Below are 144179 nucleotides of genomic sequence, written 5' to 3' on the forward strand. Positions count from 1 at the left end.
GTACCCCTCTCCTCCTCCTCCTCAGAGTGTATCTAATGTACCCCTCTCCTCCTCCTGCTCCTCAGAGTGTATCTAATGTACCCCTCTCCTCCTCCTCCTCCTCAGAGTGTATCTAATGTACCCCTCTCCTCCTCCTCCTCAGAGTGGATCTAATGTACCCCTCTCCTCCTCCTCCTCAGAGTGGATCTAATGTACCCCTCTCCTCCTCCTCCTCAGAGTGGATCTAATGTACCCCTCTCCTCCTCCTCCTCAGAGTGGATCTAATGTACCCCTCTCCTCCTCCTCTTCAGAGTGGATCTAATGTACCCCTCTCCTCCTCCTCTTCAGAGTGGATCTAATGTACCCCTCTCCTCCTCCTCCTCAGAGTGTATCTAATGTACCCCTCTCCTCCTCCTCCTCCTCCTCAGAGTATCTAATGTACCCCTCTCCTCCTCAGAGTATCTAATGTACCCCTCTCCTCCTCCTCCTCAGAGTGTATCTAATGTACCCCTCTCCTCCTCCTCCTCAGAGTGTATCTAATGTACCCCTCTCCTCCTCCTCCTCCTCCTCAGAGTGTATCTAATGTACCCCTCTCCTCCTCCTCCTCAGAGAGTGTGTGTGTGTGTGTGTGTGTGTGTGTGTGTGGTTCTACTAACGTGTAATTAACATAACATAATTTCCCGTTATAATGAGGCTGATATAGTTATAGGAACAAATAATAAAGCTGTTGAGAACTCTTCTATTAAAGCTTCATTACTCTTTATAATTAGTCTTAAAAAGTTATAGCAAATACTCTTTATAATTAGTCTTATAAAGTTATAGCAAATACTCTTTATAATTAGTCTTATAAAGTTATAGTAAATACTCTTTATAATTAGTCTTATAAAGTTATAGTAAATACTCTTTATAACGGATGTGTTAACTTTTCGATGTTGTGTAGAATCGAGGTCCAGATCCGTACATATGCACGACTTTAAACAGGAACTGATGTTGTGTGACAGTGTTCATATAAAACATATATTATTCAGTCTGTTCCCATTTTACATTACACCTTTATTAGACAGTGTTCATATAAAACATATATTATTCAGTCTGTTCCCACTTTACATTACACATTTATTAGACAGTGTTCATATAAAACATATATTATTCAGTCTGTTCCCGTTTTACATTACACATTTATTAGACAGTGTTCATATAAAACACATATTATTCAGTCTGTTCCCATTTTACATTACACACACACACACACACACACACACACACACACACACACACACAGAGACAGGGGAGACAAATAAGGTAGTACTAATATAGTTAGTACTATAGTATAACACATACATTACATTACATTACATTACACATACATTTTACATTACACACACACACACACACACGCATTGAATTACAAATAATAAAGAACAAATTCTGAAGTTTAAAAGTATCACATGTAAACATAATGGATGAAATGTTTTAATTTAGAACTTTCTATACATTTACATTCAGGGACTTTAGGGATTCGTTCTAAACCTTTTAAGAAGACGGTGGTGTCATCGGCCAGTTGGCTCATAATGATCTGTTCATCGAAAACATTCAGCTGGACAACATCAGAGTTTAGAATAAGAACGGCCAACATTTCTTCTGCCTAAACAAAGAGGAACGGGGAGACGTTGCGTCCTTGTTGAAGCCCTCTATTGACGGTGAAGCGAGGGGGGGGGGGGGTGCTCCTGAACTAGTGCTGCCGTTGTAAAATGATTCTGTTATGTTACAGAATCGAGGTCCAGATCCGTACATATGCACGACTTTAAACAGGAGCTGATGTTGTGACGTATCAAACGCCTTGTAGGAGTCAGGGGATAAAACGACCCCTTTGTCCTCTAGCGGACGGCTGTGCTCCAGAAGGTCACTAGCCTCATATTGTTACGTACAGACCTGTTGCTCCTTTGAACCGTTTTAATGTGTCAGTGTAAACGTAGGTTAGTCATTTATAATCGTTGTTTAATAGTGAAACTGGACGATGGTTATCTAAAAATAGATCTAAAATAGACGGATTAAATCTAAAATATAATCACAGTCTTAACAACAAGCGTGATGCTGTTAGGTTTATTTTATTACATGAATTGCGTTTCTTTGAACACCGATCTGGGTAACCTGTGGCGTGATAAGGAGCTACGGTAACCATGGGGACGATATATCCCGCCCACCGGTGGAGCCGATACCGGATATCCGGATCTAGACTTCCTCCTCCGTGGGCGGGTCATTGTCTACAGTCCGACCAGCAACTTTAAACGCAAGTATTGAGTTGGAGCTTATGTTTTAATTTGCAGACGAGTCTAACGTTGCTCTACTCCCGTTTTCTACACACGACGTGTTTTAATACAGTTTCATGTTTTTAGAGCTTAACTGAAGTTCAACTCTGTGGCCTTCCTGGCCACAGAAAATATATACTGCGCGCAGTTCTCGTTTTGTCCACCAGAGGGCAGGCGTTGACCGACTGAATATTGGCGTGTGTGGGAATATTTTTTAATTTATAACTTATTGTATGAAAAAAATCAAAACTTTAAAAACAGCGGTGTTCGTCTTGTATTGGGGCCTGTAATGTGTAGTTATATATTTTTATTTTTAGAGATTAAGCGAAGTTCAACTCGTTCCTGACCACAAAATATATGCTGCGTGCTCGTTTTGTCCACCAGAGGGCAGGCGTTGACTGGCTGTGAATCAAAGCGTGTGTGGGAACGCTTTTAATTTGTAACTTTATTAATATAATTATAATAAAATAAATATTATTATATAATTATTATATATTATTATACTTAATAAAAGGAGAATGATGATGGGCTGAACACACGAGAACATTCAGTTGGATCCACTGAGTTGTTTATTAAAATTATGCTTCATTAACAAATGCAACAGAAAAATAGTCCCTTACATGTACACAATAAACACAAGGACTGAAACAATAGAAGCTGCAGACTTTACTAATCATAAACAGGTGTGCACGTATCTTTAATAACTGAACATGTTCTGCTGCCGTTTGGTTCCCAACAGAACACCAGGAATCAATACTCAGTTTAAAGTCATTTACAACACAGACCTCCTGGTTATTATGAATGAAATATAAAATCTGCTTTAAATCAGGTTCCTTTGGCACCGAGCTGCTCTATTCACACTAACACTGAAGTAATGCATACTAGCCTTTCATGGCTCACAGTAAAACAAACAATCTCTCTTAACCTCTTGTTGTTCCTAAGGTCAGTCTTAAACTGCAAAAGACCCGCCTTCTTTGCTGAAGGTCTAGTCAGTGTGTCTGACAGACACGGTCATAGCACTAGAGGAGCAAGTAAAGGACAGCTAGCTTTACCCAGACCGAGGTCCAATCTACTGAAAAATACCATCATTTACACAACTATTTCATTATGGAATGAACTACCAAAAAAACATACGTTCTAGCAAAAATAGCAAATACAACTTTAAAAAGTCTGCAAAAAAAATCATGTGGTCCATAATGTATATACATTTTTAATGTTGTCATTTCTTTTTGTAGCCTTCATATCTTTTTTAACTTTTTTGTTTGTCTATTTTTATGTTAGTTTGACATAAGGTCAAACAAGTGATTGTCTGTTGTCTATATTTGATGTTTGGGACCCAGGAAGACTAGCTCTCTCTCTGGTGTGTTGCTAATCGGGATCCTAATGAATCTAATCTCATCTAAATCATCCTTGTTAGGATTAGGACAAAAGTGATGATCAGAGCCCTGGAGAATAAAATATGTTAACGTCTGAAAATGGACAAATATTGTAGCATAAAAAAAACATGTGATTTACCATCAATAGGTATTTAATATACATCTCAAATTAAAAATGAAATCTTAATAAAACCTGCTCAGGTAACCCTATGGAAGATCTTAAAAGTCTCTTCCTTTCATGGTTTACCAGCATCAACTTTTAGGAAGCCCCATAAAAAGGAGGGGGAGAGGGAGACAGGGGGGAGGAGGGGGAGGGGGAGAGGGAGACGAGGGGAGGGGGGGGAGAGGGAGACGAGCGAGAAAGAGAGTGAGAGGGACAGAGAGAGAGAAAAAGAGAGAGAGAGAGACTATAACTGCCACAGAGACACTGAGCAATCAGGCCTCGCAGAAGCACTGTGTGTGTGTGTGTGCGTGTGTTTGTCTCTACGTGTGTGTGTGTGTGTGTGTGTGTGTGTGTGTGTGTGTGTGTGTGTGTGTGTGTGTGTGTGTGTGTGTGTGTGTGTGTGTGTGTGTATGTATGTATGTATGTATGTATGTATGTATGTATGTATGTATGTATGTATGTATGTATGTATGTATGTATGTATGTATGTATGTATGTATGTATGTATGTATGTGTGTGTGTGTGTGTGTGTGTGTACTTATGTATGTATGTGTGTGTGTGTGCGCCCGCCCGCCTGTCCGCCCTTTTTTTTTCTACAGCCGACACAGAGACACTGAGTGAACCCCCAGCGCCCACATCCTCCCTACCCTAAACCCAGGGAGGAGGTCCTCCTGGGTGAAGGTGGACCTGAAGGTGTGGATGTGTGTCAGTGTGTCTGAGGACCCTCCTACACCTCTGGACACTCTGTAGAAGGACAGAGTGCCAGCAGGCCGGTCCAGATACACTCCTACTCTGGTAGAGCCAGCGGGGGGGAGACGTATGGCTGTCTGTCTACCGTTGTACCTGACAGAGTAACCACCATCATGACAATCAAGACTCCAGGACTTGTTGTTCCCTCCAAGCCTGCTGTCATCACCCCGTCCTCTCCTTGTGATTCCTCTGTATGTCACTCCTATCTCAACCCATCCTTTCCTCTCTACCTCCCAGTAACAGCGGCCAGTCAGAGCCTCTCTACACAACACCTGGTACCAGGAGTCAAATCTCTCTGGGTGATCCGGATACGACTGGTTCCATCCAACCCACGTCACCTTTCTGTTGTCCTCAGACAGAGAGAGGAGTCTGCGGGCTGTGTTTGGGTCCAGTGTGAGTTCACAGGCATCTGACGGGAGAACAAGACATGATATTATTCATAATTCCCGAGATATTCCAGGTTATTCGCCCAAAATCTCCCCATTCGTTTCAGTTGGAAAATTCAAAAAACGCTGATTCATGCTTCATCCTCTTCAACCACTTAAGACATCATAACTTGGTCAAAATGACCATCATTACCGTTTACCATCGTTCAAACAATTAAACAAATCTACACATTTGTATCTTCAATAATATTTGAACAGAATTTCGATATCATTCATACTTTTTTCAGAATCACAGTTTTAGTTTCATTCCGGATTCGTTTTCAGTTGGTCTCGCTCTAGCCTTCTGACTCAGCTGTTGCTCGTTGAGCAATCAGTGGACATCACAGCACTCTGGAGGAGTCTGGTTAAAGTCAGGTGGTGGAGGGTAGTGTGGTCTTTGTTAGCCGTTTCTCAATTGGCGTTCTCCTGTGTACTTGCGTTCTTGTGAAATGTCATCAGTGGTAGCCAAGCACTGTTCCAATTCCAAGTACGCGAGTACTGTCGTAAAACCCGGAAGTGTTCTCGATGAGTTAGCATTAGCATTGGCGTTAGCATTAGTGCTGCAGTTAGCGTTGACGTTAGTATTGAAGTTAGCATTGACTTTAGCACTGCATTTAGCGTTGACGTTAGCGCTGAAGTTAGCATTGATATTAGCACTGCAGTTTGCGTTGACATTAGCATTAGTGTTTACGTTAGCATTAGCGCTGACTTTAGCATTAGTGCTGCAGTTAGCGTTGACGTTAGTGCTGAAGTTAGCATTGACATTAGCATTAGCGCTGACTTTATCATTAGCACTGACGTTAGCATTAGTGCTGCAGTTAGCGTTGACGTTAGTGCTGAAGTTAGCATTGACGTTAGCATTAGCGCTGACTTTATCATTAGCACTGATGTAAGTGTTAGCGCTGACGTTACCGTTGAAGTTAGCGTTAGCACTGACGTTAGCGTTAGCAATTAAGTTAGCATTGACATTAGCGTTAGCATTGACGTTAGCATTAGTGCTGCAGTTAGTGTTGACATTAGCACTGCAGTTAGCGTTGATGTTAGCATTAGCGCTGCAGTTAGCATTGACGTTAGCATTAGCGCTGACACTTGCATTGACGTAAGCGTTGGCACTGACGTTACCGTTTACGTTAGCACTGACATTAGCATTAGCACTGACATTAGCCTTAGTGCTGACGTTATCTTTAGTGTTGAATTTAGCGTTAGCAATGACTTTAGCATTAGCACTGACGTTAGTGCTGACGTTAGCATTAACGTTAGCATAGCAATAAATTTCGGGCTGCAAATCCTCATGAACGTGCTCGCCCGTGACAAGGCAAAATGTCGCGCCGTCAATCAAATCTTGCCGCAGGTTTTTGCCGCGACAAATTTCGACGACTCGCGTCTCTACGTTGACTTTGTATGGAATCGTGTCGCGCCGTTGTGTTTGGTGTGAACACACAGTTACGTCCTTGCGGACCCTCCTTGCGTCCACCACAAGGGCCTGACGTGCGCCTCCCAAAAAATGTCACCTTCCGTCGAGACGACGCAGCAGCAAGGGCTGTGATTGGTCCGCTCACTAAAACCCGACGCAGAACCATAAAGGTTCACGACTGCGTCGAAGCGTCTGCGTGGTCGTTGCGTTGCGTGAACGTGGGACCATAATCAGCCCTTAACTGTTGGACCAGAGAACTGGTAGGTGTGTACACACACACACACACACACACACACACACACACACACACACACACACGTATATCTTAGTGCTGTCAATTGATCGCACAATTTGCTGTGATTAATCACGATTAATTGCTTTTTTTCTCTTAAAGGGACACTGTAGCATTTTAAGAAATGTATTAGCTCTTCCCAGGTTTAAAGAGCTAATGAAGGATTACGATTTTTCAAAAGGACTCTGAAGTTGCCTGCTTCCTTATCAACAGGTAAGTCAATGTGTCTAAAGTCTAAATTACAAGCCTTTCTCATTGCTTGGTTGTGTAATTCATTACATAGGCAGCATAACAGTAGAACATGTATAGTTAACAGCCTCATTGGTGGATAGCAGCATGGTTAATGGTAAATGAACTGCATTTATACAGCGCATTTCTTGTAACCAGTGGCCACCCAAAGCGCTTTACAATATTGCCTGACATTCACCCATTCATACACACATTCACACACCGACGGCGGCGTCAGCCACGCAAGGCGACAGCCAGCTGGTCAGGAGCAGTTAGGGTGAGGCGTCTCGCTCAGGGACACCTCGACACTCAGCGAGGAGGAGGAGCCGGGGATCCAACCAGCAACCTTGTGGTTACCAGCCAACCCGCTCTACCCCCTGAGCTAATGCCGCCCTATAGGATCTAGAATAGGCTCTGTTTGATTGAATAAGGCATCTCTTGCCTACTACCTCCCACCGATCCACTGCCTCTCTGTCCTCTCCCTACCGTTGAATCACCTAATGATGATGATCTGACAATGCACGCACATCGTAAAAATACACAAAAGGAATGTATCACTACTTATTAATTACTACTAATTTATTAATAAATTATTACACATAGTTCATGCGTTATATAAGCACAAAAAAAAAAAGGAAAAAAATGTGTGTTTGTTGTGTGTCAAGTTGTTAACTGATGCTATAGGTTAGACAACCACATAGTAATGTTACCAATAAAAAAACAATATAAACATGGCAACATAATTCACTATCTTGCTCGAGGAGTAATTACTCATACATGCTTACACTAATGACTCAATGGAGTCTGAAGTTTGTTTGAAATAGCGTACCTCATCATTACTAGAAAAAAAACTTGATGAGGTAGTATTGATGACATGTTGTCATAGCTTCTTGGCATATACTGCCTACCATAGTTGCAACCAGGTTGCAACGTCCATTTCAAAAAGCGAGCACTATTCGTTTGAATGCACTATATCATTTTACCAGGAGATGGGAGTAATTCCTACAGTGTCCCTTTAAGCTATGTAGCTTTATCAAACATGTTTTCAACCTCACTTTACACTGCAGCACTCAACACATTGTCTTCAGGGAAAAACATTTTACATGTTTCATTTTGTTCTGTAAAATAAATCTTTATATTTTAAGCATATTGGAATATTGAATGTACATTTGACAGCCCTCAATCAAACTAATCAGATACTTACACTTCTTGAGAGTTGACCTCAGGACAGGCAGATTCTCCATCTCCATTTTCCGTGTCTCCTCCAGCTGATCCTGGGATCCTCTCATGAGGTTAGTGGGGGGAGAGACTGGTGAGGAAAACCAAGACGAGGAATCAAGTTCAATAGGAAGTCCTTGGTTGGGAAGACACTCATGTTTTATTTTGATCCTCCCCCCCCTCCCCCTCACTCACAGCTAACAAAATTAATATTTGATTTGAGTTTTGTGTTTCTGTGTTCTGTGTCACTAAAATAACGCCACCTGCGTTTGGAGCAGAGTGGGACATTCATATAGTGTTTTGGGGAGGCATAAAATATTGAAATATTTATTCCTGTTTTCTGTAGATGATTGGTTTTGTTTCATTGACAATGTTAAAATGGCATAGATTTGGGGTTTAATTGCTCACTAAAATGAATATGACAAAACACACACACACACACTATTAGACATAGAATGGGCGGTGTGGTGGTAATTAGCCAGTGTGTCTTGTTCACCATATCATACCTGTGCCACCGGATTGGACAAGCCTGAGATGAATCAAACTAAACAGACACTTACACTTCTTTACATCTGGTTTCAGGTCAGGCACCTTCTTCATCTCCATGTTCAGTGTCTCCTCCAGCTGATCCAGGGCTCTCCTCAAGGTCCCAACGTATGACGGACGGACCTCCACCGTCGTCCAGTCCCTGGTGGGTGGAGGATCCTTCAGGGATCTGAAGGTCTGGAGGAGGTGGAGGTGGTCTTCAGTGTGTGAGAGCTGCTTCACCTCTGATCTTCTATTGGTCAGATCTTTTATTTCCTGCTCCAGCTCTTTGATGAGGCCTTCAGCTTCTGTCTCTGTGGATTTCAGTTTCTCTTTAACCGTTTGGTTGTGATCATTCAGGCACTTCTCAACAGAGCGCTTCAGAGCATTGAGGACTCGCACACCATCGGCTATCTCTTGGTCTGCGTCTGCTTTGCTACGTCCCACTGTGTATCTGATGTCCTTAATCTTTCGTTGTCTCTCCTGGATCATCTGCTGAACTTCAGCCTCTATCTTCCCCAGCTGGGCCGTCTTCACTTTATATTCCTCCTTTAGAGGTACAACAGGATGGGACTTGTGGTCCATCTCTGTGCAGAACTGACACACAATCACCTGTTCAGTCCTGCAGAAGAGCTCCAGGAGTCGGTCGTGTTTCTTACACACCCTGTCCTCCAGACGGTCCATAGGCTCGACCAGCCGATGTCTCTTGCGGTGTGCGACTCTCTGATGAGGCTCCAGGTGGGTTTGGCAGTAAGACATGAAACACGTCAGGCAGGACTTCATGGCCTTCAGCTGGGTCCCAGTACAGACGTCACAGGGAACTTCTCCTGGTTCAACACAAGGCTGCTCTTTGACTCTTCTAAACTGATCAACCATCCCTGATATGAAGGTATTAACCCGTAAAGCTGGTCTTGTGTTGAACAGCTCGTTGCAAACAGGACATTTGTACCGGACTTGGTCATCCCAGAATGTTGTAATACAGGTTCTACAGAAGTTGTGTCCACATGATGTGGTAACTGGGCTGTTGAACACATCCAGACAGATGGAACATGAAAAGTCCTCCTCAGACCAGGAAGTAGCAGAGGCCATTCCTACAAGACATGGATAACAATAGTAAAAAGTTTGAACTCGTTCAAATGCAACGGTTTTATATGTTATATATTTTCTAACAGGAGGTTGGATTTAGGACAAATACTGATACTAATGACCTGTCTCTGTACTGTCTATCCCCTATGTGACATTTTTTAATTGTAATATTCCCTAGCGATTCATTTTTATTGTAATACTCTCACTTAGCCATCTAGTAGCACCAAGCATAGTTTAGAGGTAATTTCCCCTCCTAATCGCCTGAGGGCAGCACTGAACACATTTGACAAAGTTACAAAACATTTACACTAGGGGCAGCAACGGACACACCTGGGATACATAAACTCAGACTCCGCCTTTGCAGAGCCAGAATCTCTCAGCGGCGTATCTTCCTGCATGCTAAGCTCTGAGACGCTCCGCGCGTGTTATTTACGATCCCTCTCCTTTTGTTTCATAGACGATAGACAATAGACCAAAAACCTTAACCAAATAAAGTGAGTTAAAAGCGATCCTGTCTCGGCGGCCTTTCCTGGACCAAAATCCACAACAATTTGGTGACCCTGACGTGATTTATCCAAGGAAAGGCGGACCTGGGCTGACCGAGCCGATCGAACACGAGGATCTGATCTTCCCTGCCACGGGCCCAATAAAATAAGGTAAGCAGAACCTATTGTCGCAAAGACTAATTCTGCATAGATTAGTTATAGGAACTTTAGGTGGCAGAGGTAATCAGTATTCGTTTTCGTGAAAGCTCCGTTATTCCGGTCCATAGTCATTACAATTAAGCCGAAGTAAAGATGAACGATCGCTGATAACTCCGATTGGGAATTAATTATAAACAATGATTTAGTCGCCATTATAAGACTAAACCGAGGAAACAAAGGGCCAGAATTGTATATATGTTTGTCTAAATGTGATACCCGACGGGGTTTTAGAGGTGATCTGTATAAAGGATTTGTTAAGTTTTCGACGTGTCCGCGTTTTGACCGGGACGCAGTAGCCTACTGATGAGCTAAATTGTTATCCAAGTTGTATTGAACAGTTCGTTGAGACCCCGAAGCTGGAAAGAGTGTTCAGAGCATTGTCGAGTCGGCAATAACGTGGTGTTATTAGGCCCAGAAGACTAGAATGGGAGTCCACACGTGGTGGTGTCTCTAGGTCCCATGAAACAAAGACAATCTGTATGGAATACAGTTCTCGTCGTGTCGGTGGCCATGTTAACGCATTTTTTTAATGGCGATTATGGTCGACCACATGGTGAAAGCCTTGTTTAAGCATTGGGGGATGAGAGACATTGTCCTAAAGATGCCTATCACACCTAGACAAGCTTCAAAGGAGATCACCATTTGGTTAACAAAGAGAACACCCGCCCCCCCCCTTCTCTCCCTCTCTCTCCCCCCTCTCTCCCTCTCTCCCCCCCCCTTCTCTCCCTCTCTCCCCCCCTCTCTCTCCCTCTCTCTCTCTCCCTCTCTCCCCCCCTCTCTCTCTCCCTCTCTCCCCCCCCTCTCTCTCCCCTCTCTCCCTCTCTCTCCCTCTCTCTCCCCCCCCTTCTCTCCCTCTCTCCCCGTCTGTCTGTCTGTCTGTCTGTCTGTCTGTCTGTCTGTCTGTCTGTCTGTCTGTCTGTCCCGCTCTGTCTCTCGCATTTTGAGCATGGCAAATGCTCATGGCTCAATCAATGAATGTTCCCTTCATTATTGTGTTCTTGCTTGAGAACCGTTGACTGGGCCTTCAGCTGGCTGGATGTGTTATCGGGCTGATAGAGCTTCAGGCCAACTCGGGGAACCATCTACCTATCCCCCCAACTCTCTCTCTCTCTCTCCCTCTCTCCCCCCCCTCTCTCTCCCTCTCTCTCTCTCTCCCTCTCTCCCCCCCCCCTCTCTCTCTCTCTCCCCCTCTCCCCCCCCTCTCTCTCTCCCTCTCTCTCCCCCCTCTCTCCCTCTCTCTCCCCCCCCCTTCTCTCCCTCTCTCCCCCCTCTGTCTGTCTGTCTGTCTGTCTGTCTGTCTGTCTGTCTGTCTGTCTGTCTGTCGCATTCTGAGCATGGCAAATGCGCATGGCTCAATCAGTGAATGTTCCCTTCATTATTGTGTTCTTGCTTGAGAACCGTTGGCTGGGCCTTCAGCTGGCTGGATGTCTTACCGGGCTGAAAGGGCTGCATGACCAGGGTGTCACAAGAAGGCCAACTCGGGGAACCATCTACCTATCCCCCCAACTCTCTCTCTCTCTCTCTCTCCCTCTCCCCCCCCCCCTTCTCTCTCTCTCTCTCTCTCTCCCTCTCTCCCCCCCCCCTCTCTCTCTCTCCCTCTCCCCCCCCTCTCTCTCTCTCCCTCTCTCCCCCCCCCCCTCTCTCTCTCTCCCTCTCTCCCCCCCCCTCTCTCTCCCTCTCTCTCCCCCCCTCTCTCCCCCCCCCTCTCTCTCTCTCCTCTCTCCCCCCCCTCTCTCTCTCCCTCTCTCCCCCCCCTCTCTCTCTCCCTCTCTCTCCCCCCTCTCTCCCTCTCTCTCCCCCCCCGTCTGTCTGTCTGTCTGTCTGTCTGTCTGTCTGTCTGTCTGTCTGTCTGTCTCTCGCATTCTGAGCATGGCAAATGCGCATGGCTCAATCAGTGAATGTTCCCTTCATTATTGTGTTCTTGCTTGAGAACCGTTGGCTGGGCCTTCAGCTGGCTGGATGTCTTACCGGGCTGAAAGGGCTGCATGACCAGGGTGTCACAAGAAGGCCAACTCGGGGAACCATCTACCTATCCCCCCAACTCTCTCTCTCTCTCTCTCTCCCTCTCCCCCCCCCCTTCTCTCTCTCTCTCTCTCTCTCTCTCTCTCTCTCTCTCTCTCTCTCTCTCTCTCTCTCTCTCTCTTCTCCCCCCCCCCCCCTCTCTCTCTATCCCTCCCCCAACACCCTCACCCTCTCAGTAACTGTATCACATACTATCTCTCACACACACAGACTATCTCACACATATACGTACAGGCTTAAACACACTAACAGAAACACTCTGTCTCACACACACACCCACACAAACTGTCACACACACTCAGTGTGTTTTTACTACTAAATAATTATATTTCTTTTTACCACATTATGTACATAGGATGTAAGAGGTATTCATGCATTGGAGACCTTCGTTATATGTGAAGCCGTAAGTCTGGTTGTCACACTGAGTCCGACTGCTGAAGTGTACTGACTCACGTGTTGCTTGTTGTCGTGCGGTGAACGGGGGGCGTTCAAGGACCGTCGGAAAGTTGATTTGTTTTTGTTTTAGAAAACAGCCTAGTGACGCCACTGCCACACACTGCATCCACACAATACACAGCTGCACAGTGCTCCGACATCTTGTGTCGGATCTGCTTCTACATTGGTCAGCGCACATGTTACGACGGCACATGACGCGGCCGCAAGCCGGCGCGAGGTCCCGTTCATCACTGCGCGCAGTTTTAATTATATTTCTTTTTACCACATTATGTACATAGGATGTAAGAGGTACTCATGCATTGGAGACCTTCGTTATATGTGAAGCCGTAGAATTGATTTACGATGGATTGATTGATTTGTGTTTTTTGTGGATTTACCCCATTATGTACATACGACAGAATAGGTCTACTTGCATTTATCCACATGTAGTGGAGACCTCCGTTATTATTGAACCATGAAGAAATTTATGGAGGATGAAACTGTATGAAACTGGATCCCTACTGTCAAAGATACCTTCATTATATGTGGAAGCCGTAGAATTGAGTTATGGTGGATTTATTAATGTTCGATGTATTTGTTTTTGAACTGGACATTTTTTAAATGATCTATGTTATTAAAGTTGTGATAAGAAGTTGGCTGGAACCCAGAGGGCCTGAGAGGATTGCTCGGGGGTTGTTCAGTAAGATGATGTGATCAGTGTGATGTTTGTTCACAGATAGACAAACAGACAAACCGACTAGAGGTTGAGAATATTGTATCGATTAGATGTTGACCAACGGAAAACTAGATAAATATAATAATAATATTTTTGTAATGGTATAGATAGATAAGGGACTTGAATAACTAGGAAACTGTTTTGGAAATAATAATGAACAGGTTTGATACTCATGTAACTATAAGAACGTAAAGATGAAACCAGGTTTTACTTTATTAGAATAAGTCATATGCACGTTTGATGTGGTATGCAGGAGGTAGAAGTGTGACAAAGGATAGACAATATTAAATACAAACAATATGTAGCATAAATAAAGATCAGGTCATCCGATTTAGATAGTTGGGTTAAAAAAGAGACAATTGAATAGAATGATAGAGCATTAATTGTGATTATGAATAACGGTCAAAGCAAAATATTCGTCTACTATTGAAGATGCAAATCTTAATAATGCAAATCTTAATATTGTAATTTTTTTTCATGGGCAAACAATAAGGTGAAATAAAGCTGCAAACAGCATTTTACAGTGCCAAACCTGAGCCGACAAATAAACGATCAAACCATTTTTTGCATTTTTGGACTGTTGCAATAGCGCCAACTTTAGACTGATTTAGACACAATTTGGACAGTTTCATCTTGACCCATGTACCTTTGACTATCCCAGGTTTGATGGTGATTGGGTTAAGTTAACCCTGACTTTTGACGTTAAATTTTGACAATTTTTGAGGATTTTGAGCCTCTAGCAGCCATGTTGTTTGGCCAATCACTTTCATTTCACTTAGCTGGAACTTTGGGCCCAACAGCCACGAAGTTGGTCCCGCTCAAAGCAAACATTGTGTCTATGAGCTGTGGTGTTTTTTGTGACAGGCCACACCCATTTCGATGCCACGCCGTATTTGTAAATATGTTGACTTTATCTTGTTCAGAATTTGACTTTTGCATTGGAGTCAAGATCATAGGAGTCCAACTTGATGTTGATAAGAGCATTTAACTATTTTTTTGTTTTAAACCACGCCTCTTTTAGAAGTCAATGGCTCATGGGTGCTTTAAACTTTATTGTACAGACTCATGCGGCAAATCTAGGAACCGCAAGTCATAAGTTCTTGAGGCATATTTGTCCAGCCTGAGGATATGCACGTGTGAACAAAGTTTCATGAGTATAGGTCAAACCAGCTACGAAATATGCTTGTGCAAAGTTTGCATTTTTGGGCAGTTAGTATAACGCCACCTTTGGGCCAATCAGTGTAATATTTGCTCTCTGTTAATCTTGGGTCAACCTCTACAGGTCTAGTAAATTTCATAAAAAGCGTGCGAGCGGTTTAGACTGTGTAATGCAAACGGGGCGGAATAATAATAATAAAACTAACAATTACAATAGGTTCCTCGCACTTTGTGCTTGGCACCTAATAAACGTCCATGCTAATAATCGCCCACCCTACTGCCCAGAGGAACACTTTTCGTTCTCCCTGATTGTCTGTGTAAATATTTGCTCTGTACACCTAAGATCCATCATGCACACTAACAGTGATACTTAGTTATTAAACCAGCATTTTTACCCATGTCCCTGTCTCTTCTAAGAGATAGGAAGAGACAGAGACACCGTTAAATATTATCTACAGATTATCGTCAGAGTAAACATTTTCAAAATCAGCTACTAACCCATTGGTGTTTATTTTTGGATTGTGTTATTTTTTGTAATGTACATATTAGTTTGCAACTGTTTCTATTTTTTGTGGGAAATTTGAGTCCCCTCTCTTTTTTTCCTATTCGGCAAGTGGTTCCCCTAAGAGGGTTAAAATCCGCCATGACGGTGTTGAATTTAGACGTGTAGGAATCTGGAATAACCAGAAAAGATTATTGAAAACCTGAAATCGGTCAGTTCGACTTATATGGTTCGAACTTGTAAATATGTGTTTAGTTATGATGAATATTATTTTTTGTGGTGTACGATTGTCCATGTGTTGAAAACCTGAAATCGGTCAGTTCGACTTATATGGTTCGAACTTGTAAATATGTGTTTAGTTATGATGAACATTATTTTTTGTGGTGTACGATTGTCCATGTGTTTTTGTTTTTAAGATTGTTGTTTTTAAGATTTTTAAGATTGTTTTTAAGATTTTGTCTCCCACTAAGAAGTGGGACAAGGGTACTTCTGGGGGTTATCGATTTATGACCCCAGGTGCGGCCAAAAATGTTTAGTCAGAAAAAAGAGACACGCAGAGAAACAAAGGGCCCAACCCAGAGGTAGTAAATCAGAGGAGAAAAACTTTAGAAGATCACAGAAGGTGAGAAAAGCACCAAATGGTGTTTCAGGTGTAAACTCTTTTCTAGTAAAGGGACACCATGATCAATACGTCCCATGGTAATCGCAGAATTTAGGGGTTATTATCTAGACTCCATAACGTGAACAATTAGCATATAAAGTTGTCCATAGCACACACACCGCTCGTCCACAGAAGTCCAGGGGTCAACCAGCGCTGGGGACTCTTAGAGTTCAGGGAAAATCCTCTCTCACCAATCTGAGCAGAAGGACCCGCCCCAAAAGGACTCGGGGACGGCGGAGTTAATGCACAGTTCAACATATCACAAATATCATTGATATCACATAAAAAAAAAAAAAAAAAGGGTAATAGGAAAAGTCACACTGGAAAGGATAATTGAATAAAAATGGGTATGACAATTATGAGACTGAAATACATATAATAAAAAGTAAATCTAAAACTGTACAAGTAGAATTACTTGTCAATTAAAATCTAGAATCATGGTCGAGTAACTGCTATCTGTTAGGAAGTGATCCTACATGCTATGTTCTCAATTTCAATTATCATTTAATGCTCATGGAGTTAACTTGGAGTTAACCATGAGCAAGGAGGGAAGTAGTGAGACTAATCAAACTTTTGACTCAATTGAATTGTGTAGAACAATACCACTAACACTAATGAGTTCTCACATGCAAGCTAACAGAATGACTCATCTAACCTCGCATGAAATATTTACTGGTTGATCCATGCCTTCAACTTCATTTCAAGGATCCCATAAGGGACTTCCGTTAAAGCAATTATATAGAATTAAGAACAATATGTTTGACGACTAACTGCTGTACATGAGTTTGTATTCCAACAAGAGAAAAGCAGAACCTCAAAGCCAGACGAGAACCCACCAAGGGGAGTGGAGCCGGGTGACCAGATCTACCTAAGGGTTTTCAAGAACAAACCCAGGAGAGAAAGACCATACAAAGTCATCAGAGCAACGCCAACAGCCATCCAGGTGGAAGGAAGCACCACATGGACCCGATAGACCCGGAGAATACAACGGAAGAGAATCAGCCGTGGCGACCCGTTCCGCCTGTTGCTGAGGGGTTGACACTGTAACCGTGGAGCCTTCCCTTCTGGAAGGTTAGACGCAGAGGTGTAGAAGAACGACCCCAAGAGGCATAGAGGCACGGGCGCCACACACAGACGATGGCTGATACCACCTCCGCCCAATGCACAAGCTCTCTCTCTCTCTCTCTCTCTCTCTCTCTCTCTCTCTCTCTCTCTCTCTCTCTCTCTCTCTCTCTCTCTCTCTCTCTCTCTCTCTCTCTCTCACAGTCACCAGACTCACACACTCTCTCTCTCTCACAGTCACCAGACTCACACACTCTCTCTCTCTCAGTCACCAGACTCACACACTCTCTCTCTCTCACAGTCACCAGACTCACACACTCTCTCTCTCTCACAGTCACCAGACTCACACACTCCCTCTCTCTCACAGTCACCAGACTCACACACAGTCTCTCTCTCTCCCTCCCCCCTCACACACAGTCACCAGACTCACACACTCCCTCTCTCTCAGTCACCAGACTCACACACTCCCTCTCTCTCTCAGTCACCAGACTCACACACAGTCTCTCTCTCTCCCTCCCCCCTCACACACAGTCACCAGACTCACACACAGTCTCTCTCTCTCTCTCTCTCTCTCTCCCCTCACACACAGTCACCAGACTCACACACAGTCTCTCTCTCTCCCTCCCCCCTCACACACAGTCACCAGACACACACAGTGTCTCTCTCTCTCTCTCTCTGTCACCAAACTCACACACAGTCTCTCTCTCTCTCTCTCAGTCACCAGACTCACACACAGTCTCTCTCTCTCACACACACACACACACCAGACTCACACACAGTCTCTCTCTCTCACACACACACCAGACTCACACACAGTCTCTCTCTCTCACACACACAGGCTCCCTCTCTCACACACACAGTCTCACACACAGTCACCAGCCTCACACAGTCTCTCTCTCTCACATACAGGCTCCCTCTCACACAGTCACCAGCCTCACACAGTCATTGTCACACACACAAAAGACGATGACTGATACCACCTCCAGATGCATGGGATCCGTCCGGACCCCAATGCACAAAGATGCAACAATAACGGAAGTAACCACGTTGGCATACTTGTTACGGAATAACAACAATATTTTAACTTGATTTGCCATTTAAAGGACTGCAGACAAAGTGAAGACTCATTCTACAAGGCTGAGAAATATCTGTGTATATCAACTGAGCCTACAATATACTACCGCGGCCCCAGTGCCTTCAAGGTATGAAAGCAGACGTCATAGTTCACACATCCTGGGTACAAGGAGGGATACTATCCCTGTGCAAGCAGATAAATGGGAAGTAGAAACAGGGGGACATAATGTAAATATACGGTTAAAATGGTTGAATTACACGGCACAAGCTCAGGGAAAGACCGACTGTATGATCTGCGCTGAAGGACGACCCACTCTAACCACAGCTCCCGCTAGGATTACCCTGTTTAACTCAAAAGAAGGGTTTGCATGTTTACTAGAACTATTTGTAGACGGCCACATCACTGGGTGTATGACTAATGTAAAAGGCTTATTAGATATTATGTATCCTGAGACCCTAATTAGGGCTATACCCCCCAGCTTCGAAGTTAATCTTACTCCTGGCTACCATTGCATCCAAAGTAATGGCATAGGTAAGAAAGTGGGGTCCCTTCCTCCTGAAGTATGTAACACCACTAGAGTGATAGATCTGTTATCTAATATGACTCATGCTCATAGTGACATATGGTGGTTCTGCGGAGGACAAATCATCAGAGGGTTCTCCCCATAAATTTCTCTGGAACATGCGCTGTAATTCAACTTGTAATGCCTATCTATATTTTACCAGATAGCGAAGATGTTATGAATCTCAAAATATGGAAGAATAGAGACTTCCCAAATTTTATTCGCCAGAAACGAACACTGAAACCGGTCCCAGGAAGTTTTGATAAAATATTTACATAGACTCCATAGGTGTGCCCCGAGGCGTCCCCGACGAACATAAAGCTCGCAATCAAGTAATAGCAGGATTTGAATCTGTTTTTGTTTGGTGGGCCACCATTAATAAAAATGTTGATTGGATAAACTATATATATTATAACCAACAGCGGTTTGTCAACCATACCACCGAGGTGATTAGGGGAATATCAGAACAATTAGATGCTACCTCTCGTATGGCCTATCAAAACCAGTTAGCATTGGACATGTGGACGGCTGAGCAAGGAGGGGTGTGCCAGATGATAGGAACAGCATGTTGTACTTATATCCCCAATAACGCAGCTCCAGATGGGTCAGTGTCCAGAACGCTGGCAGGCCTACAGGCCCTCAGATTAGAGTGGGCGGAGAACTCGGGCATCACTAACCCTATCACCGGGTGGATGGAGAACATACTTGGTAAATGGATGGGTCCAATTCACTCAGTCTTCATGATGGGAATAGTAGCAATGACCGTGTTAGTTGTTATTTGTTGTTGTTGCATTCCTTGCATACAAGGACTACTGAATCGGTTGATCACCACAGCAGTGAGTACTCCAAGACTGCCAGATGTCTTACAGGCTTATGTAGGAATCGAACCTACTCCGGAGACAATGAGTGAACAGCAACCCGAAGGGCCCGATGTGATCAGATTAAATTACATAGAATAGTCCCCGGTCCCCAGAAGTTATGTGCATGTATCTAAGAGAAGCCATATACCTGGTTTACTTGAATGAGGAAACATTGAACAAACCCATGAGAGTCATGTTTACTATTACAAAATGTTGTTTAGATTTAAATGTAAAATGTCCAAAACTCTACATACATAAAGCTCACTGAGCCATTCAAACCTATGCATACTCGAAGGAAAATTAAAAATTGTGTTACTCTTTATGTTCAGTAGATTTTCATACATGCTGAAAAAATTGTGTTATTTTTTATGTTCAGTAGATTTTCATACATGCTGAAAAAATTGTGTTACTTTTTGTTATGTTCAGTAGATTTTCCATACATGCTGAAAAAATTGTGTTACTTTTTGTTATGTTCAGTAGATTTTCCATACATGCTGAAAAAATTGTGTTACTTTTTGTTATGTTCAGTAGATTTTCAATACTTACTGAAAAAATTTTTTGTTTGTTTTGTTTTGTTTTTGTTATATTCGGTAAATTTTCAATGCATACTGAAAGGGTATAAATTCTGTGTTATGACAAACAAGTGAATTAAAAAAAAAAAAAGGGTTTAACCATTTACCTATGCTGTTCAATTTTTTGTAATGTTGAAAGTATGTGAATTTAATTTTGTTTTATGCCTAGAAGTGTTTTGACAAAGTTTCCATTGATGAATACATATGTGCCTTTATGATTATGCCTTTATGACCATATGACGTACTGATTGTATTGTGTAGTGTTGATTATGTTGATGATTGTTCCATGGTAACCAACCCATGGGTATGTACATATTTTCTCTTTTGCTTTTTACTTTTTATTTTAATTTTATATATGCTGTTGGTAATATTAGTGGTTTGTAGAATGGTCATCTGAGATGACCAAGGAGGGAATTGTGACATTTTTTAATTGTAATATTCCCTAGCGATTCATTTTTATTGTAATACTCTCACTTAGCCATCTAGTAGCACCAAGCATAGTTTAGAGGTAATTTCCCCTCCTAATCGCCTGAGGGCAGCACTGAACACATTTGACAAAGTTACAAAACATTTACACTAGGGGCAGCAACGGACACACCTGGGATACATAAACTCAGACTCCGCCTTTGCAGAGCCAGAATCTCTCAGCGGCGTATCTTCCTGCATGCTAAGCTCAGAGACGCTCCGCGCGTGTTATTTACGATCCCTCTCCTTTTGTTTCATAGACGATAGACAATAGACCAAAAACCTTAACCAAATAAAGTGAGTTAAAAGCGATCCTGTCTCGGCGGCCTTTCCTGGACCAAAATCCACAACAGTACATCTAATTAATAGAAACAAACTCGGTGAGGTTATGAGCGCTTTATTCTACAAGTGATTAGGGCTAGGCCTGCACGTAAAAAAGGCTGGTGCAATATACAATTTTGTTCACACTTCAAAAAAATATTGAAATCGTAGCCCAGCCCTAGTACCCAGTAGGCCTAACTTTCTTTATTATAACCCAGGGTCATTATTTGGATCAAACCACTTTCGTGGTGATTACTCTGGTTCCAAAAAGATAACATCTGTGAATAAGTCAGAAAAAGTGTCCAGAAAAAAGAATAAGCCTTCTATTCCATAGGCCTACATCATTCATGACATGCCGATTTTACAAGAAATTAAAACTGCGCGCAGTGATGAACGGGACCTCGTACCGGCTTGCGGCCGCGTCACGTGCCGTCGTAACATGTGCTCACTTGTCAGCGCACATGTTACGACGGCACGTGACGCGGCCGCAAGCCGGTGCTCGGTCCCGTTCATCACTGCGCGCAGTTTTAATTTTAATTTTGCGCGAATTGATGTAATCTGTAGAAGCAGATGAGATAAATTCCCTAGGAGGAGTTAGTTGAAATACAAGGCGAAAAAGTGAACAAATTCCATTCAAAATGGCCAACTTTGACGGCATGCCACGGACATGCCCTTCAACGTACAGTCACAAATAACACGGCGTTGGTTCAGCTCCATTTTATGACTGTACTGACCAAATTTGAAGCAGATCCGATAAATTTCCTAGGAGGAGTTTGTTGAAATACAAGGCGAAAAAGTGAAATTTGCCGCCAAAAGTGAAAAATATAAATGCAAATAGCCGACTTCCGGTGGGTTTTGGGGCATGGGTCCAAGGGTCTTTTCGGTAGGTATTGTCACGTTATACATGCCTACCGATTTTCATACATATTGGTGACACGTGGCGCAGGGGCTGCTTTTTAAAGTTCCTGTAGGGGGCGCTACAAACATGACAAACACGAATTTTGGTATGTGAGCTACAGGCACCAGTTTACACGTGTCCTGTGAATTTCATAGTCATAACTATTACGGTCTCCGCAGAGTGGAAGTTTGTAAAAATGTGACGAATTTTAGCCTATGGCGGCCATGTTGTTTTGCCAATCGACTTCATTTTACTTGAGCAGTTGTAACTTTGGTCCCCAACGGCCACTGTGTCGGTCCCGCTCAAATCAAACATTGCGTCTATGAACTGTGGCGATTTTAGTGACAGGCCACGCCCATTTCGATGCCACGCCCCATTTGAAAATATGTTGACTTTATCTCGTTCAGAATTTGATTCTGAACAACTTTTGTTGTGGGGTCAACATCATAAAGGTGTGTTCACACCGCACTTCGCCCCGCGACACGTTTCAATGTTAAGTGAACGTGGAGACGCGAATCGGGCGAATTTTTTTTTCGCCGATACGCGCGACAAGATTTGATTGACAGCGCGAAATTTTTCCTCGTGAACGGCGAGCGCGTTCACGTGGATTCGCGCTGCGAATAATTCGCCCCGCGAATAAAGTTAAAATATTTCAACTTCTTCGCGGCATTCGCGTTGAAACAGCCAATCAGCGTTCACTCCCTGTGGGTAACGTGGGTGAAGTAACGTAAAACAGCCAGTCAGCGTTCACTCCCTGGGTGACGTCACGTAACAGCCAATCAGTTCACTCCCTGGGTGAAGTAACGTAAAACAGCCAATCACCGTTCAACCGTTCAGTGAACCGCAGCTTGGAGGAGAAAGTGATTGTTTGCGACTCCCGCTCTATATCTACATATAATATATAAATATCTATATCATATAATATATACGATATATATAATATCACGGCACAAAGCGGTGTGCGCCTCCGGATTATATTATTAACCCATAAACGACGGGCTCTCCCTCTTCCACAACAGGTACAGACACACATCTCGGCCATGGTTGATGAGAATGAATTGGCATGAATGACCGTTGCCAGGCAAAAAAAAAATTCGCCCCGCGAATGCACACAAAAATGCACAGCGACAGATTATGATTTGTCGCGCGGCAACATTCGCCTATTCGCGCGAATAGGCGAAATGGGACAAAGTGCGGTGTGAACACAACATAAGAGTCCAACTTGTGTTGATGTTGATATGAGCAATTAACTATTTTGGCGTTTTAAACCACACCACTTTTAGAACTTAATGGCTCATGGGTGCGTTAAACTTTATTGTACAGACTAATCCTTATGTCAGATTGAAGATAATGGGCCATAGATGATATGTGCCAAAGGATTTTTGTCAAAGTTGAAAAATGTGGGATCCTTAAGCAATTTACTGTTTTTAACTAAATTCAAAATGGCGGGAAATCTGACCACCCGGAAGTGGTAGGGCACTTGAAGGTCAAACCGGTGACGAGATATGCTTGTGTAAAGTTTGAGATTTTGGCCAGTTGGTATAGCGCCACCTTTGGGCCAACCTGAATTTGACGCATAGAATATCAAATTTTACAGTAGTCCCCTCAAATGTGCCAAATAAAAATGAGTTTTCGTATATGTTCGGGGGGGGGGGGGGGGGAAATGCAGTCGAAGAGGGAGAAAAAAAACGGGAAAATATTGGTCGAAGCAAAAACAATAGGGACCTTGCAGTGTCCTGCTCGATCCCTAATAAAGAATTGTAACTCTTTTAAAGCACTGTGTGATATAAACTCTCCTCGTTCAGGTTGAGGTTCAGGCTTTGGTAGTGACAAGTCAGACCAGAATCAGCCACATCGGCGTGTTCATTGAGGTCTATGGTAATGCAGGCGCTGACCGTCGGATGGCGCGGCTTGGGGGGTACAATGTTTAGCGCTGGTGGCGGTGGGCATCTTTTCGTACAACCGGAACGTACGCACTTGGACTCCAGCCGAGGAGGTCCAACAGGGCTCATCGTCTCATAATCGTTTTCTTTCTCTCGATTACTCTAGACAAAGAAAAAAGACAACAACACAGAGATGTCACGGTCTCACAGGGCCACGAGTATTATGCCCTTCTCAAGGTAACGGGCGATGATGATGTTTACAACGTGCGTTGCCCCACCTCCTGTGTGCGGTGCCGGTGCCTGGCGGTATTCCTCATGTTCCTAACGATCAGCCACAGCAAGAAGGTGAAAAGGCAGACAAATAGCAACGCCACCATACACATCGCAACCGTCAGGATCCAAGAACCCTGTGACCCTGAAAAAGAAGAGGTAACCTAGAAGTTGCTGGAGGTTAAAAATGCATAGGCCTACTGTGAATCAATACATAAAGACACACATTAGATTTGAACGGAAGAAGCAGGTCGTCAAATGGAATAGCAAAATCAAGCAGGCAACTACCATCTCATCAAACCTAGAGGCTTGATTTGGTCACGTGGTTTAAAGTCTGATAGCGGTTTCCGATAAATGTGATTGTGTTCCCAAAACAACAACACACGCACGCACGCACACACACACACACACACACACACACACACACACACACACACACACACACACACACACACACACACACACACACACACACACACACACACACACACACACACACACACACACACACACACACACACACACACACACACACACACACTTATGAGACTAGATTAGACACACAATAGACCTCTGAAGAATAAGTCCCGCCTCAGAGGCTCCGGTTCCCTCTGTCAAATGTCTATGGGAAATAACGTGGGGTTTTTGAATGATCGTCCATAACAAACTCTGTAGGTGGCGAAGAAGTAAAAGCTGCGTCACGTTTTCAACTACAACCTTTTTCCATCTGGTTTCCACTTGGGTTTTGGATTGTCGGGCCGTTAAAGTAGTAAAAAGTGGAAACCAGATGGAAAAAGGTTGTAGTTGAAAATGTGACGCAGCTTTTACTTCTTCGTCACCTACAGAGTTTGTTATGGACGATCATTCAAAAAACCCATGTTATTTCCCATAGACATTTGACCGAGGGAAACGGGAGCCTCGGAGGCGGGACTTATTCTTCAGAGGTCTATACATTTCTTTCTAGTTTCGATACGTTTTTGCGGGAGCCAATCACCAAGCTGGCTTTTTCCCCTGTCGGGCTATTGGCTGGTTTACCACAATGACGTAGGTAAGTGACGGCAAGCAGCCAATTGCGGAGTCAATTTAACTCCGCCCGTTGATCACGCCTCTTGTGCTGAAGAAAATGACAGCAGCTTCCCCAGACCAACGTCCAATCTATGATTGAGCTTGGTCTGGCAATAGCCAGGCTATGGCTGTTTCGCAATGTGAAGGAAGCATGCTCAACGGCCGCCCTTTTAAGGACGTCACGTCATAGAACGCAGACATGGGCCGTTTCTGAAATGGCATACTACATACTGCTCGTATACTGATCGTGACGTAAAAGTAGTAAGTAGTATGCAGTACGCGAAAAATGTTTTTTTGCAGTATGCGACAGTTACCCGGATGATGTACTAATCGGTCAAAAAATTCTAGTATACATCCAGAGCTCACTACGTCGGATACTGTATCCCATAATGCAACGCGGCACCGCTGAACATTTAAAATAATGGCGGACAATGCGAGCGGCGAATACAAATACAAATACATACATGTATAAATGTATAATTAGTTGTAATTAGTTGTTTATTTTGATGTGATAAGCTTTCGTATGTTTTTGTAATCGTGTGTTTTTCATTGTTAACAGAACAAATGGCTCAACCGTTTATATTTATAACCGAATTTTTTGGTCATGTGACTGTATAGTACACTGCATGATACTTGTCATACTTGCATACTATACTGCATACTAGGGCGGGGAGTAGTATGTAGTGCACAGTATATACTGTGTCAGTATGCAGTATGTAGTATGTAGTATAGCATTTCAGAAACAGCCATGGACTGTTCCAATGTTGAGAACATTCGGAAATTGCCCTTTTCACATCATTTAATTTTGAGAATTCCGAGATTTTTCAAGGATGCATCGATGCATCCTCAACGAGCCAAAATCCCCACAATCCTTTGCGTTCACACGCTGCGCGGGGCATTTAAAACATTGCTTTACACAAGCAGTGGCGACTGGTCATTAGGGGCAGGTGGGGCTCGGCCCCACCTACTCTAACAAGAAAAAAATAAAAAAAATAAAAAATAAAAATAAAAATATAATAAATATATTATATAAAAAAAATAATATATATATATATATAAAATAAAAAAATCTCCCCAGAAAGTACTGTAAAATAATAAGTTCGGCGCTTTTAGTTCATTTTTAGTCGACCCTAGCTTGCTTCTTCCGGCTGAGTTCATCCGGTGGGGCAAGAGGGGCTCTAGCCCCACCAGCCCAATGTAATGTGTATTGGGCTTGAAAATTTGAAATGCGCATGCTCAGAGTGTTTCTCTGTTGAAGTGGACGGAGATTCTTTTACTTCCTGGTGGGGCTAGCCCCACCGGCACCGCCATGGACATATATGGTTCGTTCCACTACAGCGTAATGTGTGTGGCGCGCGTGATGAGTCATGACTCGAGTGACCTAGTCCTCACCTCACGTATTCAGAATTTTATTAAAAGGTTTTATTATTGAGCTATTGACGTTTAATACGTAACAGTGCTTGTGTACATTTTTATTGGTTATTGAACTGTTAACCCGCGAACTTGGGTTCAATATGTGTACGAAAGACTCCCTTTGTTTACGTGACGTTGCCTAGCAACGCTGCGCATGTGCAGCCTTTATCCACTTCGTTCTGAGTTGGAGAGTAGCACGTTTAAGTTCAAATAGTAATTAAAGTAGTTTGTTACTATACAAGTTAAGCGCCTGTAACATCAGTGTTAAATGCGTATGTGCCGGTTGGTGTGCGTACCTTATGAAAGTGTTTATCGGTTCGCAGACGTAATAAGCGACGTTGCAGTGGTCTACATGTAATGCGCACGTTCTATTGTTTACAATTAGCATGCTAAGCGGAGTTAGCTTTATTCACGTCTTATGTTGCCTTACTATGTCATATGGATGCGATTCATGTTGCTTAGCGTAATGCCCCATCCACCGCTTGCTTTGCATGTCCCGCAAACCAACCAGTGGAAGTCAGGGGAGGGCGAAACAGTTTCGGAAAGCACCACGCTGCTGCGATGAGGTGGGTTTGTTTATCGGCGTTACTATGGCGATCATGACGGTACTGAGCATAAAGTAAAAAGTAGATGAGACGATAGAGGGGTTAGAAAGGGGGTTAAAAGGATTTTTATTTCAGTTATCCTATTTTTGCACCGAAAATATTTGAAAACCATGAAAGTTTAAAAAGTAAAAAATAATGACCGCTACACAAGCAAAGTTTCACAGCGCCCCCTAGGTTCTATGAACGCCCCCGTTGAGAAACCCTGAGGTAGATCATCTGTTGGAGCACAGATTTGAGACCCTTAGTCTGGAGGAAAAATTAGAGGTAAAACGCCTTGGTCCCCACCATCCAAGGGATTTTGGCATTAGCCAAACCGCTGGCAAAAACATCCGTGCATTTAATGTGGAGTTAAAAAAAAAATATATATATATATATATATTAATATTAATTATTAAAAAATAATAATAATAAAAAATATTAGCCTAGCCCCACCTGTTTTTTACATGTAGAAACGCCACTGTACACAAGTGAAGTTATTTGAATGTTTTCAGAAATATTTTGTGACTTATTGCTTTTTATATATTAATCATGTAAATGTAAACAATTAAGCTTAAAGACCTGTGTCGATTTTCTTTCAAACGTTTTTGCAACGTAATGATAGGCTGTATTTTGCATGGATTGATTTGTTTTACAGTAGTATATTTATACAGTAGTTTGTTTAAACAAACTAGGCTACTGTATCCAATAACAATTTCAACAATTAAAATATTACAATATTTACTACTGGAGCAGTATTAAAAAGCGGAAGCGGAAGCGCTACCACACTAGCAAGTCGTCCCAAACTCCGAACGCTACAAACGCTAGGCAGCACTCTAGCCAGCACCCTTTCCTCATCTCCATAGGACGCGACTCGCAAGGAAGCGTTCTAGCAAGGCTGCAGCCTTCACGTTGGGAAACAGCCTATCATTTCGCACCACCTCCATCCGCATGTCATTCGGCCCACGAGGGGGAATTTAGCCAACTCACTCTCCCACTCTCAGTTGTATTTTTTTGTCCCCATAAAGCTTAGGCTTTATGTAGGGTTGTCTATAGAAGAATGACAACGTAATAATTATTTTGGTATTCCTATTTCTGTTCAATTTGCCGATGTTTTGCTATGTTCAATACAGGGGTTTAAAGAACAGTGCAGATGTGTATAATACAGTGCATTACATTACATTACGAACACACATACACACGTCACATAACTCACTGGTAAGGTGAAGGTCCTCTATTGGAACATCTGAAAAGAAGCATAAACATTCATTTCAGGCACAACTTGTACAGTAAGGATACTAATAATAATATGAATAACACCATTATTCTATGATAATTATTAATATTAGGCCTTCTATTGTTTTTTGTTACTTTCCCCGCTAATCATATGAATCTAATTTAATTTAATATCATGACATGAAAGTTTATCACCTGAATTGATGTTCCTGCCTTTCAATCCATCCTCAGTGGGGGGAGAATCCATGACGATTGTCCTTATAGGTCACTTATAACAAGCAGGCTTATCATTAACAACCTGTGATGTTTATTCAAACTTGAGATATTTAAAATGCATCCCCATTACTGCCAGTTCATCTCAATACACCCTCTCGACTGCTGGCTTGGAATGAAACATCCTGGAAGACTTGGGACTTTTATTTCTCTTGCACACACCTACACACGCACACATATACACACACATACTCTCAGAAACCCTTCCTCTTTCATGTCGAAAGTCTCACACACCTAAACCTCAGCTTATGTGAAGCAAACAACATAAGTATTCCTCATGCATCTCCTCTTAGATCTCTCAGAGGATCTCATATATATATATATATATATGGAAGAGAGATAGATAGATAGATAGATGTACAGATAAATAAATGAAATAAGCTAAGAGACTGTCTGAACATGCAAGCCAGATTCTTGTATTTTTACTAAAAATTGCTTAAAAAACATATGAATGACCCAATTACACTCTTGGTGAGAAGATACAATTATGGAAAAATGTGTTGCCCTTGTATAAAGGTACACAACAAAGAATCCCTATAAATCCCCATACCTTTATCAAAAAGCTTTTTTTTTGGTAAACACAATACAGAGTGAAGGACGATTTTATTTCAATCTGAGCCGACATCATGTTCATAGAAGTTGTTTGTACCTATGTATGGGCCTTCCCACGACAGGAAAAGGAACTTGTCTTCAGTTCTCGGTCATATGCACAATGAGATCTGAGATCTGTGAAAATGGTAAGCTTCTCGTTTCCCGAAGTGAAGCACTTGATCGGCTGAACTAAATGTTTTCAATGTACTTGAATTTGCACTGTATAGTAGAAAATGCTATTGCAGAATAACAATAACAACCCCCAAAACTGCTCATGTTTTCCCCTCTAGAATTAAGGGTTCCAGTCACTGGCAGATGGAAGCACATTGGGACACATCTGCTGGTTCTGGGTCCATGTGTTCTGCTTCGGGCCACGTCCCCATCTCCTGCTCTTCATGGTTCTCCATGTAGCCATCCTACATGCAGCAGATTACACGGGTTCAAGACCATTGTGTTTTAGCACTGAAATACATAGATTATGGTTATAGTTTAAATCAGGTTTGGTTATGGTTAAGCAGAGTAAAATATTATCAACAGGCTTAAACAAGTTTGGTTCACAGGGAACCTCGAAACTATCAATCCAGTATTTTAATGACTGCAGCCTGTGGAAAGTATTGTTAGAGTCATTCCACTAGTTTAATGACTGCACCATGTGACAAATATCATTAGAGGAGAGGAGATGCATCTTGACATTGTTATTTAGTTGTAACACTTCCTTCTTTCACAAGGTCCCTTACCTCTGCTCTCCTGCCTTTCTCTGTATCTGGCTGTCTCGGACCTAAAGATAAAACGGACATGATAAAAGAAAAGGATAAAAGGACGTGTTCTTAATGTACTTGTCCAAGTGAGGGTTAGGGTTCTCGGGCACCTAGAGTATAATGCAACGGTGTGTGGCGCATTTCATATACAACATTCCTTATTATAACACTCATAACAGTTACACAACGTCGGTACTAAAAAAGTATCATAAGGGCGATAACACGACCCCGATAACACGTCTTTCCTAAAACTCTCAGCCCAAAACTAATTTTTCACAGTGTTGAATTACATCTGAAACAGTGGTTCTCACTGGTCAATCACTGGTTCTCTAAGAAAAACCTGTGAATTCCAAGATGCACATAAAAGTCTTAGTTTATTTTTCTATTTAATTATTTCGATTTGCATTTGGTTTAATAATTAAGTTATTTCTATTATTTTTATCTTGTTATTTACAATTAAGTACAATTTCAGTTGCACATAGGCTATGTTGTTCTGCATAGCAGGTTTAATTTGTCCACAGATGAGAAAATCAAATAAGGAATTTAAAGTTGTTAATCATGTTAATCATAGCCTATTGCATTGGGAGCTGAGTGTATCATTACATCCCTATTGTTTGGTGTGAGTGTGTGTATCTTTGTGTATGTGTTTTTGTGTGTGTGTGTGTGTGTTTTTGTGTGTGTGTGTGTGTGTGTGTGTGTGTGTGTGTGTGTGTGTGTGTGTGTGTGTGTGTTTTTTGTGTGTGTGTGTGTGTGTGTGTGTGTGTGTGTGTGTGTGTGTGTTTTTTGTGCGTGTGTGTGTGTGTGTGTGTGTGTGTGTGTGTTTTTGTGTGTGTGTGTGTGTGTGTGTGTGTGTGTGTGTGTGTGTGTGTGTGCGAGCCTCTGTCAGGCTACCTTTGGTGCTCTTCCAGCGGCCGTAGAAGATGACAGGGATCAGAGCGCATACGAGGAGAGCCAGGCTCACTGAGATGATGATGACCGCCATGGTACCTGTACAGAGACAGGCATCTGTACACCTGCTATAGGCTTGTGTAACCCTAAACTTTCCCACAGGTTCTGCTTTTATATCATCCAATGATAGGCAATAAGGCATGTTGTGAATCTGGATGTGCCAGAGTTTTGCATATTATTTATATTTCTTTATATTTACAGTTATTTGTCTCTATATGCATCTTTATCATCTATCTCTCTATGCGTTTGACTATATTGTTTATAACCATCGTTGCTCCGGATGAACTGGCCGTTCCATTGCATGGTTGACACTGCTGTCGGTGCATGAATGTGTGTGTGAATGGATGAATGGTAGGCGTTTGTAAAGCCCTTTAAGTGGCCACAGGATAGAAAACTGTAATATAAATGCAGTCTGTTTAGTTTATAATTAGTGTGAAGGTGCAGACAGTTGCCAATAGGTGTCAGTAAACAGACCTCATGGAGACCCCTATGTTGATAATACTTTTAGGTTTAAAATATTCTGACCCCGGAGGAATGTGTTAAACATCTGATATACAAATGCTTTTCACCTGTTTCATTTATTAACTTTTATAGGCATTCAATAAAAGTCCTTCACTCACATGATGATAGAGGTAATTCCTTCTGTCAATCATTCTTACATTTTGGAAACCATTGCTATGACGATTCCCTCTGGAGACAACGGACAATATTTCTGGGGTTCGGGTGTAGCCGGATAATGGAAAACGGATACCCGAGACCGATGCCTGGTCCTTCTCTTCCGTATAAAGGTCATATATTTTTTTTTTCTCCAAATTTTTCAGGTCCATACAACATTTTGTCTTCCAATACCAAAATCTTTCCCGTTGCCTGCAGATTCTCCATTCATATGCAGATAGATATCTGTTTATAGAGATTAATCATTCTTCATATTACATTAATGAAACAATTCATCAACAGGCCTACACCCAACCTGGGTTTTGTTTTTATTTCAACCTACAATAGCCTACATATAGGCTGGGATGGCATGGGGGGATTTGTTGGCGGTACTCTGCCATTTTGAGAGGAGTCAAGTGATTTTTCGGTCTGTAAAATACAAAATTACATAAATATACAGTAACCTAGGCTAATGAAAACCTTGTTTCTGCCAAGTCTCACGTGATAAACGCTAGGGCAGTTGCAAATACAACAATGTCAACAATTGTTGTCCAATATAAAAATAAACTAATTAGAGGGTAAAAATTGCTTTACCTGTGATGTGTGTTGCTGCCTCCTGGTTCAACTTGTGTCTTCCGTGCGGTGGCGGCGTTACCGATGTTGCCGGGGACTTGACAGTTGACGGATGGTTGTCTGGAGGCATTAGCTCAGTCACGGGTCCAGGGGCCATGGTGGAAGGCAAAGGCCCAAGAGGAACAGTTAAAGCTTTGAGGAGACAAAGAAGAACAGTGAAATGAGCCTCGAGAAGATCACTGCGGTGAACGCCTTGAGTTCTAAACAAACACAGTAGTCTTAACATCATCATTGGCCCATGGTCAAATGTGTGTGTGCGTGTGTGTGCTTTACAACAGCGATTTGAAACACAAGAGCTGTGTTCGAAATCGTTCCCTAGTCCCTCACTCACTATTCCCTATATAGTGTTTATGATATAGTGAACTACAAATGAGAATTCAGACACTACGCTGAACATTTCTGAACATCATTTGCGTCAGTAAATGGGCCCGCATTGCATTGTGGTATACGGGAGTAACATGTAGGGAACATCGTATGTTCACTCAAATTTTGGTTATTTTATAGTCCACTATATAGTGAATGAAATTAACCACTGAGAATTCGAACAGCACTACAAAATGGCGAGCACCCTATATAGTGCACTATATCCGTGATAGGGAACGATTTCGAACACAGCTTATGAGTCAGTCCAGCTAGTAGGCCTACAATCCACCAATTGTTAGTCCGACAGCGGTAAGGGCCTATTTTCTATAGGCCCTATTCGTTGAAATGGGCAGACACTCCACAGATTCCACTATTTACCAAAGAAACGTTCATTCAGATAAGGAATTTGTAAATTCAATCAATTCAACTTACCATCCAGGACTTTGAGGTGGTAGGTTTCTTGGTGCATCACCTTTGACCTTCTGGTTGATGCACAGTGATAGCTCCCTGTATCTGTGTTCTCTAGGTTCATCACAGTCACAGTAAACGCACCATCCACTCCACCGCGCTCAATAACGTATCTCCCCCTCTGGGTGACATTGGCCTGTGTTCCATCCGTCTGAATGAGCATGTCTTCACCTGAGCACAAGGACTTGCACAAGTACGACTGGCTCCCTGCAGTGCTCCATTCACCAGAACATTGGATGGAGATGTTTCCGCCAACATATCCACTCACCTCTCTCACCATGTGGTGAGAGAGGTGTACTGCTGTAGTAGGATCAGCTGTACACAAAGCTAGGAGAACAAATTAACAGGTTACAATATGTGGGCCATTAATTTTGAGGCATTTTTCTAAAATGGAATCAAAGGAATTGTCACCTATATTGTTAAATAGTAAAATAACACTAGAACATTGCTTCTGCCTTGGTTGTGAGAATTATTGCGTTGCATCCGTCAGTTTGTATAAGTGGAACAACAATGTCTCCAATCAAAATCATTGTTAGTGCGTTTAAGTAACTGTTGATTTGTTAACTATTCGAGTGTAGTCCAGACAACACAATGGTGCAGTGAATAACAGTCATCAAATCCTGTTCTACATTATGGTGTTGTTTGTTTGTTTTAAACGGTTTCTACCAGAAACACTCGGATCATCTCCAACCTCACAAGACATGCTCACACATTGGAGTCCCTGTACTGGCTGGAAGGTTGGGGGAGCGGTCTGTAAGGTGTGGACTATGTTGAACTGGGTTCTAGTTTATGCCTTTACTCAGAAATTAGAGGAGAGCTAAGTTGAGGTACAATTTGTATTTCTCTATTGCCACCATGGCTAATTAACATTTTTTGTTTCCTTAGTATAGAATGTTTTTTTATTTTAATGTCATATCAAAATGGCTTTACACTAGTAGATAATTAGGTATGTAGATAATTAAGCTACATGTAATTGTTAGTTATATATGTATAACAATATTATTCCATAACAAGTATTAGCTTTGTAACCATAGACAGTATACTATTTAACGGGTAATACAAATATGGCAGTTGCACTGCACAATAATATCACAAATCATATCAGATCAGATCATTTTTTAATCGATTTAATTAAACATCAGAGATTTCTTTATTTGTAATAAATAACACTTGAGAAAATAACACTTGCAGAATCAGGCACATCCGACGGTTTCATTCAATTAACTAATTAAACTTAATTAATTGTGAAATCAAGAGTGGACTCAATTATAACCAAATATCCTTGACTTACACCCTTTTTGAATGAAACAAGGGATTGCAATCTTTACATTAACCCTCCCATATTGTAATTTTTTGGTTAACCACAAGTTTAATAAACTTGAGACAAATACAATATTTTATCTCTATTTTTGCGAATACAGAACCAGGTGCAGTGAACCAGAATAGATATTCTCACCAAACTTTTCTCTAATGATCGCTACCTTTCATAGCACATTTAAGTGTACTCCATTGTCGGTCACTGTCAGAACAGTGCTAAGTAAAATCCCAATGCAGTTGATGTATTAACTGCTATGTTCATCTTTTCAGTCATGACAATGAAATGAAAAATACATGCAGCATACAGAAATTAAACCAGTGTTCACATTAGATTAAAAACATATTCAACTTACCGGACAGGGTAAAAATTCCAATGCATAGGATACTCATGTTCCATGTGATGCCATTAAACCAAATTAGGAGAAAAGGCATGATACGATAAAAATAAAGCTGATTAACAAGATTGCCAAAGGCCGATAAAAAGTGCAACTGTACAATGGGCTGCCTTTTTTCTCTGTGGGATTGGATAGTTAAATAAGATATAAGAGGATGTTGTTTATCTCCTGTTAATCTTCTCGCTTTTAAATCAGCCGGAAAGTCAGCTTAAGACCCTCACAAAAGTCCTTGGTTTGATGTCTCTATTGAGCTTAAAGCAAGTGTGTTTGGAGAGATAGCGAGATAGTGAGCCAACAAAGAGATGGATAGAAGAGAGTGTACAAAAGAGAGGGAGGAGAGAGAGAGAGGGACAGGGAGATGACAAAGAGGGACAGAAATAGAGCAAGAGCCTTTGAGAGTAAGAGATAGAGAAGGCAAGAGAGAGCGTGAGGGACATAGATGAACCTCAAAAACTGCCTGGCGAGATAGATAAACAAAAGTCTGCTGACAATATCACGGGGTGCAGGTCTCATCCCCATAGGTCTGGAGCCAATTTTTTCCATGTAGCAAGCTTTACGCTGTAGACAACAGACCCACATTCTTCTCTTCAAGGTTTCTCTAGAGATAACTCAATAAATTGTCCCACTGTTTGCTGCATGAAATGAATGTTCTCCTCTATCACCAACGAACATCAATTTGTCCAAATCAAGATACAAAGTCACTCGTCTCCAATAAGTAGGCCCTGCCGCCGAGGCCATGATTATAGCAGATAGATCTACATGGTGTACATTAAACTCTTCATACTTTAGATTAAATACAATCTATATGATACGTCAACTTTGTTTAGAAACAGCAAGTTTTTGTCTAGAATTTCATTGCATAAATGGGATCTAAATAACATAACCTGCCATAAATGAGTAGCAAGTGAAGATAATCTGAGGATAAAGGTCACAGAAACCAACAACACACACATTTACGTCACATAGTGCAATCTTTACCAATATTGTATACAATGCTTTTAAAAAACAAATAAACTATGCAATCTTACTCTTTGAAAGGAACGGCCACTAGTTTTGGTCTTTTACACTCATGCACTTGTTTTAATGCTCAAACACAATTACAAAAAATAAAGTGGAATCTCCAGTAATACATGTGGTTATGTTAAGCTGGTTTGGAATGACAAAATTACACAGACTATGCTTGTGAAATCGAACTGTTGGCAGTAATGCATCTCCTTTAATAACCATTGTACACATTCATGTCAACATACAAACGGGAGTGTCGTGTCATGACGTTTTCCTCCGCAAGCACCAATTGGCAGTGTAAACATCTATTCCCAAACATGTTAAGTGAAACCAAACATAGAAACTCAAAAAGCATGAATTAATAATTTGTGTTAATTCCCCTTGATAAAACAAAATAAACAATACTCATTCGATTTGGATACACCCAAATAAACACACTTATTCCTAAAACTAGGAATACCCCAATATATTATCAGACTATATTTTATAAAAAAATAAAAATACTTTCTTTCAAATGCTGTGTTGAAGACGGTAGAGCAAACTGCAATAACTTTAAAGACTTGATGAGATTACATCTGTCCTTCTATTGTCCATTGTCTAATGCCAGGGTGGTCCATATGCGCTATCCTTGTGATCTATAGTGAAAGGAATTTATCATGGGAGCCCGGCGCCAGACATTTATATGATCATTTCAAAGTCTTGAATGTCCTTCTGGGAAGGGGCGTGACTTTAAGATGGTGGAAGCACTTGGGAAATCGTCCCTCGTGCGCTGGCACTGAGACTTTCGGGAAACTTCACCTCAAACTCCACCACTAGGTCTCCCCGACGACCGGGAGATTTAGCAAGAGGTAGCCCCTCTCCGGTGACCCGTCGCTTCATCCCGGGGCGGACTATGTCGCTGGTTGTCAGGGTTACCGTCCTGCCATCCAATGTAGGCGCCCTCACGGTGCAGCCGCACAAGGCCTGGTGGGGAGAGGAGAGACAGAATAAAGAGAGAATAAATAAAGAGAGACCGTTTCTAAGCCCAGCCATCACATTAAGAGTGGAAAATGTGTCGACACATTTTTATACATTTACGTACGATCAATTTAAAGGTTTTTTACCACCAGGTGTGAGTGTGATTAGCCGTCACAAGCCGGTTTGAAAATCAGCCTCTTCTGACATCACAAGTGGGCGTGTCCAACTACGATGCCTGACGGATAGATGAGCAACGTTTGCTACAGTCCACTGGGTGGGCTGGTGGACTGATCTATCCAGCACACCTCTAGGTGGACACGCCCACTTGTGATGTCAGAAGAGGCCGATTTTCAAAACGGCCCCATTGAAGAGTGGAAAATGTGTCTACACATGCCGTTTTTATGCATTTACGTACAATCAATTTTAAGTTGTGTGGTATTAACTTACGTCTCTAAGGGAGACTTTGGCGGGGTAAATGATATCAGCGCCGTCTCGCCGGAACACCGGGTGGGGCTTGTCCTTCAAAACAAAAACAACATCCGCCGGGATGTTGGTGGGCGTCTCATCGCCCTCCTTGGGGAAGGTGATCTTCGTCCCCTCCTTCCATCCCTTCTTTATCTCCACCTCCAGGATCTTGTCCTGGGTTCTCCAGCTCCGCCTGTCAGGGTTCAGCCGCCGGTGGGAGATCTTCATCTTCTTGACGCACCCAGAGAACACCTCTTCCAGGGTCACTTGGAGGTCATGCACGACAGGGGGGTCCTGACGTTTGGTCAAACTAGTGCCCCCTCCCATGCCCCCCATCCCACTGCTAAAGGAGCGAGGGAGCCCTCCCAGCCCCCCACCGGCCATCCCAAAGCGGGCGAAAGGGTCCTCTGGGTTCATTTCCTCATGGAAGCCCCCATTGCGGCTGCCAAATAGTTGGTCAAATGGGTTACGTCCACCAAAGAATTCTGCAAAGACTGCATGTGGGTCCCCCTGGAAGGTGTAGTTGAAGGTACCGGGACCCGCCCCGGTCGGGCCTCCTCCCCCCTTCAGACCTGGAAAGGAAGAGAGCAGGGCAGTGAGATACAAGTACACCAGCTAGCTGGGTTTTATCGTGTCTAACAGACCTAAAGTGATAGTGCACAGCTGAGTAATGCAGCCTATCAAAGGGTGTGGGTTATTTAGTTGCTTGACTTGAGTGACATTTGATCGGGATCGAGGCGCACTTTATACGGAACTCTGAATCTGAAAAGTTTCGCTCAATCTCCAATCGTTAGTGTAATGGCTTTTGAGAAAATTTGCTTTCTTAAAATTGGTTATTGGAGTTATTCGGCGCGAGCTCCTTGGCGTGCGTCCACTCCAATGGTAATGTGATTGACAGCAAAAATAGTATTCGTTTCCATGTTGCCATTCCATAATAATGTACGCGGGCTGTCATAGCCTAAACGCAGCCTTGCGATAATTCGATAACTATGTCCCACGCCAGATCCCGCGTCTTTCATACAAACACGGTTTCTGTTTACTTTGTTGCATAGGTGCAATAGCACCCGATGCACCATGTTGTCACAGATCGGCCCGCCATACACGACACGGGATAGACAAGCTAATAAAAAAATGTTTTTGTTGACGTAAAAAAATAACTATTTGAGCTTTACATTTTCTAAAGAATAACCCTTCTTGACATTTCGACCTGCCTTGAATGACAACTGAACCTACCTTCTTCACCAAAACGATCATAGACCTCTTTTTTCTTGGGGTCACTCAAAATGTCATACGCCTCTGCTATTTCTTTAAATTTATCCTCGGCTCCCGGCGACTTGTTCTTGTCTGGATGATACCGAAGAGCCTGCTTACGATAAGCCTTCTTTATATCGTCTTCTGTGGCACTTTTCGTGATACCGAGCACGTCGTAGTAATCTTTCCCCATGTCGACAGCCGAGTGGGGTTGGTGGAGGCAGAAGCCTTGGAAACAAATAGAAAAGTCGAACCTGTAATAACACGAATGTAACCAGACCGGTTACAAGTCCCACTAATCCTAAACACACACGCACGGCTACCCGGGTGTCACTGTGAATGGCAACGTCCAGCACCCGGGGACATTATTTTGTACCCAGATACACAGAAAGCTCTAGAATGTTCTCCCATAATCCAGAACAGCCTCAATCCTCCCAGGGTGTGTTGCGATACCTCTGAAGTTCCTCACACACCCACGCCGGACGATCCCACGGGTGGGCGGAGCATTGTTGTGCCGTGCATAGACTTGTTATTATCATAGGGCTGTTTCGGAATAACTCTTTGGTGGCGTCATGCATGCGTCTCTGTGCCCGGACCGGGCCACCGTGTCCATGTCTGGGTCAAGCACTTCAACACTTCCACGCCCCCATACAGGCCTCCGCTCGTCCGGTAGACTTGTTTGAATGCACATTTGACGTCAAGCTTTGGGGGTAGTGAGCATGTTTACTTTTACCTTAGGCTACTTTACCTTACTTTAGACAACGTCCCGATTGTTTAAAGACTTCGACAGGTTTTCCTAACGAGAAGTAAGCCTATCCGTGTTAATGACGTAGTAAGCCATGGAGGATCACATTAAAGACATTATGGTGTCCAAAATGGGACACTCGCGTAGGCTAAACGGAAATTAATTAAATACCCGACAATATGGAACAACGATTAAGACAATATTCACTAGTTATCAACTTATATAAATAAATACAACACGTCAAAGTTTGGAAATCCTCAAGTATTTATTATTATTTCATTATTTTCCTTTCTGCAGGTATTGTTACCTCATTATAATATACCTATACGGTCACCACAATACTTTAAGCTGACCAGGAGGACCCCAGGAAGAATAGCTGGTTTTACCAGGCTAATGGGGATCCTAACAAAACCTAACCTAACCAGTGACCACCACCATGCAGCCGACCTCAGTCCCAGGCGTTCTCGTCTCGCCCATCCTATTGGATGCAACCTCCTGAATGGGCGTATATACTCGACGACGGACCGTGTCGATTGGCTGGAGACTGCAGTAGTAGACGCCCTTCGACCCGCATCACCTTCCCCCGATTGGAGAGTACATTTGTCATACAAGTGGGATAAAGGAAGAGGTTGCAAACTAGCAAGATGAAGCACTACGAGGTAAGTAGTGTATTTGAAACTCAAAACCGTCAATGGGCGTTATTATTCACAGTTTGATTGATAAATAAGGACACTGCAAAGCACAATACGAATATTGCGTGAGAATGTAGGAGAAATCAGCAACATCGGAAATATGATCCCATATGCTTGTTACCTCCTATTCAATGTAATGGGAGTGTGGCCTCATGGTGTAATGTAAATCTGATTAGAAGGCGGATATGAGCACCATATTGCGATCAGAAATCATTCGGGTTTCGCATTGCCTAATATAACGACATTATCGTTACAATATTAAGAGACGGAGCTCCATTGTGTCGGGAACAATGCGCCGCCCCTGGTGAGAATGCACCAGAGGCCCTAGCTGTCATGTCGTTGCTCAACGCACTTGCAGGTCAACAGTCAAGGCTTCGGACTCTGAGCAGGATTAATTTGCACAATTTATTTGACCAGGTTGAGGCTGTGTAGACTTAAAACATTGTATTTCGTGTCAGTTACTAAAAGTAGACCCCGAAAACGGTGCTGAACACCCCCAAGTGAAACCTACCTGGCAGGATTTTTCTAGTCATACAGGCAGGAACTGCTCCAACCAGACTTTCAAATACACATGTGGGAGGAATGTAAGCCATATGTGTCGAGGGACAGTTATACATTTTTTTTTTTTTTTAATTAAGCAGACATACGTTGAACTTTTCACCACAACATTGACCTGGTGGTTTGGGTCCCTTTTTCAATGACTTTGATCATAAATAATTTGATCAAGTGCCACGCCATGTACACCAGATGACGCCAGAGAATCATGTTTGCAGCGCCTCCTGTAATCTGGAGACGTATAAGCTTTTCTTACAGCAATGTATACATTCTGTTAAGTAACTTTTAAACAAATAAATTAAGTCAAAGGAATCGTACTTCCTGGTTATATAAATGTATCTATAAACGTAGCTTTGGCCCTAGATACTTTTGGCCCAAGATACCTTTGGCCAAATGCACATAGATAAAGACAAGAGTTAAGGAGGAAGCTGATTGACGTGTTTGGATAAGGTTATTTAATCCCTGATTGACAGTGCATATGACAATACCATACCTTGAAGTTAGGTAGGGGAGGGGGTTCTGTGGAGAAGCAGTCTGCCCTAGCCCTAGCGGTAGATGTTTATATTTAGCAGGCGAGAGGAGAAAATAAATGTGTTAAATAAACAGGTTCCTCGAGGAAAGGGTTGCTCCTTCATGGTAGCACGAGCACGTTTCTACTTCATAGGAGTCGGCTGCCACTTTAAAAAAAGCGCCATAAGGAATGAGAGAGAGTGTTAGAGGGTGGGTGGGTGGGTGAGAGAGGGAGAGGGAGAGAGAGAATGACAGTTATTTCCACAGCTGAATGCAATGGGTCAGTGGTTCTTTCTGGTGGGAGGCTAGACGGAGGGAAGTAACAGTGCGGGGAAAGCCCATCGGGGAAGCTCACACAAGGACTACTATAGCCGAGGAGGAGGGTAGACATGGACGCCCTAGCACTAGAGGCCGCCGGCCCCAAAAAAGCAGCCAACAGGGCGGCGGCGGCCCCGTTGGTGGCACCTGCCAAGCGTAAGCCTGTGAAGAAACCTAAGAAAGCTGTTGTTTTCTTTGAGGTGGAGATACTGGACGCCAAGACCAAGGGGAAGCTCTGCTTCTTGGACAAGGTAAGAATAAGACTTTCATAACCAATGCCGTTTTTCCAAGCGTTGCACGCTTTTGTTCTCTTCGGGTGGACTGTCCTCAGCTGTCGTGAGTGTAGGTTGTCCCCTACTGTTCTCTGCTCCTGCCTATGTGTGCACTGGACTTGGCCTGTGTACTCTAAATGCAACAGGTGCAGGTTGGCCGGCCCGTGCTGGGCTGTGGTCTCTATGGGAGTGACTTTTAGTGAGTGGAACATGTTGCACACAGACCCAGACAGACAGACACACTACTGCAGTAGGTCAGCAATAGGCTTCAGATTAAAAAAAGACAATCTAATATTGTCTGTCAAATTGGGTTTGAATTGAAACATATATTCCATTGCAGGTTTGAATTCATGTGTCGTTAGGCTTTTATTGTGATAGATGATAGATGAACTAAGTCAGGCAAGTGTACAAAGTACACTTTATGTGACATGCTGTGATGGTGTGGCCGGCCGTCCGGCTTGGTTGCCAGGCTGGGTTACAGCGGTGTTAGTCTTACCAGAAGCCCTCCTTGGGACGCCAAGGTATCAGGTCCCAACCTTGCTGGATTAGCATGGCTTTCTGGCCTGTTAACGACTAGGCTGAATGGTAATCATCCATCTTAACACCTGGTGAGAGCCAGTATTGCCGTGGTGACAGATCCAGAGATAGATATGGGAGACTCCTCGGGGGGGGGGGGGGGGGGGGGCTTTACTACACCCATACCTTCATGTGAGGTCAGAGTTCAAACTGTAAAGACGGAATAAGTCAATGATTCTGAAAATCTGAAAGGCAAATCATATCTTTTGGTTAGATCCTGTTTTTCTGGAACGCCACTCTAGTGTGTGTGTGTGTGTGTGATCCGTGTTAAGCAGCCCTTCCAGCCTCAAGATTCAGTTTCACTGATATTCAATCAAATGGAATCTGGTCAGACGTGGTGGTGGCTGGTGGGGACGGCTGTCACCACTGGACCCACCTTTTTCATGGGGTCAGGGGTCACTCATTTGTTGACCCCCCCCACTGGGGAAGTGGCAACTATTGTCATGTCAACAACACACGTCATGCTCTGGCGATGTTGATCTCTTTCTAATAAACGGTTTCCCCTTGAAGCATAAACATAAACAGAACATTGACTATGGCACACAATGTTACCGGGTTCAATCCCCAATGCCGGCGGCCTCCCTCGTTGAGAAAGGTGCCCAGCGCCTGAGCTGCGCCATAGAAAGTAACTGAGCAGTGGATGGCATTGGATAAAAGCGTCTGCCAACAAAGTAATACATGGCGAGAGGAGGCTGCTGTGGTGGTGCTGGAGGCTGCTGGCCCGTCACGCGTGTGTGACTGTTTATGAACGGATGCACGGTACTCTATAACTGTCAACAGTGTTTGGGTTTGTGCGCGTGTGTTTCTTTGCACTTGCCAGCTGTTTGTTGCACTTTATCCCCCCCCCCCCCCCCCTCTCCACCCTCCACCCCGGGCCTCTATATTTAACACATATGGGAAAGGAAAGCCGAGACATCATATATATTCCTCTTGTCATTGTTATGTTATGCACAGGTTGAGCCAAACGCCACCATCGGGGAGATTAAGTCCATGTTCCACAAGAGCCGTGAGTTTAATTTCTCCACATGTCTCTTCATATCTTATTTCTCCCAGTCACATGACCTCGGATAAATGAGGAGGGGGCGGGACTGGCTCAGTCAACATGGAAAATCAACTGATTCATGCTCTCTGTCTCTGCCCCCTCCCCGCCCCCCAACTCGCCGCTCTCCTTTCATCTGTTTTCCCTTTTATAGATCCAAAGTGGTACCCAACCAGGCAGTCCATCCGCCTTGACGCCAGTACGACCGCTCCACATTTAACATTTTAATGTTTAAATATAGCCAGGGGATCCATTGCTAACGTGTGTGTGTGTGTGTGTGTGTGTGTGTGTGTGTGTGTGTGTGTGTGTGTGTGTGTGTGTGTGTGTGTGTGTGTGTGTGTGTGTGTGTGTGTGTGTGTGTGTGTGTGTGTGTGTGTGTGTGTGTGTATCCAGAGGGGAAATCTCTGAAGGATGAGGATGTTCTTCAGCATCTCCCTGTGGGAACGACTGCAACCTTCTACTTCAGGGATCTCGGAGCTCAGATCAGCTGGGTCACAGTGAGTATGATCAGAACTGGCCCACTTTGAGGATTGCACCCACAGAGAGAGATGGATCAACCATGATCGATTTTTGTCATTGTTTCTTTTGCCACCAAATAATCAAAATCTCTAATCAAAAGATCTGTTCCGTGGGTATGTCTTACAACATTTGGACTTGGATTTCGGAAGTTCAGTGGTGTTGCATATGTCTGATCCAATGATCCTTTGAGGCCTTCAAGCATTTCTGTGGAACGTGGGTTTATTCATGCCGTTTCCATGATGAAGTCCTGTAGGAGAAATCCAGTAGGACAGGAGTAGGATGCTTATTGTAGTGCAGTGTAGGCTAATTGTTGTTTTTACTAGTAATTTATACTTATTGGGTGAATGCAAAAACACCTTTTAAGTTTTGCTATTCGTTGTGTTAAGATGAAGCACACATTTTTCATCATGACATCTTGCATGCGTACTTGTGGTTAGTCATAACAAGCTTTGGCTGGTGTTTAGAAAGCATTTTGATTTATTTCCATGCACCCCTCTAGAGGAGCGATGTGTTATTTTACAAAAGAGACACGGAAGGAGTGAGGAGAGACTATAAATGGTAGAGGGAAGAATTGGACACTGGTGTGTGTGTGTGTGTGTGTGATTCGGTTCTTCAGAGTGGAAATGACAAAGCAAATGATGTGATGGGGTTCTAAAAACGCTGCAGTTGCACTAAATCCTTCCATTCTGCCCCCCACCCCCGCTCCCTCCCCCAAGGTGTTCCTCACAGAGTACGCCGGCCCACTGCTCCTCTATCTCATGTTTTATTTCCGGGTTCCCTTCATCTATGCACCCAAATATGACTTCACCACCAGCAAACACTGGGTCGTACAGTGAGTGGCTTCAGCGCATGCACGTTTGGACCTAGAATTACTTTGATCTAAGAGACTATTTAGAATATACTCTCCCCAAGTCCGACATTGAATTGCTTTATTATGAGCAGTCCTTCAAAATAATTGCCTGTGTGTGTGTGTGTGTTGCAGCCTTGCCTGCATGTGTCACTCGTTCCACTACATGAAGAGGCTGCTGGAGACGCTGTTCGTCCATCGCTTCTCTCACGGCACCATGCCATTGCGCAACATCTTTAAGGTGAGAGCAACCAACGTACAATTCGTACTCATCGTTAGCATCACAAGTGCCTTCCCCCCCCCCCCCAACTCAACAGCCATGTGTTTCATGTTGATACAATGACGGAAACTGAAAAACGAAAAAGCCTTGAAATGCAATTGTATTATCTTCACTGTATTCTCACTTTGTTGTAGAACTGCACCTACTACTGGGGCTTCGCTGCCTGGATGGCGTATTATATAAACCACCCTCTGTACACACCACCCAGTGAGTATACGCATGTAGAAAGGCATTCAAATGGCGGTTGCACGTTCTGTGTTGTATTTTTTGTCACGTCTGACTGAAAACCACTCGTTTTCCATTGCAGTATACGGCGAGCAGCAAATCCGGCTAGCCCTCGTCATGTTCCTGGTAAAAGAACAAATACTTTTTGCATTTCGTTATTCCTTTTTTTCCTGATGTCTCTTGTTTTCTTGGTCCAGAAAATGGCATTAATGATTCTCCAATTAAAACATTTCCTAATTTCTGGAACAGTTGTGACCACCAAAACATTTGAAATACCTGCTATTGCAACTAGTTTTGTTTTCCATGTATAATGAGACTGTCAATCTGATTCCTTCTTAGTTCTGTCAGATCGGTAATTTCTCCATCCACATCGCTCTCCGGAACCTCCGCCCCCCAGGTACAGACCGATGTGCTGTGGATGTACGAGTGATCTTGTTCATTATCTCTGTCAAAGCTTTCTGAAGATGAATTCACTGTGTCTGGTTTCCTCCCCCTTCCGCCTAGGCTCCAAAACCAGGAAGATCCCTTACCCGACGAAGAACCCCTTCACATGGATCTTCCTCCTTGTATCCTGCCCCAACTACACCTATGAGGTACCGCTTGCAGAACGCATGCTTAGGCTGTTGATGGCTTTTGGCAGGGGTCTGTTGCCTGGCTAGCCAAGCATGCAAAACAAACATTTCATGCAGCGTTTTGTAAGCTACGTGACAGGGAAAAATGTACTCATCTTTGGGGTTTTGTGTATTATATTGAGTTTGGGGGGCTCGTGTCACTGCATTTGTTTCCGTAAGAGATACTATTAAAGGAATAGGGATATACGTAGGGCAAACAGATGCATGAAATTACTTCAGTATCGCAACTAGTGCAATTTATTTCAGTTGAATTTCTTTATTTAAGTGAAGACGTGAATCGATTTATGTCCATGTCTCTGGAAAAGCACTATTGGAGAAACGCTGCATGCCAATATGTTATTTGTTGGATGAGTCATGTCTTGTATGTATAACTTATTTTGAGGTCAAGGAATTCCTTTGACCTCAACAATATTTTGAGGTCAAGCTACCAAAGACATTAATTTAATTGATGCAAAATGTCACCGTGCACCTGCAACAATCTAGCTAAAGTAAGGATGGTTCCCGCTTGGTCCACACAATGGGACCTGTTTGGGTTCATCTGCTGCCCTCTGGTGGTAAACGCTTGCCAGTAAAATGTTGCCTCTGCTTCTCCCTCTGCAGCTTGGCTCATGGCTGGGCTTCACGTTGATGACACAGTGTCTGCCTGTGGCCTTCTTCACCGTGGTGGGCTTCTTCCAGATGACTGTGTGGGCCAAGGGCAAGCACCGCAGCTACCTGAAAGAGTTCCGCGACTACCCACCTCTCCGCTCTCCCATCCTGCCTTTCGTTCTGTAGAGCATTACATTACGTACATTACTCTAGCAGTACATAACATTACATTACCCCCCCCCCAACCCTCTCCTCCCCCTTTTTATAAAAGCAAAGTACATGTTTCCATCAAATTCCCTTTCCTTTTGGGAATTCTGTTACCTTTTCCTTTCAAGCTAAACAAAATAACATCCTTTCTAATTCTTTCCTTTTTGTCTCTGCGTTTGGACACCTCATTGAATCAGGTTGGTTAACTGGGGTCAACTGATAGAATACTTTATTTGGAATCTTATTAAACAATTGACAGAAATTTAGTAAAACCATTAGTTTGAATTAATTGTAACTCTGGATTGTCATTTAGCTTAATAATTTGGAATATTACAGAACCTTACATCGTCCTGTTTTAGTATTGATATATTTAAGGTATCAGCTTCGTGCTTGTAATTTGGTTTTGTTTGTCAAGGTTTAATTTATTAAAAAATCTTTAACAAAATGTTGCCCATCTTTGTTGCACTTCAAGACAATTAAACTACCAATTCATAAACAAAAAAAAACTATTCCATTACATTCTTAAAATCCAGTGCAGACATTGACCATACAAGCCAATTTTGGCATGCTGTGTTCTGATTCCACCTTGATTGTCCAACTATCTTTGATCAAGAAACTAACAGCTACTCAAGTTTCCTTCATGTGCACATCATTTTATTGAATTCAGTTATATGGCTAAAAGCCGTATTTGCTTGCAGATATTTGGATACATCATATACTGTAATTTTATGCTGTTGTGACCATTTGTCATATTAAATGAGTTATTCGTCAACCTTTTGTGATTCAAGTATGGCCTACTACAGTGGACCCCAATAAAGATGAACTGAGACTTGGTTCAGCTCAAATATGGCTGTTTATTGTGGTCAACAGGTATATACACAGAAATTCAAGGGTTAGTTGTGATCCTAATCACGCAGCCTCAGCTTGGCCCTCAATCCTCTTCTTCCTCAGCTGGAGTCGCCGCTCTCTCTCGTACTCCTTCATACGCATGACATAGCTATAGGGGGGAACAATGTGGGCAGACAAGTGTTAGATTACTCCAGGCTAGGCCACAGTTAAGACACTGTATGGAAGTATTGGTTAGATTTCTGCTTATATTTCACCTCATGCATGTCACCATGAGTAAAGTCATCTCTGGCTAGTGTGAAAACTTCCACCACACAACTCAAGAAGTTAGAAGTTCAAATATTGACCAACCAACTAATATGAACTCTGAGTGGGCCTCAGTTTTGGTATTTTTAGAAATGCTACACATCTTTCAACACGTTTCATTTAATTTGGCTACACTTTGAATGAAAGATCATAGGGTGAGGAGTCATGCCATTAATATGTTATTGTCTTCATAAAAATAAATAACACACAGTTGACGTTCAGAATTGCTTTTTCATGTCAACCGATATCTTCCTGTTTTTAGGTTTACAAATCGTCCATGAATCAGAAAATCAAAACTCTTGAATATTTCCCAGCCCTATATTTATATGCATTCCGTTTGACATTGTAGAATGTAAGTATAGTACAAATATTTACTGTATTTAAGATATCATGGCGTGACATTAGAACATGTGTCACTTCGACCCAAACTTTTCCAATCCCACTTACTCCTCGTGCTGGCAGTAGTCCCAATCATGTTTTTCGTGGCTGCAAGCGAGCAGGTTGGGCCAGTTATCCCTCTTGCACTTCATGACTTTGAGGAGATAGTGAGCGCAGTAGTCCCTCTGCTCCAACGGTAGACGGGCCAAGTTCATTTGTTCCTGGGTCGCTACCATCTCTGGTGAAGTGGGACCACATGACACGATTCAACACAAACAGGAGTATACGAACAGTGCTTTAAAACTGATTGTTAGATAGTTAACAGACGTTTTGGGACATTAGAGGATGGGTGACAACATTCAGAGAAGACGGTGTTAGCAAGAGGGTTGTAGCAATGGGTGCATTACATTAGTGAGACTAGGTCGTTGATGCTTTCACAAATACATATGGATATGTTTGATAGTGAAGCCATTTTCAAACAGTACACAGAGCAGACATGACAGATATTTGCATTAAAACAAAACACAGACCTCGTTCCTTTCTTTCGGGAAATCCATAAAGGGGATCGAAGTCGTATTTCTTCGCTGGGTCAGGCTCTGTATCCCTTTCGGTGATATACCGTCTCGAAAGGTGAGCCCCCATGTTTTAGTGTCTTGGCAGCGCAGACCACCAGAACTAATAACGCAGGAGTCAGCGGCTACCCTGTTGGATATATATATATATATTTATACTGTTATACAGTTGTCAGCCATTCGGTCACCTCCAGAAACTACCTGAAGGTACTTCCGCCCTGGAACGGAAATAAACAACCAATCGTTCCGAAGTGAAACAGCAGCGCACATCCGTTCCGTGGACGTAATGCCCATAGGGTCCTGTCAGCCGCTAGGCTACACCTTCACTGAATACGAGAGTACAAGAGGTACAAATTAATATAAACGCATATTTGCTTTCCCAATCAACACGTAACGATACATTTTATATGAGGGGTATAATCTGTGTCCATCTGTGCATGTACATATTTGTCATTCCATAGTGTTACTCCCCCCCCTTGTAAGCCATGGTAGTCAGTTACCACACCAGCACAATGTATCACAAATATCTGCATCTTTGAAACCTCTTCAAGTATTATTGATGTGCCTTGTCTTGTTTTGTGTTGCGTCATTGTATTGTAGTTGAAAAAAGACAATACAAATATTTGTAAAAAAAAACAAAAAAAAAACACGCAACAATATATAATATATAATACGTAAGTATAATACTTTATACTGTTACTATACTATATTTAGGCCTACTTTATATTATTTGGAGAAGGATGACTTGAATTGTAAATATAGTCGTTGCCTCTGATAGCCTACTATTTATTACCCTATTAAATCCTGGCAATATTTGTATTTTTGTTAGATGAAGTTGTGTATTTCTGAGCTTCACATACACCAATGAGGGAACGAGAGCCATGGTTTATATTTTTTTTTATTAGAAACATTGTTTATACCAGATAACAAGCAAAAAAAGACAATATGAGGTATCCCCATGGAAACTGAAAACATGCATGTTCTCGTCTCACATTGAACAAGGTGACAGAAGATACCTGGGGCCTCCCAGCTTTTTGAAAAAAACAAACAAAAAAAACGGGGGGCCCCTGGTGGCTAAGCCTGGGCAATGGGCATTGCAAATGTTTTCCTCTAGAGTGCAGCATTGAAACCGTGGCATGTCAGACGGGTTAAGATTTTCCACCTGGCCGCTGCACGTAAAGTTTAAACCATTTCAATTCTGACCCCGGTCGACGCCTCTCCACCAAAATACAGCTTTGTTTGACGTTCTAAAAACAATGGAATCTTAACAAACATTCCAATTCCAAAATAAGAACAATAATGGTCAGCGGTCAGCGTCTTCTGAGCTATCTGATATATGTCGTTGTCCGTACATCATTATGAACGTCCATCCTAGCATCCAGCGCTTTGCATCTCAACCCGTTCACGACACAAAGGTACGAAATTGGGACCAATGAAGTGAAGGTGAGATTCAAACTGTTGGTCATATGATGGGTACAAACAAGGCTTTTGGATTGAGTTTTAAAGCTACTATAACTAAGATTCCAGAGTTGTAAAGAGAGAGAGCATTCGAGAGCAAGTAGTGACAGAAGGCTACCACATGATTTTGGTTTGTACAGTTTCTCTCCAGATAAACAGGATATCCCATTCACAATTCAAAAGGCTGGTGATCTGGCTATATATCTTATGACCTTGACTTTTACCCCCCTTGTAGGAGGATATTATTGGAATATTACAAATGTAGGTTATCAAACTGTGGATGTCTATTTACATGATTTGTATTCTTTTAAATTACGTAATTTCATGTAATGTTCAGCTTGTCATTAGCCAGTAAGTTTTCTCGGTGGACTTCAGAGATGCTGTATTTAAGCAGTAGTAGGCCAAATATGTGAAATCATATCTGGAGACAGTTGGAAGAAACATACTTTACAATTTAATTGTGTAGGCCTACGTTTAACTCTACACTATCCATCTACTAAAATAACTAATATGACATTTGGCCTGTATAAAGCTAGTTACCTCATTACTACAGTTTAGGAATGAATTCTACAAAACTGCATACCTGCAGAGATTATTACCTACATTAAGGTCTCATGGAATATGTATTGCAATACTACATATTGTAGTAAAATCCAATGATGTTGCTACTAGTCTAATATATATACACACACACACGCACATACATATGGCACATGCACTCACGCACGCACGCACACACACACACACACACACACACACACACACACACACACACACACACACACACACACACATTTGATTTCCTCACAGTACACTGGTAATTACACATATATAACAGTACATTTTTAAATAAAAACGTGTATAAATTACGTCTATAAACAGTAAAGTGCTCAATCAGACATTGCCAGGGTTACCAGTATGATTTTGACAATAAATGTATGCAATGATTCTAAGTGTATATTTGAGATATTCTGGATATTTTCAATGTGTGATTTGTGTCACATGGTAAGAACTTTTAAACTTCAGGCTAAGACTCAAAGTTCTACACTTGTCAGTGCTTCTCAGTCCGTTGTGATCAGCAGTCATCATCCTCAAAATGAGTTTTCTGCAAAGCTTTCACGTGCCGCTCATAGATCTTGACTGCTGGGCCGAGCCTGATGGACAGTCCAGTCAGGACGTCGTTACGCTGCATCAGCAGAAGGGACTTACCATCAATTTCCTATCGGAGAGTGAGAGAGGTTGAGATGAATACAAATAAAATATTCTCCATCATAGTATTCTGTTGCGTTTATTGCCGTCCTGTGATTGTTTGAGGTATCACAGTCCTACCTGAGCCTTGAAGGCAACTGCCTGTTCAGGAAACCCCACTGCTGCAAAATAACTGGCCACATCGGACACGGTCCAGTCCACGGGACTCACGCCAAGCCCCTCGGATTTAAATTGACTAAATGCAATGGAGGTACTATTGGTTAGTCCATCATCTGAACACACGCCTGTGCGTCTTTCATTCCAACACTGTGTTCTCTCTTCTTCCCTCTCTTTTATAACTGAAAGCAGTACTCACACTCTGTCATCAAATCCTCCATTCATCCCTTGTTCCTCTGACACACCCAGGTGCATGCCCACTTCTCCCCCGCACGCGACATCTCCAAGGAAACAGACGTAACACATTTCAATCATTTTTGCCGCACAAATTGCAATGGCTGCCTAGTGAGCAAAGTAAATAAAGCCTATTGCAGATATGTTAATCTCTGGTTAGCTGAACACACATAGAGCAGGAGCACAGGGGGAAATTGCAGTCACACTCCCGCACGCACACACACACAGGCAAAAACACACACATGCACACACACAGACACGCGCGCGCACACACACACACACACACACAGTGGATTCAATTCATATAGAAACTCAATGGAAAGCATAACTTACTGTTTATGATGGGAGAAGCATGGCACTGCATCTCAACCTGATCTAGGCAGGGGATAGGAGGAGGAGGAGACAGATCCTGACAATTGATAAGATATGCATTTGAAGCATGTTAAATCAGGAGCACGCAATTCATCTGTCACAGTGATGCCAACTTTGACCTGTAGTAGTGTACACACAACACACAAATACACATCATAATGCAAACAGAATGACACGTACTGCATATTCCGCTGCTATGTGATGACTAAAATGTCAATTTCCCGAGCTACTCCCATTTTAATTTCTTTGCTGAATTATTCATACATTCTTCGCCGATTGGCAAGTTACAAAATACGATTTTCTTGAGAAAATGGGTAGTTTCAAAATGGATAAATCAGAAGGCCCCAAAATGTAATGTTTCGACCTCGCTCTCCGTGGGTGCTCACATAAATCGGTTCTCTCGCACCATCTAGTGGCCAGCTCAGGAGCCGCCACTGCTTGCGTCCAGTTACTGTATATAATTTACTGTAGTACCAGTTAATTAAACTAAATGCTAAACAGAGGAATACTGGAATACAAGGAATACCCTCTCTTGCATCAATAATAATAATAATAAGTATCATATATATAAACTGCATTTGCAAGAAGTTATTGAGCAATTGTATATCATGTAATTCAGTGGAAATATTATACACACACTTACATGTGCATCTCTTTGTAGTGTCTCGGTTGTGGCACTGCTGTCCCCTGGCTGGGTGCTTGTAGTGTGTGAGGACACGCTGTCCCAGGCAGGAAGTGATCTCGTCCTGGGCAGAGAATCTTGCACTGACACACCTAAGCATATGAGGAGGGTGAGGGTGGAATCAACATTAGCACTACTAGCATCAGAAGTCACACAGATACAATTAGGTAATAATGTAATCACCCATACCACAATACTGCTGCAGGTGTTGGGGGCTTTCTGACGGTGACTGGATACCAGCATCATCTTCTAGGCCTGGTTTGGTTATCACATCTTCCTCCTTCTCTGCACTTTGGAGATCGGCTTGATCCTCCTCCTCCTCCTCCTCCTCTCCACAACCTGCGTCCACTGTATCCTTCTCCTGGTTACGAACGGATGGGAGGTTGCTATATAAGATTATACATCCTATTAAACGGTGTGACCTTCTGTATTTTAGATGATCCAACCACACTGGTCCTGTTATACACTAATGTAATATGATATTCTCCTAAAGTATTCCGTAGCTCACGGTCTACCCCCAAAGAAAGACAGTCGGGGCACGACAGAGCGGAATGCTAATTTAATTACACCCGTTTAATACCCAACATAGATTAGTGAACGGCGAGAGAGAGAGAGAGAGAGAGAGAGAGAGAGAGAGAGAGAGAGAGAGAGAGAGAGAGAGAGAGAGAGAGAGAGAGAGAGAGAGAGAGAGAGAGAGAGAGAGAGAGAGAGAGAGAGAGAGAGGGAGTGAGTTAGGGGCGTAGGGAGCGACCGAGAGAGACGCGCGCTCAGGACATTGCAGGAATGATCGCGGAACTACCGGCCCGAGCACATCCCAAGTTAACATTGACACCCCCGATGAGAAGAATATCCGTAATAAACTCTGTTTTGTGGACATCTACCCCCCGCCTCTTGTCATTATGACCGGCCCGACTCTATGGTCGTGCGCGCTCTGCGGTGCGCGTGTTTCTTGGAGCGAACCGAGGAGCGACCGTCTCCCCCTTACCCCGAACCCTTTGTAGACTGCAGAAAAAAAGACCATCGTTAATAAATAATACATCGAAACCAAACCAATCTGCATCCAATTAGACCACATTGTTCATAGACTCGCTCATGATGCAAACCGAGCACACATCATGTTTTTCCGCATGAAGCGACAACACGATAACAGGGAAACCGAGCGCAGGGCGAGCGGAGCGCGTCGCGCAGGTTCGGTTGGGTGATCGTTCGTTTGCCGCCAGAGAGCCGACAGACAGACAACGCAGTTCGGCCCACTGTGCGGGCTGTGGACGTGCTGTACATGTTAAGCTGGCCTCACCTTCCCCACAATGTTCCTGCCCTGCGCTACGCCGTTGAGAAGTCGGTCCGTAGTCATGTTTTCCAGCACCATCACCCCCCTCAACGGAAGAGTGATGTTCCCGCAGCGGGTCCTGCGCAGCCGGCCTCTCGCGATCTCCCTCTCGAGGACCCCTTTGACTCTGCCTCTGGTCAACTTCTCCTCAGAGAGCCGCTCCTGGGCGCTCAGGTGGCCCAGGATCTCTCTCAGTCCGAGCGGCTTGATCTGGCCTCTCGTCGCTGCGGAGCACGCTCGCAAGTTTCTCTCAGAAAGGCTGCGGACAGATGAGACCAGTCTGTCTCCCAGGTCCGACTGGCCGACTTGAGGCGGCTTGAGTGCTACCGGGGGTTTCTGCGTTTCAATGGAAGCGGCGTCGTCGGCACGCACGTACACGGGGCAAGTTTCCTTCTTCGCGTCCGCCGCTTCGCCGCTGCCCCCCCCGGCACCGCACGAACCCGTCTCTTTCCGATGGGCATCGGGTGGTGTTATTGTGTCGTTATCACAGTCCGTGGCGTTCACTCTGTGGTCATTGCTAGGCGAAGGGCAGCCAGCCTCTAAGTGTTGTCCTAATCCCGGGTCTTTCGGTGCACTCGCGTTCTCCCGTTGACAGCCGCTCCCGACGGCACAGCCCGTCGTTGCGCCACAACTGAGGCACACGCTCCCGCTATGGGGAGCGGAAGACTGCCTGGTTGTATTTTCAGTGGTGCTGGTCGGGGTTTGGGGTCGCTGGTCTAGGCTGGGTTCCGAGTCTTCCTCCTGGTCCGTGAAGCTGTGAGCACTATCGCCGTTGTTTAAGATGTGGTGGTGGGTCCGCTCCCTGGATTCCTCAGAGCCAGCGCTACAGGCAGGCGCCAACTCGGTTTTTTTTCTGCTTTTTCTCTGCACCTTCGCTGCGTTTCGATAGGAAATGGATCCCTTGTAGCTAACTTTGAGCACGGTCTGTTGTTGAATCAGTTTTTCCAGTTCTGTCCTGGTTCGGTCTGGGTCTGACCCGTGTCGTCTTCGGACCATTCGACATATCCTTTCCAGGTCCGGGCGTGCTTTTCTGGAGCGCAGAGAATCGATTGTTTCAAGGATCCATTCTCGGTACTTGGGTTCAGACATTTTTTTTCAAATTAGATTCGTACAGGAGATATTGGGTGTTGTTTCAGGAGAAATGTTCCCTGGGAGCGCCGAGCCGCGGTGCGAGCCCCAGCTGAAGAATGACAACGGAAGCCTCACTTGTGTGCTCGCGTTCGTTGGCCACATTGTGCGCTTAAGGTGGACCGAAGATGGCGCCCGGTCCCCCACAGACAACAATTGACATTTAAGGTGGTATTATCCCATCTGAGCACCAGCAATGTTCTTTGTTCGAAGTGAAATGCCGCCGTTTTAGAACACATGCCCTTTATTTTAATTATATTCCAAATAATGTTGCTGTTCGTACGGAATATTGTCTATGGATATTCATCTTAATAAAAGCCACAACAAAAGGCATTTTCTTGTCTCTTTGTGGTTAAGTCATTTTAACTTTAATTTCTATCTTTGGTCGATGGTGCGTTTAATATAGCATGCTCTTTAAAAAAATAAAAATACAAGTGTGAAATTTGTGTTGCCATTGCGTAACTTGAGGTTGGATGTAGGCCTATACCTACTGCCTTATGCAAATTGTAGACCTATACATAACTTTCTTCGCTCTCATGATTGAAACAAATACGGAGATTAGGCCTACAACACGTTTATTTCTTCTAAATCTGTGTGACCACAAAGCACGTAGACAGGTGTGCACGCCGCCTCTGATAAAGTTGTGTCCATGATGTGTCCAGGCTTACTTATTGGGATTTTGCCAAACCATTTATGCAATTATTGCCGTGACGTTTTAAGTAGAATGGAACAGTATCTTAATATTTCTAGTGGATGGAGGACTTTACCCGAAAGTCCGCCATTAAGTTCCAAATTGGGATTGGAGGACACATTAAAAACGTTATGATAGGGCCCACATCCCTCAACAAGCGGGCTGTTGCTTTCCTGGATTCAGATGTGTAACTATCTTGAAAACAACGCTACATCAACATTCTGTAAAATGTCCCCTAGTTTTATGACATAAAAACAAAGACACTCTTTTTTTCCTTCTTTATTAAATTCAAAATACAAATGTAACGTCACTTAGCAGACTCTTATTCAACGGGACTTAGAATAATCACATTTGTCACCCACATTGCAGTCTCGTTCAGCAAATGCACCAGTAAGAAAGAGTTGCAACAATATCACATATCAATATTTTTAATGTTTGACACAAACATGTCAGGTGTTTTTTTTTTTAAACAGAATTCCAATTCCACAAGCCATAAAAAAAGGCCTCCGACAGTGTCTCCAATATCCATCTCAAGATCTGAGGGAACTTACACTGTAGGCCTAGCAACGCGGTCCCTTACATCACTGTACAAGCCACCTGTAAATAAATACAATACCAACTAATAAAAAAAACGAATACAACTAATTTACACAATAAAAAAAAAAAACCTGTTGGTGATTGAATGTGTGTTTTGGGAAGTAAAGTAATGAAAGACAATAATCTGACATCATGAAAAATCGGAAGCTCCTAGCCCACCATCCACAGCACTAAGGCATCCCAAAGAGCTGTGGAGGGTGGAGCTCCTAGCCCACCATCCACAGCACTAAGGCATCCCAAAGAGCTGTGGAGGGTGGAGCTCCTAGCCCACCGTCCACAGCACTAATCCCCCAATGGGATTTGTGACCGATGGGCAGACCGCTTCAGAGGGTTGTCATGAACTGGACTACAAAGTCGTCAAACTGCAGTATAGGCCTAAACCACAAAAAGCTGCAGCTGCAAAACCCCAAATCAATGTAGGCCTCAGTAGTAAAATGATGGAAGACGCTAACTAACAGCAAAAAATCCAATCGATCTTAAATCGGCCCTATACAATTAAAAAATAGCCTATCCTTAGCCATACCCATGACAGCATTCTGTTATTGTCATTCAAACTTCAGTGGAACCAGAAAACACACATTGGTCATAAAACCTTTAAAATAACGCTTAATACGCTTTATAATTAATTCATACTTTGTAGCTTTATAATTAATATTCGCCTCTATCAAAGGCAAGATAGGTTATGTTATTTTTTTGTTATGGAAAGAACAACCGACCATAGACCTCCTGTGTGTATAATTGATTTTGTTGAATGAAATAGAATTGGAAAATTAAATGTAACCCCAAGACTCACATGTAAAACACAGCATCATAAAAAAACAAAATCAATAAATAGGTACACAAAATGTCTAACGCCCCCCCCACCACCACCACCAACCACCAACCACCAACCACACACACTCATCTTATCGTTCTCCCTTTATTTCCACTCTTTGTGAGTAAAGGGCTAATTATGGTTCCACGTCGGCACAACACAATGACCATGCAGACGCTTCGACGAAGTTGTGAACCTGTTTTGGTTCTGCGTTGGGTTTAGTGAGGGGACCAATCACAGCCCCTTGCTGCTGCGTTGCCTCGAGGCAAGGTTACAATTTTTGGGAGGCGCACGTCAGGCCCTTGCAGTGGACGCAAGGAGGGTCTGCAAGGACGTAAAGGGTCCGTAAACTCCCTTGCGTTCGACCATTCGACATGGAACCATAATCAGCCCTTTAGTACTCTCTTTATCCCCCCCCTCTCTCTTTTTCTAAAACTCAGCAAACTCCTTGCCACATTTTTCGCTAAAAGACACACGGATCTCCTCCTCCTCATAGTCATCAAAGTTGCTTGTGTCCCCGGGTCCTTTGCACTTGGGTAGAAACGGCGCCTCCACCTGGACACATTAAGAAAACATCTAAAATAACACCGAAACCACACACACACACACACACACACACACACACACACACACACACACACACACACACACACACACACACACACACCTTCCTCTGGTAAACGGCGATCCAGTCGATGGTAGCAAACCATTTGTGGCCCTTGATGTCATTGACTCCATTCTTGAGGTTGCCGTAACGCTTTGTTAGGTCCACCTGGGCGGGCAGCAAAGTTCAAAGTTCAAAGTCAGCTTTATATGTGCAAGAGAAATAGAGTACAAAAGGATCTAATTAGGTAAAATATGTAAAATATTTACAATAAATAAATTCTAAGTAGAGGTGCGTTTTACATTTACATTGAAGGATGTAAAAGTAAAAAACAACAACATTGAGAAGTATGTGTATGTCTGTATCGTGTATGTCTGTTGAACCTGAAGCAGGTTCCTCAGGAGGTCCTTCAGGTCAGAGCTGAAGTGAGAGGGGAAGCGAACCTAGGGGGGAACAGTGAGGAGGCTGGTCAAGGCAAGAAGAGAAGTAAGGGAGTTCAAATCAAGTCAGAACATGAAACGAGTGGTTCGGCACGAGTGGTTCACCCACCCAAAAGCCTGGCTACAACATTTATTCTAGAAGCCTTTTTAAATCATATTTGTTGAAATTGTCTTTACATCCCGACAACTATATTGTTGTGTATATTTTGCTATTTTGTTTTGACAATCAACAAATAAAAAACTCTAGTAAGGCTAGTTGTTACTTTTAGGGGAGTGGCTTTGGACCTGAAGGGGGCGGGGGAAGGTTTATCCTGGCTGGTTTGGCCAAAGTTGATGATATGATCATCTATTTTAGGGATGGAGTTTTTTATTTACCAAATGCTTCCTGTAATAGGGAGTTTCATCATGTAGCCTACCAAGGAGAAGTTTGTCCAAACAATGCCCATGTAGCCAACTGTGTTAAAGGGGATCTTAGAGATGTTTCCACCTGGACCCTATTTACTGATTAATTTGGGTCTGAGGGACGAATGAGGACAAACAATTTCCAACTCTTTCGAGACTTCTCCTTAAACACAACTTGGTTGGACAGAATAACAAATAGACCGGGATCAAGCGAAAGGTCAAGAAAAAAGTTGTACTTCTCTGTAGGGATCCTCTCTGTAATGTTAGAATGCCATCTGAGCCTTTCAGTCGCAAACCCACTATTCGAGGACGTACATTGACTGGGCGCTATTGGCCCAAATAAGAACATTTCACCCCTTTTTTATGCAGATTACGGCAGCAGCATTATCCCTCAATACTGGACCAATTAAAAAATGTTGTCTGCAGTAGTCCCTTAGACCCAGAATAAACAAAAATATGTTCTCCTTTAACTTGACTGGTGGACATTCTTTCAAGTTAGTACTGAATGGCAGAATTGACCAGACAAAGGTAACGGAATATACAAAGGCTTAAAATAATCCCAACGATAAAGTGAAGCCACGTGGAGAATGTGTGCAAGGTGCTCACCTTGCCTGAGACTATCTTTTCATAGATCTGTATGGGCTGGTCAGCAAAGAAAGGAGGGTAACCTGCGCCCATCTCATAGATGAGCACGCCCAGTGCCCACCAGTCGACTGCCTTATTATAACCCTGAGAGAGAGAGAGAGAGAGAGAGAGAGAGAGAGAGAGAGAGAGAGAGAGAGGGGGGGGGGGTTACAATCTACCACTGTATTGTACTCTGCTGCTACAAGGCAGTAGGCTGTAAAAAATAAAATGGGTCGATAGCATAGATTAAATAATAAAAGGAACCATAACTCATCACATTTGGATCTGTGTGTTACTATGTGTCAAATTTGCAAATACCATGTAAATCTATCATTTAACTGTCCCATTTCACCTTGCTGAGGATTATTTCTGGGGCCAGGTATTCTGGAGTGCCACAGAGTGTCCATGTGCGACCCTTAACACGCTTTGCGAAGCCAAAATCGGTCACCTAAATCAGGAGAAAAGCACAGACACACAATTTTTTTTTATACAATCCACTGTTTGCGACTGGAGGTCAGAGGAGATTTCTACACCCCCCCCCCCCAATTTGATTGTTCTATATCAGATGTGTATGTGAGTGGGGACCCCCGTTTATATGGCTAGAGGCTAGTTATTGCTACATATCTGGTGTACTCCCGGTAGAAGCTACATGCTAACGTGCTTGAAAACGATATTTTTAACGTCACGCTATCTACACAAATGATTTGTCACATGAAAGCTAAGACTCCAAGGAGTCCAACGGTACAGGCCATATCATCTTGCTGCCAGTAAATGATTGTATTACAGCGGCATGCTGTATGTTTAGATTACAGCAAGCTAGCTGTGTGATACAGAAATACCTCTGTAAATGAGTACCTTACTGGCGAAACTGCTGCCAGTTCTTTACTGTAATTTTACAGTGAAAAGTTTTACAGTGCACATGCATGCACCCCTTTGAGATTTATTCACAGACCACCATGATTGTTTATTTTAATTACTGCCTTAGCAAAATTGGTATTTATAGGAAATGGGCTGTTTGTTGAAGCTTCCTCACCTGTATGTATCCCTGTTGGTCTATGAGCAGGTTCTCAGGTTTGAGGTCTCTGTAGATCAGGTCCAAAGCATGTAGGTACTCAAAGGTCAGAACTATCTGTGACGCGTAGAAACGAGCATGAGGCTCACTGCGCACGACGACACACACACACACACACACACACACACACACACACACACACACACACACACACACACACACAGATTTTTCGAAAAGGGAAAAGGGATTTGAAAGAGTGGTCGGTGACATGTGGTAGTAAACAACCACCAGGAGGTAGGGTCCATTGTAAAATCAAAACGAATTCAGTTGTGACCACATACTAACCTAAATCTGCCAATTTTCCGTAAATGGGAGAACATCTCACCCCCAGGTACATATTCCATTACCATGTAGAGGTAAGTATTGTCCTGGCGAAAACAAGAGGACTTGTGAGTGACATGCACAAGCTCCAACATATAATCCATGCACACTCATGCTCACTCTGAAGTCACTATGCAAGGGCATCGTGAAGTAGCAATTCCATTCTTCAGATCATATTGAAAGTTTATTTTAAAATGACAAAAAGGGGATGTACAGATATATATACCGCCAATTAACATTGTCCAATATCAACAAAAATGTGTGGGTATTGGTAGACTCTTAGACTCTTAGAAATAATAATCCAATGAAACTAAATGGCTAAAGAAACACCTTAAACCCTCCTTTAAAAATATATTTAAAGGGATACGCCGAGAAATCTGTAAATGAATGTTTGCCTGCCTTACCCAATTTCAGAGTCGTTTGATTAATAATTCTTCATTGTGGGTCGAGAAGGAGATTTCGCTGGGTGAGCATCTGCTTTCAATTAGCTGAGTTACAGTAGCCGAGCCCCTGTCTATGTGTGCGGAATACCCTTTCCAAAGATAGTAGCTTTTGCAAAATCAGTGCCTGTAACAGCACAACAAGACAACAAGACCTCCCCTTATTTACCCAGCCAGAATATTATTGAATAATAATAGAATAATTATTATTATTGTATTAAATCATAGCACCCAAAATAGTGCCAAATTATCAGTGTGTTTGTAGACAAACTACTATCATGTTGTGTTGCTATTGGCAAAAGTTATGAATAATATAATTAAGCAATAGCTTTTATAAAACGGTTACGTATGGTTACGGTTAAGTATGGCGAAATGAAAGTCATAGACACCCTCAATTTTGAAAAAGCGAGAAAGTCGGAAAAGTATTTTTTTAACAAACACAAAAAAGTAGTCCCTCCTGGCTGCCTGCAAAGTGTACGGCGGTTGCTATGCAACACACTGTAGCGTCCTTCAGAGAGAAGGCTAGGCTAGAGACGGTAGCTTGGTTCGCCGGCAATTTAGCCTACTATCGAGATCACTCACCATGTGCCTATCGCTTTACAACATTTCCACCCTCTCCAGCAATCAACATATTTTTAGGCTTCAGTGAACTATGCTATTGCTTTTATATATAAATAAACAACAGTTCAACTTAGGCACGGAGTGATACTGAACTCTGTAAACCGAACGGGCGTCATAGCTGTGTGTATATGCTCAATATACAACAGTTGGGAACCAATCAGATCGCTTGATGTAAGACACCCGTTTTATAATAATCATTTTATAATACAATTGTATTTCCCTCACATGAACGGAGCTATGCTACTGTTACTCTGCAAGTCAATGGAAGCAGCCAATGGAGAGCAAATGCTAACCCAGCGAACTCACCTTATGGACGCACAATGAGGAATTTGGAATTAAACGATTAATCTGAACCTGGGTAAAACAGGCAAACACTAAATTACAAATTTCTCTGTGTATCCCTTTAACCTTTAGAGGGAATCATCTAATGCAAACAAATATACAAGTGGTGATCTGGCTCTGGCTCGCCCCTTTAATGTGTATGCTCAATTCGCCAAAAACTTAAAAGCATCATTATAAACACTATTTAGATTTCATGTTTGAAACGGCTATATAAACCAAAAGGACATTCATTAGTCTGTACCTTAAATGAGTATTCCAGTTCAACCAGAAAAGGAAACTTTACAGCCTGTAGAATCCTCTTCTCATTTAAAGTATGTTCTATTTGCTTTAGTTTCACAACCTGCAAGACAAGAAGAGAGTATGCACAGAACGTTACTTAGCCATCAACTTTGCCTTCAAACTGGGATAGGACATACATACATAAGAGTAAACAATCACGCATGCAGTGGCGGTGGGTCAATAGAGGGCGCTAGGGCGCCGCCCCTCCGTGAAATTTTCACTCGAATATACCTGCCAACTTTGAATAATCTATTATAAATACGAAATAAGTCAACAAAAATACATAGGGTTTATCCTCATTTAATTGTGTGATAGACCGTACTTGCCACTGCCAGCAAACATTTACATGCGTCTGAACGTCAATGATTTGGGCTAGGCTAGTTATTGGTTGTTCGAAATAAAGCCCTCCTTCAGGTCAGGGGCAACGGCCCATAGATATATATAGAACACTAGATGTGTCGTCCGCGGTGCTGGCCAATGGAGTCGAACGTCCGCACTGGCAGCCATCTTGCCACAGTTAGCTCGGTCACCCATAACATTGTGTTGGTAAAGGTACATGTACTTTTTAAATAACCATAACTTGCTCAATTTTCAACCGATTTTCAAACGGTTTGATTTGTTATAAACGTCAGAGATGTAGTTATGACACGCATACTTATGAATAATTATGTTATGTTCTAAAAAAAAATAGAATAATCTAAAATAGGTACAAGATTTCCCTTTACAAATGGTAGTAAGTTAAGTTAAGTTATCCTTTATTGTCCCTTTTTGGGGGAAATTCTTTCTCTGCTTTTGACCCATCCGGGAGCCGGTGAACACCCAGAGCGGTGGGCAGCCGCAGTGCAGCGCCCGGGGAGCAGGTGGGGGTTTCAGGTGCCTTGCTCAAGGGCACCTCATCCGTGGATGAGGACATAGGAGATTGCTGCACAACCACTCCCCCGTCTATATTTTTGTCTACCGGTCGGGATTCGAACCGGCCACCCTCCGGTTACCGGTCCAACTCTTTAACCAGTAGGCCACGGATGCCCCCCTAGTAGTTTGCAAGAAACCAAACCGTTTGAAAATCGGTTGAAAATTTAGCAAGTTATGGTTATTTAAAAAGTACATGTACCACTACCAACACAATGTTATGGGTGAACGAGCTAACTGTGGCAAGATGGCCGCCAGTGCGGACGTTCTAGACTCTGCCATAAGACATCTAGTGTTCTATATATATCTATGCACCGGCCAAGTTGAAGTCAACGTAAGCTCTGTCTATCAAGTAGAGACGGCTTTTCATTGGCGCAAAAAAAAATCGCCCTTGAGTCGCACCAGTGTGCGCCCCAGGCCAATGGTATGGCTTTTCTGTTTTTTTTATCACCACATGATTGGACAATTCAGCGAATCAATCAAATAGGCGACCTCCCTCAGCAGCATTCCCGCAACACAACTACAGCAGAGAAGAGATAGAGCAGAGAGCTGTAAAAGTACTTTCCACCCATTTCAGTGGAGGAATTGGACTCCCCAAGCAATGTTATACTTAAAAGGAGCAACTAAGTTACATATTAATTTAGTATTTTGGCCTGTAGCATATTAACAAAATAAAGCAACTGTCAAATATTTCTAACTGCATTTGAAATAGACATTGAGACTCCCAAAAAATGGATGCTATAGGACAGTGATCATGACTTGCCTCAATATCAGAATAACAACAATGGGTAAGCAAGTCAGGATGTAGGCTATTAATCTGAATGAATAGTAGGTAATAGGTAATAGGTAGTGGCCATCCCCAAAATGCACCAGAATACAGGAAATCAAATCTACCAAATTCATTTTTTTCTGGGGGAGGATCCCCAGACCCCCCGTCTATTACTGCTCCCCCACCAACAATTTTTATCACCAGCCGCCACTGCATGCATGGATATCCCATTGAGAGCTATCGGTGTAGTCAGGAAACCCAGCCATGTTCAAATTATTAGCCATGTTCAAATTATTCCCGATTGGAATATGTCTTGTGGTTGGAATTACATATTGCATATACACTGACTGAAAGATTTCCTGGGCTAGTTCGGTAGGATGACTTGGTTGATCACCGAGATAGGATCTGAAACGAACATTGCGATAGCGATACATCATTTTCATTCATTAAAATGAAGACTATGGAGGAATCCTGATGAAGAAATCATACAGTCTTTAGAACCTTTAAGCCTATATAGTCCCTTAAATCCAGCCCAAGTAACCCCATGGCAACACTGACCTTCTGCTTGCTGAGGATCTTCATAGCATAATGCTGCTCTGTTTCTTTGTGTTTCACCAACATAACGCGACCAAACGAGCCTGTGCCAAGGGTTTTCAACCTCTCGAAATGTTCCAGGCAAGCTGTATTCTGAACACAATGAAAATAAGAGAAGTTAACACAGACAAACAAATGGACAATATGCACACACACACACACACACACACACACACACACACACACACACACACACACACACACACACACACACACACACACACACACACACACACACATGCTCACTATGTAAAGTGCTTTGGGTACCTTGAAAAGCGCTATATAAATGCAATGAATTAAGTTTAGTAAACATATATTTTGACTTGTGTTTTACACATCTGTTTACACAACTAATTTATATCTATCTGAGCATTCTGGGGTCTTTACTACACATTCAACCAGAATGTATTCATTGGATTGACATAGGAGTTTGATTGTGACACCCTGAAAGCTTAATGAATACGTATTTCTTGCAATCATTTTTGAAACTGAAGATTTGGGTTTTAGTGAATGGGATCTTGTCGCTACTGTTCCAAATTCTCAAATTGCTTAAGCTGCTCTAAACAAGAAGCGTATTCGGCAGCCCAAACTCTTTAGGACGTTGGAATTCTTCGATAGTCCTAGACAAACCCCGAGAGGTGGGGGACTCGAGTCTCATAACTTTGCTCTAGTAAGACTTGAGTCGCAAATCTGAGGACTTGCTTGACTGACATTGATAGAAGACTCAACCTGACCTTGACTTGATATTCATGACTTGAGATGTGACTTAAACTTGAGATGCATGACTTTTTTTTTTTATATTAGCATTTTCCTAGATATAGACGTATTTCTTATTACCATGAGTTGGTGATAAATTACTCTTTTAGACAGAGCATAGAACACCTCTGCCTAGTGCCCATCACCATTCATCCAACATTGAGTGGAAGATGATCAGACAGTTTATATGGGATCTGTTTATGGATTTGTAGTAGCCTGACATCGCCAGACCAATTTGCAAATGCGTATTATATATGCCCGCAGATTGAGCTCACAGATCGATCTGGTTCTGAGTCTAGATTTCTAGCGCAAACCTGGCAACCTACTGGCAGACTAGCAGAGGCATTTCTGGAGCCTAGCTTGTGACTGAAGCCTGAAATATACTTAATTGAAATGCTGCTGTAGGTACACCATGCATCTCTAGTCTACACCATGAGTCTCTCAATGGGTGCTTGTATTTAGGACTTTGTGTTGTGATTCAGAGTTTAGTCTACCAAAAGTCCCTAATTCCATAACATCTAGTGATGGTATGTTGCACAGATGAACACATATACATGTGAACCTCTAGACTTGGTGGATCGTAAATTAACTGGAAAACAAAAGGAAAGACAACGCTGTTCGTCCATTGCCCCAATTTTATGCGCCAGAGACGTATAATGTCTACACAGAGGTATATTTTCAACATTAATAACACAACTTTAAAAACCAGAAGACCTCTCAAGAAATATATTTCACACAGACCTGTTGAGGGTTCTCCCATTTCGTCATAAAATCCTCTTTGGCTTGTGCAAGGAACTCTTTGACTGTAAAAACACAGGCATATTCATTACATACCGGAATACAACTGGATTTGTGTTTGAAAACATAACCTACAGGAAATACAGAGGCAAGGAGGGTTGCGTGAATAAAATGAGCCAATTAAATTAAGCATTGTCTCCTTTTTCTATCCAACTGAGTTAGGAATGAGAAATAGGGAGAAATGGGGCACAAGCAAGCAGGACAAGAATCTTAGTTTAAAGTCAGCCTATATCCATAACAGCACCTTTTATAGTTTGTGTTACCCATTTCCTGGGAAAAGGAGATTTTGTGAAATCTTCATTGTCATTAATTTCTAATCCATCCCCTCCCCTGATTTTTGTGAGCAAATTCAATGGGCTCAATACTCAAATTTGATAAATAACCTTAAATAAAATGACCAAAATTAAAGTCAGTAAGCGAGTGGGCAAGTGGGCATGAGGGTGCTTCTTCCAGATCAGCCTGTTCCAGCATATGTATCTGACGCCACCTTATACCGTTTAATAAAACAAAGAAGAGATCAACTACTGACATCAATTAAGAAACAGTAAATTACTTTAAAACAAAGTTAACCTGATATTTCTCCTCGAGAGCACCATACATTTCGAGTGACCAAATACGTGAAGCTCAGCAGAATAATAGCTATAGGCTACAACTGCAACATAAGAAGGGCCTTTACCTTAATAAAATAAAATGTAATTAAACAACTAGATCACAAAAACAAAAGGTATTTGGAAGCTGTCAAACCTGACAGTTCTTACAGAGAAATTTCTTGAAAAGTTAAGAATATATAGTAACATTGTACATTTTAAGACAACATATTTTGTGCAAATAAGTGCAAAGTAGGCGTCTATATACTTGGACACACACGTGATTCCATTTCGGAAAGTGAAGCGATTAATTGGTCTTGTAGGCCTACACTCTTCTTTCAAACTATAGGCCTAGCTGTTATGGATGGGTATCGTAATGGGTAAGCCAACTGGCAACATTGCTTTGCTATTTCCAAATGGGCACTGATTTATTCTGTCCGTGATAGAGAACCTTTACGCGCACACACACATTTAGGGACAAGACAACGGCATTCACCGAAGACGACATAATAATGAGTAATATATTGTAAGACATGCATGGTCCTATATTAAATGCAGCGAGTTGTATAATACCCACCGCTTTCCATTTCGTTGCCTTTTCTGATCGTGGGCGCGTTGCCCATGACTTAACTGGCTTCCTCCACCCTGAGCGCCTCTGGAACCGGACCAGGCTCCACGAGATCTTCCTATGGAGCGTATCCTTGTACGCCTGGACCGTTTGTGTTATCGTTCCTCTCTGTATTTATCTGCTGGTGTTCCAACCCCAGGCTTGAATTTGTTTGCTGGGCCACGCGTTGCTTCACAATGAAAATGGAGAATGATCCGACATCGCCATCATCAACGTTCCTGGGTCTTGTGCACGGAGGGCTGACTGGACCTGCAGGCCGTCCTTGTTTCGCCCGGTCTCACGTCGGTCCAGTTTTCCTCTCTCCTGCTCTGCGGTCGCTGGTGCCGTGGAGGACCCCCGGCTCCCCAACAACGACAACGTTCCCAATGTTGAGATGGGCCCTCTTCATTCCCAACCTCAACTACAAAGTGAAATTTCAGCGGGTCGAGCGAATACAATTCGTTAAATCAAAATTGCCCCTAATCTCCACGATGAGGGGAAAAACGACGGAACTCCTGTGAAGGTGCCGCCTATTCGGTTGCATCTGGAGTTATTGACGAAGAGAATAAAAGCATCTCGCCTCGTTGATTCCTCTTAAGATCTTTTTAGTGTGTAGCGGAAAAACGCCAGGAATTGAGGCTATTTTACTCCAGACAACATACGCGCCCGCTCCCCCCCTCCATTTGTTCGGCGTGAGTGAAGGAATATTGCTGGATATGAGAATCGCTATTGGCTGTCAGCCGTTGAAAGACGTTACCTCGATTACTCCCACATTTCGTGACTGACACAAGCTATGGAGGGTGACGTCAAACAGTTATTTTTAGGAGTCTTGGTCAGAATGAATGCACCCTGTCGCGTTATTATAAGAATATCAAATAGAGCTCAACGCGGTGAGACACACAAAGTATGCATGTGTGGGAGAGTGAGTGGACAAATTGTCAGAATAACACGCCAAGAGACTGTTTTATTTTGCCCTGACTTAGGCTATACGTCCCTGGAATACAGCAATGCATTGCATGTGTGGAACACCCTCATCTCTGCTGCAGGGGAGGCGTGCCTGCCAGAGAATGTAGGCCTGGACACAAAACGTGTGCGTAGATATATGTCATGGACACCGTAGAGAGCGACTTTTCTTGCGTTCTTTCAGGTCTGGTTGCACCGCAGCAGGTTAGCCTAAAAGGTGGGAGTGGTATGCCGGCAAAACTGGCCATATAAACGAATAAATATGGGTTGAATAGGTGGAATGATTGAACTCTCCTTTAATGAATAAATAAATAAATAAAAAGCAGACATTCAGCCTCTTCCTCTAGCTGGCAGTAGTTGCCTAGCAACTTGAGGCTTGAGTGAATGTAGTGGAGTGATGTGATGCATCACTGCTGCATTTTATGAATGAAATTCGGGGCAAAGAAAGGGGGAGCAGAGGAGTGGGCGGTAAATGCTCATACAGCTTTGTTTTTTCTCTCATGACGATAACAAAAACGCACAGCAATAGGTCATAATGTTTTGTATTTACCATTGCTTATGCTTTTTTAAATACATTTTCACGAGGTTCCTCCAGTAACGTGTGTCGACATCAAAGGCAACATACATGATCCTAGAATAAAATGCCCATATTGCCTTTTCACTGCACTGAACTACCGAGTTTCATTCATCCATATTTTTATGACAAGGACATTGTGCACCTCGAGGGTGAATACGACTGTGCCTACACATTAACAAATTCAGAACATCGACAAGTATTGTGCAGCACAGCTTATCGCTGTGCACGATCCTGCGTAGGCTATGTTTATATTTAGGCTTATGCATATATAAGTGCTATTATATTTGTCCCTTAATTATCCCCCATGTCTCCTGCATCCCTTTATTGTGCAGCAGACATGTCTCTTACCTGTGTTAATGTATTTTTACGGGGTTTTCTGCATATCTCTACACCTTGTGTAGCCTACACCACATTGTACTGAAGACAGAACCTCAGTCCCTCCTCCCATAGTCACCACTCAACATATGCATGTTTTGGTTTGTAGGATGAGCATCTGCCATTCTTGCCCTATATTGATGGACTCGTCAGAAAGTTTATATGCCAACCTCGTGCCTCTGCAATATTCTAGTGAAGTTGTGTTCCAGTCTGCTCCAGTAGCAGGGCATCGTATACCATGGCATGTTGAGGTTTAACGCAAACCCGCAAAGCCCTAAGCCTACAACGCTGTAGCCTACTCTCAATGCGAGTGGGTTGGCCATCGTTAGGATTTAATGGGTTAGCTAAATGCTAGGTGCCAGTTGACCAGCTACAAGGGGTTTGCTTTGGACATTGCATAGATAGAAAATAAATAAATAGATAAAAAAACTATATATATATATATATATATATATATATATATATATATATATATATATATATATATATATATATATATATATATATATATATATTGTTGCCTAATATATTCATTAATTGTTCAGGTCCGCCATGTTCACTCAGGTTTATCCATATCTTAAGTAAGTTACCTAATTAGGCTGAAAATCAACTAAATTTGATTCATATTTGAATTGAGTATTGTTTTGTTCAGTCCATTGAGCGGTGTGTTTCTCAAATGTAAAATTCTGCCACCAGAGGGCCCTCTATCCTCACCAATGTATGGTTAATAGCTACCTGGGCCCTATTCGGAAAGTCAAATCTTCTAATCTTAATGCCACCTTTCCTTTACCTTTGTGGAAAACGTCATCGGGTCAAGTAGAGATGAAAATGTGCTTCCTTTCGAACATAGGAAAACAGCACTGTTTAAAATGAATTCGACTCCACACACTTTTCCTAATCGACGTCATTGCGCGACGGCGAGTATTGCTGACCTCTAGCGTTTCCAGCGTGGAACTACAATTTTCCGAAGATGGACTACAACAAGCGCTCTTTGATCCATGCGTTCTTGTCGTATTGATTTCTATCAGGTTGTCGCCGACAGTGAGAATAATTTAGGTCGGACTTGACCAACGGGAATATTTTAGGCCACTTGAATGAATCCCAATTCACATGTGAAAAAAACAAGCTAATCTTATGTTGATGTTGAAAGTTAAGTAGGGCCTATGCGTTTTATTTTCTTATGGTGTAAATTATGTGCTTACTAACCAGCAATGAATTAATTAATTTCGATTCAAATAATTATGATTCTGGAATTGGTATACATGATTATAAATTTTCTTCTCTTCTCTTCTCTTCTGCTTTACCGCGTCTCTCATGCGTCTTCGCGTAGTCAGTAAACGTCGTTAGTGGCCTGTTGCTTTAAATATTGCCACGGTAAAGGATTATGGGTAGTGGTGGATTTCATGATTCGTTTGAATGAATCAGTTCGCGTCGGTCAGTTCGCCAAGAAGAGTCGTTCATTCGTTCGTTCGTTTGTTCGCATTTCCGGTAGCGGTGAATCATGATTCTCAGTCACTGGCTGTTTCTGAAATGCTATACTACATACTACATACTGCATACTGACGCAGTATACTGTGCACTACATACTACTCCCCGCCCTAGTATGCAGTATAGTATGCAAGTATGACAAGTATCATGCAGTGTACTACACAGTCACATGACCAAAAAATTGTGACGAAATTTGACGTGTCAGGCTGGTGTGGTTTTCGAGCCGGCTCTCCCCTACATTTACGCAGATATTTTTTTTACAATTTAACATGTTGCACTTTTCCATTGTTAAGTCGAACAATGAGGCAAGGAGGCGCAGGAGAAGGGCACTGCTGAATAAAACGGCAGTTGTGGTAATAAATCGGTTGAGCCATTTGTTCTGTTAACAATGAAAAACACACGATTACAAAAACATCCGAAAGCTTATCACATCAAAATAAACTAATAACCGCTCGCATTGTCCGCCATTATTTTAAATGTTCAGCGGTGCCGCGTTGCATTATGGGATACAGTATCCGACGTAGTGAGCTCTGGATGTATACTAGACTTTTTTGCCCGATTAGTACATCATCCGGGAAACTGTCGCATACTGCAAAAAAAACATTTTCCGCGTACTGCATACTACTTACTACTTTTACGTCACGATCAGTATACGAGCAGTATGTAGTATGCCATTTCAGAAACGGCCACTGAGTCGGTCAGACTCAGCTCCTCCCTCGTTCTCGTTGAAACGAATCGCGAATGCACGTTCTCAGCCGAGTCGGTCAGACTCAGCTCCTCCCTCGTTCTCATTCTCAAACAAATCACGATCGTGCAATGGTGCAAACGGTCATCAATCAACACAACATTAACTAAGTTCCTTTTAGCTGAGGAGTGCTTCATGTTCGGAATCGGGATGTTGTTGCCCGGCTGACTCTCGTGACTTCTCAGTCTTCGAGTCTTCACCGCTAAACACAGTTAGTGAACGAATGGCGACTCGCGAGTCAGTGCGACTCAGCGACTAGTGGGTGGAGCTGGGAGTCGAGTCTCGGAGAATGAACGAGACGAACGACGACGAACGAGAGCGGCGAATCAGGTCGGTTTGTTCGTTTTAAAGAGTCGTTCGTTCGAACTGATTAGTTCGCGAAAGAGCCACCACTAATTATGGGTTCCAAACATCTAATTTTCTATCGTAAAGGTTGGTCAGGAGTAACCTATGCTATGGGTTAAAGGTTGCATCGAGGCACCTTTCCTGAGCATTTTTAGAATTCGAACAACCTTTCCTCTAAGTATTTCCGGGTCATCTCAGTAGGAAAGGAAATTTTCTAAGCAAAAAACAGAATCCGTAGAGGCCCATAGGGCCTAGCCTCGATTTCCGGTGTTAGTCAATCGTCCCTACCAAAAATGCCATCAAGGTGAAAATGTATTGTTAGATATAGTGTTTAAATTAACAAAGTAATCTCTGTCCTCTTACGAAGCAAATCTGCTGTGATTGTGGTTGTAGCACGGCCAAATGCAGATGCTATGACCGGTCCAGCAATCCCACTACACAATCACACTCACAGTCACAGGCAGTGAGTGGGCTTAAATTAAAACCTGCAAATATATGTATCTAGGAACTGTATGAGTGGTGGGCGCGGCTGTCCCGGGCAGTTTTTCAGTCCCAGTCTGACCCTGTTACTATAGTTATGTTATGTAAGACGGAAGTGTCTACTGACAAGTTGACATTTGCATTTCAATACACTAAAATGCTAAATGTTTAGATAATGTAAGCTATAAAGTAGCCTAAAAAACATGTTCATGAATCATGGACAAAATAGATGATGGTTTTTGAATAACGATGTGAGGTGAAGTGTGAACAATATTGTATAGGCCTATAATGCAATAAATAACTTAAAGGAGAATTTCACCGGTGTGAATCTGTATTGAAAGTGGGTCATATGTTTTGTCGAATAGAAACATAAATGTCTAATTTGGTGCCTTCTTGACCAAGAAAAGGCAGACTGACTTTTTGGCGCAGCGTTCACTCCCTGAGGGACGTAACATAACAGCCAATCAGCGTTCACTCGCTGCAGTCCAGAGTGAACTGCAGCAGGAGGAGAAGGTGATTGTTGCCGTTTGCGGACTCCCGGAGCTCTATATCTAAATAATATTGTGGCGACCGTGGGCGTGGCCGCCGTCGCCATGGGACCGGGGATTCTGGGGTTTTAGTTGTTTTTAGTGTTTCAATGTCGCACCCTGACCCAGAGTGCTGTTCGTGTGGGTCAGGTGTGTGTGGTTTTATGTGTTCTGTGTGCGTGTTAATAAAGACAACGTAGTCGTGCGGTGTATGGGGCGCGGGAGTTGTATGACTTTTACCCTGGGCTCCCGTCTCGTCCTTCCCGTGCTGCTCGCCACAATATATAATATTTAATATAATATAATATATAGGTATCTATATAATATAATATCACGGCTCTAACCAGAAGGACAGGCTCAAGCACAGAAAACATGGAAGAGGAAGAGGTCCGAACTGGAGCATGATAGTGCGATCCATTTGTAAAAGGGGGCGTGCCTCGGTGAAATGCCACAAGACAGCTGGGAGATTTCACATCTTATGACTCGTACGGGTGGGCGTACCATACAAATGGATCACACCATGACTCTTCTGGTAAGTTTAATAATGTAATGCTATAGTAACGTTAACTGGTTCTCGCTAGCTAGTTGTTCGCTAGTGAACTTTTTTGGCTTAGATTAGGCTACTTTCTTTCAGAGGCTTTGGCATGCTTAATTTTTGAGCTAACGTTTAGCTTACGCTATCATATGAAACTAGGTAACCAAACTTATCTAATTCTAACAGTTGTGTCATGAATCAATGTCTAAACGGCTTAATTGCTTATTGTAACCTGTCTGCTAACTGTCTATTGTGGTCAATGTTCTTTGTGTTGTCTTTATACAGTAACAAGAAAGACCAGCCAGAGAAATTCCCTTCCCCTGAGTCCATGGAGATGTCAGATTCGTCTGAGTGCGTTTTTTCTAAATGTTTTTCATTAAAGTTCTGAAGTTTTTAAAAGTATATATATATATTTTTTTTCAAAAGATCTGTTTTTGTGCTTCACTGCCATAACATTATATTTACGGTATATGTCTGTTTTTTTTATTTCCCATTATATCAACCTTGACCACATATAGAGCGGCTGCAGAGCGGCCGGTCAGATCTACTCCTCCGACTTCACCTTCAACTCTGGAACGTGCCACCTTCAGAAGTTCTCGGATGACTCCTCCATCGTGGGCTGTATCAGGAAGGACATAGAGGACGAGTACAGCGGTGTGGTGGAGGGCTTCGTCAGATGGTCCGAGGAGAACCACCTCCAGCTCAACATCGGCAAGACCAAGGTGCTGGTGGTGGACTTCAGACGGAGTAGGAAGCCCCAGTGTTTTATCATATCAAAAGTTTTATAGTTTTATCACTTCAGTCAGTGAAATGTTCTCATTATACCACAGTTAAGGGGGCCTGTCGTGATCTATTGCTTAATTATAAAACGGGTGGCTTAAATCAAGCGATCTGATTGGTTCCCAACTGTTGTATATTGAGCGTATACACACAGCTATGACGCCCGTTCAGTTTACGGAGTTCAGTATCACTCCGCGCCTAACTTGAACTGTTATTATTTATTATTATTATATTATTGTTATTATTTATATATAAAAGCAATAGCATAGTTCACTGAAGCCTAAAAAACATATTGATTGATGGAGAGGGTGGAAATCAGTGGCGAACCGTGAGCACTACAGCTGGGCCTTCAGTAGTCCGACCGGCTCCGGTTCTTACATTTTTCATGTTTTAAAACAAATAAACACAAAGTCTCTGCATCTGAAGGAGGCGATGCGTGAACGGGAAGCAGACCGTGGTGCTTTTTAATCACACACTTCGACCCCGTTTGTTGCAACTTATGAAAATATAATCATGTGGGGAAAAAGACTTACAAACATGGACCAAAACGGCTCCATAATACGCACAAAAATCCAACAGAAACGAAAATTAACTTAAAAAAAAATTAACTAAACAGCATGAGGGTCAAAATTGCTGTTTTACGCATGCCTCTGTGCGTCTGGCACGCGTGTGCCAGACGCACTATCTAAAACACACACCATGCTTGCAAACTGAACCACTGTAGGGGGGTCTGGGGGCACACTTATGATTATTATCATTATATTGTTGCTGTACGGAGTCAAATACGACGAAGAGCCAGCGCTGTCCGCTCTGTCAGCGCTGAAATATGAATGAATGACAGCGTGTCGCAGAGAGAGAGAGAGAGAGAGAGAGAGAGAGAGAGAGAGAGAGAGAGAGAGAGAGAGAGAGAGAGAGAGAGAGAGAGAGAGAGAGAGAGAGAGAGAGAGAGAGAGAGAGAGAGAGAGAGAGAGAGAGAGAGAGACCCAGGTGGATGACTTGTCACTGGTAAAAAGTAAACAACTCCAGCAGTACAGCCTGTTTGTTTTCTTACAGCCCGTCATCCATGGATACCGCTGGTAATTTTCTGTCTTGAAATGCCTTTCCACTTTTTTAACTTTTTCTTTTAATTCCAGTTCTGGAGTTGGTCTTCCGTTTTTTATTATTTCAAGTTTTTCTGTGAAGCACCGCCTTGAAAAAGGCGATGCTATCAAGCTAGCCACAACGTCGCTCTCGTCCGCCATTTAACTGTCTCTCAACGGCTCTCACCACTCTGCCCCTGTTCGGACTTCACGAAGGCCTACGATCTTTTGTTTTTGTCCCGCCCACTTAAAATCAAACCGTGATTGGTCAATTTTCCCATCACTCTCCAAACCAAAACACATGGCTTGGCCTTCCCCGAGATTCGTGAAGTCCTAACCAATCAATGAGCTAGCTAACCGGGCTACGATAGAGACGGACGATTCTGATTGGATAACACGTTTCAGGACAGTAACCCTTTCATTGCTGATGTGAACTTGACAGTAAACTTAACTTTAGAACATAGATGAGAGAAAATGTATTAAATGTATTGTATTAAATTAAATCGTTTAAAAATATATATATATATACACATATTATTTAATACTCATATTTTTTGGTTTACAATTTTTAAGGCCTTCTCTGAAGGCCTAGAAGGCCCTGAAGGTTCCCCTCTGGTGGAAATGTTGTAAAGCAATAGGCACACGGTGAGTGAACTCGATAGTAGGCTAAATTGCCTGCGAACCAAGCTACCGTCTCTAGCCTAGCCTTCTCTCTGAAGGACGCTACAGTGTGTTGCATAGCAACCGCCGTACACTTTGCCGGCAGCCAGGAGGAACTACTTTTTTGTATTTGTTAAAAAAAAATGCTTTTCCGACTTTCTAGCTTTTTCAAAATTGAGGGTGTCTATGACTTTCATTTCGCCATACTTACATAACCGTTTTAGAAAAGCAATAGATCACTTCAGTCAGTGGTATACGTTCATTATACCACAGTGAAGGGGGTCACAACGCCCCTTAACTGTGGTATAATGACCGTATACCACAGCCTGTCGTGATCTATTGCTTAAATATCCAATTGTTTTCCCTTGGCTACGTAAGTATTCCCTTATGCGTTGCTATAAAGTTTTTTGTTACCATTTCCCCCAGGAAAGTTTAAGGAACCCATTACCGCTCTTTGTACGTAAAAGGAGGAGATACCAAGACACATTTTGCCGGACGGGGAAAACCCACTGGACACTGAGTGATGCGCAACTTCTAAAAAAGTACAGATTTGAGCATCAGTCCGTCCAGTCCAAAAAAAATCAAATTGCTCCACATCCATTTTCTTTTACACAATATTGTAAATACTTTTTTAAGACCAATTTAAGAATAACAACATAACACATGCTTGCTCATTCATCAGTACACCTCTTTGAGGATTAAATGCTGTCGTGGTATAAAACACTGAGACAGGACGAAGGGTAGTGTAACTGATTTTTGAACACATCCAAAAACATCTTAAGCAACCCCCTTCGTCTCCTTAGAGATAACAACTAAAGCCAAAATGTCTAAAGTTAATACTCCTATTTTGACAATTTGATAAACAATCTCAAATTGACTTCTGTTGTGGAGCCTCTTCAGTGGACTTCAAAATCACATCATATCTGAAAGTGCTGTGAAACAAGTGGAAACTTCAGAAAATACTGTCCATCAAGTCCAAGCCTATTGAAACACCTGAAGTGGACATTTAATTTGCTTGCCTGTAGGACTTCATGAGACTTTGGTAGGTGGACCATACACTCTGTAGGGGGGTCTGGGGGCATGGTCCCCCGGAAGAGAATAATGTACTTTAGTTAAATGCATCAGTCTGGTGCACTTTGAGTGCAAAATTAAGAGGCTAGATCTATGAAGAACTTTATGCTCTTGTCAACCATTTGGTGCTCTCATAAACATTTTAATCATTAACACAATGTATAGATATGAATGGTGGTAACAAGGCAACACTTATCTACCCAATCTCAACTCCCCTTGTAGATTGGTTTACAATGCCTCCCTCTGGAACTTTACCAAGGAACTAGGAGCCTTTGGATGAACTTGATGCGTTTCCACTGCAGGAACCAGGGTCTAAATTAAGTTCCAGGGACATTATTTTACAGGTCAATTACAAATCATTAAGTTGAAACGGACTGTACACACACAACGCAATTTCTGTTTTTGCGAAGACGACAAATTGTATTCTCACCAAGGTTGATTGTTTACGGCTCTCACCAGCGAGAACTGTTTAACCAATCACAAACTGATGGACACTGTACAAGTTGTAGGCGGTTGTGGAGGTAACAGCCTATTGATGTTCTGACTGCATCCAAAGTGTTAAACTACAATCATGGACCTATAATTATCACTGTCTGTTATATGTTTTGATCATTCATGTCAATAGCAGTCGGTGCTACAAGGCAATGTTTACTACTTGCAATGCGCTAAGTGAATATAGGTTTCTTTTGATAACATGAAGGTGTGCAGTTGTAGCTCAACAGTTTCGTTTTTGTTAGAAATTTTCTAAGAAAAGGGTGATAGCCTATTTTAGTTATTGAACAGGGAAAATCTGTGATTTTTTTTTTCAACAACTTTAAAGCATGTTGCGTAGTGTAACATAGGCTGAATAATATAATCCAATTGGTTTCATCATGATTTGACTTTATTCAAATAGATGACATGAAAATCCACTGTCCATATTTTTTTGTTGTGTCGATAGTGTCGTTAGTCCATTTCATAATCGTGAAAATGAGTTATACCAAAAATTAACCCATAGCAGTAGTCAATAATACCTTATTGAGTCTGACTAGGAATTATGTTCCAACAAAAGCAGATCCAGGTAGATTTGGTATGTAACTTTTGTTATCATCAAGTCAACTAAGTTGAACCAAATTTAGCTGTTATGATTTAACCGGATGCTATTTTATACCACAAAAGAATTCAAAGTTTTGAAACACAAAATCTCCATCAATACACTTAATCAAGTACAGAAATAATTTGGACAAATTCATATTCGGATTGAAAAGCAAATCACAGATTCTGTTGCCTGGTCTTTGTTCACACTAATCCCTGCATCCTTCAAATCCAAATGTAAAAACTAGCTCATCCAGGCCTTGACAAGTATTTTGAAAATCTTCAGCACACTCTGATTCTGTTGGCCAGTACTCTATCCATGTCTTCTCCCCTAGCACATACCGATACCTAAAAGAAAGGAAAGTGGAAAGCATATTCTTTAATATTTTTGTCTACTCTGCATATGTTAGATAATGGACACTGCTGCTGCAATGCTGCTCCATGAGTGTGCAATCTTTTAATTGAGTACATTTAAAATTATGAGCCATTCTCCGCAGTTTTAACCTTCATATCTTTAGGAATTATTTGAAAGGAGTGCACTTGTCTTATGCTTCAGTTATATCAGCGGCACAAAATTGTGTTGAAATCATAATATAGTTATCGCAAATATTTCGGGGACAATATATGGTCCAACAAAAGCAGTTATTGTTTCGGGCCTAGCTACTGCAGGAAAAAAGCTCCACAAAAGATATATTCACCTAATAAAATATGTATGGGGACTAGAGATGCGCGGATGGGCTATTATTTAATCTGCAACCGCATCACAAAATGCATCATCCGTCCGCCATCCATCCGCACCAACGTTTTTGACCAATTTTCAAAACCGCACCCGCTCGCCATCCGCCGGTTGTTTTTAGGTCTATAGGCGATGCACGGTGCTGCTGACGCGAGGCTATAAAGCAAGCCTCGATATTAAAGAAACGCTGACTCGAGCCTATTAATTCCGATATTCGGCCGCACAACAGTGCAACATGCAAGTTCACATTTTTAATGGTACATAATTAACAACCCCAAAACTTTTTTCAGACTATTTTTCTTACCTTCTTTCTTGAGCTAGAAGTTTAACTTGTTGTGAACATCTTGCGCCAAGTGACAAATCACTCCATAATCTCTTTTAAATTCCTTATTCCACGAGTGGTAGGCTACAATGACTGGCTGGTTTCTAGTTCTCCCTTTTTGAGCTTTTCACGTACTACCTTCACCTGCGCAGCCATCTCCGACAATAAACAAAGCAGCATGCATACATCTTTTGGTTTACTCTCAACTAGGCCAAATTACTGCCTGATGAAAATTTGACTATTTCAAAGTGTGCTCGGATGTAGGTAACAATATATAACAATACTTAACAATGTATATGTATATATATTTTTTTTATTTGATCGGTAAAACCGCCACCAGCCCGAATTTAATTAAAATATAATTTTTTGTCACGTCATCCGCCCGATCCACGGTTTAGCCGTGGAGTCCGCGGCTGCAACCACCAACCGCGCATCTCTAATGGGGACCACCTTCCTCTTTTGGTTTACTCTTGTAGCTGCACATGTTATTGACTACCTGGTCTCACAGGAATCAGTGAAATTACCACGGGAGCTTAACTCAAAATCTGTGGTGGCCTCATGGAATCACTGAAATTTCCGTGACGTGGCCACGGATTTTGCTCCAATGCAAGTTAATGACACTCATATTCCATGGCACACACACAGATCCCCGTTTCAATGACTGAGTCAACCTGGTCTCACAGGGATCCGTGAAATTACCATATATATAGATAGACTTTTGATCAAAATCAATATAAAACATATTGAATATATATCGATAAGAGACTGGACCACCGAATCTAGCAGCTGGGTTTGTTAAACGAACACGGTTCCATACTTATTTACAATATTTGAGTGTTTTTTATTGTTGTATCGACATTGGAGTATTTATCAATGAAGAACAGTGGAAGGTCATATTAAGTGTTAAACAGAAGTGTTTAAATCCAGCATGTAATTCCTAGTCTTTTTAGGTCATTACAATTATCAATAGTTATCGATATCGATCAATTTGATCAAGTTATATCGTGATATGTCTTTCAGCCATATCGCCCAGGCCTACCTAATACATATTTACATAAATTTTGTATATATATATATATATATATATATATATATTCATTACATACGGAGAGGCCCTCTTAAGCCCATCAGTTATTTGGCTCCGCAGTGCATCAGTGTCTCTCTCTATGGCTCCCTCTCTTTTTATAATAATAATCAATATAATTAACTTATAAGCGTGTAACGAGACAATCTAGTTGTGGGCCAGCAGAGGCTGAATTGTAACTGAATTCGGCCTATAACCTTATACATACATCTAGTCTAACTATATGTCAAATGTATGATATGCTGTACATATAGCCTTGTTTTTATGTTATAAATATTTTAATATTGTCTGGTTATTGGTGGAAGTGGATTGTCAATGGTCAGATACAGAGCTTGTTATAACAATAATTGAATAAAAGCTACATGGTCTACTTATAATATTATAACTAAATATAATAAATAATTGTATATTTATATATATATAATATATATTTAATTAATATATATTAATTAATTAATTCAATATTAAACCAATGCCTTTCAATCGGGAGACTTCAGAAAGGGGGGGCGGGCTGCGCAGTGAACGCTCTAGTTAAGGATTCGTCAAAACAACAATCCGATTTTTGCAGCAGACCCCCTCAAAAAACTGAAACTAAAATAAACCCAGTCTCACACCAGTATGTAGTATAACTATGTTGGTCCACAACGGAAAACGCATTACAATAACGGCTCTAAACATGTGGCATGCCTACGTTTTTTGGCCTATTCTTTTCTGGGTCTGTGTCCACATCACGTGACTGTCATGGTTGCTATGGTGGTTGCCATCGACCGCCCCCATATCTTTCTATTTTCCACAGTTTAGACTTGTAATTAATAAGTTACTTTTGTAATCAACGTAACTCTTTTTTTCTTTAATCAGTCTGGTGGCTAGTTACGTCACTCTGAGAGATGCACACGGACATATTTGGTAGTGACACAGCCTACAACCTATTCCTGAGAGCAAAACATCATGCTCATTGATTTAACGTGGCAGGGTTATTTGAAATAATTCATTAAGTTATCATGTGTGAGAGGTCATTCCTATTTCCTATTTATGTCTAGTGTACCCCCCCCCCCCCCCCGGGGTCTCTTATCTCAAAGGGGGTCTTAAAGGACGCATACGATTATCAACTTGGGGGCAGCCCTACAAGAAATTATCTTGTTGCACCTCACCTAGCGGCACGATTGCAAGATTTTGGCCTGAAGTTCTTCCCAGACTTACACCCTAGCCATCCAACATGCATATCTGAGAATCAGGCCTCTCTTTAATAATGACAAAAGGTTATGAGAAATGTACTGTAATTTTTGTTATCTCTATAAGGATCATGGTGCCGACTCCTTTTGACCTTTTGACCCCAGACTTCAAAAACTTGTCCACAGGCCAGCTGTGTCTACACAACTTAAGGCAACAAATGTACACCTCCATCCCACAAAAAATGGGGACTAACCTCTGTCTTATGCACATTTACTATACTGTTGGAGGTCACGCCCCTTTTCCCGCCTTTTCAAGATAGCTAGAGATGCCAAAATGTATACACACGTTTCCTGGGTTAGGGTTAGGGCCAGCTTTTTTCCAGAGACCCACAATTTTCACAGCGTAATCCCAAGATGCACCCTGGTTGAAGGTCTAATGGACAAGTTTCTATCTCTTGTCAACTAATTGATATTCATTTCTAGCAACGGCTTGTTGCCAATGCGTTTCAATGGAGCATTTGATGATGCTGTGTGAGCCTTTCCTGTAGGCCTGGAGCCCCTAAGTTGATAATCGTATGCGTCCTTTGAGACCCTCTTCACAAATAGGTTATAGGCTGTGTCACTATAAAATCTGTCCATGCGCATCTCTCAGAGTGTCGTAATTAGCCACCAGACAGCGATTAAAACAAAACAAAAAAACGAGTCAAGTTCATTACAAAAGTAACTTATTAATTACAAGTCAAAACTGCAGAAAATAGAAAGATATCCCAAATGCCTTTTGAATGACACCTTGGAATATCTGTTTATTTCCTAGCCAGCGGACCCTAGCGGCGGAATGGCAACCACCATAGCAACCATGACAGTCACGTGAGGTGGACACAGGCCCATTGAAAAGAATAAGCCAAAAAAACGTAGGTGTCACATGTTTAGAGCCGTTATTGCAATGCGTTTTCCGTTGTGGACCAACATAGTTATACTACATTCTGGTGTGAGACTGGCTTTATTTTAGTTTCAGTTTTTTGAGGGGGTCTGCTGCAAAAATCGTATAAATCGGATTGTTGTTTTGACGAATCCTTAACTACAGCGTTCACTGCGCAGCCCGCCCCCCCTTTCTGAAGTCTCCCAATTGGAAGGCATTGGTTTAATATTGAATTAATTAAATATTAAAATATATATTATATATATAAGTATACAATTATTTAGTTATAATATTATAAGTAGACCATGTAGCTTTTATTCAATTATTTTTATAACAAGATCTGACCATTGACAATCCACTTCCACCAATCCAATCAACGAAGAGGGTTGTAACACCAACTAACAAGGTGTACTTTTTCCATGGGGAGTGTGCTTCAGGTATAACCAGACAATATTAAATTATTTATGACATAAAAACAGGGCTATACGTACAGCATATCATACATTTGACATGTATATAGAGTTAGACTAGATGTATGTATAAGGTTATAAGCCGAATTCGGTTACAATTCAGCCTCTGCTGGCCCACAACTAGATCGTCTCGTTGTCTCGTTACACGCTTATAAGTTAATTATATTGATTATTATTATAAAAAGGGAGGGAGCCATAGAGAGAGACACTGATGCACTGCGGAGCCAAGTAACTGATGGCCTTAAGAGGGCCTCTCCGTATATATTAAATATATATACAAAATTAATGTAAACATGTATATATATATATGGTCATTTCACGGATCCCTGTGAGATCAGGTTGACTCGGTCGTCCCCCGGAAATTGGAGCAACATCCATGGCCCCATCACGGAAATTTCACTGATTCCGTGAGGCCACCACGGATATTGAGTTAAGCGCCCGTGGTAATTTCACGTATTCCTGTGAGACCAGGTTGGTTATTGAACACATTGTTGAAAACACTTGGCACCTCGGCTGATGCTCAATACATTTCAAGCAGGTTAACCATTCAAATTCCATTAATGTCTAAAACATACAAAAACACGAAACATACTCATCGCCAGTTTTCTCTGTATTATCCAATGTGCCCATGATGAGATAGCTCTTGCCAGGGCTCAGACCGATAGACTCTCTGCAGTGGGAATAACCAATGAAGGTACGCTGTTTACCCCCTGGAGATTTATCAGAAGATCCTGTGAATGAATAAGCAAAACAAAACAGCAAGTGAGAAATAAACACATTGCTTTCAAGGTAATTCTTTATTTTAGGAACTGCCACATTGAGGCCATTTGTGGACCTCAAGGGCACGAGATATAGTACTACAATACTATTGTGTGTCTGAAAAGCGCAACTTTCTCCCGGACGCCGCAGTCAACCACTGCCCAGACAGAGCTCCACACGTCCACACACTCAAAATCACATCACAGAAAGTCATGTGCCACATTTGCAAATTACTTTGACTCACTTCCCCATCTCTGGGGACAATTGCCCATTGCTCATTGCCGATCACTGACCCTACGACATTTCTTTTTCCTTGTAATTTGGAAAGGCACAGGGAACGTGTTTGTGTTGAAAGTCTCGTCTTTTTTAAATGGCCATAGGGCAAGCGGCATCAAGCTCCACAATTCAAATGTTGCATGTAAAAATGTTGTCTAGGTCACCTTTACCAAACTTGTAGTAAGATAATGTAGATAATGACTTACCTTCCTTGATCACCTCCACAATCCGCATCTTGTAAAAATCGGTGGTTGTGTGATCGTCATAGCTTTCCATGTTAACTTTATACACTGAGGACAGAGGGGTTGCAAACTGTTAGTCTGATCTCCCCCCCCCACACACATATATATATATATTTATATTTTTCCAACATATATTAACATAAATTACCAAATTACCATAATCGATTTTTGCTTCAGCATCACATGCCTTCTCATTTCGTTCAATATTGTCGATTTCACCCTTCTTCTGCATACTGCATTCCTCTGGAAGAACAAATTCAGTACAAACAGCTTTAAGTGAAATGACATGTGTGTGTCCATTAGGTATCCTAATATAGCTAGTTCATTGAAAGGTTCTGCTGGATGGATAGCGAAGTTACTCATTAAATCAAGGCATGTACTTTTTTGTACTAACTTCTCCAGTGAAGCTGCAGATTATTGGGAGTAAATAAGACCTTTTCTTTTACCTTCAGCACATTTGCATACAGCCCCTCGACAGAGTTGAAGTAGTTCTCCATTTTGCCGAGCTGGATGATAGAATTTCAAACAAGGTTTCTCTGCAAGGAAAAAACAAAGGGGAGTTTTTGTTATTGGGAAAAAATGTTTTAAAGGTGAAGATAGGTTTTAGTGGCATTGATTGAACAGATTGTTACCAATTAAATATCCCCCTCCCACTGCTCCTGTTCCAATGGCGTAGGAGGAGCTACGGTGGCCTGTATTGGCCTGTGAGGTACCTCCCATATTGTGTCAGATTTATAAATTGTAGTCATTTAGTCTGTAAAACTATAAGCCATAGATTTATGAGAAAGAAATAAAAGGATCCTCTCTGGAGCCTTTTGTCATTTCTGTGCTACTGTAGAAAAACAGCAGTGCCATGTGGAGGGAGGACCCGGTCACTGGATACAAAGGGCCCATTCACAGGTAACAAAATCATAATGATTCTTATTTTCATGGGATTATACACTGATTAAAGATACTGCTGAATATTATATTCAATTTCTGCCAAGTCCATTCTGTTAGATGCCACTGAATTGTAACAAGGCTCCGTTAACATATATATATATAAAAAAAATAATCTGGCATACAAATGCATAAATGACAACATTTAAATAACTATTACCATTAAATAACTTGAAATAACATGAATTTAAATAGTTATGTTCAAAGATGAATGCTATAATACAGGCCCTGTTTACACAAGAGAAATATGTGGATTCTGTTTAGATTTTATCTTGATAAAAAAATCTCATCTGTTGCTAAAGGCACGGCACACTCTGAACCGTCTCAGCTAGTTTATACGTATACGTTTTTCGAGAGATCCCAACTTGATTTGCACACGTTCATCAAGGGGCAGGATTTTGGTTGCTCACCATTATAGTACTCATAGACAGATACAGTTGCTGGTTGTAAGACACCAACTTTCATTTTCTGTATGATCTTGAAAGCCACTTCCTCTGGCTGTGTGTGAGACACCTGAAGAGGGCAAACAGAAAGGTTGTAACTAGGTAGTTGTGAAGATGAGAGAAATCGGGGTGTTCTGTTGCAGAATGGGGAAAGTTAAAGTGGCCTACCTTGTCCAGGTAAAGGATAAGGGAACCTTTGTCTGACAGCACTTTGTCCATTTCATACATACTGATTGTTCTGTCCTTGTTTTTTGACAACTACAGGCACACAAACATGTTAATGAAATGTATTCACAGGTCTTGTCATTGTTTAACAAATACAAAAATGTCTCACTTTGTTGAGATCCTCTATATCAGGGGTGTAACCAGTAAGCAAACCAATATCCAAGATTGTCATGCCTGCATCTTTGTCCATATCCTTATACCTGCAAGAAGTGTTATAATATATATAAATCCATGAATCCATGTGAAGAGACCAAACTAATATGGGTATTGGCCCTCTGCTAAAGGGCATGCACTGCTCATTAAAAAGGAAAACACATTGTGACGAATAACAGCACATATGACAACAGGCTCTAACATCCTCACATAGTCACAAGGGAACAGGACCAAATATATAAAAGCTGTATTAACCGCACATAGCCACAAGACGTCAGCACACATAATAAACTAGGAGGCGGGCGCTCAACACTAGCCAATCGGAGCACATTATACATCATAGAGGCCACGCCTGCCAAAGTACTAGGGAGAGCTCACAAGCGGGAGGGGGCAGAAACTCTACAGGCAGCGTATCTATCAGATATCCAGCCAAGAGTCGCTCCACGCGTGAAATATACAAGTCCTCTCCTTTTGCTTCATAGATAATAGACCAAAACCTATACCAAATAAAGGGAGGTAAAAGCAATCCTGTTTCGGCGGCCTTCTTCTGAAAAAGAACACAACAACATTTAACTCGACATAAAATGCTAGCAGGGAGACCCATGGCTATGCTTTATGCAAGACCCAATATTGAGAGACCAGCCCTAGAGCAACGAGAAGATGAGATGGCTGCATATATGAAGTGCCTTACACAGGCCCCAAACTAGCCTGCTCTGCCAAGGGTCTAGGTGGGGCAAACAACTAGTAGGGGTCGAAAAAAGGGCTGAAAAATGTGAGCCTTTTAGAATACATTTCTTGCCTTTCTTGACAACCTCACATAGGGAATGGTCATAAATAAATAAATATCATAAATAAATAATATAAATAAATAATTTATTGATCAACATTGGAGACATTTTTTCAAAGCCCTATTGGCAAAGAGCAGAACTAATATGTGCATAAGCTTATAATCTTAACATTTCATTACATTTAAACCCACCTCCAACTTCCCACCCCCTAATAGGATACAACTTAATTTATGCCCAAACAAATCATTGTCGAATTGCAGCCTATATTTGATGATTTGATATCCTGATTTGAAGTTATTTTCATTATGGGAACTCAGATACTGTTATTGTCTCTTTATTTTTATTTTTATTTTAGCCCCCAAATGATCAATATATATATATTATATCTCCACAAGGAGGGCTATAATATGTTATATGTACCAAAATATTTATAATTATAATTATGAACAGTGGAAGAATCAATGTTGATACTACTTGGTCGGAGTGTATAAAGCTAAGCTAATACAGCATAAATGGAAAATTTAATTTCTGTCTTAAAGAAATGTTATATTTAAGATTGAATACCATCTAGTGCATGACCTCTTGGTAGCCTATGGTACTATAGGGCCATAGCACATCTGATGAGTACCTGGGTCAATAATTCATGCCATTCAAAATATTGGCAATATTAAAACTTTTTTCTTTTAGTAGAGGTAGGTTTAGGCAAAATCTCCAAATAAATCAATAAATCCAATGCAAAATTTAAAATATTAACTTGATTAGAAACAAACAGGTAGATATCATGAGAGAGCATTGTATAATTTTGAAACTTGTTCCCTCTATTGAAAAATCAGGGCAAATATAATTTAATGAAATCAAGCCAAAACAATTGAAAAATACGGCCATTCGCTGGTGACGGACAACGTGTTTATTGATTAAAAGCAATTTACCTATTTCCTTTAAATCCTCTCGTAGCTACTATACAATAATGCTAATCACCATGTTAAGTTGCAAAATTTTGCCCAAACACTGGATTATCCATTTAGGTAAGGTAAGACATCATTTTTGGTTGTAAAAATAAAGTTTGTTCATGTTGGTTTTTCGGAGAATCATTTTGGAATTATCTAACAATTGGGATTATTTTTTTAAATTATTTAACTACAATCTTCCAAATAGAAAAGACTGGAAGAGTAGTAGTGAGATAAGAAAGGAAAATGGAAGAGAAAATGTTAGAATAAAATGTTATATTGAGTAAAACTTGACTGATAATTTTCAAAGGTGGATAATTGTCAATGGATGTGAGAATTACTGACAATACATACAATTGTCGACCACATGAAAGTATTTCAGAATTTTCAGATGGTTTGTGTACATGTGAAATGTGAAAAGTAATACAAAAACACAGTTAACATGTGTGATATTTCATGTTGTCTACTTACAAGACCTCTATTTTAAGTTTATGTACGTTTAGGCCATCCACTTCTGCTCCTGGAAGACAAGAGCATGAACAGAACATTAAAATGCTAGAATGAAAAAAAGAAAAGAAGTACATGTATAATAACCCCCAACCCGGGATGCTGCAGTAGCAGCATCCAATGACCCCAATGGGCTGATTGCCACTACCGTCCCTTAAAGGAGCTATATGGAAAACAATTACAGCACCTTATCTTAAAAGGACCATGATATGTCATCAAGACGGATGCCACGTGAGCTGTTTTATAATCAGCACACAAGAAATTATTGCAAACTTATATGGCGTAGCCTATTTGAAATCAGTTGCCAGTTCGGGATATAAAGAGATGTTTTCTCAACCGTTGAAAATGGTTAAAATCACCTACGGAGGTGTATGCCACATTCAGTTAATTTTAATAACTATAAAAATATAAATATATTTCTTTGGCCCTGCCCTAATCTAAAAGCATTCCCTATGGCCCGAGACCGATGGTCTCGTCAGGTTCCGACGGATTGGGTCCATTGTGTTTAATAAGAAGCTGGGGTCGGCTCCCGAACGTTATTGATGCAGACTTCTCATTGCCAGTGTAATAAATCACCTCGGTGTTCCGCTCACAGCACAAGACGTACAACGAAATAATCAAACATGTTTGAAATAATTTGACGTCGTAGACTGGATCAGGGCAACGGCGATGCAATTATTGGGACTTTTTGATCCTCTCACACAATATTAACAAATCAGAGTTTGCAAACTTGAGAGTTTAGTGTATGCTCAGCCTTAGTACAGAACCAGTCTAGGCTAGGAGTGGGTGCTGAGTCTGAACGACAACATCAGGTCGGTTTTGGTCCTTCCTAATGTACGGAATAAACCAGGGCTAGCCGGAAAAAAAGAACCTGAGGTTGCTCAGCACCGCAAAATCTAGGTAACAATACTGAACGCCAGACATTGACAAGTTTACCTTGGGAAAGTGTCACATTCAGTTCAAATTTATCACAGTCATTCGTTTGATTGCTCGCAGCCGTTGCATAATACAGTGACACTACCTGTAGAACAGACGGACAGAAAAACAGGGTACAGAACACTCAGGTATATTTATTTGTATATCCAACAACTAAGTGTCAATGCTGAAACAGTAATTGATGATAACTAATTATTAACTGTATAACACTATCCCTTTAATCCATGTAGGATTTATTAAACAAATATTTGCACATAATACGTACCTCGTAATGGAAATATAATTATACAAATAGTGAAAATGTCAACATAAATATAAAAATACGCACTGACACAGTAGCTTCTCCGTTACCCGTGACAGTGACGTTCACTTGCTTGTTAAGGCCTTTGTACTGTTAAAATTCAGACATACACACACAAACACACAATTGTCAAATGTCCTCACCGAGAAAAAGATTGCTTAATGCTGCACATACAACACTGTATAAATATACTAACATTTTATTGAATGCTATTGTACGTTTACTCATCATTTTATATTGATATTTAGTTGCATTGTTCTGCTGCTGTAACGACCAAATTTGCCATCTGGGATGACTTAAGTACCCATCTCTGGTCTATGTCCGATCACAATGATAGGCAGATGATAGAATGATAGAAAGGATGGACATAGCATCCCTGACGTTACCGATCAACTTTAGATCTTCTCCAGAGCTTCACCATTCTTTGCCACCAGCAGTGAATACAATTCATAATTTGCCAATGTATGCCTACCTTAGTGGTTCTAGACTGATAGGCGTTTTCATTGTTGATTCTGAAGGGAGGCAAGTTCGACCCTGAGCGGCCTTCCACTTGAACCTCTATATCTATGGCATATTGTTGCTCTTTAGCATTAATCCAATACTCTGCAAGTGCCTGATACACCATGATGGTTGCCTGGACAACACATAGTGAAATACACCCATAAAATGAAACACAAACAGATCATATGTACAGAGGACCATGAAAGCAGAGCACAGCAAGAGTGAGAGACTTAAACGTAAGATTGAAATGAATGCATTTTACCTGAGTAGAATAGATTGTCTGAATGCTAAGCCATCTGACAATTGGTGCAGCAGCCTCAAAGTCCTTTAATCGGGCAACAATTTTTTTATTAATATTTTTAATTTGTGTGTGTGTGTGTGTGTGTGTGTGTGTGTGTGTGTGTGTGTGTGTGTGTGTGTGTGTGTGTGTGTGTGTGTGTGTGTGTGTGTGTGTGTGTGTGTGTGTGTGTGTGTGCATATATACATATATGTAACGGCAACATTGGAATGACATTATGAATTCAAAGCATTGACTTTGTGAGCATTGACAACAGATTTTGTTTCGTATTGTATTTTCTCCTTGAAAGGAGATGCTCACCTTGACTTTGACCAGAGCTAGAAGAGCATATGCTGTGGCCTCTAGTGTGTAGACATGACTCGACGTCACTGGCCAATGGTCACGGTCTGAGGAACACAAGAGTAGACAGGACAAAAATAAATCTTGCTGTTTGATTTAGTTTGTTTCATTTGTCCATCGTTAAATTTCTATGATGTTTCAGAAGGACTTGTAAAAACCTCGGGATGCAGCATCGTAGAGGATCGCCTTGTTAAACTTATTTTCGTTGGCCAGTGCATAGGATACCATGGCAACAGCATATGGGTTGGTAAGGTGTGGTAGACGCTTCTCCAGGTAATCCACAGCTTTGTTTACACTTCCTGGGATGCTCTGGACAAACAGGTATGACAATTATTTAAGATCAAGTGGTGTGATGCATGATAACAAGCAAATAACTAAATAATCAACATGAATACAAATCTAGCTTTTGTCTCACATAGAGAATCATTGTAAACATTTATGCACATGATGAAATTATTCGGTTGTGAAGACCCATGAAAGAAAGGGGGGTTTGTATGTTGAGCTCCCCATGTAAACTAACATTTGATACAACATGTATCAAATGAATGTGATCAATCATGAACCCTCCACCAATCACTTTATGAATAATATAATACAACTTTATTCATGATATATTAATAAAATACTTTTATTATTCTTCACCTTGAATTTTAAATACTATATTTAATGAGGTAGCCAATAGCAAGGTTGTCAACTGTGTTGTTTTACCAATGTAATATATTAAGCCCCAGTCACACATCGGCCGAGGCAGAGGAGCCTGGATCTACGGATGTGGCAGCTAAAACCAGCTATCAACCACAGTCCACATGCCCCTTTCAGGTTTTGGTTTCCAGTCCAGAGTATTCAGACTTCATTTTGCGGTGGCAACTCAAAACAATTATTTCTTAGATTCTGTTGGGGTTACTTGGGGCAACATTTTATAAAAAAGCACCTCCCCCAAGTCCCAGCTAATGACCTTTTACTTTGACACAGACAAATGTCACAGACAAAGAGACAAAGGTTGATAAATGTATCACTACCCTTTCGACATATAGAAGCTGCTTTCACATATGGACGTACAACCATCTATTCCCGCTATTCTACTGACGGGCTGTACATGTGAATGATACACGTTGGACCTCCTGAAAAAAGACTACCCCTGAGGTAGTATTTTAGCAAGCGGAAATGCTAATTACCTTATATGTGAATGAGCAGTAGGATGTCGGCATTTCATCAGTTGATGACGCTTCGGTCTACGTTTGCATGTCATTGAGTGGTACCCGCACCCTAATCGATAATCAACCTGTTGCCTGTTGTTCGCTGAATGGTTTAAAAAATATTTTAATGTGCCACTGCTTTTCAGAGTCATTCGTGGTGAACGCTAAATGATAGGTCTTATCGTAACCCTCAAGTACAACATCATGCAATAAATTACAATGCATGAGTTCACAGCTGCACGTGTATATAGAAAATGTTTTTTTTAATCATTATATTACACCTTTCCTGCTGTCGGCTCCCAGACTGTAGTCGAGGAGCACAGGAGAGACGTTCCTCCAGGTCTGATGTTCTCTCGGGGATAACGGCAGTGGGTCTGCTTATAGGTTTGAATATGGTCGGAATGAAGCGGCCACCGATTCTTGACAGGCTGGGTACTTTATTCTTAGTTTCACAAACTTTACAGTACTCGTTTGCACAGACACAACCGGACTTGTTCATTACTTCTCTAAACTCACACGCGCTACCACTCGCTCTCCTTGCTCGTCCAATCACACACACACACACTCACACACACACCAATCTTTCATCGATCGATGCAGATGTTGTGGATGCAACGGAATATATGCATCACTGCAGCAACTTTTAAGATGATCGCGATGAGTTCTGCCCGTTTTGCCTGCGTGCTGTCTGCGGTCAAACCAAAACAAACCCGATCCCGCCTCTTGCGAACCTCGACGTCATATCCTGCCCCTTGCAAGCCCGCCCCCCTTAATCAGCCGGAGATTCTACTGATGACTGAGCGACACCAATGTCCGCATATCGGGCATCAAGTGTGAATAAGTGTGAATGACCCTCACGGTCGAACCTCCTGCTCTACAAATGTGGAGAAAAGATAGAGGACATACGTGAAAACGGTTATGGACTTGACACAGCGCTAATAAAAAAAACATCAAGAAATAATCACTTCCCCTATAACTCAATTAATAAATAAGTGTATAGATGATCATGAGAGCACTTTCCCCAGTGTCTTAAAACTGGCTATAATAACCCCTGTAAACAAATCTGGAGATAAAGAGGAGGTAAGCAATTACAGACCCATAAGCATACTCCCTGCCATCTCAAAAGTAATTGAAAAGGTTGTAGCAGAACAATTAATTGCACACCTTGGGCCCTATTTAGACGGTCTAAAACGCAAGTATTTTAGCGCAAAACGGAAGTAGCTTTGTGGGCGGTTCTATGGCGATGTTGCTATTATGACGGCGGATTAATGACTCTTGCGCCCGACGCAAATCTAAAATGAGTTGATCTGAAACCTGTAGGTGTGTTTTGGGCGTAACGTGCAATAAACCAATGAGAGTTCCATCTCCCATCCCCTTTAAGAGCCAGCGCATTTGACTTGACGAGTTGATATTTTGACAGCGTGTTTGCAGTCTCAGCTGAGACAGATGCATGACCACATGAATTTCAAACTTCAAATGGCTCAGTTTATGGCCAAATAATAGGCCTAATTCACACATGGAATAGTGTTTTCTTCTACAACTTCAGAAACACTGAGTCGTCATGTAAATTGCGGCAAAGACAACTTAACACATATATGATATGCGGACGCGGTCCTGTGGCCGCAACTGTGGATCTATTTAATGATATGCGGCAATACATTAACAAACATCGTTTGTTACCAGTATTGTATACATTATCATTATCGACTTGTGTTGATAATATGCATGTGTCCGCCCGTTAATATACATCGCCATGGACTGTATTATGTGTTACGTGTTTAGTTTGCGTGTGTTTAAACAGATGGGTGCGCACACACACGTGTGTCAAGCATCATCCGCATTCATTCATTCTTTGAAACACTCGCGGTAAAACTATGTTTTCTCACAATCAAATCTTCATCAATCCCGAAAGATATGGGCTTGTACACGATTTCTGTGTCAAGAAAATATGTGTTTGCTGTACGGTGTTTGCAGATGCATTGATTTAAAAGTATAATTTACCGCTGTATCAGCTGTTACACAAGATTTTAAAACAAGATTTTGTTTTGGGAGGCTGGAATATACTTTGCTTGAGTTTATTATTGTTATTATTATTATTATTTAAACGCATGGCATAGCCTACTCTACTGTGTTCATTCATGCCCCTATGGAAAAAAATGTTTCCACAATCTGCTATTTCTATGCAGTTTCACTCATATGAACAATCTTTGACATCATTAAATCAGGCTAATCGTTTGCATGTTTGTGCTGTGTATAGCCTAGGTGTGTGTGTGTAAGCGTATGTTGCAGTTCCAACCTGCCATAGCACGTCAAAATAGCAACACCAACTGCGCTATCCGCTAGTGCATTTAGACCAGGATTTTTTCGGTCAGTTGCGCAATTGGATTGGCGCAATGTTTAGATTGGTAAAATAGCACCAAGTATCATTTGCACCGGAACACGCCTCCGCTTTTCGCCGACACGCCTCTCCAGGCGCAAGTGTAGTGGCGCCTGGTTGCTGCGGGGGAAAATCAGCTTTGCGCCGGGTGCAAACTAGCAACGATACATACGTCGGTGTAGAAAGTCGCTTTGTGCTGGGTGCAAGATAGGGTCCTTAGACTCTTTCATTCTTGACCCAGTGGTATCGTTAGAGGGTTACTCTTTATTCAGAAAGGACAGGGACAGATATGGAGGGGGAGTGGCTATTTACATACAAAGTCATCTTCCTTCAAAATTGTTTCTGGAATTGATGTGTAATAATGTAGAAGCACTGTGGGTTCAAATACATCTACCTCACTTGAAACCAATATTGGTTGGCTGCTGCTACAGACCTACAAACCAAAAACAGGTCCTAAAATTATATTCAAAATGACATAGGCCTACAAGGGATTCATTGAAAACAATTGTATAGTTGATGCTGGAATTGCAGTTTATCTAATAGTGTAACAGTGTAAATAACAGTTTTATTTGTTAAATTCCTGTCAAACTTGGGATTCAACTTTTTATATTTTATTTTGGAAGTCCACAGCGGAAGTTTGTGTTTAAGTTAATGCTGGGCAATATGTAAATTGCTCAGACGCATCGAACTTACGCTGTGGTAAGTCGCCGTTCTGTCCACTTGTACATAAATTAAGTTATAAATGTAAACCACGCATAAGATGTTTGAACTCGATCAGCATTTGATTTGTTGCATGTTTGTTGAACTTAATGCTTGTAAATCCCTTTGTTTTATTGGTTTGTAAAGAGATAATTGCGTGATGTGTGGAGTCCTTAAGCACGAGGTGTATGTGACCTGTGCGCACTAATGTGGGGCTCCTCTTTTATAGTTTGAACGGGAACAGACCGGTCATTTATTTGTGCACACTGGTTGTGTGTTTTCCCATTTTGCAGGTATGTTCTATTTTGTACTCTTGTAATATTGTTTTGTGTTATGTGCTTTTTGTTTGAGAAAATGTAAAAAATACCACTATACGATCACGATATGTAAATTGCTCAGACGCATCGAACTTACACTGTGTTCGAGCGGGAACAGACCGGTCATTTATTTGTGCACACTGGTTGTGTGTTTTCCCATTTTGCAGTAAACCAGTCCAGTGCTTCAACCTGTCTCTGTGAAGTGATTCAGCGAGCAGCAGAGAATCATACACATGGTCACAATAGCAGTAACTTAACTTGTGGTGTGCCTCAATGAAGTTGTCTTGGACCTCTCCTCTTATCTATTTTCACTAATGATTTGCCTTCTGCTGTAAAAAATGCTAGTATTGTGATGTATGCCGATGATTCTATAATGTATTATGAACTCGTAGGATGAATGAAGTTGTATCACAAGAACTAGAAATTGTGCATGAATGGATTAAATCTAACAAGCTTGTCTTGAACACATCTAAAACTAAGAGCATTATTTTATGGTCTAGACACAAACTGGCTGCTAGGCCAAAATTGCATTTATATGTGGCCAAAGAGCAACAAGTGGAGAAGGTGAAATTACTGGCCATGGTCATTGATAACCATCTGGCATGATCAGAACATATCGATAGAATCATTAAAAAAATGGGGGTAAGCATTAATTTCACTAGACAATGCGCACCATATGTACCATCTCATATCCTGGATGAAGTCTGTAGATCATTCATTTTATCCCACCTGGATTAAGGCCGCAGTATACTCGCCGTTCCCAAGTTGACGGGCGAGCCGTGACTATTTATACTCGCGCTGGTGGCCGCGACATTATTTGCAGTCTTCTCCTGAACAGAGGTGTCGCCACTGAGGAAAGGCTACCGACTTTTTACTATTTCCACGCACTAGAAGAAGAATAAAACTTAAACAATGGCAGAGCTGGCAGCAGCAATGATGTCACAGTCAATGTCGGCGACGATATTGGATTCTATGGATGTTTATATATATATATATATATACACACACACAACACAATAAAATTGAAAATATAAAGAAAGAAACAATAAAACAAACAAAAAACCTTAATAATAACGCGCATTTAAATGTGAATCAACGTTCACACATTCTTCGTGGGTGCTGCTGGGTGTGCTCTAACATAAGCCGTTTCTGAAATGGCATACTACATACTGCTCGTATACTGATCGTGACGTAAAAGAAGTAAGTAATATGCAGTACGCGAAAAATGTTTTTTTTGCAGTATGCGACAGTTACCCGGATGATGTACTAATCGGGCAAAAATTTCTAGCATACATTCAGAGCTCACTACGTCAGATACTGTATCCCATAATGCAACGCGGCACTGCTGAACATTTAAAATAATGGCGGACAATGCGAGCGGCGAATACAAATGTAAGTATAAGTTGTTTATTTTGATGTGATAAGCTTTCGTATGTTTTTGTAATCGTGTGTTTTTCATTGTTAACAGAACAAATGGCTCAACTGAATAAATAAAACTGCTGTTTTATTCAGCAGTGCCCTTCTCCTGCGCCTCATTGTTCGACTTAACGATGGAAAAGTGCGACATGTTAAATGGTAAAAAAATATCTGCGTAAATGTAGGGGAGAGCCGGCTCGAAAACCACGGCAGTCTGACACGTCAAATTTCGTCACAATTTTTTGGTCATGTGACTGTGTCACATGACCTGCATGATACTTGTCATACTTGCATACTATACTGCATACTAGGGCGGGGAGTAGTATGTAGTGCACAGTATATACTGCGGCAGTATGTAGTATAGCATTTCAGAAACAGCTCTGGTCTGTAACAGCGTTTGTTTCAGCTGGTCATGCACCTGTGGATCCACACTCTCCATCAAGTCCGCCTTCGAAATGTTCCGTCTTGTGCTTCCGCTTTGTCACACGCCACTGAAAAAAAAAAGTGGTGCGCGACACGGCGCGACAGGGCTTAAATCCTGTCGCGCCGGCGAGATCTACGTCATTTTGAAGTCACATTAGCCGTTTCTCAATTCGCGTTCTCGTGTACTTGCGTTCTCGATAAACGTCATCAGTGGTAGCCCAAGCACTGTTCCAATTCCAAGTACGCAAGTACGCGAGTACTGTCGTAAAACCCGGAAGTGTTCTCGATGCGTTCTCGATGAGGCCGTTCTACCGAGGATGCATCGGAGGTGACTCGTGTGGACTTTGGGACCGTTAAATATCCCAGAATGCATCATCGAGTCCGCTGCTGTTCCAATTGCAGGTGCGTACTCGCGTTCTCGGAAGTCTGTACTTGAAAGTCCGGACTTGCCAAGTACGTACTTCCAAGTCCGCGAGAACGTAGTCCGTGTACTTGGTATTGAGAAACGGCTATTGTCACGCGACAACTTGGGAACGGCGAGTATACTGGGGCCTTTACGGTTCAGTGGTCTGGGCCTCAAACACGAAAAGAGATCTGACAAAATGACAAGTTGTTCAGAACAGGGTTGATAGGCTTGTTCTAGGTTGCTCGTCTAGAACTAGCATTCTTAAGATGCAGTCTAGCCTATCATGGCTCAATGTTGAAAAGAGGCTGGCCTCAAGCACAGGGCCATTTCTTAGCAACACATTGAGAACACACAGACCTCAGTTCCTGAAAGAGCAAATCGTTTTTTGTAATACTGTGCATAAACATAATACCAGGAAGGCAGGCAAGGGTGATATTGTGCAAGCTCACCCAAGAACTAATTCGCTGAAAAGAACAGTGCTTTATAGAGCGAGTAAAATTTGGAATGAATTACCAATTGATATCCGTCAAGAAAAGAGCAAAATATCCTTCAAAAAGAGATTAAAGATACACTTTTTCAGTGGTTGATGTCAGGTGTTGGTTTATTTTATTTATTTTGGTTAAATGGACGCTACTTTTTATAGGAGTGATGTTTGCCTGGATTCATGATGTCTAGGATTACAATCAATGATACTGGTTTAAACTGTATTGTTTTTATTTATTTGTTTTACTATGTCAATAACTGCTGCACTGTTGTAATGTATTACTGTTAACATTTTTGTATATGTACTGTATTGAGTATTACTTGTTGGAATGTGTATTTGATGTGGACCCCAGGAAGACTAGCGAACTGCTATGGCATAAGCTAATGGGGATCCTGTAATAAAACATAAAACACACATGCAATCTATCCCAGAAATGTTGTGGGACATTTCCTGCATGGGGGTCGTGTGTGAATGGGAATTTGCCTTCTCAAGACCTGGTAACATTTAAGGATCACTACTGGTAATACGTGTATTGTGAATGAAAGCAGTAACATCGCCTGGAGAGGCATGTAAAAGGTTTCTTTACGTCTGACATAAGACTTTTCACTTGAAGTGAGCAAACCAACCGCAAGATTTTAATCTGAGACTGTTTTCTAAATATGTCACTGCTCAGGTGATTCGATAACAAGCTTGATAAACCGAGAATAACTCACTATTTACAATAGATTTCATATTTTTCTTCTTCTTGACATGCATATAAGTAGGATGTAAAAACAAGGACAAACAGATATGGGGGTACAGGAATAAATGTAAGGAATGTGCTACTCACATTAACAATGTCAGCACAAATCGGCCTTGCCTCCTGGATGGCAATGAGTGAGAAAGCCGTCATGGAGGCATCAGAGTCCGAGCCACGCACATTCCCCTACATGTACACAAGAGTGAGCAGGCAGCCAAAATCATGTTCATCAATTGCTTGATAGCCTACGACAAATGTGATAGTTATAAGTGCTTTATCCACCATTACAATTGTTTTATAACTCCATGTACACACCATCATCTCTCCTTGCAATACTTTTCCAATCTCCATGAACCTGCCATCAGGCTTCTGTGAGTTTAGAATCACCCATTTGATGGCACCGCAGATAACATTTATGTCGATGTCTACCAGACTATAGGCCATGCTAAACACCTTTGCAACATAAGATGTCAGCCTTTGGTAGGAGAAGGGATGTAAACAGAGGGAAGTTGAATCAGCATTCACTGAGCGTAAAATAAATGGACTGGACATACAGGTACATAAAATAAAATATCATGTTTTCCAGTGTGTCAATGCCTTACCATGAGAGAGCAGTTGTCTCCGGATAGGTACTAAAAGCTCCATCAGGCTTGCGATAGGCAAGCTCAGTTCGGAACCCTGATCAGTGACACACAAACCTTAATTACCAATGAGCAAGAATGTAAGAAAATGCATTTCAATAAACCCTCAGTGCACATTCAACAACAGAAAGTGTGTGTGTGTGTGTGTGTGTGTGTGTGTGTGTGTGTGTGTGTGTGTGTGTGTGTGTGTGTGTGTGTGTGTGTGTGTGTGTGTGTGTGTGTGTGTGTGTGTGTGTGTATAGAGGTACCTGTCTTAATATATTCAAGGGCATTAGCACGTTTTGAAAATCCCACTGTATCCCACTGTTTGGTTTTGTCCAAATACGATGTAGCAATAACAGGTAGAGTCATGGCGGCCATGTTCTGCTCTCCGCAGCCCCAGGGCTGTTGGATTAGATGGCCCATAGATGAGCCACTCAGGACCTTCTCCACAAGCACGTTCATCTGCGATCCTCCTACACATGAATATAAAGCCCCACACACAACAATTACAGACATTAAGGATGAGAAAAGATTCCCACCAACAATGATTGTGGCTGCAGAGAAGTAGGTCGATCACAACATCGTGCTTATCCAATTGGATAGTGCACACAATCATAGTAAAATCGAATTAAAATGATATATTTATTTGACCGATTACAAATCAATTGATTAAAAATGCATCTTACCTGTAATATATATTTGTGAAGTCTCAGGTGTGTTTGGAACAATATATTTCACATCAATTGGATTTGTAATAATCTCCATCTGTTTACTCCCTGGAAGTTGAATACAGTTTTGGAAACGGTTCATCACCATGATTACTCATGATTACTAATATCTGGGAGTTCATTTGTGTTTTGTACCATATGAATGTGGTAAGTAGACTAAAACTTACGGATGTTGCCAACTCTCAGGTTTCTATTCACTTGGACTTTTTTCTTTATTCCATTAGGCTATCAAAAAGGTACAATTGATTTTATTGACACATTGAATACAAGTGAAGTCATCAGCACAGGAATGTAATAGGAGTATATTGTTATTCAAATATATATATTACCCGTTTACTCACCACTACTAGCAGCTCCTTTCTGATGCCATCGTTGATTTGTTCATTCCCCACAGAAGCCTTCACCTCAATAGGAAACTTGCCATGCTTCATAGGGATTATGATGAAAGGCACAGAGCGTGTGCTCTTGGAAGCCACTCTGACTGTCTGGGTGTACTCCTTTCGCTTTGACGCTAAACTGCACACATCCGTTAACTCTTTCAGATATACCTGGACCTTTGGTTGAGAGTAAAAACAGGACAGTCGAAAGAGCATCATGAGTACAAAGGGATGTGGAAAAAAATTAAGATGCATGATTATATTAGTACATATCACTGAATTCCCTTTTACCCCCACAGTGGTTTTGGAAACTTGGTTAACAAATAATATTCAGACTCACTGTGATTTCGTTCGACAGATAGTTATGAAGGATTGCCTTTATTTCAATTTGTTCTCCACGGACAGCTGAATAGGGTAGTCTAAGATCAATGAAGAAATTCTTCTGGACAATTATCTTCATTGTGTCATCTACACAGATACCTTTAAGACGAACGGAGGAGACAGGAATGAGTAATGTGACCACAACGAAACGAGAGGAAAAATGGGAGCATGTTCCAGATAAGAAGTTAAGGATAAAAAGCAAATGAGACTAAATGGAAATGAGATGTGTTGGATACGAGGCACATGCACAGGCTAAAGAGAGGAATGGGCACCATGAGTCGGAGACAGACTGATTCCAGTAAGATGCCAGGTGGTGATCGAGTCTTTCAACGCAGTCGTTTTCTCCAAAGATGTTGTCTTACTGAATTATAGGAAAAACATCTGTTTATGTGTTGTCAAATTTGGATTACATATTTACATACAAGACTTACAAGACGTTTTGAAAATGTAGCAGGTTCATGGCAGCTTCTGACATCACAGGTGGGCGTGTCCACCTAGATGTGTGCTGGATAGATGAGCATCGTTTGCTACAGTCCACTGGGTAGGCTGGTAGACCGATCTATCCAGCACACATCTAGGCGGACACACCCACCTGTGATGTCAGAAGCGGAACATTTTCAAAACTGCTTGTAATAGCTAATCACACTCACACCTGGTGGTATAATATGTCCCATTTAAATGTTTCAATAATAAATTATGAATCACAAAGCACAAAAAACGAACAACTGAAATCAACGGCATGGTTGAAGAGATCTTTATGTAATTTATTCAGTTTGCTCACCAGTTAGGATCATTGCGAGGGCAAAGAGGGAGTTTGTAATCTACCCATAGCCAACTTTCAGGAAATTCGGTACGAGTACCAATTTGCCCACTGTCTTGGAAGACAATATTCCTCTCCTCACCTAAAGTGTGGGATGAAAAGGGTAAGATATAGTCATATCAACATTTCTGCTGATAATTTCTGCATTCCAAATCTTTTTTCATTGCACATTCTTTAGATATCTTCTTCCAAAGAGTTTTTCCTCAGTCTTCATATTTTCTTTCCTCCATGATGTGGTTTGTCAAGGCAGTCTAGAACAAGACCTCAGGGTCTTTTATTCTATTACCCTAATTATCAAAGATTACCCAATGCCATCCAAGTCCATACTCCTCATCCCCAATACTTACTGCGAGCCGCGTAGAGGGCTTCAGCTCTACTTTCAGTTCGTAGTTTGGTTAGCTCTTGGCAGCACTTGAAGAAGGCATCAGCACAGGCTTTCCCATCTGAGATGTACTCCTTGCGCCGCTCACAGCTGTACGATAGCGGCGTTTCCGCCATCCCATCCAAACAACATTGGCGCAGCAAGCTGTCTTTGTATTCACTCACTGAGAGGGATACAGAGCAGAGGTGAAGGCAAAGGTGTGGAAAGGGAAAGTGATGTGAACTACTAAAAAGTATACATTTGTAGAATAGTGACTTTTCACATCTGAATACATATATTTATACCAACATTGCTGATCGTGTTACTAGAGGGAACTATGCTGTGTACCCTACATACAAAACAACTTGTCTGGTGGCTTCATTTTACTCACAGAGGGTAGTTCTAACATCGAGTGTAGCTGGGGCACGCTTCGTCCTTGTTGAAACTTCACATTTTAATACTGGAACAGAACAATGTATTATATAACATAACATAATAATGACATTATAGGGAACAACAAAAACAATATATATAATAGTGAGCAGTGCCATCATTAGATTTTGTTTGCATAAAAAAAAACCTCAATAATTAACTAATTCTACAAACGCAACTATTGAAAAGAATATAACACCAAGAGTCTGTGTTTGGATAACCTTGCCTAACCTACTGCCTAATAACCTGTTTCTGTATTCACTGTAAATGACTCTAGATGAAAGCGTATCTTAAAGCTGCTGTGTTGGTCTATTGGTCTCTTTGAATCCCTCGGCCCCACCCATTAAGCCTCTTTCACCTGCCTTTACCAGCATGCACTACTTCGTTTTCCACTGTGGCATGTTTTAAATGGCCAAATAACTTCAGGAAGAAACCTATGACGGGGGAGAAAGTGACAATTAGTGGAGTGTTTGAGTACCTCCTCTGTCCGCAGTCCCGATAAGGTTGCTCTGAAACAACAGTCCTGCATCATAGAACACGTTCATGCTGTCCTTCCCTCCACCAGGTGTGCATCCTGTATCAGCCTTCTCCACTACATCCCACACCTGAAGGGGGTGGAGAAAAACAATAACTTCAGCCTGATATTTTATTCCCTCATGTGACCATATACCTTCACGTCATTCAGTTTGACACACCTGTTGGTGTTTTGAATTATAAATATATAAGAAATATATCATGAGCCTTTAGTGATTCATGTTTAATGTGATGTTGTGGAAAGGTCCTCATGCTTTTTACAATTTACAATTTTCCAGTTAGTGTAAGCTAGTGTAAACAATTTGATTTGTAACAAAGCTAATTTTGGGGAAATGTCATACTTGGCTATTTTCTATTTAAAGCAAACTGCTTTATACAAGTGAAAACACAAATCTGTGTTTTATTAGGTTGAAATTAACAAACATGATCAAACAAACATATCAACAACTATCATATTTTAAAGGTTGCATCAGCGATGCTAGGCCGAAACATAAATTATCACATTCATCTGACCTTTCCTCACAATCCACTAGCGGCCCGCCCCATAAGAAGTGATGTCACCCAACATCGCTGATACAACCTTTAAGTAAAAATAAATGAAAGAAAACATGGAAAAACTGCCTTTTTCTGAGTGAGGCGGTGTTTGTTGTTGAGGGCGTAGACTCCTTTGTCAACTGCTACCAGGCCGACTGTGGCTCCTGGGTCGCCTGTGATGGTGTAGCTGAATGTTTGCCGAGGCATTGAGGGAAGGGCTGAGTCTGGAACCACCTTCAACTACAACAATTTTGAGGCAAAAGAAAAGGGCTTTTATTTTGTCATTGAAAATGCTCTGAAGCCAATACTTGAGAGGAGATTATGTTTTTACGAATTCAAACACAGCTAAATTGGTGTCAGCTTCTCCTCACCGAGCCCATACAGGTGTCTATGACGTCCACCCAGACAGAGTCGGAGACCACCTCACCTCGATCGTGGTGGTAAGCAGTAATGCGGAATGATGGCAGCATTTCTTTGGTGACTGTTAATGTCATTGCTATTGACATCAACTCTGTCCTGAAACGGCCATATTTCACCAGCTGGCCCCTGCTCTGGATCTGAATACATAAACAGGCTCATACATCAGAGGGCCTTCATCAAACCAACTTCATTACATAAACCAACAAAAGCATAAGCATGGAAAGAGGCAACTACGTCTTCTGCTAGATACACGTTCAACTTTACTCACCAGATAAGTGATATCACGAGTGGACTGTGGAGCACCGTGGAGAGTGAAGGTGATTTGGAGGTTATCTCCTAATCTAACTTCAGATGAGATCACACCTGCATTGGAAATAACAGAGAGAAGCTCTAACCGTTGTAACTACAACTATTGCAAAATAGTAGATGACACATGAAGAAAGGCACAAATATCAAACGACTGGCCGTTGAATGGCTTACGTTACGCTTGTGTAACAATGTCATTATGTAAATGTGTTCTTTACCGATTTGTAGGTAGCTGCGGATCCCGCTTTCGTAAGGAAGTGCTCTCATAGTTGCTGATGTCTGTCTATCGCTTGAAACTTGTGAATCAGTTCTTGCCTATCATAAATATAAACATAGAAATAAGCACAATAGCACAGAGATGCAATTTCGGCAAACCACAAATCCCAAAAATGTGATCCCTCTTTAACATCTCTATAGAATTCAACAGTCACTTTCCAGTAAAACACTGGTCTTTTGCACCTATAATATAGTTGGTGAATAATTATCTGGTACTTCATCTTAACCAAACACAGGGCATGTTTAAGAAAAATAAATAAAAATTAAAAGCGCTCATGGGACTTACAGTAATATCCAGATATGGAGGAGAACCTGATGGGTTGACATTGGCCCTGGCAAAACCATTTTTGGTTGTTGTGACTTGTACGCCACCTGGGTCCAACCGTAATGGTACGTCAGCGGCTGGAGAGCCGTCAGGGTACTCAACATAAACCTAGCAAGAGACAAACAAGACACTCAGCCCCCGGAAAAACATGCATACACAATCTAAGCTTACTTGACTTAAGCCTGGTTCTCTGATCGTGTTTTAAGTCATCTTTTAATAGAAGAAAAACCTCTAGCATGAAGTACCATAATTACACAAATATGGAACACACCTGTATAATTTTTTTTTCAGATAAATGACGGTTGTGGTGCCTATGTTCGAGTGCGGCCTATATACAAAGGTGTATGAACCAAATCGCTCGGTGCAGTTTTTGCTGCTCTGCGATTTCCCTCAAGGTGATTTTACCTTCCGAAAAAGTTTGTGACGATCACTCTTCGCTAATTGTTTATCCCCCACTAGCACAAACAGGTTGACAAAATTACCTTAGGCAAATACTCACTTATTATTTTTCTGGTGATTCGTAATCCAGAATTGTGCATTTATTTGGGTGGTATTTAATAACACTAGTCCTGCGGTGCAATTGAATTTAAACTTTGCATAATGAACCAACCTCTTTTTAGTTTTATTTTCAAAGCAGTGTGTCTTTGTTGGAACTTAAGTGGGTCGTGATTCCAAATCGAGCCCTCACAACAGCGCTGCCATACAGCCTCCCTATGACTTCCAACACTGCCCAAAACCTTACCGTGTATCACAGCATCAATACCACTCATTAACACAGAATAAGACCATCGAATCTTACAACATGTGTTGTCTTTTCTATAACGGGACGCTACTCGGCGTGTAGAAAAGAGTGTCTTTGCAATGAAAACAGCAAGTGTGGCTTATGTACGATGCAGTCTATGTTTGCGTAAGGTAACCAAAGCCTGTGCACTATATGTCAAGTCTGTACATGTACAAAAATCCTTAAAAAAATTTTTTTTGTCAGTCCTACTGACCCATTGTATAGAGTACCACAGAGGGTTCTCTCCAACCCTCTGTGGTACACCTGCAGCATTTAAATTCAACCTCTCATGAACCAAGCCCAGAAAGGGATTCTGAATGCACATGGTATATTTCTCTGGATCTGCATTTTGGGGAGGGAGTTTTTTGTGGGGATGTTTGTCTTGGGATGGATTTATATTGGGTGTATTCATATCAATGTATATAAATGAAAATTAACATCATAATTAACATCATAAGATAATGAGGTTTACTTGAGAAAGACAGCTTAAATCATAAAACACAACCCACAGTCAATATGGTTGGAATATCATTACAAAAAAAAGTGCTTTACCAAAACTTCAAAGAACGTTGTTGGTTTGAAATACTGTGGTGTATTCTTCAAATGGATTGTATAAGGAGATTCAACAATATTGATGCCTTGTTTCTCTGCTTCCACTAATTCACTACCTGGTGGGACAATAAGTACACACACACACACACACACACACACACACACACACACACACACACACACACACACACACACACACACACACACACACACACACTTAAGAACAAATGCTGACTCAATATTTTGATTTCAATTTAGATGCAAACATAATCTACTCACCAGATGACAGCACAGTGACAGCAACATATATGGAACTCTTCACCTCCTTCTTAATGTCTGGAAAGGTTCCTTGGATTTGTGTCCTCGTTAATATGGCTTGTGCTTTACCTTTTACTACCTGACAACATATGACAATTTCTGAATCAATGTTATTATTGAATATGTAGTTGCCTATAAATCCTGATCGAGTTGTGACTACTTCAATAGGGAAATATGCTGACCATCACTCGCTGAATGGAGCCTGGGAAACTATGTTTTTCCTTGTTTTCATCAAACATTCCAAAGACCACATAAGCACTCCCTTCCACTTCTTTCCCAAACAGATACCTGAAAGCACATATATTTCACTTGAGTGAACTTCATTATCAACAGATAATATAAATATGTACCTATATCCTACAACATCCCCTAAAATGTTAACTTGAACTCACGTGGCTCTGATGTCTACGGTCAACTGCTCATCATCGACATGGAAGTATTTTTTATCAGGGGTAATTGTAACCTCAAAGCTCGGTAAAACTGAGAAAAAATAATCAGTGTTAAAAATATTTAATCAGATTAACCTGAAATATTTCACAATGGTGAATGTCTTACCATATTCTTTGACCTCAAACTCAGCAGAGTATTCGTGCTGTTTTTTGTTCTGGAATGTGACTACCACTTTCCACACCCCGTTACTACAAATATATCAAAACACACCCACATGTCCCATTAAATCAGTATGATTGTTTAGTTTCAAAAATAAAAATTAGATAATCATGAGCAAAAAAAACATTTGCCCACCTCACTATCTCAGGAAGAACGTAAAGTCCAGAGTATATTCCTGATTTTAGTGAGACAGGGTCCTCTGGTAAAATAATGTTATCAGGAGTCTGTTAAAACAACCACACACAGACTTTTAGTAAGGTTAAGTATCAAAATATCTGAAACAAAACATATACATTTGTGAGAAAATGTAATTCTCTGAAATGAATATGCATTTATGTGAAAACCTAAATCAATCTAGCGTGAGCATGTTTTTTTGGCCTGCAGGTAATACCTTTATGAAATTAAAATATTTAGCCCTCTCAACCTAAGGATCACCAGTACAAGTCATTATCCCATTGAGCCAGTGACTAACCTGAACTGTAGCCTCATTCACATGGTGACAATATCTATTGATAAGCACACAACTTCAAGAAAACTCCAAGCACACATACCTGAAAAATCTTTGAAATTCTGGGGAAATTAAACATTTGTAGTCAAGAACACTAATGGGAGAAATATAAATATGAAGGAATATTGGTTAACGAAGAAGCTCCCCTTAATGCCATACTGTGTCTTGGCAGTCAGATTCTTGGAAACTAATGAGCCGGAATGTTGATTGCGTGATGAATTTCAGGTGCTGCTCAATGTTGTGTTTCTTAAATGAGTGAATGACAGAATGTCATGTTCAGCATACTCTAATCAGGATTCGAACTCTCAACCTAAGGATTCCCAGTACAAGGGATTACCCAGATGAGCCTCTGCCATTGCTGAACTGCATGAAGCCTCATTCACATAGTGAAAATGTGAGAATTAAGAATTAAGAGAATTAAGGGCTTTCTTAAAACAGATCTGAAAATTTGCACTGTTAATGGTATCCACCAAATGATAGTCGTATGGTAGTTATACAGTAACATAATGGTCATATAGGAAAAATGGGCTGAGACTGTGCACGTTTGCCTTTTCTATGAAATTGGGAAAAAAGAAAAGACATTTTTAGAGCAGAAGACCAGAGTGAAAAAGATGCATCTGATTTTAGAGATGAATATGATGAAAGAATTTTGAGTCCAGGTCAATCTGGTAAGGAGAAATAAGGCTAGTTCATTTATTTTTTTTAAATAGCGCCACCTTTGGGTGCAGTACCACAATTTGGGTTTATGGGTAGCGGTTGGTGATTGGTATCCACCTAATGATAGTCATATGTTTTTTTATACAATAACAAAATGGTCATATAAGAAAAATGGGCTAACTGCTCCAACTTTATTGGCCAATATTTCTCAAATGGAAATAAATAAAAATAATTCTGTCTGATGATTTTTGTGAGGCTTGATCTAAAGATTTTATGTGGCGATTTTGGTGAATTCTTGATTCTTTTTGTAGCCTGTGAATCTTTTTATCATGTTTGGCTTTTCTATGAAATTGTGGGAAAAGTAAACAATTTTAGGGCATAAGAGCAGGGCCATCTGGTGAGGAGAAATAAGCCTAATTGATGTTTTTTTACAATAGCCTTTAGAATAGCCAAAAACCTTTTGTGTGCAGTACCACAAATTTGGGTTTATGGGTAGTGGGGGCAACCTGAAAATTTCAAGAGTTTTCGACTTACGGTATAGGCTGCAGTATGACTTTTACAGAATTTGGGGGAAAAAATGAATGGTACAGAAACAATAGGGGACCAAGCAGCTTCGCTGCTCGGACCCCTAAAAATACAGAATGAAACTGTACCACAATATTAATGTTGATGATGGAGTCCTGGTCATCGGCTACTGGTTTCATACCAGGTGTTACACCAAACACCCTATAATGAACTGAAAGAGACACAAACAGGAAGACAATGTTGGTATGTCATTTTAATCCTAACCCTAGAATGACCAGGGGCCGTATTCACAAAGAATCTTAGGGCTAAAAGTAGGTCATAAGTGGCGAATTTAGGAGTAACTCCTAAAAATAATGGGCGTGTCAGTCTTAAATTTAGGACTCCTAACTTTTTTCACTAAGAGCAATTCACAAAGTATTTTAGGCCTAAAAGTAGCACCTAAGTCTAGGAGAGCTTAAAAGTCCTCGAGAGGACTCCTAACTCAGTAAGACCTATTCACAAAGAATCGGAAAATGGCTGCGAGACGAAATGTTTTGGAGACAATGGAAGACTGTGAATTGATAAGGCGATATGGGCAAAATCGTGAGGGTATCAAACTTGTTGTGGAATTAGTGAATAACACTCTGATATTTAGCAACAGGGAAAATGCAACTTTGCAATGACGACGATTGAGGAATATCGCAACCATCAGTGATGGTTAAAACACACGAGGGCAATGTTACAAATGTACCTTTAATCATCCTTAATTATTTAATATATAAATATAAATAAATCACTTAACCCATCATTATTTGTCTCATGTATTAACAGTAATACAACACTTTAATCATCATTATTTATTTCAAATAAAAATAAATGGTTTGAAGTAAAAATAATAGGCCTATAACTACTCTTACTTATGATTACTATCTAATCATTTATTGTAAGATAATTTATTGTAGAGTTTATAATCTGCTCAGTAAGGAGTCGGGAGTCGGACCAGTTGGGCTTTCGCTTGCGTTTCACGTTGTCTTCTCCTTCATTCATCATGATAGGAGGACTTGAACGGTGGTATGGGCTGATATTTAAAGTGTTTAGTGACGTAGCCACGGGTGTGCCTGGGACACCCAAGCGTGGTCCTGGCACACCTAAATATTTTCAGAATTAATTCATTACAACGATTTCTTTCGATTTAAAGCAAAATGTGACAGAGAGCACGGTGAGCGGTGCGCGGTGCGCGTTGCACTAGGACTGCGTAGTGACCGGTCTAGGTCCACGCATTCGCTACCACAGAAGCGGGGCTGTGAAGGAAACCCCCCTATTGGATTTTACGATTATATCCATACATTTCATTCCCCCATGTACAGCGTGGAGTGATTTAGTGGAGAGCCAGGGCTGCTTTCAGGATGGTCGTATCGATCGCTCCGGACCCTGGCTTCCACTGGACACTTGCAGCAGTTATTCTAATAGCATTCCGGTAAATCACTGAACTTGAGGCCACCCAAACTCTCACAGGCGCACCTTAATTACAATCTCTGGCTACGCCCAAACTTTAAGTGCTGGAAATATGCTCATTGGATAATAGTTTGCAGGGTGCTTTTAATTACTTCCTTGATATAATGCAATTTACGTATTTTTATTGTTTGCTTTGGCTCTCTTTTTAACGTGCATACAACGTCATTATCGTGGTCTGCACAAACTTGTCATCGTGCGTGTATTCTGCTAACTGCACTGTCCATAACTATTTGATAGGACTTAATTTGTAGCCTAGGCTATTTCCTTATTTTTCGTTGATTTAGTGGGCTCGTTTGTGGGAAGTTGCGAATGAGTTTCACGGAGACCGCCGGCACTCAACAGCCAATCACCGTACTGACCGCTTCAAAACTCGTGCACGAGAATCGACGTAAGGGGGCGTTAGGGGGCGTTACTCTTAGTTCACTCTTAGTGATTTATCCTTAGTATGAGTAGGTCTCAGCGGCTTTGTGAATAACTTTTAAGAAAAAACTCCTACGTAAAATGTTTTAGCGCGAGTTAGGAGCACTCCTAGCGGTAAGATAAAAAGCTTTGTGAATACGGCCCCTGAGCCTCAACCAAATGCGGGACAAAGAGAATGTTTGTGTGGGACACGATATCAATAATGAGAGGTATTTAAAAATGTTATGTTAAAAAATAAAAATTCTCAATTGTGCTCATGTCATATTCCCCCAGTGTGACTATGGAAAATAAAAGAATCGGGTTGTACCAGATTCAGCCATTCATAAGTAGTTTCCCAGCCTTTGTTACATATGCATTTCCTATTGTTTGTGGTAAACACCTTTGAATTCACAAAATGTAAACATTATATTTTAAAAACAGGGGCTTCTGAATATATTTGTTTTAAATTAACCTCTTTAAAAAAAATTCTAAATCTTTTTTTTTTCAATTGTGCCATTTCAAAAACACGAATTATAATAGTTTTTGTCAATGTTTACTTCAGATTCAATGTTCAAGCTGCAGATATTCAAAATACAATATTCATTACTCATATTCAAGTGGTCAAAATTCAGGTCATGAACTGAAGTAGGAGGGTATTCTGAGGACTGGCCCAAGTAATCTAGACTGAATGCATTTAAACAACTGCTTTGAGGTCAATCATAGACAAAAGACACGAGAAATACTGCTCATGAGTTAAAGAAGTTAACATAATTGGGCATCAATTGCTATTATTATGCTACAATATATGCTGATATTATTATGGTGATATATTTGGAAATCAGTGGTGGCTGCTAGTCTTTCAAAAAGGGGAAGCTCATTTCCGGCCTACATCATATCAATTGTCAATTTATGTATATGTAAATTATCCTCTCTGTTACTTTTCAAGGAAATGCTCTATCATACCAACTAGCTGTCTTTTTAAGTGACTTGACCAGTGTCCTCTCAATGGCCAGCAGAGCTAGGCTGCTTAAACAGCCTTGGCCCATTGTGTTACAGGTGTAGGACTTGAGCCACTTTAAACAGGAAAAGCTCCTTTATATACCTGCAGATGTAGCTCAAATTGTTGCCACTAATGAGCACAGTTTGTAAAGCTGAGGCATTGCACTGTCCAACTCCATGTCTTTAAGGAACACCAAGAAATCACACAGCTTTCCCTTGTCACCCTGCAAGTACTGATCTGAATACAGGACTTGAAGTTCAGACCTCAGGCTCCCTGAATCAAAGTGATGGCCAACTATCATACTTGAACAAGGAAATGTGGGAATTATGTTAAACTGAAGCAAGGAATTGTGTGAATAAGTGTATGAAATGTATGATGAAAATTGTCAAGCAATTTCGCCAAGCAAATATCAAGAAATACGTTGCAGTTTGTCTTTCGACTCGCTTGCAAAATCCACGATGGGACTGAGGAATGAAGAGAGCTCCGGTGATTTTTTATAGTTCAAAATCGCTGTCAATCAAACGGCAACTCAGTCTTTTGCAGACCCTCCAATCATCACATAGAAGCCCAGGCCAGCCCACTCCTCCATTCACCCCCAGAGACACTGAGCGTCCGTGGGAGGGACATAATCGCAGCATTATCCAATGACCGTCGACTTTCGACAAACTAAAAAAAGCTGTTCTATGCAGCCCCATTGAAGTGGATGGACGCTTCATCAACAGGAAAATTGCACTGTGACGCTAAGGGAATGTATGAGAAGGAAATCGAGTCAGTCGACCTGCGATAAGCAGCTGATTCTGAACAAACTCGTCTTCGAGATAGACGTGTCCTAACGCATTTTTTGTCAATGAAATGTTAACACAACAGTATATATTTCACCATTTCATTTTGAAATTTTAGGGGAAGCTGAGCTTCCCTTGCAGTCTTCGCCACTGTTGGAAATAGGTAATTGGGGCTGAGGATGGCTCAGATAGTTTTTTATTGTGGGGGCGGGGGCTCAAAACCTTAGCTGCTGGGTAGCAGCTATTATACAAATGTACCTTATGCCCCTTTTCCACCGACAGTACCAGCTCAACTCGCCTCGACTAGGCCCGCCTTTTTTTGCGTTTCCATCGCCAAAATGTGGTACCTGGTACTTTTTTAGTCTCGCCTCCGTCGAGGTTCCAAGAGAGCTGATCCGGTACTTTTGTATGACGTAAACAGGCTGCTGGCCACTGATTGGCCAGAGAGTGATGCCACTGGACGAGCGCGACGTCCAAGACACTCGACACCAGGTGTTGTGCCGAAAACGGAAACCCCGTCAGAAATTGCAGCCCCTTTCCGTGTTATAGCAGTGTTTATATCATATCGTCACAAGATGAGCAACTTATCACAGAAAGAGATATGTAAGATTTCTTCTGACGAAAAAAGGGGTTTATAGTTTATAGCAGTGTTTATATCATATCAGCACAAGATGAGCAACTTGTCACTGAAAGCGATGTTACATTTTATAGGCGACCCACAACATAAGATGTCACATTCACGATAATGAACTATGAGGGCACTAAAATACGTAATAGTTTACAAGTCATACATGTATGCATGATGCGACCCTAGAAAGCACAGATGAAATAAGCTAAAGCGCGTTCACACGGAGAGGGGGTGCGATTCCAGACGGGGATTTCATTTTCGGCAAGACACCGGCATCTTTAAATACTAGCATCAGCGTTCAGTCAACGATAGTGATTGATTATTGAACACCGCAGGATCAGCGTGCAAGAACACGCCGTGGACCATGACAGAGGTGGAGACACTCCTGTGTGTAGTCCTGTCTGTTTATGTGTAGCGTGGAAAAGCATGCGCAGTGTGCGCATGTGTTCTATGTGAGCCGTCCACGTTGAAGAGGTACTATTCTAGATGGAAACACGACGTGCCTGGAACCAAACCAAGTCATGCCACGCCAAGTCGTGGCGAGTTGTGCTGGTACTGTCGGTGGAAAAGAGCAAATATGTTTCTCGTCTGTAGAATATCTCCATAACAAAATGAAGTCTGCCTTTTAACTGTTACTATTTACTGTTACTGACATATTCCGGCCCTTCCAAAGAGCCAGGAAGGGTGATCTGGCCCTCCTAAGAAAAAGTTTGGGGAATCCTGATCTAGACCATAATGACGGTACATTGCACGATGCATCAAAGGGATTCCACGATGTTCGGGATGAAGCAGAAAGAGAAAGTAAAACTATGTCCACTGTACAATTATAAGAAAACATACAGAAATCACTGTACAATCCCCTGAAAGTAGAAAGTGGTTGGAATGGACCCCCCACTGAAACCCCACTGGTTACGTTCAGGGCTCAATATCACACAAGAGATGACAGATTGACCTACATTGTTTTACTATATATTTCAGAACTCAAACCACTTTTAGTTGTTTCTAGTGTCACATGTCACAAGTCCAAGTTCCAACAGTAATCATTTTAAAACTTCAACATTAGACATTTTAATGCTGCCTATTTTCAGCAATGAAATTTACCTCTACTGTTTGGGGTGTATAGAGGTTTGTCGGTCTGAATGAAGATGTAGCCTGACTGGAAGGAGACCAAGACCACTTTCTTCAGATTGGTTCCATCAGGAAACCTTGCTTCCAGGACCACTTGCTGCTTCAGGTCAGGGTCATCTTTAAATTCATCTGCCAGGATCTAACTCAACATGCAACAGGCACATCGTACAGGAACATATATTAAAAGGTATGGTTATTAGGTAGTTTAAAATCACAGAATAATTCATTATTTAGCACAATGATCACTGAATTCCAGAGGACCAAATGGTCATGCAAACAATTTATCAAACCAACCAAATAACTACAGAATACAACTAATACAACCAACAGAGTAACCACCATACCTTAATTTCACCAAAAGCCTGGAAGTTATTTCTTTGGGTTAGGGTCACAGTTTTGGAGTCCAGTTCAAGACTTTCAGTTGGGAAGTTCTTCACTAATATTTCAACATTCAAGTCTGCACCTGAGCATTCTTGACACTCCACAAAGATGTTCTCTGTTGCTCCAATACGCAACAAGTTAGGAGCAGACAAAACCTTCCTGGAATGGAAAAAAGGAGGAACGTAGAAAAGAAAGCACAAAGATTTTCACAATTTGTTAAAGGGGTGATATCATGCTTTTTCGACTTTTCCCTTCGCTTTAGACTGTTATATGACGTATGTATACATGTTTTACGTCTGCTAAACTAGAAAAATCTAAATCTGAGCCAGGGGGAGTATTCGCTTAGTGGCCAGCGTGCTTATAAGGTTGGTTTGGACAGGGGCTTCTGGCACAAGGGATTATAACATCTGATCCTGTGTATGAATGAAAAAGGAATTGGTGGAAAGAAACTTTGGCGTTCACAAGAGGAAGCCCCTCCTTCTCCTCACTACTAAGAACATTCGCGTGATCAAACTTTCGCGAATCACTCCCGTGAGTAAAGTTTGACTGCTCGCAAACTCAGGCGAACACGCAACAAAATGTGCTTTTGGTGTGAACGCATGGTAAAAGTGTCTAAATAAAAGGTTTCATCATCGCCCCAGTATCTTGTTTGCTCGCACTTGCCCTTTGCCACTTAAAATACAGTTTCAACATTTTGAATGCAAAACTATATGACGGTCAGCAATCGTGCAGCCAGTTTTTAATTTCACTAGAAAGCACAATAAAAAAGATATATAACTATAACAGTACATCATTATATATGATGTATACTATTAACTGGTTATACCTTTATGCACATCAACATCTACCTTTTTTCCTGTAGCCATGCCAATGATGTAGCGATCACATTTTCAAGGGATAAGATAATGCAAGGTCAAAAACCAAATCTCCTGATAAATATCTCTAATATATGGTAAGCAAATAATTTCAGAATTTCCGATTTTGGTTAATTTATTTTTTCATCAGATTTGACTGTTATGCTATGTAAGGTCAGGAGCAAAGCTATGCTAATCCTATGTTAATCAAAGGATACTCACAATGGCGCTCCTTTAGCAACAGAAGACAAGAAGAGGGCCAAACAGGCCACACTTATAGAAAGTATTGCAAGACGCATCTTCACGCCTGAATGCAGGTCTGCTGAAAATGTAGTCTGTGGATCTCTCCATGAACCTGCTTTTTATTCAGTCAATATGCCTCTCAATACACCCCTTTGGCACCCTCTCTTGTTCTCTGAACCATGTCCTCTACACACACATAGTTTCCCGGCAAGCAGTTAAGCAACTATTGGTTCTGACAACACAAATATTCCCTTCTGGCTCAAAAAGAGTTTAGAGCTATATGGAAAGTTATATGACTTAAGTGGAGAGACCTTGGCTGTGTCTAGGGTGATCAGACGTCCTTAAATTTGGGACAGTCCCAAAATCTAAGCTGTTGTCCCGAATCCCAAATCCGGCCCTAATTGTCCCGAAAATTATATTAAAGCAGAATATTGAGTTAGAGCCTGCACGAGAGTTCAATGTTGTCATAGCTGTCTTTCTGACCAATCGCAGTTCAAGGCCCATCTGAGCTGTACCGCTTGGGGAGGGGCCGTTCATTTACTCCCCTCTGCACATATGGACTTGGTTGCGATGTTGACAGTTTGTGATTGTTGCCTGTGTTGAGTGAGTGAGAGGCTGTGGGCGCACAGCTCTGGCTGCTGGACGGCGCAGCAAGGAACTTTTATAAACGCAATATTGTTATCCTGCATTATAAAACGGCTGTCTTAGATCAAGCAATCTGATTGGTTCCAAACTGTTGTTGAGCGTAAACATAACTGCTATGACGTCAAATCAGTTTGCAGGGTTCCATATCACACCTCGCCTAACTTTAACTGTTGTTTGTTTATTTATAAAAGCAATAGCATTGTTCACTGAAGCCTAAAAATATTTTGATTGAAGGAGAGGGTGGAAATGTTGTCCTCCCTCTCCTCCTCCTTGGACTCCCTCTGTCCCTTCCACTCCAGACCTGTGCGATCCTCACCCCCCTCCTCCTTGGCTGTCCGAATCTCTGCTAACTTATAGAGCAGAGTTGCGGGCAGCTGAGAGGAAATGGAAGAGATCAGACTGTCCTAATGATTTATCTCACTATCTTCACCTTCTCTCAGATTTCACCTCTTTCACCTCTGCTTTCTTCTGGGCCAAAATCAACTCCTAACTATTTTTCATGTTCTCTTCCCTCCTCACCCCTCCCTCCCCTCTGCCTCCTTCCTCCCTCACTGCTGATGACTTTGTCTACTTTACCCAGAAGGTGAAGGACATTAGCTTCTCTTTTACCCCTGCCACCATCCTCCCTCTGCCCATCCCCACCTCTGTTTTTACCCACTTTATCCCTCTCGCCTCCGAAGAGGTCAACAGAATAGTTAAGTCTAAACATGCCACCACCTGCCCCCTTGACCCTATCCCTTCCTCTCTCCTCCAGGCCATCTCAGGCGACCTCCTGCCATTTCTCACCACCCTATCAATTCCTCCCTCATTTCAGGCATTGTTCCAGCATCTTTCAAGACTGCCAGAATAAAGCCTCTCCTCAACAAACCAACCCTTGACACCACCGATATCCAGAACTACAGACCGTTATCTCTTCTTTCATTCCTCTCTAAAACACTGAAATGTGCCATCTCTAACTGTCCTCCTATCTCTCACATAACAACTTGCTTGACCCTCACCAGTCAGGCTTCAAGAAGGCACACTCCAATGAGACGGTTCTCCTCGCGGTGACTGAGTCCCTCTGTGCTGCCAGAGCCTCATCCCTCTCATCGGTTCTCATTCTCCTCAACCTGTCCGCAACCTTTGACACGGTGAACCACCAGATCCTCCTTGCCACTCTCGCCAAACTTGGCATTTCTGAATCTGCCCCTCCTTGTCCAAACCTTGTACGCTTGACACTGTTGTCCCTCAAGGCTCTGTACTGGGGCCCCTTCTGTTCTCCCTCTATACCAGAACATCACTGTATTTCCTTCTCCAACTGCCAGAAACCTTGGTGTGGTACTGGACAACCAGTTATGCTGCACCGCAAACATCACCGCGGTGGCCCGATCCTGCAGATTTGTACTTTACAACATTCGCAGGATACGGCCTTTCCTCACATGGGAAGCAGCTCAGCTTCTAGTCCAAGCGCCAAGCGTCTATGGAACTGCCCCTGCCTACCTCCAAGTGTTGGTCAAACCACACACCCCAGCTCGATCCCTCTGCTCAATTACCTCAGCTGGACATCTGGTACCGCCATTGCTAAGGAGCAGCCGGGAGCAGCTTGTGTGTTTGACTGTTTGTCTGCGTGTACCTTTTAACCATAATTTTAATTTTTTAACTTTCGCCTTGGAGCTTACGTGGAAGAGTTTTTAATCATGAGGGGATTCGACTTGGGGGTATTTGCCGCACTTTGGACTCTTTTTAGCCGATTTGCCTGTGGACAGCATGTTGGCGGCGGCGAGGCTATCACCTACAGCCGGGAGCTACTTCTTGCCCTTCGTCCACTGGCAGTAAGTGACAATATTCTGCACATTCCCCGATCGCTGCGAATAAGTAGCTTACAGGCTGCAGCAAGTGGAATATTGTCCAAAAAGCACCGGAGGAAGAGAGGAAGGAGGGGAGGCGTTCAACGCAGACTGAGGAAATATGGTCTAAGGGACAGACGCCGGCTCCCAGCGCTACCAACTATTCTTCTCTCAAACGTTCAATCCATTCGCAACAAGATGGATGAACTGGAGGCTCATGCTAGATGTAAGCGTGACTTTAGAGAAACATGCCTGCTGGCTTTTACCGAGACGTGGCTGGGAGACGCGGATCCTAACGAGGATCTACATATAACCGGCTTTGGGTACCCTGTCCGTATGGACCGGTCGCCTCTCATAACAAACAAATCCCGCGGAGGCAGAGTGTGTTTTTACATTAATGAGAGGTACTGTAATACTGTCGTGGTCCGGGAAAAAATATGTACCCCAGACCTTGAGCTGCTATCCATCTCAATTCGCCCCTTCTACTTGCCGAGGGAGTTTCCCCAGCTTTTCTTCACCCTTGTTTACATTCATCCGCGGGCGAACGTCGCATCAGCCAATCAGCTGATCGCGGAGGTGACCAACAGACTGGACGCTCTTTCCCCCGACGCTCCAAAATTCATTTTAGGAGATTTTAATCATTGCCAGGTACAGAAGACATTGAAAACATATGAACAGTATGTTACCTGTGCAACTACTAAGAAGAACTCTACTATTGACTATGGCTCAGTACCTGGCGCTTTCAGATCCCTGCCTATGCCTCCATTTGGATCATCCTATCACAATAGTATACTCCTTGTGCTGATTTACAAGCCCATCTGTAAGCGACAAGAGCAAACAGTTATATCAGTTAAATGCTGGACGGAAAACACCATTGCCAGTCTACAAGCTTGCTTTGATTGTACAGATTGGGATGTATTCTATAGCTCATGCTCTGACTTAAATGAACTGGCTCAAACTGTTTCTTCTTACATATCCTTCTGTGTGGACACCAATATTCCCTGTAAAAATATTACAGTCTTCCCTAATAACAAACCATGGGTTACTAAAGAACTAAAAAATGTCATAAACAAGAAGAAAAGCATTTTTTATACAGGGAATAGCCAGGAAAAGAAAGAAATTACCAGGGAAGTAAGGAATGAGATAAGAAAAGCTAAAAGAATGTATAAGGATAAGGTGGAACATAAGTACAGTACTGGTGATCTTCGGGCAGCTTGGAAGGGAATTAAATCCATGTCCTCAATCAATCAGAGAAACAGTGACACTGATAGGAAACCTCTTAACATCGAGGGAATAAGTGATGCAGATCTCCCAAATACTTTTAACGATTTTTATTCCCATTTTGAAAAACATGATTTTTCTCTCTCCTTAGACAGTCCCTCTCTTCTGATTGTGATATTGTCATCAGTCAGGAATGTGTTAGAGATCTTCTAAAACGTGTAAACATCAGGAAGGCCCCTGGTCCAGATCACATCTGTGGGCGCACGCTGCATTACTGTGCTGACCAGCTTAGTAGTGTCCTTCACCATATCTTCCAGAGATCACTTGATTCTAATCAAATCCCCGCTATCTGGAAATCCTCCACTGTGATATCTGCCCCAAAGATCACTAATCCTAGACAACTTAATGATTTTGGACCAGTTGCGCTAACATCATTAATAATGAAAATCTTAGAGAAAATTTTGAAAAACCTTGTTTTATCTATTGTGGATGAAAAACTTGACCCACTTCAATTTGCTTACCAGTCAGGGAGAGGTGTTGAGGACGCAAAGCTTTTAATACTCAATAACTTGTACAAACATTTAGAAAAGCCGCAAGCCCATGTCAGGCTCTTGTTCGCAGACTTTTCATCGGCATTCAACACGATGCAGCCGCATCTTTTAATAGAAAGGTTGTTATGTGATTTTAAATTACCTCACCAGATTGTATTATGGATTTTGGACTTCTTGACTGACAGAGTGCAGAGAGTGTCTGTAAATGGCCGTTTCTCAGATTCTCTAATTATGTCCACAGGCTCGCCACAAGGGTGTGTCCTTTCGCCCTTACTCTTTATTATGTATACTGACGGATGCAGGAGCAGTCAAGAGGGCAGCAGCTATTTGGTCAAATTTTCTGACGATACCGCGTTACTGTCCCTTCTCCAAGGCTCAGAATCAGACCACGGGAATGCTCTCACTGATTTTATTTCTTGGTGTGATGATAACTTCTTGGACTTAAATGTATTTAAGACCAAGGAACTGATCATTGATTTTAGACAGAACAGAAATACAGCCAAAGAGTGTATCATACATAAGGAAAGTGTGGAAATAGTTACATCTTATAAATATCTGGGTACTATTTTCGATGATCACCTTAAGTTTGATGTAAACACTGAGGCTATTGTGAAGCGAGGGCAACAGAGAATTCACCTTCTCCGCAAACTAAATTCCTTTTCTGTAAGTCCTGTCATCCTCTGTCGTTTTTATCAATCTTTTATTGAGAGTCTCCTGAGCTTTTCTTTTATCTGCTGGTTTCACAGCCTCACAGTAAAAGACAGAAACAGCCTGAACAGTATTGTCAACATCTGTTCTAAGATCACCGGAGTTAAACAAAGGGACTTGAGTTCTTTTTGCAATCGGCAAATCATTAAGAAAGCAGCAGGTATTTTGGCTTCTTCTGGCCATGTTCTTAAAAGTGAATTCTCTGTGTTGCCATCAGGGCGTCGCTACGCTTTACCTGCTTGCAGAACAAACCACCATTCCAAGTCGTTCATCCCCTCTGCAATTCGACTACTAAATGCTCCGTAGTTGTGTATGTGTATTTGTTGTTTGTATATTACTGTGTCTGTATACAAGCTGCTCAAGCTAATTGCCCCTAGTGGGATTAATAAAGTTGTATTGTATTGTATTGGTTCTATGAACATCTTTACTGTACCGACAGCGATATATTTTTTCTCTTCTTATGGCAAATGTACTTATTGTAAGTCGCTTTGGATTAAAGCGTCTGCTAAATGCCCTAAATGTAAATGTCTGATTTATCCTCTACGCACTGTTACAACAGTCTTAAGTAAATATTTAAAATATAAATAAATAAAAACATAATAGAAATAGATTCAAGAGAATGCTGAGCGAAATAGGTATGTCTTTAGATTACTTTTGAACATGGTCACAGATTGTGATGTCCTCAGTTCCTGTGGGAGGCTGTTCCAGAGTCAAGGACCATAGACACTAAAAGCCGCCTCCCCGTATGGATTTGTCTCGCTTGTTTTCATCGTAATGAAAACTAAAAAAACCTCTAACTCTATAGTCCATTGACAATACTTCTCATTCTACTTTCAAGACAACTCTGAACCTCGGAAAACAAGCTCAGACTTGCTAAAAATGAATTGAATGGTTGTCAAACTCGGAATTACAGGTTGGATATTCGGATATCAATTCAGATTTCCGACTTGTCAGACTTGACGTCATTAACAAATGGCGGCCTACGGGAATCAATATTTGTTATGTAATATTATGTTCTTGATAAGTTTCCAAATGAAGCATAAATTCCTGCTGCATATTTTTTTCTAATCAGCGTCAAACCACAAACTGCTGAACTTCCTTCGGGCATCAATCATTTCAGAATTGTAATGATGTGCTCTCTCTGCTCATAAGTCTGCCATTCTTCCGTCAATGCAATGCATGATGATATGCTTGGTTATCTTCCGTCAGTTGTACTCTCCTTTCAAGATGCATTGTAGAATACGATGGGATAAGAGTCCAATATATAGGGTATGATAATTCTCACTACATTCTCACTAATTTATATTTATACCCATATGGTAACGCTTTATATTAAGGTCCTTGTAATAAGCCTTAGTTAAAGGTACACTGTGTAATTTTTTCTCCCATCTAGTCATTAAATTTTATTTCTCATTCAAACGAATATGCTCTCTAGCGCCTCGTGTTTTCAAATGTGCGTTGCAACCTGTTGGAACTACGGTAGGCGGCATGTGTCAAGATTCAAGAAGCTATGACAACAACATGTCTTCAAACACCACTTCATCAAGTTTTGTTTCGGGTGATGAGGTACGTTATTTCAAACAAACTTCAAACTGCATTGAATCATTAGTGTGAGCATGTATGAGTAATTACTCCTCGAGCAAGATAGTGAATTATGTTCTCATGTTTATATCGTTTTTTATTGGTAACATACTGTCGCAGTATAGCGACACTTGACACACGACGAATACCATTTTTTTTTAGTAGGCTAGAGTTTATTGCTCTACTACAACGCATGAACTATGTGCTAATTAGTAATGAATGACGATGAGGAAGAGGAGGAGAACGAGAGTCACAACGACGACGACAAAGACGCCCGGCAGCTACAAGAGAAGATCTTGATAGGATAGTGCTTTTTGTCCCTCTCGGCAGTTCATCGTTTTTTATAGACCGGAAGGACATTGAAGCCTCCGTAGAGCTCGCCCGTCCTACAGATAAGTGATTCTTCGCTCAGGAGGATAAGTGAGATTGTTGGCAGAGATAATTTTACACCAATGAGGACTTATTTATGAATGAAGACGTTGATTTGAGGTAATAAATTACTTAAAACACTACACAGTGTACCTTTAATAGGTAATAAGACCCTTATTATATGCTTATTAACATTAATTGGTGTTATAAGACTATAAGTGTTAATAATAACATAATAAACAGGTTTATTGTGATATTATAAGACTTTTATAAGCACTTGTAAGAAACTTAACTACTAACTATTTATAACTATTTACTAGTTAACTATTTATTGATTGTTTAATAACATTAATAATAGTCTTATAAGTTTCTTATAGTTGTTATTAAAAGAATTACAAACCCATTTATTGAGTCTTACTAATGCACATGTTAATCTCACACTTATACACTTGTAGATAGCCTTATTAACACCAATTAAGTTTAATAAGCATATAATAAGGGTCTTATTACCTATTAACTAAGGCTTATTACAAGGACCTTAATATGTTTTTAATAGTAAAAACAGCTTTATTATTCATTTATTATTAGTACGGAACAATGCTTATTAAGGTTAATAAATCCTTTAATAACCTGTTAATTATGAATTTTGTAGGTACGGGATCTAAAGCGGGAACAATGCTTATTAAGGTTAAAGGACAATTCCGGTATTTCGAACATTGAGCCCCCTTTCTGGGTTGTCTAGGATGAAATAGACTGGTTGACACTGAAATTTTGACTATTGGTCCTGTCTCGGGTATTTGGCTCATTTAGAATCGCCCCTGCCTGTTTCAGAATGGCTGGCTATGGGCATTCACAAACCTGTCCTTAAAACAACCCTAAACGTTAGTTTTCAGAAATGTGCAAATCACAGAGTGGTTAGTGGTTTTCGTTGATGTTCCAAATCAAATATCGTAGCGAAATAACGTTTCTGTCGTGTTTTATTTGGGATTTTGTAAATCCAATTGATTTCTGTTGGAAGACTCATTGCTCGTTGACCGGAAACGGAATGGGGGGCTGTTTACGTTTGGTTGTAGTCTTTTCGCTCAGTTCTAGGCCTACTGTTGAGACGGAGAACCGAGCGAAAAGACTACAACCAAACGGGAACAGCGGGAACAATGCTTATTAAGGTTAATAAGTCCTTTATTAAACAGTTAATTATGCATTTTACAGGTATGGGATCTAAAGCGGGAACAATGCTTATTAAGGTTAATAAGTCCTTTAATATACACTTATTAACAGTTAATGAGTACTATATGTTGTCAAGGTTGATAAATTGTGAAATTAAAAAAAGATACATATACTGTAAATACAATGTTCTGGCAGTGAAGTACAAAAACATACTTTAAGACAGCTCATATGAAAAATATAATTTTTTTTACTTTTAAAAACTTGATGTTCAAGATATTCTTGAACATCAACATTTATAAAAAACAGACTCAGACGATTCCGACATCTCCATTGGTTACCTAGTTTCATATGATAGCATAAGCTAAACATACGCTCAAAAATTGAGAGCATGCCAAAGCCTCTGAAAGAAAGTAGCCTAATGTAAGCCAAAAAAGTTCACTAGCAAACAACTAGTTAGCTAGAACCAGCTAATGTAACTATAGCATTACATTCTTAAACTTACCAGAAGAGTCATGGTGCGATCCATTTGTATGGTACGCCCACCCGTAAGAGTCATAAGATGTGAAATCTCCCAGCTGTCTTGTGGCATTTCACTGAGGCACGCCCCCTCAGTGAAATGGTCGTAATATCAACCTTCCCACTCATTGTTCTGAGAGTAGACCGAGAAGGGGAGCGTGCCTATGTTCCCACAAGCCCTATGTTCGCGCAGCCTCTATGTTCCCGCAGCCCTATGTTCCCACAGCCCTATGTTCCCACAGCCTTATGTTCCCACGTTGGATCCTGCCTCACTTGAGCCACAACATCTTGTCGGAATTGAGCTAGGGTTAGCCCTAACCCTAACTCTAACCTAACCTGTTATTTTTAATCCAGGAAAGGCCGCCGAGACAGGATCACTTTTAACTCACTTTATTTGGTAAAGGTTTTGGTCTATTGTCTATCGTCTATGAAACAAAAGGAGAGGAATGGTATATAACACGCGCGGAGCATCTCTAAGCTTTACATCTATGATACGCTAAGAAAAATCTTAGAAATCTGGGAACATAGGGCTGACCCCCTGAATAAAGCAAACCAAAAGGGGGAGTGCCTCCTTGAAATGCAGCAAGACAGCCGGGATATTTACACCTTACGATCCGTATGGGTGGGCGTCCCATACAAATGGATCGCACCATCATCCTCCAATTCGGACCGCTTCCTCTTATCCATGTTTTCTGTGCTTGAGCCTGTCTTTCAGTCGTTTGGGGTGCTGACGATTCCAACATGTTATCCAAACGTTTGTCAAACACTTCATCAAGCACCGGCGTCAAGCCATCAGCCACTTGCATAAACAGAACTTCCAGTTTTCCATTTTCCTTCAAAATAAAAGCCTTTAAAGGATCTGATATGAGGCACAAAACATATCACACTCACTCAACATGTGCATTAGTAAAACTTAATAAATGGGTTTGTAATGCTTTTATGAACTATAAGAAACTCATAAGACTATTATTAATGTTATTAAGCAATCAATAAATAGTTAACTAAGGATTATTTTTATTACAAGGACCTTGATATAAAGCGTTACCGATATGGTTTATAAATATACATTTGTGAGAATGTAGTGAGAATTATCATACCCTATATATTGGATTCGTATCCCATCATATCCTACAATGCATCTTGAAAGGAGAGTACAACTGACGAAGATAACCGAGCATATATATCATCATGCATTGCACTGATGACTGAATGGCAGACTTATGAGCAGAGAGAGCACATCATTACAATTCTGAAATGATTGATGCGCGAGGGAAGTTCAGCAGTTTGTGGTTCATCACTGATTAGAAAAAAAATATGCAGCAGGAATTTATGCTTCATCCCGTAGGTCGGACAAGTCGGAAATCTGAAATGATATCCGAATATCCAACCTGTAATTCCGAGTTTGAAAACCATTCAATTCATTTTTAGCAAGTCCGAGCTTGTTTTCCGAGGTTCCAAGTTGTCTTGAAAGTAGAATGAGAAGTATTGTCAATGGACTATAGAGTTCATTATTTTTAGTTCAGTTTTCATTATGATGAAGACAAGCGAGCTAAATTATGTTTATTATCATATATTTTATTTAACCAGGTTATTCTCATTGAGATTAAAATCTCTTTTGCAAGAGACCTGGCCAAGATCGACAGCAGTACACAGTTCCAACATAAAACACAAGACAAAATACATGTTCAATACTAAGTGCAATAGTGATAATACATTAAGATCATTGACTAAAACATTTGCAATTTCCAATGGAGTCAGATGTCAAACTCTTTACGACAGCTTTAAATTCACTGAGAGTGAATGAGTTGGGGCGCGAAAATATGTTTAAATTATTTTATTATATATTATTTTGGGAAAATACACTTTTTCACTTTTGTATGATATTAATATATCATACAAATGCATGCCTGTATTTTTTTAAATTTTTATTAATTTATCTGGCACATTTTATGCAACAGCAATGGCGTATTCATTTTGCAGATGAGTTCACTTGGGGGGGAGACAACGCAGCGATATCACCATAAGCAGTTCAAACTGGAGAGAAGGTGAAATCCGCGAACTGCTGATCATGGGAGAGAAAGTGATGCAGTCGCATTAAACGAAGATGGGGAAAGATGGTAGCCTGATGCATCAGCCGCTTACTTCATTACATTTCATATAGCGTCTGAACACGAGCCGTAGAGATTCGTTTGCTTCCGGGAGGCGGTTGCTTCCGTTTGCTTCGACTAATCGCTGCTGCTTGGCGGTGACGTATGCTATGCGCCGGAAAAAAACGTCTTTGCCCTCCAAAAAATTCGTCAAACATGCTTCTTGTTCTGGCTTTAAGTCTTCAATATCCGGAATAGTTTCAAGCACAGAGCGTATAGCTTCGCCGACATCCATCTCGTCAACTGTTTACCGCAGCTTGGGAACTACACCGGTATTTCAGTTTGGGCGCTTCAGTTCGACGTCATCGCCCGTCATCGCCCGTCATCGCCACATCTGCTCGCTGATTGGTCCGTCCGCTCTGGCGGACGGAGCAAACCGAAACGCATTGCTAGTTCCCTGACTATATGGTTGAGGCAAATTAAATTTGCCGGAACCAGTAGGCGGCGCTAGCCTGGCTAGAAAGATGGTGCGATGTACAAGAAAGACGCAGAGGAACTTTCCTTACGAGGCTTTTGTCGGGATAAAAAACAAGTGGTCAGCAAAATACAGAATAGATTAGATTAGATCACTTTATTGTCATTACAAGTGCAGCACAAGCAACGAAATTAAGTACGGTCTAACCAGAAGTGCAAAGAGTTATATATACATAAATGATGACATATACAGTGAAAAATACATAATACTGTACGGTAGTTTAAGTGCAAGTAGATAGTGCAAGATGCTACAGTCAATAAATAACATGCTACAGTGGAATAGACTTATTCAAGTGGGAATATAAAAAAAACAGCAGGGAATAGGATAGGGGGAGGATGGGGACTAAGCAATGTGAAATGGTATAGAGTTTGCTGTGAGCAGCCTGACGGCTGAGGGGAAAAAGCTGTTCTGTTGGTTCTCCCCTGGAGGCTGCGGTAGCGTGCTCCAGAGCGAGTGCCAGCTCGTGGGAATTTTCTTAACTCAAAGTTGACCAGGCAGAAACGTTTTTGATTGGTTCAATCTGACAACCAATCGCAAGACAGGAGGGAATTATGGAGGCGGGGCCGCCGAATTTCAAACTCAACAACGGAACGAGACACCATTTCAATCCACCGTCATTACGTTTGGAGCAAGGTGAACAATTTTCTGTGTAGTAGTATGTGCAGCTATGTGTGATTACATGTGTGCTAGCTTAAATGTGTGATATATGTTAAGATAGCTGAGCACATTTTCTGTGAAATGGAGCATAGTATGTGCAGCTATGTGTGATTACATATTTTCTGTGAAATGGAGCATAGTATGTGCAGCTATGTGTGATTACATGTGTGCTAGCTTAAATGTGTGATACATGTTGAGATAGCTGAGCACATGTGCCAGCTTAAATGTGTGATACATGTTAAGATAGCTGAGGACATGTGCTAGCTTAAATGTGTGATACATGTTAAGATAGCTAGACTGCTAGTAAAGCTAATTAAGTTTTACTGTACTTATATTAAAAAACAATGGTTATTTAGGGTTAGGGTAACCCTAGGCTAACCCTAACTGTTATTTGTCTGGGGGCAGTTTAGTCTCTCCTGGTCCCAGGGCTGAAGTAACATTTTCCTGCCTTCAGGGCTGAGTGGCCTAAATCTTTATTTGTCTGGGGGCATTTTAGTCTCTCCTGGTCGCAGGGCTGAAGTAACATTTTCCTGCCCTCAGGGCTGAGTGGCCTAAATCGTTATTTGTCTGGGGGCAGTTTAGAGTTTGGCTAGCTTCCTCAGGAAAAAGATGCACTTGTGGGCCTTCTTGATTAAGGCTGAGGTGTTAGGGGTCCAGGACAGGTCCTCAGAGATGTGGACTCCCAGGAACTTGTGGAACTGGTTACCCGCTCAACCTCCTCGCCGTTGATAAGGACAGGAGTGTGCGTGTCACTTTTGTTCCTCCTGAAGTCAATGATGATCTCTTTGGTCTTCATTGTGTTGAGGGCCAGGTTGTTGTTAGCGCACCAGTCAACTAGATGCCCTACCTCTTCCCTGTAAGCCGTCTGGTCGTTGTTGCTGACGAGCCCGACCACTGTGGTGTCGTCTGCAAACTTGACGATTGTGTTTGATTCATGCACAGGTTTGCAGTCGTGGGTGAAGAGTGAGTAGAGGAGGGGACTCAGCATGCAGCCCTGTGGAAGGCCAGTGTTCAGGATGAGGGGAGGGGAGGTGAGCTTGTCCAGTCTGACATGCTGGGGTCTGCAGGTAAGAAAGTCCAGTATCCAGTTACGGAGGGAGGGTTCAATGCCGAGGTCACTCAGTACGTTTACATGCACAGCTTAATCTGATTAAAGCCATAGTTAGACTGTGCTCCTCAATTGGACAACTGCAATTGTCCGGTTATACATGGCGGTGATTAAATCGATTCATTGGCCAAAGCATGTCATGCCCCGGTACGATAGGTGGCACTGTACCCATTTCAACTAGTGGTAGTAGAGCCACCGGCTGATCTCTTTACGTCACCAGCAACAACAAACTCAGGCAGCATTTGAGAAAGATGTTTTATGTAGACAGCTGTCAGTTGACTTTGGGTCAATATCATTTCTCCGACCTCTCAGTCGTATGCGGACACCAGCCGGAGGAGCGAGTCCGCATACGACCGAGAGGTCAGAACAATGGAGGATCTGAGAAATGATATGGATCCGAAGTGAACTGACAGCTGTCTACTGAAAACATTGCTTTCTCCTCCATGTCGCGTTTCAATCTGGACTTCAGAGAGTCAATTCCTTCTCCACCATGGGCGAAATAACCCCCACTACGAGTCTTTACTTGTTGTGGAAGTACCCTAGAGTCGGAGAACCCGACACAGTCTGTAAGATTCATAATATTAGAGAATATCCCCGTCAGTTCGGTCGCGGCGCAAATGAATGAATAAAGATCGTAGTTACTACCCAGATAGCAAAATGTAATTGGGCCAGATTTGGCCCAGGTCTTGTTTAACATTTGGCGCAGATCCGCTAAAAGGGTCTGGGCCGGTCTCTTTCTTTCCAACGACCCAATACCGGAACAGGTTGGAATTACGGATCAGGAACAGATCTTGGCCAGAAGTGGCCCAGTACAGTTATTAATGCCATGACGTGTGGTGCGGATCTGGCGAAAATCCGCAACTCATATTTTACATCTGGAGCTCATCTGGCCCTGGTCTGTGATTCATATCTGGGGCTCATCCGGCCCCGGTCTGTGATTCATATTTACGCTATCAAAACAATTAAAAACAAATACAAATACCCACACAATTTTTAATTTTCCAAATAATGTGTTTTATTTAGAAAGGCATACAGACTACCTCAGTTCTGTGCTGAACGAAAATTAGTAAAACAAACAATAAAACTGACAGATTTACGAGTCATCAGTTGCTGGGTGTGCGCGTGCACGGCGGCCACCCCCGCGGTCGCAAGCCAGATTGAACCATCTCATGGTGTGTTGATTTATTTCCGTGTCGGTGGCTTTTTTCCCCCACACTACTCGACCTCACTGCTCCTGTAAGACACACAAACAATTTCCTTGTTAGTGCCTATATTTTTAAATAAATATACCAAAACTTGTTCACTGCGTGTCTCCCAATTTGTTATGTCATGCTTGAGCCATGCGGTCATAACAATATTCAAAGATCTGTATTAGCCTACATGACATTAAAGTAAAACGCTTGCAAAAATAAATAATAAATATGTGACTTAAGTGGTGTGGCGTGAGTAAGTGAGTGAATGAATGCAGGCGTGGTGATTTAGTTAAGACTGAGTGAAAGGCATCTATAGCTAATACTTACAAGCCAGAATGGCCATTTCACTGAATTTTTTCTTGTTGTTCACCCCTTTCCAATTTATAGATTTGGCTACAGCGTCGGCAAATATGTGTACCAAAATGTGTACAAAAATTGTTGCTTTGTGTCCCTCCCACCAATAGAGGACAGCATCCCCACCTATGGAAACAATAGACTAAATTAGCAAGAAGTAAGAGATTGATAAATTAGAGTTTTTTAATTGTATGTTTAAATATGGAAATTAGGCATTAACTACTAAATATACACATTTGCCTGCATTTCAGAAAAATAATTCTGAACACAGGATGGTATGATGGTATGCTAATAATGGGACATGTCAAAACCTATGTTAGAGCACATTCTGAGGGTACATACTTACATACATAAATATATGGTTGTTGAATTGGTATCCCTAAGTGGTGCGGGCCAAAAATGTATCAGCCATATACACAATTAACCAATACCCAATGTATGGGCAACAATGAGGAGGATGGAACATATCTCATGTCATGTATTACATCTTGTGGGCGTCCCCCGGGTGCCCACAAGTAGTGGACTTAGATGTAATGTAAGCATAAATACCATGTGCTGTTTTCTTTTATTGTTCGCTGGTTTTTTTTAACCAGTCCTCGAAGCTCTCAACCTCATTGAGGGAGGCAAGGGGAAAGGAGATCTCCGTAGGCATCTCCACATGCTCAGCTTCCGCACCCGATCTAGCCATCAACACACCCATCATCATGGACAGCTGATTGATCTGCTGCTTCATGTTCTCCATGAGGGTGAGCATGTGGAGGTCAGCAGCTAAAAAACAACACAAAATTTAGAGACATGTTTTGGACTCTAAATGTAGCAAAAACAGACAATTACACAGAAAACACTACATAATTGAAATCATGTTAAAGGATAGATTAATGTATTGAAACCACAGAATTCAACATTGAGTAATTTTGGATCACAGACAACATGTTACTGAGTCAAACCATAATGTCAGGGTAAAGGGGAGGGGGTGGTAGTGGAGGTTGAGCGAAGTAGGATGGCCCTGGAGCTGGTTGGTTGCTAAACAATAAACATAAAACATAAGGGACGGATTATAAGGGACATTATTTAGTGACATTTGGTTTCCCTTGAAAAAAAAATCAGAAATGAACAAATACTGGTTACATTTACCATCTTAATGGGGGTCCTGAAGATGGCCGATGTTGTGGTGATGGAGTTGGTGCCTTCTTTAATACAGGCTCTCTGTCACTCTCCGTATCACCATAATGGTGGCAAATTTTTAGGAGAGAGACACACTTAACTTAGACTGACACTTGCACTTTCACACTGAACAAACAAAACTACATAAATCACATCACTTGGACTGACACTTGCACACACTAGCACCTCTAACACTGAACACTTTGCGCTTACACTCCCCTCTTTGCTATTTATTTAATTACTTTCCTGATCCTTCTTTCTTTCAATGCTGCACAGAAAAGTTGAGCATCGAAATGCTAATTTAGTACATGTCTTACAGTAGTATTTCTATGTATATGACAAATATGATAAAATCCATTTAAACGTGACAAATATCATAAACATGATTCTCTCTTTACATACATAGGTTTGCGTGGTCTTTTGCCCTGACCCCCTGCCTCAATTTCATCATCGGAATCTAGCTCCGATGTGGTCACATGTCAGTGACTGTTTCAATCCTTGCCGTGCTGACTTGAAGTCACCTAAAACAACATTTAAATAGGTAAATCACTCCCGTTAATCTTGACTTGAGATATTATCAAAATAGTCGCAGTTGGCTATTGGGAGACACAGTACAAGGTACTAATAACAAGGACAGGACAGGATGGCTCAACCAGTCCTCTCCTGGCGTCTTGGCAAACTTCACAGCTTTGTTGATTCTTTCATCGCTTGTGTAATTCGGCCAGAAAGTTACGCCATCGTTGTACCACGATTGAGGCACCACACTAACAGACTTCTTAGCGTCAAACTATTGCACAACACAGAACATTCTTTAAAGAGAGAGACAAAGAAAACATAGCATTAGACATTTACAGTGCCTTTATAAAGCCTTCTCCAGCTCCCTGAAAATAATCAGGTTTAAAATATGAATGGTGAATACTTTTCATAAGCACTGTATATTGCCTGTCTGTTGTGTATGCATGTTTATTAAAAAAAAACATTTTATTGGTGTCATGAAAGTGTACTTACGTAGAAGGATGACGCTTAAGAATCTAAAACCTAACCACAACCAAGTACAGACTATCAGCTGAAATACCACCCTACTCAACAATTAAAAACTAGAACCTCAAGGCAGTGGGGGTTTGAAATCAGAGTTTTCCTTCTCCTAGGTGAACTACCAACCAAGGCTAATAAGCTCCACCTGCCCAGGGATGCAGTTTACCGTCATACCCAGGACAAAAGACACCAAAACACAAACCACTTATCTAGTGTTTAACAGAATGTTGAATTGGTATCGATGCAAAACCTCCCCTATGGGGGAGTAATACACATTTATGTGCAACTGCACACAATGAGGCATACAAGTATTGTTCTGATAATTGAGAGACACTATAGATATTCAGAAAGTCTGAACTGAATGGATAGGTAAAGAAGACAGACTTTAGAAAACCTTCTATAAACTAAATAGATTCCATCATGACACTCAACAATATTGTGAATCCTACAAATGTCACCAGCAATGACAAATATATTGTCTCCTGTTGAGACTTTGATAGTCCACTGGTCAGAAACCATTTGGCTGTACTGCCCTTTAACCCTTCTAGAGGCAAGCTCATTCGGAACTGGTCCAACAAAATGGGGCTGTTTCGAAGAGTCTGATGTTCTGTCAGTGATTATATTCTGTTGAGTATTTTGCTCAGACAAACGACGTAACATTTGCGCGAGGGGGCATTCGGGTTTTCTAACAAGTTTCTTCAGTTTCTGCAAGTGGTTCTCATAAGGGAAAGCTGAAATATTATCGAGACAACTATGCAGTCTCACATCCTGGGCCAAATGTACCAATGAATGCACATTGTACACAAGGGCCTCCTTGCCATATATTTGGCCAAAATGGGTCACAGACATATGGAGCAATGTCTCTGCATACTGCCAGTGCAGCGAGGACAAGGTTGGACTGACTAAAATGGCAATGCTGGAAAACAGCAGCATAAAATTATGGTAAATATTTGTGTCCAAGTATGAAGGCAGAATGACAGGCCCGATGTACAACAAAAACATCCTAAATTCTGTTGCCTTCCACCTGTCAATGTCCCTCAATGTTCTGGGTTTTCTTGCAAATTCCAAAGGAATATAGCTGCGCAACCCTGTTAAACAGTCAGACATCCGGTTGACAGTGGAAGCAGGTAAACGGAATCTGAGAGCTCCTCTAAGCCAAATGTTCAGTAGCTGGTTGCACCAGCAGAACGTAAAGTCCCACTTAGAATACGGTGAACGTAAATTGCCCAAACGTTCCACTTTACACTCTACTAAAAAAATAGCAGTTGCACCAAGCAGATAGTTTCAATGTAACACTAAGTTATAACTTATATTTTACACCTCCCCTCTAGCTTGTGTAAGTTCCATTCCAACGATAAAGACCGGTAAACGTTAAACGATTTAAATACCAAAGATGGCTATTCGTTTTGAGCAATGGGAAGAGGAGTTTCAACGAATTGTCCGTGACCGTATAGATCCATTTAATGAGTAGGCCTATGATGATGTTGATCTATATGCGCGATTTCGGTTTCGCCGGGCGGAATTACTTAGAATAACCGGCCTTCTTGACAACGACCTGCAGCACAACACCAACCAAAATTCGGCTCTAAGTCCAGCGATGCAAGTGTGTTTGGCTCTGAGATATTTTGCCACTGGGTCTTTTCAAAACCTAGTTGGTGACTCGGCCCATGTGCACAAGTCTACTGTCTGCAGAGCAGTCCGAGCTGTGGCAGTGTCTCTGTGCCGGCATCTGAACACATATGGTCGCTTGCCTGTACAGCCTGCGGAACTTAACCATGTCCGTCAACAATTTTATCATATCACTGGTTTCCCAAATGTGACAGGCTGTGTTGACGGAATGCACATCCGTATCAAGACCCCAACGGACCACGAACCTGTTTATGTTAACAGAAAAGGATACCATTTAGGGATGTAAACGGTTAATCGACTATCGGTTAATTGTCGAAAATAATTTAATCGATTAAATTAAATTAATTGTTGGTTAACACGGGATAACCGCGTTAACCTACGGGATAGGTTAACGCGGTTATCCCGCGTTACGAGACACCCGCGGGTTTCTCGCGGGCGGCGAGAGACCCGGCACATAAACGATCATAAGCGATCAAAACGGAGTGGAGTATGGGAGCATTTCAAACTTAATGATGACAAAGACGCTCAATGTAAACTCTGCGGTACTACGTTTAAGTTCAGCAGCTCTACGAGTTCGCTAAGATACCACCTTCAAAACCTGCATGCAGCCGTGTTGCAGGGAGGAAGTCCATGGCCTTCACAACCGACTATCGCCGCGGTGATGGGAAGGCGAGTATGCGACGACAGGAAAGCTGAGGGCATTAGGCCTACTCAGACGATTTGCGGCATCATGATCGAAAAAGATATGATGCCAATTAGCACCACTGACGGCGAGGGATTTCGGGAGTTAATACACTTCATGGAGCCAGGTTATAATATCCCTTCTCGAGCGACCGTAACTACCCGCCTGGAAGCACGCTACAAAAACTAAAATCTGACCATGTATTCTCAGCAGCTGGCCTCACTGTAAACAGGCTAGGCACACGACTTACTCCAGACCATGTTAATATGCTTATTTTCCTGAACAAAAATACAGGGGTCTAGGTCAGGAGTCTATTGAAAACACATTGAGACAGGAATGTTTTTGTTTCAGGAGAGGTAGCCTATATCTTCATTTAATTGTTTAATAGAGGCCCTCTAATTTTACTGTCACCTTCCTCAGGGATGATTTAAGTTGTGTTCAGTACTACATGTTATGTTAAGTTTCCAGGGCTAGTGATCTTACTGTTACCTTTCTCAGAACAAGGGGGATTCTTAAGTGCTGCTGCTAATGTTTCAAGTTTTTTTTATACTTTACCAGATAATTATATGTAGGCTTAATATTGTGTAGGCTAAGCCCATATTGTCTAGATTTAAAATTTTATGTTGCTTAATGTTTCACATGCAACAGGTGAGCCAGTGCACAATTATTTTTTATGTATTAAAATTTTCTGTGCAGAATTTTGGTTAAATGCCATTATCTGTACCGTATTCCAACAGGTACAATAAAACATTAATTGAGGAATATAACGTGCATTTTTTATTCAGTATATAAGCAATATTTTGCTTTACGTTGAAGACACCATGAGAAATGTATGTTCTCAGGAAAAAAGCCGCTTATCAGTTAATCGTTAATCGATCGATAAGGTCAATCAACTAACGATTAATGAATTAATCGATAATTTGCATCCCTAATACCATTCCATAAATGCACAGATAGTCTGTGAGGCCGACCTTAAGATTACGAATTGTGTTATCAAATGGCCAGGATCTAAACATGACAGCTACATACTACGGCACTCACAGTTCGGGGAAGACTTTGAGGCAGGGAGACACCCTGGAAGGCTCCTCGGTGACTCTGGGTACCCCCTTAGGGATTGGCTTATGACCCCATACTTGTCACCTGCCAGTCACTCGCAGGAGCGCTACAATGTTGCCCACATTCGCACAAGAAATGTGGTCGAACGCTGCATAGGAGTGCTGACGAAGCGGTGGGCCTGTTTGCATAGAGGTGACTAAAAAAATATTGATGAATTATATTTCTAAATTAGTTAGTCTTTGTGAAATCATATTGTCAGAGACTTTTCTGTGATTAAAAAGCCCTAAATCTGTATTAAGATGTAAGATTGGCAAGTATTTCCAAAAACTGTACATGTAAGAAGTTATAAGTAGGTCTAAGGCTATTCCTCCTGTATGAATTCAATTACTAACAGGCATCAATATGGAGCCAGACAGGGCAGCTGTTGTAGCAGGTGCCTGCGTTGTTCTCCACAACATGGCAATGGAGTGGAAGGTGCCTCTGATGGAGGATGGATTGCAGGACCTCTGTAATAAATGGCTGTAATAAGGCTGTAATAAATGTAGCCACCCTAAATTTTACTAACCTGAGTGTTCTTATACAGTATAAATAAGTCATCCTAACACCATATTGATAGGTTAAGACTAGAGCAACAGCTCATGAACAGACAAGGTGCATAGGTTACTCCTCATTAGACATAGATGATTTACTCAGATGCAGATGACTTACCACAGTTAAACCACAGTTTAACTTTTTGAATAAGTAGTCCTATCTAGCATGAATGACTGATTCAACCATACAGACCATATTTTTCTGACAGCATACACCCTCAGGATGTGATCTACAGTAACCCAGTTTATAATCCTTAGACATCATAGATTTCATTTTTGTAGGACAACCTTTGACAGCAGCCAATGTCTGTTAAACTCATTTTGCCCCCTGGGTAGGCCTAAATAAAAATAGAATAAGGTTCTAATTTCCCATACACGAAGTAGCCAAATCTACATACAAAATATTTCCTTACTATTCAATCAATATGCATGTTGAATCAAACACTGATTACTGATTGCCAATGACTAATGGCATAAAAGTGGTACTGCGTAATATCATTTACAGATGTAACATTATTACAATGTGAACTTAATTGTTATCAATGACACAAAAGACACTTGCAATCAAACTGGATTACTACAGATTGGACTAATGCAGCAAGTAAATACTTGCGTATTTCTCAGATTGTACTGAAACTGTACGTCTTCCCATTGCTGCGGTGCCCTTAAGGGGCTGGGCCTTTATGGTCTACACACCCTTTTGGAATGAAGAACAACAAACAGATTGATCAGTTAATTAATTTATTAAATCTCAGTGAGTGTGTTGTAGCCATAGGTTCTCAGCTCCTCCTGCAACTTTAATATTTCTAAATTTAGTTTTTGTTTTTCCAATTCTAATTTCTCCTTCTCTATCTTTTGTCTCTTGCTTACTTTTCTCTATTTCTACTCGTAAAAGTTCCTCTCTAAGGAAGTCAATGTCAGTTCCTCTCCTAATACGTTTTGGTGGTGGTGGTGGAAGGCTTTCTGGGATGGTGATGGGCGCAGTGTCCTCATGGCTCGTCATGGGCACAGTTCCAGGGTCCTCCAAGCGCAAGGCTTCGGCCTCCTCCTGGACCATGGGTTGCACCACGCCACTCTCCACGCCCCCCCAACAATCCCTCTAATACAAGAAGAGGTGTCCCCAATTATATCTAAAACCATAGATGAGTATGGCCCCATATCCCCTTTTCCACCACCCCCAGTTGGCACATTCTTCGGGAAATCTTCAGCTGCCTGCATCTTCAGGTCGCTCCATTTCTTGCGCACATCTTTGACTTCTTCTTTTTTGTTTGTGATAATTATTTAGCTTGGCTTCAAGGACAGTTTTGTTCTCATTGTATAGAGTCAACAGTAGCACAATTTCATCATGAGTAAAGTTTTTCTTGCGAGGACGGCGGTCAGACATGGTCAGGCCTGAAACACATGAAAATCAAAGTTACTAGCTCATTCTACACTTCCTACAGCAGACAAAAGAACTGGGACTCCTGCCATTATACACTTTAGTCCATGAGCCAACGACCCCAAAAGGGGCGTAACTACTAGCACTGGGTGCTGTACATGTGTATTGAATGAACTCATTTTGTGGGTTTAGTCAAGCCCTCCTCTACACGGTTTTGCAAAATACATTGATTTGTTATTATTAAACTGATATAAAGAGCAGTAAATACAGTTTAGCCTGCATCATGAAGGGAAAACGTAGTATAAGGTAGCAGGGCTCTCAAGTTTTGAAGACAGGCAAGAGTGACATTCCCCCCCCGTCCCGGCCCGTCGGCCCCCGGTCTATAACACTGGTGTGTGTGTGTGTGTGTGTGTGTGTGTGTGTGTGTGTGTGTGTGTGTGTGTGTGTGTGTGTGTGTGAGAGAGAGAGAGATTATGACTGGTGTTTTTGACTGTTTGATCATTTTTGGTGTAGGCTCCCATTTAAAACAGTTTGGTTCTAGCCCAGCCATTTTATGGGTCATAATGGAGGACAATGTCCCATTTAAAGCCAAGCTGTTGCGTGTAGCGGTTTTGTTTAGCCCGACCATTGAAAACACTTGTAGCAGAATCACACGAACAAGCTTTTTTCATTGGTTGTTGCGTTACATCTTACCCAGATACACTACAATGCTATTTTATGATTGGCTATTGTGTAGCCCCTTCTCTCGGCTGGTAAGTGGCGGGCTGCGATTTAGAAAGCCAGGGGAGACGCGCCTGTTCCATGGTGAGAGCTAGAGAAATCATGTTGGGTGCTGCGGTATACAAGTTATTTTTCAGTGTGAGAAATGCCATGTGTGGCGGGAGGGCGTGACAAAAGACCGAAATGAGTGACTGTCACGCTCAATGCGTGACACTTGAGAGCCCTGAGGTAGCTACATCTGCAAGGCTGTATGGTCGCGAAACCTTGCAGCTGTACCATAGCTAGCTGCTCCCTTCAAGATGCAGGCTAAACTGTATTTGCTATAGTCTCTTTATACTATTGAGTCAAAGTCAAAGTAGTTTTATTGTCAATTTCTTCACATGTCAGACATACCAAGGAATCAATGTATTTTGCAATATACTAATGACACTCAATCTATTCTATTCTCTTTGGACAAAGCGGCATTTGTTAACGTAATATTGTCAATCTGACATAGCTAGCAGCTAGCGTTACTTTACGTTAGTCTTATCACTTCAGAAACATTGTAAACATGTTTTTAACACAAATGGCAGCAACGAGAAGTAGACCAAACTAAAGAATAACATTAAGCACAGTTGCAGATTGAATAGTGTGAAGCTGACTTACCTAGGACAGATGATTTCTCAGACTAGTTTTCTTGCTTGGCAACGGCAATTTTGCAGAAGTTGGCAGTTAATTCCGTTAATACCTTCTTCACGTGACAATAGTTTCTAAACAACTGTCTTAGGTTCTACCTCCAATATTCTAGAGCTATTCCATACAATGCATAGACAGATAGAGGCTAACTCGACAAAAACTCACGACACTCACATAACGAATAGCATACAAAGCAGCAATGAGCTGCAATTTATTATAAAAATCCGCCATCAAATAGCTTAACCTCACGCCTATACCGCCCAAGTCAATTTTAGAGAATAAATGACTGTCAAACTATATTTGGGTGCGTCTTCACTCGGATAAGGTGGAAACTTGCTGGTAGCAGCTACTTCCTGTTTACATTGTTTGCTGTCAATGATTGTCTTGAAATTATCTAAAAGTCATTAAATGCGACACTGGTACAATTTACGCACTACTAGTAACTACTAGTAACGTTAAAACTTTTATCTGTTGCCTATCCTAAAGGTGATTATCGAGCAACACAAAATATGACACTGACAGCCTACAGTCACTCCCATCAACTTATAACAAATGCCTATTTTTGGTTTACGTGACCTCTATGATTTGCAAGCAAACATATAATAATAATAATAATAATAAGGAAAAGGTTTTCATCGCAGAAAACGATTATTTCTGAAAATTGTGCTCTCACGAGAACTCTGGATTTCCAGGGTATCTTTGGAGTACATTTTTGTATGATAGCAATTCGGATCTTGTAGTTGTGATTTTACAGCCCCTCAAATAGCTGCATCATTGAAGGAAAACTGTCAAAACCACAAAAACTATATATTTCTGGGAAGCATCCATTTTTTTGATCTCATTTAACATGGGTTGAGATAAGTCAAGCCCTCTTCCACACTGTAGTGTGATGACAGCCAATCAGCGTTCACTCCCTGCAGTCCCAGCATGGAGGAGAAAGTGATTGTTGCCGTTTGCAACTCCCTGAGCTCTATATCAATTAAGCAATAGATCATGACAGGCTGTGGAATCGACAACGCCCCTTAACTGTGGTATAATGAGAACATTTCACTGACTGAAGTGATCTATTGCTTTTATAAAACGGTTACGTAAGTATAGCGAAATGAAAGTCATAGACACCCTCAATTTTGAAAAAAACGAGAAAGTCGGAAAAGCATTTTTTTTAACGAATACAAAAATGTAGTCCCTCCTGGCTGCCTGCAAAGTGCGCAGCGGTTGCTATGCAACACACTGTAGCGTCCTTCAGAGAGAAGGCTAGAGACGGTAGCTTGGTTCGCCGGCAATTTAGCCTACTATCGAGCTCACTCACCGTGTGCCTATTGCTTTACAACATTTCCACCCTCTCCATCAATAAACATATTTTTAGGCTTAAGTGAACTATGCTATTGCTATTTATATAAATAAATAAATAAACAACAGTTCAAGTTAGGTGCGGAGTGATACTGAACTCTGTAAACTGAATGGGCGTCATAGCTGTGTGTATACGCTCAATATACAATAGTTGGAATCAGATAGCTTGATTTAAGCCACCCATTTTATAAAGATATTTATATATCATATTATTATTATATTATTATTATATATATATAATTTTATAAAACGGGTGGCTAATCAAACGATCTGATTGGTGAACGGAGCGAACCGAGCTACCGTCTCCAGCCTTCTCTCTGAAGGCTGCTACAGTGTGTTGCATAGCAACCGCCGCGCACTTTGCAGGCAGCCAGGAGGGACTACATTTATGTAAATGCTGTTTTCGGCCATGGTGGAGAAGGAATTGGGGGAAATAAACGTTGGCTTTGACTCTCTTAAATCCAGATTGAAACGCGACATGGAGGAGAAATCGATTGTTGCCGCAGCAGATGTTTTCAGCAGACAGCTGTCAGTCTCGGTCGTATGCCTCGTAAGAGCTGGCTCTGCCGGCGGAGGAGTCCGCAAGTCTGCTATATATATAGTTTCATATATATCATTTTTATATAGAATTTCTCAGACACTCCATTGTTCCGACCTCTCGGTCGTATGCCTCGTAGCTGGCTCCTCCAGTTGGACGCTCGTCAACGCTACTCGGTCACGCTAGCAGCGTCCACCACAGTAGCCGTAGCACATCAGTGCACTTACATGTTCATGAATGTGGTTAATGCCTATTGATTTTGGTGAAAAACAAGCAAATCTCACTGATTCATCCATATGTTCCCATTAGTTGTGGATGTTTAAAATAACCTACGATTATCAGCTAATTGTAGCCTAGCTCACCAGCTTGTCTGACTGGTCTCCAGTGTAAACTACCGGTAAATTAGTAAACTTGAATGTTTAATATGATTAACAGGCTCCAACATCAGTTTAATTTAAAAATGTATTTTACTTTTATAATGCACTTACCAATAATCGCAAAGACGGAGTACTCTGCGAAGTGGAGTTGCGGAAAAAAACGGTTTACGTTGAGTTGTGGCGCGTCCGGTCTGCGCATCTGCCCCGGATCAGGCCCGCACCCACAGGACGGACTAAATTCAGTTGTGGCGCGTCCGGTCTGCGCAGCTGCCCCGGATCAGGTCCGCACCAGCCGGACGGACTGTCACAGATCAGAGCTACAGACAAGTCTGGCACACAGTTGGTGCAGATCTGCATAATGAGTGTGACTGCTGCGCAAATCTGCTGATTTGAGGACGGATCTGGCACAGATCAAATTGCTGTCTGGGTACTTTACAACCTTGTTGATGAGCAACATTTAGAAAAAACATGTAGGCCTACTTTTAATTGAGCCTTGGGTGAAATCGAAGCACTGAATGTACTGAATGCATGTTGATGATGATACACTCCTTATAGGGGGTAACTACATTGGCACGACAACGGCTTCCTCCATCTTCAGTGCCAGCTTTTTAAATAAATCGCTGACCCGAATTGAATTGACAGCTGTCTACTGAAAACATCTTTCTCCCGCCGGAGCAGCCCCTCCGCCGCCCGTCCATATACAGCATTCCCCCAATTCCTTCTCCCCCATTGGTGAGATAAGCCTAGGCGTCTTTAGTTGTTGTGGAAGTACCAGAGAGTCAGAGAACCCGACGCAGTCTTTATGATTCATAATTCCAAAATTCATAATCGTCTCCTTCTACTTCCGGCTCATGGCCCCTGGAAAAGATCTCGAGCATGCGCAGAAAGCATAATCCAATCCCAATCCGTACATGCCCGCTTAATGCGACTAACAGTCGAATTATCTAGGGGTCTTAATTAGACTATGAGAAACCCAATTCGATTTTAGCTCGACTCAGGTGTATACATGCATCTTAATAGTCCAATCATAGTTGAACTAACCCAATAATTAGTAGTATAGTCAGAAGTCCAAAGAGTAGTAGGCCTATAATATCTGATATGTATATATATTTTGTTTTTAACGTTTTATACTTATATTATACTATATACCTGACCTTTTTATTTTATTGATCACCTGCTTTGGCAATGCAAATGTATATTTCTCATGCCAATTTTTTTAAATTTAAATTTTGAGCAGAGAATCGGCGGGTTGGTGAGGGGTGTCACATGCCACTGCAGCGTAAACTTTTTGCGCCTTTTTTTTTTGTTGTTGCAGATTTCGTATGACACAAAGCAAAATCATTTCCTCTACAGATGCCATGTTTGCGATTGTCGATGCCGGTAATTTGAGACACGACAGTCACTGCCCTCTAGAGGATGTATTGCGTAACATCCATAACAACACTGAAACAGGACGGAAGTATGAAGGGTAGTACCGGAGACAACGTTTGGTGCGGATGGACGAATTTCGTCCAGATCCGGAGGTATGAATCCACCTTAAAGGGTTAACAACGTGTGGCCGGAGCACGGCTTACTCCCCCACAGTGGGGCGCTGTGTCCCCCTGTGGCACTGATTGATGGGCGGGGAGCGCACCTTGTGTATATATAGGAGCCAGTACACCTGGCACGCTCTCTCTCTCTTCTTGTTCCGCTCGTCCGTGGTGGTGGCTGTGGTCCGGAGCGGCGTGGTGAAGCCGCATGCCATGCTGGCGTCCTCTCTTCCTCCGCAATAACGCACGCTCCCTCCTTTTGGCGCAGCGCTATAGCGACATACGCCCCGCGGTCTCCGCGGGGTAAGTCTGCGTTGTCCGCCCCTGGTTTCAGCCTGTTGGGCCGCTCCCGACTGAGTGTATTGTTCTGCTTATGTCTTAGACCATCTCCCCTTGGCGATCCGTAATGCCCTGCTGGTGAGGACCAGAAACCATCATCGCTACCATCTCCTGGACCCGCTGCTGTTTTGGCTCACTGGGACTGTCCTGACGCTCTTCTGAGCCTTGTTGAAATCACATACTGAGGCTCTTGACAGAGCTGGTGTCAGGGCTTACTGTAGCATAGGCCTACTTTAAGATTTCGTTCAGTTGATTAGTTATATTTGAAAAGATTTATTCTGTATGCATTTGTTTAATTTGGTTGAGCAATATTTACTTTTGTTGTTCAATGAACATTATTTACTTGTTGTTTAATGAACATTATTTACTTTTCGTTGTTTAATGAACATTATTTACTTGTTGTTTAATGAACATTATTTACTTTTCGTTGTTTAATGAACATTATTTACCTTTGTTTGGGTTTGTTTGTTTCTTTGAATTACTTGAAGTATATTGTGGTGTGTGTGTATGTTTGTGGAGAGTGTTGAATCAACGGCCGTATTAACTGGGAGGCCAGTTTTATAATTTGATTTCTTTTCTTTGTGAACAGGTGCTGAGGGCCAGTCCTTTTCGTCACAAACTCCTTGTCTGTGTGTGCCTGTAGTGTCATGCATGGGTGTTTTAGGTTAGTATTCCTCCCCCTTGATTTGATTTCGGGCCGTCGTACCTGGCCTCCACAGCCTTGTTCACGTTGTTCTACGGCCCCAGTTTAATTACGTGCCAGTGTTATTAGTTTTAAGTGTTTGCAAAATAAACGTTTATACTTTTCTAAATACGTCTCTGCCCGTGGTATACGAACCTGTGTTGACCATTGTAATAGTAGTGAAGGTATGTAACCACTTCTTCTGAACATATATCTCCTGGGGCGAAACTCCCCAGGTGGCGTTGTCGGTGTACCTTTCCCACCCCTCCACTTGCCACAAACGCAAAAGTGTGCTCTGAGCTGCTCACGCTGGCTCTCGTCCCGTATGCATTCACGTCACATCCATGTGCAGTACAGGCAAACCACAACAAACATGTCGGATTTCACACACTTTTGCGTCACCGTATGCACGCAGATTTCCACCCAAAGACGCTTGTCTAAACGCGGAATGAAAAGTGGGAACGTAACGCCACTTTTGCGGTTTGTGTTCAGATCGTTGTCGTGTAAAGCCAGCCTGAGATAAGATGGTGAAAATGCCGTGTTAGTGTTACGGCCCCATGC

At 41.7% G+C, this 144179-nt stretch overlaps 7 protein-coding genes, 1 long non-coding RNA gene and 2 pseudogenes across 11 annotated transcripts; 1 reads left to right on the forward strand and 9 right to left on the reverse strand.

Moving 5' to 3' along the window:
* Positions 1–2839: 2839 nt before the first annotated feature.
* Positions 2840–9768, reverse strand: LOC311340102 (tripartite motif-containing protein 16-like; the record flags this gene model as incomplete). Its single annotated transcript, XM_084464966.1, has 3 exons — positions 2840–4986; positions 8141–8245; positions 8715–9768. 3 exons carry the CDS (start codon positions 9766–9768, stop codon positions 4421–4423), a joined length of 1725 nt encoding a protein of 574 aa, XP_084321092.1. The 3' UTR covers positions 2840–4420.
* Positions 9769–21399: 11631 nt separating this feature from the next.
* LOC311340138 lies at positions 21400–28616 on the reverse strand. Its single transcript, XR_014633244.1, has 4 exons — positions 28442–28616; positions 28227–28256; positions 23960–24096; positions 21400–23843 (listed from the first exon to the last, which is right to left on the reverse strand). It is a non-coding gene; the product is annotated as an uncharacterized lncRNA (long non-coding RNA).
* Positions 28617–29415: 799 nt separating this feature from the next.
* LOC311340131 lies at positions 29416–33397 on the reverse strand (annotated as a pseudogene). Its single transcript has 5 exons — positions 32899–33397; positions 32065–32235; positions 30760–30855; positions 29848–29888; positions 29416–29526 (listed from the first exon to the last, which is right to left on the reverse strand). The product of its transcript is annotated as an uncharacterized misc_RNA (transcript).
* An 855-nt stretch (positions 33398–34252) lies between these two features.
* Positions 34253–38920, reverse strand: dnajb1b (DnaJ heat shock protein family (Hsp40) member B1b). The gene is made up of 3 exons (XM_084464975.1): positions 38307–38920; positions 37056–37645; positions 34253–36614 (listed from the first exon to the last, which is right to left on the reverse strand). The coding sequence occupies exons 1-3, from the start codon at positions 38515–38517 to the stop codon at positions 36381–36383; spliced, it is 1035 nt and encodes a 344-aa protein (XP_084321101.1). The 5' UTR covers positions 38518–38920; the 3' UTR covers positions 34253–36380.
* A 749-nt stretch (positions 38921–39669) lies between these two features.
* Positions 39670–47174, forward strand: tecrb (trans-2,3-enoyl-CoA reductase b). Of its 2 annotated transcripts, XM_084464974.1 has the most exons (12): positions 39670–39728; positions 41345–41395; positions 42947–42998; positions 43186–43230; positions 43425–43528; positions 44267–44382; positions 44533–44638; positions 44812–44884; positions 44985–45028; positions 45242–45299; positions 45407–45495; positions 46135–47174. In XM_084464974.1, the coding sequence occupies exons 1-12, from the start codon at positions 39714–39716 to the stop codon at positions 46306–46308; spliced, it is 927 nt and encodes a 308-aa protein (XP_084321100.1). In that variant the 5' UTR covers positions 39670–39713; the 3' UTR covers positions 46309–47174. The 2 variants fall into 2 exon arrangements, with proteins under 2 accessions (XP_084321100.1, XP_084321099.1); XM_084464973.1 differs by lacking the exon at positions 39670–39728 and having other exon boundaries at positions 41083–41395.
* ndufb7 (NADH:ubiquinone oxidoreductase subunit B7) lies at positions 47164–48646 on the reverse strand. The gene is made up of 3 exons (XM_084464995.1): positions 48390–48646; positions 47929–48097; positions 47164–47326 (listed from the first exon to the last, which is right to left on the reverse strand). The coding sequence occupies exons 1-3, from the start codon at positions 48499–48501 to the stop codon at positions 47239–47241; spliced, it is 369 nt and encodes a 122-aa protein (XP_084321121.1). The 5' UTR covers positions 48502–48646; the 3' UTR covers positions 47164–47238.
* A 2318-nt stretch (positions 48647–50964) lies between these two features.
* samd1b (sterile alpha motif domain containing 1b) lies at positions 50965–54961 on the reverse strand (the record flags this gene model as incomplete). Its single annotated transcript, XM_084464965.1, has 7 exons — positions 50965–51108; positions 51219–51333; positions 51454–51535; positions 51822–51897; positions 52504–52634; positions 52732–52903; positions 53840–54961. The coding sequence occupies 7 exons, from the start codon at positions 54959–54961 to the stop codon at positions 50965–50967; spliced, it is 1842 nt and encodes a 613-aa protein (XP_084321091.1).
* Positions 54962–55955: 994 nt separating this feature from the next.
* LOC311340110 (cAMP-dependent protein kinase catalytic subunit alpha-like) lies at positions 55956–68110 on the reverse strand. Its single transcript, XM_084464972.1, has 11 exons — positions 67238–68110; positions 66017–66078; positions 64484–64612; positions 62210–62308; positions 60530–60612; positions 60206–60332; positions 59525–59620; positions 59155–59277; positions 58090–58149; positions 57770–57874; positions 55956–57657 (listed from the first exon to the last, which is right to left on the reverse strand). The coding sequence occupies exons 1-11, from the start codon at positions 67281–67283 to the stop codon at positions 57532–57534; spliced, it is 1056 nt and encodes a 351-aa protein (XP_084321098.1). The 5' UTR covers positions 67284–68110; the 3' UTR covers positions 55956–57531.
* A 9643-nt stretch (positions 68111–77753) lies between these two features.
* Positions 77754–115494, reverse strand: LOC311340090 (complement C3-like). The gene is made up of 43 exons (XM_084464954.1): positions 115336–115494; positions 114223–114418; positions 113852–114017; positions 108576–108658; positions 106893–106981; positions 106704–106786; positions 106541–106628; positions 106331–106436; positions 106110–106227; positions 105831–105946; positions 104459–104605; positions 104115–104211; positions 103859–103953; positions 103542–103727; positions 103258–103410; positions 102581–102707; positions 102062–102130; positions 101657–101854; positions 101271–101391; positions 100762–100850; positions 100449–100588; positions 100073–100285; positions 99899–99956; positions 99690–99779; positions 99270–99476; positions 98983–99058; positions 98696–98855; positions 98471–98566; positions 90482–90632; positions 90285–90370; positions 89949–90011; positions 89658–89819; positions 89213–89275; positions 88885–88969; positions 87913–87961; positions 85663–85753; positions 85497–85586; positions 85296–85398; positions 84393–84482; positions 84103–84189; positions 83911–83994; positions 83262–83400; positions 77754–78314 (listed from the first exon to the last, which is right to left on the reverse strand). Exons 1-43 carry the CDS (start codon positions 115410–115412, stop codon positions 78176–78178), a joined length of 4926 nt encoding a protein of 1641 aa, XP_084321080.1. The 5' UTR covers positions 115413–115494; the 3' UTR covers positions 77754–78175.
* A 16788-nt stretch (positions 115495–132282) lies between these two features.
* Positions 132283–137087, reverse strand: LOC311341080 (annotated as a pseudogene). The gene is made up of 2 exons: positions 136901–137087; positions 132283–133353 (listed from the first exon to the last, which is right to left on the reverse strand). The product of its transcript is annotated as an uncharacterized misc_RNA (transcript).
* Positions 137088–144179: the final 7092 nt, after the last annotated feature.

Source organism: Micromesistius poutassou, assembly GCF_964030765.1.
Source record: "Micromesistius poutassou genome assembly, chromosome: 3".
Lineage (NCBI taxonomy): Eukaryota > Metazoa > Chordata > Actinopteri > Gadiformes > Gadidae > Micromesistius > Micromesistius poutassou.

Excerpts from the sequence above, each read along its gene's own strand:
- ndufb7 (XM_084464995.1), bottom strand. The coding sequence starts at position 48,501 with ATGGGGGCTCACCTTTCGAGACGGTATATCACCGAAAGGGATACAGAG. Across the intron at positions 48,098-48,389 it reads TCCCGAAAGAAAGGAACGAG|AGATGGTAGCGACCCAGGAA; the intron begins GTCTGTGTTTTG and ends CCACTTCACCAG. Across the intron at positions 47,327-47,928 it reads GACTACTGCCAGCACGAGGA|CTATGTCATGCGTATGAAGG; the intron begins GTAAGTGGGATT and ends TCCCCCCTATAG.
- LOC311340110 (XM_084464972.1), bottom strand. The coding sequence starts at position 67,283 with ATGGGCAACGCGCCCACGATCAGAAAAGGCAACGAAATGGAAAGCG. Across the intron at positions 59,278-59,524 it reads CAGAAATAATCCTCAGCAAG|GGTTATAATAAGGCAGTCGA; the intron begins GTGAAATGGGAC and ends TCTCTCTCTCAG. Across the intron at positions 57,875-58,089 it reads TCCTGAGGAACCTGCTTCAG|GTGGACCTAACAAAGCGTTA; the intron begins GTTCAACAGACA and ends CTGCCCGCCCAG.
- LOC311340090 (XM_084464954.1), bottom strand. The coding sequence starts at position 115,412 with ATGCGTCTTGCAATACTTTCTATAAGTGTGGCCTGTTTGGCCCTCTTC. Across the intron at positions 99,957-100,072 it reads GAAAGGAGCTGCTAGTAGTG|CCTAATGGAATAAAGAAAAA; the intron begins GTGAGTAAACGG and ends CCTTTTTGATAG. Across the intron at positions 99,059-99,269 it reads CCTTGAATATATTAAGACAG|GGTTCCGAACTGAGCTTGCC; the intron begins GTACCTCTATAC and ends GTCACTGATCAG.
- dnajb1b (XM_084464975.1), bottom strand. The coding sequence starts at position 38,517 with ATGGGGAAAGATTACTACGACGTGCTCGGTATCACGAAAAGTGCCACA. Across the intron at positions 37,646-38,306 it reads TGATCGTTTTGGTGAAGAAG|GTCTGAAGGGGGGAGGAGGC; the intron begins GTAGGTTCAGTT and ends CTTCCTTTCCAG. Across the intron at positions 36,615-37,055 it reads CCAAAGTCTCCCTTAGAGAC|GCCTTGTGCGGCTGCACCGT; the intron begins GTAAGTTAATAC and ends TCTCCCCACCAG.
- tecrb (XM_084464973.1), top strand. The coding sequence starts at position 41,216 with ATGGACGCCCTAGCACTAGAGGCCGCCGGCCCCAAAAAAGCAGCCAAC. Across the intron at positions 42,999-43,185 it reads GTCCATGTTCCACAAGAGCC|ATCCAAAGTGGTACCCAACC; the intron begins GTGAGTTTAATT and ends TCCCTTTTATAG. Across the intron at positions 45,496-46,134 it reads GCCCCAACTACACCTATGAG|CTTGGCTCATGGCTGGGCTT; the intron begins GTACCGCTTGCA and ends CTCCCTCTGCAG.